The sequence below is a fragment of the Dermacentor variabilis genome, chromosome 8 (genome assembly GCF_050947875.1).
Source record: "Dermacentor variabilis isolate Ectoservices chromosome 8, ASM5094787v1, whole genome shotgun sequence".
Taxonomy (NCBI): Eukaryota; Metazoa; Arthropoda; class Arachnida; order Ixodida; family Ixodidae; genus Dermacentor; species Dermacentor variabilis.
The window spans coordinates 16,967,508-17,110,008 of record NC_134575.1 but is presented as its reverse complement, the minus strand read 5'-3'; the positions used below and the strand labels follow the sequence as shown (position 1 = coordinate 17,110,008).

General features: G+C 44.6%; 7 protein-coding genes, 1 long non-coding RNA gene and 1 pseudogene across 10 annotated transcripts in view; 4 read left to right on the top strand and 5 right to left on the bottom strand.

Annotated features, from left to right (window-relative positions):
• Positions 1–41,357, top strand: part of Marf1 (meiosis regulator and mRNA stability factor 1-like protein) — a 64,532-nt gene extending 23,175 nt beyond the window's left edge. The window contains exons 8-19 of one of the 2 annotated variants that reach the window (XM_075701276.1): positions 4,511–4,909; positions 5,952–6,113; positions 7,985–8,160; positions 10,579–10,754; positions 17,209–17,408; positions 19,615–19,848; positions 20,222–20,267; positions 21,895–22,109; positions 25,108–25,194; positions 26,528–26,856; positions 30,001–30,485; positions 32,898–41,357. In XM_075701276.1, the coding sequence (XP_075557391.1) occupies positions 4,511–4,909; positions 5,952–6,113; positions 7,985–8,160; positions 10,579–10,754; positions 17,209–17,408; positions 19,615–19,848; positions 20,222–20,267; positions 21,895–22,109; positions 25,108–25,194; positions 26,528–26,856; positions 30,001–30,485; positions 32,898–33,016 (2,628 nt within the window). In that variant the 3' untranslated portion in view covers positions 33,017–41,357. The remainder of the gene's footprint in view (positions 1–4,510; positions 4,910–5,951; positions 6,114–7,984; positions 8,161–10,578; positions 10,755–17,208; positions 17,409–19,614; positions 19,849–20,221; positions 20,268–21,894; positions 22,110–25,107; positions 25,195–26,527; positions 26,857–30,000; positions 30,486–32,897) is intronic. The other variant, XM_075701277.1, reaches the window with a different exon arrangement.
• Positions 41,358–48,373: 7,016 nt separating this feature from the next.
• LOC142589721 (uncharacterized) lies at positions 48,374–59,404 on the top strand. Its single transcript, XR_012829917.1, has 4 exons — positions 48,374–48,590; positions 49,097–49,176; positions 50,150–50,247; positions 56,406–59,404. It is a non-coding gene; the product is annotated as an uncharacterized LOC142589721 (long non-coding RNA).
• A 1,174-nt stretch (positions 59,405–60,578) lies between these two features.
• On the bottom strand, positions 60,579–63,221 carry LOC142589717 (uncharacterized). Its single transcript, XM_075701273.1, has 2 exons — positions 62,570–63,221; positions 60,579–61,687 (listed from the first exon to the last, which is right to left on the bottom strand). Exons 1-2 carry the CDS (start codon positions 62,809–62,811, stop codon positions 60,679–60,681), a joined length of 1,251 nt encoding a protein of 416 aa, XP_075557388.1. The 5' UTR covers positions 62,812–63,221; the 3' UTR covers positions 60,579–60,678.
• A 1,202-nt stretch (positions 63,222–64,423) lies between these two features.
• LOC142589716 (uncharacterized) lies at positions 64,424–76,813 on the bottom strand. Its single transcript, XM_075701272.1, has 7 exons — positions 76,544–76,813; positions 73,207–73,969; positions 70,196–70,324; positions 69,383–69,430; positions 68,041–68,116; positions 67,211–67,272; positions 64,424–64,517 (listed from the first exon to the last, which is right to left on the bottom strand). The coding sequence occupies exons 1-7, from the start codon at positions 76,783–76,785 to the stop codon at positions 64,467–64,469; spliced, it is 1,371 nt and encodes a 456-aa protein (XP_075557387.1). The 5' UTR covers positions 76,786–76,813; the 3' UTR covers positions 64,424–64,466.
• A 212-nt stretch (positions 76,814–77,025) lies between these two features.
• On the top strand, positions 77,026–98,013 carry Tif-IA (RNA polymerase I-specific transcription initiation factor RRN3 homolog Tif-IA). 2 transcript variants are annotated; one of them, XM_075701270.1, is made up of 13 exons: positions 77,026–77,471; positions 78,372–78,461; positions 79,533–79,665; positions 79,846–79,933; positions 82,003–82,171; positions 83,476–83,559; positions 84,121–84,232; positions 85,049–85,191; positions 86,676–86,809; positions 88,095–88,279; positions 89,983–90,232; positions 92,640–92,724; positions 97,188–98,013. In XM_075701270.1, the coding sequence occupies exons 1-13, from the start codon at positions 77,277–77,279 to the stop codon at positions 97,305–97,307; spliced, it is 1,788 nt and encodes a 595-aa protein (XP_075557385.1). In that variant the 5' UTR covers positions 77,026–77,276; the 3' UTR covers positions 97,308–98,013. The 2 variants fall into 2 exon arrangements, with proteins under 2 accessions (XP_075557385.1, XP_075557386.1); XM_075701271.1 differs by lacking the exon at positions 97,188–98,013 and adding an exon at positions 94,821–94,965.
• On the bottom strand, positions 97,820–101,584 carry LOC142589720 (uncharacterized). The gene has a single exon (XM_075701275.1). It carries the CDS (start codon positions 101,368–101,370, stop codon positions 100,969–100,971), a length of 402 nt encoding a protein of 133 aa, XP_075557390.1. The 5' UTR covers positions 101,371–101,584; the 3' UTR covers positions 97,820–100,968.
• An 870-nt stretch (positions 101,585–102,454) lies between these two features.
• On the bottom strand, positions 102,455–106,697 carry mRpL12 (mitochondrial ribosomal protein L12). The gene is made up of 5 exons (XM_075701274.1): positions 106,512–106,697; positions 106,198–106,363; positions 105,847–105,921; positions 103,474–103,605; positions 102,455–102,773 (listed from the first exon to the last, which is right to left on the bottom strand). The coding sequence occupies exons 1-5, from the start codon at positions 106,592–106,594 to the stop codon at positions 102,657–102,659; spliced, it is 573 nt and encodes a 190-aa protein (XP_075557389.1). The 5' UTR covers positions 106,595–106,697; the 3' UTR covers positions 102,455–102,656.
• Positions 104,546–104,720, bottom strand: LOC142591768 (U2 spliceosomal RNA; annotated as a pseudogene).
• A 164-nt stretch (positions 106,698–106,861) lies between the features above and the next one.
• On the top strand, positions 106,862–136,485 carry TBC1D16 (TBC1 domain family member 16). Its single transcript, XM_075701269.1, has 14 exons — positions 106,862–107,140; positions 109,991–110,214; positions 112,123–112,343; positions 113,138–113,481; positions 114,053–114,264; positions 114,740–114,947; positions 115,552–115,746; positions 116,658–116,833; positions 117,750–117,914; positions 118,220–118,368; positions 119,110–119,244; positions 120,473–120,659; positions 121,141–121,476; positions 124,362–136,485. The coding sequence occupies exons 2-14, from the start codon at positions 110,011–110,013 to the stop codon at positions 124,581–124,583; spliced, it is 2,754 nt and encodes a 917-aa protein (XP_075557384.1). The 5' UTR covers positions 106,862–107,140; positions 109,991–110,010; the 3' UTR covers positions 124,584–136,485.
• Positions 136,486–142,501: the final 6,016 nt, after the last annotated feature.

Sequence of the window (142,501 nt, the reverse complement as noted above, 5' to 3'; positions counted from 1 at the left end):
AACACCAGCGTGGACATGATCGCGTTATAGCCTATGCCAGCCGACTTCTATCACCCGCCGAGCGCAATTATTCAATCACAGAGCGCGAGTGCCTCGCTCTTGTGTGGGCTGTTGCCAAGTTTCGCCCATACTTGTACGGACGCCCCTTCTGTGTCATCACTGATCACCACGCGCTCTGCTGGCTATCCTCGCTCAAGGACCCCACGGGACGACTCGCTCGCTGGGCGTTACGCCTGCAAGAATATACCTTCTCCGTGGTATACAAGACGGGACGCTTGCACCAGGATGCCGATTGTTTGTCCCGCTACCCCGTCGACGGCCCGGCTGATGCGGACACCATCACTTGCGTTTTCTCTATGTCCAAGTTGCTCGAAATCGGCACTGAGCAACGCCGCGATCCTTCCTTACGAGCCCTCATCGACCATCTGGAGTCAACGCCTGGCGACGCCTCTCTCCGGATGTTTCTCCTTAAGGAAGGGACACTATACCGCCGCAATCTCAATCCACACGGCCATGACCTTCTGCTCGTAATTCCATCCCACTTGCGGTCGACTGTCCTCCAACAACTTCACGACGCTCCCGTGGCTGGACACTTGGGCGTCTCGCGCACATACGACCGAGTACGCCGTCGCTTCTTTTGGCCGGGTCTCGCTCGCTCCGTGCGGCGCTACGTTGCCGCTTGTGAGCCCTGTCAGCGCCGGAAGAAGCCCTCCACACCTCCAGCTGGATGTCTTCAGCCGATCGACATCCCACCGGAACCCTTTTTCCGTGTTGGTCTAGACCTTCTTGGACCGTTCCCTCTCTCGGGCTCCGGAAATAAATGGGTCGCCGTCGCTACTGATTATGCTACGCGGTACGCAATCACCAGAGCCCTCCCGACAAGTTGTGCTACTGACGTTGCTGACTTTCTGCTCTATGACATCATTTTAGTGCACGGTGCCCCGCGCCAATTACTCACTGACCGTGGCCGCAGCTTTCTGTCGGCAGTCGTCGAGGACATCCTCCGCTCCTGCTCGACTAAGCACAAGTTCAGCACGTCCTACCACCCACAGACCAACGGCCTCACGGAGCGCCTCAACCGGACCATCACCGACATGCTATCCAAGTACGTCGCGACCGACCACCACGACTGGGATCTTCACTTACCATATGTGACGTTCGCGTATAATTCATCGCGTCACGACACCGCCGGCTATTCACCATTCTATCTCCTATATGGCCGCGAACCCGCGTTGCCCTTGGACACATTGTTGCCCTCGGCCACACGTTCAACCACTGAATACGCCCGCGACGCGATCGCACACGCCGACCACGCGCGCCAGCTCGCCCGCACCCGTCTCGAGGCCTCGCAGGAGCATCAGAGACGCCTCTATGATTGCCACCATCGCGACGTACAATTTACTCCGGGTTCTCTGGTGCTTCTCTGGTCCCCCATTCGACGTGTGGGCCTTTCCGAAAAGCTGCTGTCCCGCTACACTGGCCCATACCGTGTGGTGCGCCAAGTGACCGATGTCACGTATGAAGTCATCCCCGCCAGCCTCTCAGCGTCATCGTCGGCTGCAAGTGACATCGTTCACGTGGCGCGACTAAAGCCATATCACACACCTTTCGCCGCGGATGTGTAGATTAAGCACCGGGACGGCGCTTCTACTGCCGGGGTTGATGCTACGGAACAGCCGCCACAGTGTGGCTGCACTGAGGAGAAGGAAGACGACGTGGCCACCGCTTGATATAGCGTCGCCATCATTGCCACCGCTTGTCTACGTGTAAATATATTGTAGACTCGTACGTCAGCTACACGTAACAATATATATATATATATATATATATATATATATATATATATATATATATATATATATATATATATAAAGGTGAGAATAAAGATTTGCTCACACAAAGTCCAGTTAAATGCTTGGTTGCCTTTTAAATATATATATATATATATATATATATATATATATATATATATATATATTTTGGCCAAGACTTAGCATCACTGCCTATATTCTTAGTTTTTTGATTAAACAACTCCTCAATTATACAACGGTTTTATGTGGTCCCCTCAAAGTCGTATAATCGGGGTTCCACTCTACTTGCCCGTTTCTAACATGCCCCCAATGAAGTGCGCACTGGCTTTCTATATGTTCAAAGTAGCAAACTGATGTAGGAATTACATTAAAAGCTCCTAAACAAAGTAGAAATCTAATGTGCACCCAGTGTTCTAGCAATAAAAATGGCCTAGGGTCTAATATGTGTTGCTCAAGGGTGGGCGGTTTCCTGAAGTCAGCTTTGCCTCACTACAACCGTGTTATACGGCAAAGCATACAGGCGGTGCAAATGCTGTTTTTGGTTTAATTTTCTTGCAAGATGGAAAGATGAGAAGACACGCATTAGAATCTGGTAAATACCGTAATTGGACATTTTTAGTTACCGTTATTGCTTGAGAATCTTCCTAGGGCAGGTCGAAAATAGGCATTTTCGATGGGAGAGACGTGTGTTCAATGCACTCGCTCTTGCCTACGCTCCGCTGAGACAGACACTGTCACTAAAGGGGTCGCTATTTTTGTTGCTATTGGAATCACCATAGGGGCCAGGCGCATGCATACTGACTGGTCAAGTTCGAATTGTCCAGCAAAGGCCAGTTTTAGGATCGAAATAATGAATGTTTGGGCTCTTGAAATGCATGGGCAATGGCCAGCACATTCAGTCGGAATCAAATTAACCGAAAAATCTAATTAACCAGAGTTGAAATAACAGAAATCTACTGCATCTGCATTAGACAGCTGCATTGGAAATTTATGCCGGGCACCTGCGTTAGCATCTGTGTTTGCATTAGATGTTTGTCTTATGCGGCCTGGATTGTCATCCGCGTCTGTTGTAGCATCTGCATTGACATCATTAGTCATCAGTCAGCACTGGGCGTTTACGTTAGACGTGTGCATTAGACATCTGGCTGCTTATTGGACAATTCCGCCATCATGCTGGTGCCATCGCCATTCTTGGTCGACAGCGACTAAACGCTGGTGCTCGTTTCTGTATCTCTGTGCGGCTGCAGGTTTGTGTAGGCTAGATCCTGTTTTGAGACTAGGAGTGCCTGATGTCACCATTTACAGAGACGGCACACCAACGGCTTCTTTAGAATGGGAACAATGTAGAACAGTGTCCTCCATGCTTGCAGGTTGTAGAGAAACCAACATGGGTTTCGGACGCTTATGCCAGACCGCCAGTGAGCTGTCATCATCATCAGCAGCAACAACCTATTTTACGTCCACTGCGCAACGAAGGCTTCTCCCTACGATCTCCAATTACCCCTGCCATAGCTCACCAGTTAACTGCAGCACTTGACCTTTGCTGCACAGCTTTTGTTTTAGAAAATGCTTTGACATGCGTGGTTGCCAGGAGGGACCATGTAGCTTCACCAAAACGATATCACACTATAGGCTGTCTGGCGACGCAGTTTTGCACCCACAAAAATAGCACTAGTGTCCAGCATGTCCCTTGTTGTAAATTCAGCCTAGTGCCACTGCATTGTATAGGGCTGTAGAAAAGAATCTGCGGTGGGAGGGAAAGGCTCCCAGGCCCTGTTGATTGAAAAAGCAGAAGCCCGAAAGCTTGCCCGCTGACAAGACCACCAAGTATTTACTGACATATTTTTGCACAAATGAACTGCTTTGAAAACCTTGTGGCCCATTTTCTCAAAGGTGCTTTTTCGTCGGCCACCTTGCTTGTAAAAGCGAAGCAGAATAATGGCTGGACGGATTTTTATCTCGTTTGTATCATTGTAATTCCCAAAGTATCATATAGGTCATGACAGCCTAGGAATTTTTCTTTAGACTTCCTTTTGCCTTCTTTTTTTACTTTTATTGCTCTACGATTTTTGTGCCACACTATGCGATGCTATATGGCAGCAAGCATGCAACATTTAATATACATATTCTTAAATAATTTTTAAAAAATTGTGGCACTTCTCGGCCTGAACTGCAAATCTTAGCAAGCGGTAAAAGTGACTCCACCATTAGCAGGTTCCATCATCATGCCAGGCTTTCCACAAGTGGGCAGTCTGCAATTTCTTAGAAAACAAAATCCGTTAACGATACTCGTACAAAAATTTATATTTAGCTTTTGAACACTATTTTCAATGTATATATACCAAACTCAGCACACTGCAACCCTTGAGCTCTAATGACAACAGACATGCCATGCGGAAATGCGCATTTTAGCACACAGTGCCTTTGTAAGGAAAGAAAGACCTCTTAGAAGCCCTATGTCCAATATATTGGACAGTGTTGCACAGAAAGACAGAGGCTGCAAAGGGGAAAAAATAAATAAGACTAGTAACTGCAACTGTTATTAATGTTTTGGCACACAAGTTCGCATAACATCAACATTCGAAAAAGGTTAACGACACATGTTGCCCTCCTGGCCTTTTCTTTCTTTATTTTTTTTCTCCAGATATTATCTTGATCAGGATTTAAGCTGGTATCCATGTCTCTCCTTGCCTCTGCAGCCAGAAGTTCCCAGTGTCCAGACCTCCGGTGGGGCGCAAGTCGCGGATCCTCTTTTGGGACGGACTTTAGGCATACCCTCACGCCACCGGTCATGCTCTCCAACCAAGACCGGCAACCTATCACTTTTCTACGGTATTCCCAGAATGTGTGAGGGCGCACAGCCCCAAGCTGGTCTGCAGGCTCTGCCCGGAAGCCTCGTGCAAGCCTTGCCCCTGCATCGGCATCAAAACGCCACGGCCTGTGGCAGCAACATTGCCTTGGAAGAGAGGCTACAAAACGTTTCATTGCAGGAACACAGCAACACTCCTGCTTGCATCCGTGTCTCGAACCTCGACCCTAACATTGAGATTAACGATCTCAAAAGGTTGCTCTTGGCTGTCTTTCGGGAGCATGTAACGGTAAGCTGCATTTCTCGTTCTTTTGCTGGGTGTCTCAGTGTAAAGCATTCTTTGTCTTATGGCAGGCCCTTGATAGGTAGGGTAGCTCCCTGTCGTGGCACATATTGTGCCTGTTCAGTAAATTAAGTGCCCGTTGGTGGATTGAATGAGTTTCTGCAAGCACACTTCTCATTGTAAGGCCAGATAATGCTATAAGACAGTTGGCCTATGCGTTGCGTGGCAGCAATTTTCTTTTAAAAAAGCTGGAGAATGTACGTATGGAACACCGGTGGAGGGATGGAACACATGAATAATTGTCAGTCTTATCATTGTCTTTTGTGTGCACGGACGAAAGTAACTTGGGAAGGGGCGTGACATCATCAGGGCAATCTTCTTCGGTGCCACTGTCTTATCACTGCCCTTCGAATGCATGGAAGAAAAAAAGTTAAGAGGGAGGACGGTGCATGTTGGGAGCTTGCCCTTTGCAGGGCAACTTTCTCCAACACCATTCTCTTGCTGCTTTCAATCACCAAATGCGCACGTTGCGCATTAAATCTTTGGCATAGCATGCCGTGCATTGCTTTGTTCTTGGTAGGTTTGAGTACTGCCGGCTGCCAGAGTTAGGGTGGCTACCAGAGCTGCCGTTGCTTTTTCCAGTCCGTGCCTCTCACTTCCTGCTCGCTGCATTTCAGACCTGTAGTTTTCAGTAACTACCTACATATAACAAAATATTATGGAGCGTTACCTGAAGCCATAATCATCTCGACCATGCTGACCGTACAAAGGCAGCCTCCTGCATTTCTATTTGTCCGTAATGCAGTTTGGGCTGCCATTGCAGATGTAAGTTTGCAATAATTATGCACGTACGCAGTCTTACTGCCTTCTGCGTTTGAGTAAGCATTGTTGCTTGGAAATTTAGGCCAATAAATGTAGAAAGTGCTAGAACGCTAGAAAGGGCTAGAAGTTCACGTGGTCACTTGAACAACAGCCCCAGCATTTTCTTTGGTAATTTTTGTAGGAAACTCTGTGGTCAGCAAAATCTCTCTCTCTCTCTCTCCACTAGGTCCTGAACATCGCTCTGAATGTCCAACGCGACGGCAATGTCAAGGCATATGTACACGTGCCAAATGCGTTCGAAGCCATACGAGCGTTCAAGCACATCCACCAGCGCCGTCTGGGCCTCTACTGTCTCCATCTCAGCGTCGACGACAAAGTCCTGGTGCAGGTACGGCTGCTCTGTTGGGATTTGGGAATGGCAACGTCATTGCGGTGCCAGGTACGCGGGCACTCAAGGCGCACTCGGTCGCGGCACTCTCCCGGATGTCTCTGTGTATTTGTTCCCTGCCATAAGAACAGAAGACGGCGATGCTTGGATATTGTGACGGAGGGTGGAGATACGAGGGCGGAAAGAAAGAAGTGTTACAGGTTGAAAGGTAGCACCTGTGTGGCAAATCCGTACTGATGACGGAAATGGAAGGTACAGTCACTCGTGGAAATGATCATGTAGGTATCGCGTCCACAATCCTCTTTTGACACCAGGATGCTACAGAAACATCGTCATCAGCCTATTTTTACATTCGCTGTAGGACGAAGGCCTCTCCCATTGATCTCCAATTACCCCTGTCTTGTGCTAGCAGACTCCAAGTTCACCTGCAGTTTTCTTAATTTCATCACCCCACCCAATTTTCTGCTGTCCTCAACTGTACTTCCCTTCCCTTGGCACCAATTACGTAACTCCAATGGTCCACCAGTTATCTGCCTTACACGTTATATGGTCTGCCCAGCTCGATATTTTGTTCACTTAATGTCTACTAGAATATTAGCTATTGCCATTTGCACTCTGATCCACACCACTCTCTTCCTGTCTCAAGATTTCGCCTATCAATTTTCGTTTCATTGCTCTTTGCGTGGTCTTTAACTTACTTAACTCTTAACTTACAGTAAACTGGAGCATCTGGATGTCGTAAATATTATACCTTTAATTGCCACACAGGTAGCTATCGTACAACCTGTAATGCTTTCTTGTTCTCTTTGCATGTTGAGAGAAGCTCAAAAGTTATATCAGAAACTTTATTTAACATTATCACTTAGGCAAGAGTGTGTCAGTGTTGCTTCTATAGCTCTGTACAATATGGAATTTTTATTTTAACAATTTTTTGTACACCTCTCTCTCTCCGTCTGATGTCACGATGGCTCCTCCGTGCATGCTCCTTATGCCTGGGTTTTTATAAATACAGGTGTGATGTAATAACATGCAAGTTGAGAATAAGCACCTTGTCCTGTTACCTTCCTGTATCATGTCATTTGCATTAAGGTGTTATTGTGCTCATGTTCCAATGGTTTGCGACCAATTTTTGAAAAAAAAAAAAGGAACTCTGAAACGCTTCTCAAGTTAATCATAGAATGGCCGCGCTATTAAAGGAAGTCGCCTCACGAGTCCCCTGCTGCAAAAGTTTTTCGAGTCCTTCAACTAACTTAGACGTAGGTATTGCACCGATGGCAGACTTTCTCTCCTTTCATCAACATTAGCACGCTGAAAGCTACACAGGGAAAATGGCAAGGGTGAAAAGCCTTGTCCAAAGGTTGAACGTCTCGCCAGTGAGAGCGCTTGTCACAGCACTCTTGGCGGCCACAGTATCTACACTACAGAAGATGCTGCAGCTATCACGGAGGCCACACGCAGTAGATGCTGCTGGGTGCAACTGTCGTGCAAAGATCAAGTGCTTTTTTCGTCTGTTAGAGATTGCAGAGACATACTTAGCATTTATTTTATTTGACTCAAAAGTAGCAGCAATGGTATTACTGAGGATGTTCTTGCGATCACGAAATCGGTCAAAAACTGTTGGTAGGCCTGGCTGCTTGCGAAGTAACTGCACGATAACATTGCGAAGGAGGGAGCAAGTGATCTTTCAGTGTTTCTGACGCAAAATTGTGAATTCCTTGCTGCGTGCAGTGCGATAACGTTTGGCTCACATGTTCACAGGGTCCTCGTTTATATGTTAGCATTGTTTTCTTATGTTCAAAAAGCATTTCAAGGACCCTTTAAGAACGAATCCGAACAACGATGGCATTCAGTTGCCGCCCCAACATTTACAGACGGGATCACCGCTGTACTGCCCGATTCATGACAACTCCACGCCTGTTGCTGCGTCACCTGGCACACCCAGACTCTTGCTCAAACCGCTGCCCGAGGTGTGCCTACCTCGCGCAACATGGATCACACAACTTGGGAAGCTGCTGGACATCCATGATGGCTCCCTCCTCTTGGACAGGTAAAATGGGCTTTGCACATAGTACAGTTAAACGTGGTTATAATGAAATGTCTCATGCCCCAGAAATAGTTAGGTAGTGAAAGCCTTGAATTTAGCAGTCTTGATGGCTTCAGCTAGCCTATGGGGGTTTATTGGGCGGCAAACAGCTCCTAAGCTTACATGCTGTGCGATGCCTGCAGTTAAAGGGACCCTGAAACGCTTTTGACAATTTTCTAAAAACGTACTGAGTCATTAGAGTAGGTCCTTCTGATCATTAATTGACACATCTACGTGCTATGCATAAAGCGTGAAATTTATTATAAGGTTTTAAAAATGCACATCGCTGCCGATCGCAGCACACTGCTCGGCGGAATGTTAAGCCGCCCCTACCCATATGACAAAAATCACCCATATGACGTCAGTGGGGCGAGCTATGCGATTGGCTGACCAGGGCACGTGATCGATAATTTTCCAACTTTATGGTAAACAAATGATCTTCGTAATAGTTGGAATGTTAGTTTATTTGTTTTTTTATAAAAAGAAAGTAATATAAGGAGAATGCACAAGAACAATTTTTCAGTACACTTAAGCTCTTCCAGCACACAGCAAGTGTCGTCTGCTTGTGTTACAACGTGCTCCATTTTGACGAGAGCTCCGCGGTCAGAGTCGGTTTCAGTCTTTTCGCAAGCACTATAATTCGACTTTGTTGCCTTGTGGACTGCAAACGTAGCGACTGGCAATATGTCAAGCTCCGACATCGTGTCCCTCTGCAAACCAGCATATGAGCGAACTGGCTGCTGCGCATCGGACTGCCGCTATCCGATCGGCGCCAGGATTTGCGTGTTTGTGGCCGTCACTTTACACCGGAAGATTACTAACGCAATAGCGTTTCGCGAGTCCGGTATTAGGGCAAACGCAAGCGCAAGAGGACAGGGTCTGGCCGCTTGACTGTGCCGTAGCAGGATGAGCCATGAGATGAGCAGAAGGGCAAATGTGAATGGTCTGCATGGTGCAGCCACCTGGTGGCACAGAGCTCAACCATACACAGTAGCAGCAACGAAGTATATTCTTCTTTGCTGCTGGTGTGTATTTTTCACAGGAGTGCAATCATCAACACGTTGTTTTTATAAATGTTTAAAATGTTTTTCACTTGGTTAGAGCAACATTAGGGCTTCGTTTGGTTGGTTAAGCGCTGTGCCAACAAGTGTCTGGACCGTGCAGACCGATCAGGCCGCTCACGTACGTCTATGCTAAGGTTCCTTCATCAGCTTGAGTTTATGCCTCCAGTCATTTGCCGAAATGACCAGCTTGCCTGTGGTTACCGGAATATGAGACACGTTCGGCGCTACGACAGAATGCTCGCAACGCGAGCGGCTTCGATAGCTCTCGCTTGAGGTCGACAGCCAAGCGACTAGCGGAGAGGTCTCGCGCGGTCGGGGGCGGGCTCCAAACCAACTAGAAGTGGACGATGTGACGTCGCATCGTGACGCAAACCAGTGAAGGCGGAGCTTAGCCCCGCTCGCTCGGCGAACGAGTTGAGGAGGAAAAGCATGGCTAGGGAGGAGGGTAACTTCTAATGGCTTGTAGCTCCATTAATATGTAACGCTTCACTTACATAGCGGTGCGAATGTTCTACTTAAGCTGTACCCTACGCGCCTACAAAATTTGTCCGAACCGTTTCAGGGGCCCTTTAAAGAGATGTTCAATGTCCGCTGCCTTGGTTGGGAGCAGTGCTGGCCAACACTCTCAGGGATAATCTTGCGCACGTGCTCAGAACCAAAGAAAGTGAACCGGAGGATGGTTGCCACGGTAGCATAGCTGGTAAAGCAGCGCACGCGCAGTGGGAAAGATGTGGACTGAATGAGTGCTTTCCTCTAATGCTGAACGTAAAATAGTTTAGTATATTCTCACATCTGTTGTTCCTGTAGAGAGCTCCCCCTTGTTGCCCACATTCTGTAAGCTTCACAAAGTTCGCTCGGAATCATTAAAAAAAAAGGAATTTGAATCTTTTCTGCAGCTGTAGGCTTTTTATGATTATCCGCCACAGTAGCCCACTGGCTGTCACGATGCAATGCTGAGCTCAAGGTTGCAGGTTCGATCCCGGCTGCTTGTGTGCCCAAACATAAGGGTCAGGATTAACCCAGAGCTCCTTACCACAGTGTGCCTCATAATCAGATTGGGGCTTCAGCAAGTAAAGCCCTAGTATTTTCTTTTTCTTTTGCCCACGATTCTGGTGGTGCAAGAAATGGGTCGAAACCAAGTTTTCAAATGTACAGATTTAATTGGTGCCTGCAGGGGTTTATGCAATCTTTCGAATCTACTAAGGTCAAATTTACGACTAGCTTACCGTACTTCAGAGTTGTCTAACATTGCAGTTTGCTTGCTCTGCTCGATGTGATGCGTGTTTTGGCTAAAGCACGGATGCCGCGCGGCGCGCAGCTTCAAGGCGTGTTACAGGGCCGAGTTTGGGCCGCTGCCCATGGCAACAAAGTTGGAGAAGTGGCAGGCAGGCACCGTGCCGTTGGAACACCTGGTGGCATCGGTGCCGGGTGTCAGCGTCGTGACTTCCAAGCGGGGCTTCAAACGAGCCAAGCGGGAGCCGCCCAAGCAAATAGGTGAGCACGCCATTTGCGGTAACCCTGTGATTGATGGTACCGTCAGCATCAAATGAAACGGGAACAGCGGAGCGCATAACTGAACGTGTAGTGTGCGCCATCCGGTCATCACCACGTAGGTGCGCACATCTGGCTTGACCGCACTGTCGCGATGATGCTCTCCATATACCGCGATATTTTTGTTTCTCTTCTGGCTCTCTTTTATTTGAAAGCGACAAAAGGTGACGTTGCAGTAATGATGGCTGTACAAACTCTACCACGTGCACTGCTTCTCGTGTTTCATTTGATACCGACGGCGCATACGGTTTCACCAGACTGGGTGGTAATACTCGCCCTATGCATTCGAACCCACTTATAATGATACCAGTTTTAACAATATACCGTATTTACTCGCATAATGATCACACTTTTCTTGTCAGAAAAAATTGACGCAAATTCAGGGGTGCGATCAATACGTGCGTTCAATTTCCCCGCGAAAAGAATTGTCTTTTTTCATCCCGCATTTGCTGCGGAATGACAACAGGTCAAGCAGGCGGCTGCCACTGTACAATTGCGCTGTAATAGTGTGGGACACCGAAACAAAAATGGCAGCCGGCAGAGCAACCCGAACGCGATTTTTTTCTGGTCGTGAGTGCATTACGCGCATTGAAACAGTTTCTTCCGTATCAGTAATAAGTAATATTGTTAATATCGGCAAGTTTGCGACAATAACATAGCCATGTCCACATTGAGGGGACGGAAACGGAGATGGGCGCACTTAGCTGCCAGTGACATAGAAACACATGGCGGGCATGCTGCCGAAACTGTGGCATTTATCTTCACTACTATGCTACTATGGCTCGTTAAGGGTGGGCAAATATCTTAGCTGTGTTACAAGCGACGGCGTATGTATAGGGTACACTTCTAACGTATCAGTGTAAGCAAGGCCACTATCATGACCGCTCGCGATTTGTTGCGTGCCCATGAGTGCACACGAGAAGAATCGAAAGGCGCCTTTTTTGTCGTTGTTGGCCAAAACCATTATGCCTACATGTAATAAAGCCAAGGCAAGTTTGATAGTAGCTTTTTTTTTTCATGGAAGTGCGGAAAGTGATGAAAGGAATAAAATGGGGCATCTGCTTAAGAATGTTTGGCGCGTGCAGACCGCTTTGTATGTCTTCAAGAGTTGTTCGCATAGCATTTGACAGCATTCGACAAATGGTAAGCGCGATCATCATTAGCTAGACTTGGCACACAACATATCACTACAGCAAGTTCGGGGTGCGATCATTAGGCGGGTAAGAAAGAAATCGAATTTTGACGACAGAATTCAGGGGTGTGATCATTACGCGAGTGCAATCATTATGCGAGTAAATACGGTATCGGTTGTAACAATGAAAAGCTGCTGCACCGTCAACTTCAGTGTGTTTTTTATGGTGAAAGAACTCGCTTACTATGATGCCCCCATGCCACATTGTAGGTTATAATGAAGTCTGGCTGCTGGGTGTCTGAGCCAAAAGGTAATGAAATGCAAAATCCTTGAAAAGAAAACAGAAATTCGAGCCGCCGCCCCAACAGCCGCCGCGCACTCATTGTCCAGCCTTCTCCGCATTGGCATACTCGCGCGCATCTCTCTCGTCGCCCTTCCACCCCTCCGAACACGAATGGGCTGCACCCATATCTCTATACATACCACCTTCCGAAACACTAGTGAACCGCGCCAACTGCGCTGCTCCCAGATGGCTCACTGGCCCCTCGTTCTGCGCAGTTCTGCCAATAGATTAGGTTGCTCGTGCTTATCTTTATTGGTTGCGTCGAAGTAGTTCTTGGCCACCTGGTTTCTCAGCCTCGTTAGACTCGCCGCTGAAACAGAAGATGGCTAATCCGCCCACTTATCATCGGCAATGCACAATGTTGCCGGTGAAAAGAAAGTGCACGGCTATAGATTTGGAAACTAAGTGCTTCTACCGATGAGGCGATCGTCGCAAACTTGTTTTATCGAATAGCAACTGTGACGATGACAGCGATGTTGCAGTAGGGCAGGCTGCCTCAACGTGGTCCTCACAGGAGGCCTGGCAGGTGATTCAGTCCCTGCGGGGCTTCATTTTTGCAAGGAACCTTCCACTGCACTACATGGAGCGCCTGGATTCCTTGAAGAAGGATGTCGGATGCCTTGAAGAAGCAAGGCCAACGGACATGGAGTTTTTTCGTGCAAGCCAGTGAGAAGTATGTGGGTGGCAAGATGCTGGGGGGGGGGGGGGGCGATCCCGCCAGAGCGTTTCTTCTGGGTTTCTCAAGCTGGCAGGCTGCCGCAGCAACCTTCTCACATTTTTTAAAAGGCCCCTTTTGCGGTCGCCAATGCAATGCCTCGGCGTAGCTCTCATATCGCTTGCCACCCATGACCCCTCTTTGCAGTTGTTATAGCAGTGCCATTCTTGAATGCTGGCAGCTGCAGCTTGTTAGCTGCAATCGGGGCACGCAGGAAGCAGACTCGAACAGTTTAACAAGAGCAGCTGGATGGAGGGTGGTGGGGAGGTGTACTGGCCTCCCTGATATTATAGTTTTCTCACAACAGCTCTGCCATCCCCCTATTTTGTTTTTGTTTTTTTTCATGCAATCCGGTTATAACAGTGGAATTTTCGTGGCACTTTGATATTGTTATAAGAGGGTTTGACTGTACCGTGATATTTTAGCTTCTATTATTTTTATTTTCTCGCTTCATTTAACTGTACCTTTCTTAACTGTACCTTCAGTTACGCTCTCCGCTATTCGCTTTTCATTTGACATAAATAGTACTTTAGCAGCAAGTTGCAAATGTTAGCTGTACCAACGTTACTAGATTATTTGCAGTTGTCAAACTCTGCCGCGGCATCTGGCCCCTTTCTGTCGCGCCCGCGGGGTGGCGCGCGCGACACTGTCGGCCCGAAGGCGGGTGGTGCGAGCAACGTTTGTGCGAGCGGACAGAGACGCCAATGCGTGCGGAAGCGTGCCACGTTTTGCTCGTGCTTCTTATTTGTGTGCCAGGAAAATGCTGCTTGCCTTGTGAGCAAACATGCCTGCAATGGAACAATGAAACGGCAATGAAACAAGAAAAAACATGAGAAAGAGACAAAGTGATACCTAGGGAGGGTGCAGCGCCCTTCCTATCACTTTGTCTGTTTTCACTCCTGTTTTTTCTGTGTGTTATTAAATACTTGCGAGCATTCTACGTCAAAATAGTGTACCAGACCACCGCCTTTGAACTGCGTGCGCATTTCCTAAGGGATATAAAGTTGTTACACTAATCATGTCAGGTCATCAAAGATTTTTTGAAACTGCTGAACTTGACAGAACAGAATGCAATTCAAAAGAACCTGAAGCTCTTTGCATCACAACAAACGACAAAGTCGCTGCGAGTAACTCTGATGTCGACTTTAGACATTGTCGATGATCTGCCACGTCCAGGTGCGCTCTATGTTTCGACAGCCAAGTTACATCAAGATCCACTGGAGGTAAGGCACACTGTTCACATTTGTTGTGACTGCATTCACATTGCACTGTTTGCTAGGAAATTCCCTCACTCATGTTTTTTTCAGCAATAAATTAAACTAGTGCGTTCCTTCAGTTGAGATGAGTCCCATCCTACTATAACCAACTTCACGCAGATATTCCGCCTTCTAAGCCTGTATACACCTGTTAAAACAGCGCTACGTGGTAGTGTGGAAGGTGTGCCGGACCCTGTGCTCGTCGGCATCAACGACACATTCAAGCAGACGAGAGAAGCCTGCAAGTAAAAAAAAAAGTAGTCTTCGCAATGCCATTGAGGTGACGTTGATAAGTTGCCTGGAGCGAAGCAGCTCACCAGAATGTGCTTGCAATGAGCATAGGGGACAATGTTGTTTATTATCTGTGTGGATATGTTATTCGTAAAGCCACAAAGGGCGCCCCATGTGATCTATACATTACGGACATAAGCTTTGAACCCCCAGCAGTTGGCTGCGACAGTTACTTGAGTGCAGAAGTCTCAAGCAAGGTTCCTTAAAGCACCCGACGCCAAAGATGCTGGGCTTTATGAAGACTGCTAACAAAAGTGTGTCGGCTTCCCTGGATGAGGCAGGCCTTTGCGGAGAGATATTTTGGAACGTTTTAGATTATCTAGAGGGGTGCTGCCTCCCTCTTCTTAGTTGTGCAGCGCATATGTTCGCGTTCGCGTGTGAAATACTGAATGTCTTCATTGTTATGCGGATGCAGTTTTACTCCAGGGATATAAAACTGTCAACTAGAAAGCAGTCACAAGGTAGCTGTAGCAACCAAGAAAGCGCGTCTTTTGTGAATATTGATGCATCATGCTTAGATTCATCAATCGAGCGTTGTACTGGTCCTATTCTTTTTTTCATGTGTACATAAAACATGCCACCAACAAAAAGCCTCACTGTCCTCTTCATTCGCCTATTAGCTGTTTTTTACAGAGTGCACAATGTAAAAAGGCTATTCTTTGAATATTTAGCGCCACGGAGTGCAGCAAAAAAAAAAAGTGGCATTGAGTCGGCGGCGCGCTGCTGCTTTGGGAAGCTTCCGCAGCCAACCGGGCCAACCATGGCGGCAGTGCCACCTCGCGAGAAGGAGACGGCAGAGGGTCACCTTCTCGCGCCCCTCCCAGGCGGAGTCTTACAACTAAAAAGTATCTAGTAGCGATGAGCTGTACCTCGTTTCATACAGAGAAAGCAGTGTTACGAAGGCTAGAGTGACTCGCCACTCGCATTTGCTACTAAACAATACTAATGCGTCACGCCTGAAAGAAAGTTATACAGACATTGCATGTTCTCTGATGTAGAATGAGGTCTCTTTTATGTTGCAGTACATGAAATATTCATTACTTGGAAAGGCGTTGGAAAGCTACTTACCACCAAAAAGAAAGCTAAATGTGTTTCCATGACCGGTGGCCACAGTGCACCACTTACGCTTGCAACCGTAACACAGTACATCATATTGAAAACACGCAGGTGCACAAATATTTTGTCATTCGACATGAAATTGCGTCCACGGGTTGTTGTAGTATGCACAGTAGTTCTGTTGTAGATAGCGTCGCAGATCAAAAACAACTGCACTGTGCAATGCACGAAATGAAACTTCTGTGGCATCTGCACCATTGCCTGCTATGTATTGAGTGGGGTAAAGTTGCATCTGCTGCATCTTGCGATGAAGGTTAATCAAAGTGTATATATATTTACATGCATATATATTTACGTGCATATATATTTACATACATTCGTGCTGGTGGCATTGCCATGGGGCTGTTTGAATAATCAAGCGTGTCCCAATTATTGGTGTTTGAGTAATCGGTCGTTGACTGCGCTTCGTTTTTATTCATTCTCAATCTCGAAAGTTCCTTGTTCGTACACCCCTACTAAAGAGTATGTATTGATAAAACATGTGTTATGATGCAAAGTAACCGCTCTCTCCGTGCTGTCTTTTTTTTTTTTCATCCCTCGCTCTTTGTATTCAAGACAGACAAGTGTCTTCTGCCTCTTTATCAGTTTTAGAGTCTTTAGAGAGTCTTTAGAGAGTCTTTAGAGAGTCTTTAGAGAGTTTAGAGAGTCTGTAGAGTATTGGAGATCTAATTGTGTTGGCTCCATTTGAAAGTGCAAAATAGTCCTGTCACTAATTACAGCTAGTGCTGAAGCGTTAAGAGGCATGTCATAGTCCAACTCACTTTGTTCCGCGTTATTGTTTTTCTGTGCAGTTTCTCCAGTAAGTAAAGCATACCTGCCAACTGTTCTGAATTTGCCCTAATGTTTATAAATTTGGGCTCACTTTATGACTTTGTGAATGTTGTGTCAAGTTCTGTGAAAGACAAACTTTGTCCACGAATAGAGTTTTGCGCACTGCTGTACCATTTGGAGGTTCGAAAATTCTGATGGTGAAAGACACCAGAGGGGTACTTGCTTTGAGCAAGTTTACACGGAGGAGCTCCTGAAGCAAGCGAAATCGGCAACAGCCAATTCATTGAAAAAAAAAGGTCACTGATTTATAAAAAGACTGGGTTGCTTATCAGCCTTTGCTGTTTCAGATTCGCTACTGCTTGCTTGCTGCATGTAAATGTGAACAGTAGGTAACGATGTGCATATGCATCTCACAAAAAATGTGCACTCTAGGTGAGCTTTAAAAAAATCTGTGTTGTATCACCCCCTTCTTTCCCCTTCTTGTTGTGTTCACAGGCTTCATGTTTATAGTGCACAAAAAACAAGGACAAGACGGACACTGCGTGTGTCTCGCACCTCTTATTCTTTGTCCTCGTTTTTCGTGTGTTACGTTAAAGTCGCAGTGTATACCAACTAGCCCAAGCCGCGGCAGCTGTGTTCACTGGATTTTTATAAACTTTAACACTCACATGTTGGCGGGTATGGTACACAGATAACTCCTATCCGAATCGAAGTGAAGTTCAGTAGGGCGAGCTGTGCTTTGCTTTGCATTGCTTGGCATTGCTTCATTGCAGGCAGCGTCAAAAAGGGCTCAACCATGGAAGAGTTTGCATCCAAAATGGTGGACCTTCTGTGTGCACAGCCGCACTGCAGGTTGGAACTAGGAAGGTTCCAAGAAGCGTACAAGAATCATTATTCCCGTCCAGTCTGCTTGCTCAACTTTGCCTGCAGCAAGGTGTCCGACCTCATGGCAAACATCCCGGAAGTCGTTGAGGTGAGAAACTTCTCTACCGCCGCTGTTTTGCTGTGCTGACTCTTCTGCATCAGTAAAACAGGCCACCAACTATGGTGCTAAATGTACGCTTTGATGTTTCGGAATTTGTACAGATCATAGTCAGGGGGATCTGCACAGTGGCACATCGACGTTTTGTAATCTGTGCAGATCATAATTGAGGGAACTGTAAAAAGCGCGCATTAAAGTTTCGTGATCTGCATGACTTGCAATCAAGACACGGGAACAAACCTCTCATTGACATTTCAGGATTTGTGCAGATCAGTCAGTGGAGCTGCGTTGAAATGCATGAAGCATGCATGTTTGTACCTGCCAACTCTTACGATTTTTAGTGCTCGTTTACAGTTTTTGTGTTGAAACAAATACAGTAGAACCTCGTTGATACGTTCCTGTTACGTATGTTCTCCCGGCACCAACGTTCGCAATCAAGAACACAAAAAATGACCCAATAGAGTTGCGCTCATTTTTTACCGGTTGATATGTTCCCAGAATACAAGATTTTCTTGGGACAAACGTTGAGTATTTCTCCAAACTGTGATCATATGATACATTTTCCAACCACTAGATCCCATGTAAAAACAAGAAAACGCACGAGGCACGCGTTATCAAGAACAGTATATAGCTGCCCACTGCTGCAGCTTCACCGCAGTACTCACCCACCTGCCTCACGTGAAAACATCGGCGTGCAATCACTTTCTTATTTCGGTACCAGCAAATCTCCTCCGGGGTCGTTACTAGCAGCATTCACAGCTACCACTGCCAGTCCTATTGAGATAAGCATCGTCGCCTATCTGTTTCACAGTGCATGGTGCTGCCGGAAGCGTAGCGCACGCTTTTAGTAGGCGATAACTGAAACGCGCCACTGTTCCTTGGTGCAGTCTGGGATCCTCTACATTTTCCAGCCGCTAGATCCCGTGTGAATAAGAAAATGCGATAGGCGCACGCAATCAAGAATTGTATATAGTCACCTGTCTCATGTGGAAATGACGGTACGCACAGTTTTTATTCTGGTACCAGCAAATCTCCTCACGGGTTGTCACACACCACATTCACAGCTATCGCCACCAAACCTATTGTAATAAGCATCTTTGCCTATTTGTTTTACAGCACATGGTGTGTAGTGTCATTAGTAGCATACTGCACACTTTTAGTAGACGATAAAACAAATGTGCCGCCATTCCTTGCTGCAGGCAGTGCGATGTGGGCATCGTGTTTCGCTTCAGCGGCATCCGGCACCGCCCAGCAGCTCGATTTCGCTTCGGTTTCCCGTCGCTGTCCTAAAACACCACATAACAACAAAACGCATCTCGGGTCACCGGAGCACCACCACTCGACTCACGTTGGAGTCTCATGCCACAACAATCTGTGTGACGCCTTGCGTTACGTAGATGTCAACAATAGTTGAGCCTGTCATAACTCTTTTAGTTACTTCATATCATACGTTTTCCCGGTTAGTATGTTTCTTCTCGCGGTTCTTTTCAAAATGTATGCACGAGGTACTACTGTATTTTCCGGCTTTTCATTTGCATATAGTTTAGGGTAAAACTAATTTTAAAATGACAAAAAAATCTGAGTGATTTATTGTGGCGCGTCTTTCGGGCATGTAGATTATATGGGCGAACCCTCACAGCCGCGCCATCAACTGATAAAACCAATGTACAACGGCAACTGAATCGTCGACAACTGTCCCGTGAATTTTTCGTTAATAAACTCAGTAAGCATTCCTGCTTGCCTGCAACGCAGATTGTTGTTGCTGTGACTACAGAGTAGAATGTCTGCTCACAGCATCCCTACAGAGTGAAGTCTGCGAGCCTTTTAAGAGCACTCAACATTTTGAATAATCAAGCATTATTTCTTATTTTTCAAGTTTTTGCATTTCTTGGCTTTCTCTGTACCACTTTTTAAATTATAAGGTGTGGCATTTCTGCATGCTATATGCTGTTCTGTTTGATGAAGTTAACAGGGATCTATGGCGCGGACGGTAGTCAGGTGAGCGACATCAGTGTGACCCCACTTTCAGCAGGTAGTGGTGCCTTGATGATCACAGCAAGGGACCACTTCGCAAGAGATCTGGTAGATCTGCAGTACAACTTCAAAGTTGCTTAACATGGACGTTGTAGCATTTCCAGAGCGCTCCGAAACGGCCAGTTGGAGATGCCATTAAGCGCTGGTTGTCGACTCTCCGTAGGTCCTGGGCCACGGCTCCAACGGCATCATCACACTGACGCACGAGGAACAGATGAAGCGGTTCATCTCGGACATTGAGCGCCTGTTTAAGAAGCCTGACGCACCCAAGACCATGTCACTGTCCACCCTACTCAGCCATTTCCAGGGTGCATACAACCGGCCACTGGAAGTGGCTGACTACGGGATGTGCACCCTGGATGACTTGCTCGATGCTGTGCCCGCAACGGTGCTTGTGGTGAGTGCCACCACTTGATTTGCACATTTGCACTGCTGCTTGATTTGCACTGCTGCTTGATTTGCACTGTCACTTGATTTGCACTGCCGCTTGATTTGCACTGCTGCTTGATTTGGTGCGCTCTTGAGAGCATTGTCAGAGCGCATTATGCTCAATTTAACCATCGCAAATGCTTGTGCGTTCGAATTACTGGGCGTTTTCGCCCATTGGAATACATATAACTTTGATGGGACCGCAGCATCATTTTGAATTAAACGAAAATTCGAATTAACGACATTCTACTACATTCAGTATTTACACTCCCCTAGTTACAAGCTTATCTGCATGTTAACAGACACTAATATGTGAATTTCTTTCTTTTGCTCTATAACAGGTGGAGCGGAAGGAAGGCAATACGTTTATCACTTATCCTGACTTGGGTGAGTAATCTTCTGTGAGAAGCAGAGAATGGTAATTGTGCAGAAAAAGACTATGATGTTTCCTGCTTGTCTTCTTGCGTGCATTCTTATTGGCTTAGTTACTGTGCTTCTTTTTGTCATTTTTATCAAACGGAGCTCTCACTGGAACATAAAACCCTTGCAAACGCTCTAATTAGAAGATGTGTTTTTCAAGGCCTTGAAGGCCCCTTAAATTTTGCCAAGTGCGTAAAAATGATTGAATTTTGTTTTCTTCCACTTTTAGTGAAACATTTTGGATATCCTGCCACAAAGCTTGTGAAATTCAGTCCAGTTGGTCATTGAAAATTAGTGAATATTACATTAAAGAACCAATTTTCGAAGCCTTGAAGGCCTCTTAAATTTTGCTGTGCTCTTGAAAGTCCTCGAAAGTGTTGTCCGGTAAGCCTAGCAGATTTTATTTGGATAAATGGCCACAAGGCTTTTTCAAGCTAATCCAACCCAATTGGTAGATGAAAAATTTGAATATTGAATATCCATCTTGATAGCCATCCACACGGACAAATAATGTATACTATACTTCAGAGTTTAACTTTGGCTACTGAACGGGAACAAGAAGTGGCATCACAGTGGGTCTCGGTACATGCCAGCATAGCAGGCCAAGAACAGTCTGAATAAAATCAGTCAAAATGATGATCTCTTCATGAACCATCAGTGACCCATTCTGGCACTTACTAACTTGACAGTATACGACTTCGGGGACATCAGATTGATTTTCGTCACCTGGGGCTGTTCTTTAAGGCAGCATCAAAGAGAAAAATGATTTCACCTGTTTTAGTAAATTACCCGCCGTGGTTGCTCAGTGGCTATGGTGTTGGGCTGCTGAGCACGAGGTCGCGGGATCGAATCCCGGCCACGGCGGCTGCATTTCAATGGGGGCGAAATGCTAAAACACCCGTGTACTTAGATTTAAGTGCACGTTAAAGAACCCCAAGCGGTCAAAATTTCCGGAGTACTCCACTACGGCGTGCCTCATAATCAGAAAGTTGTTTTGGCACGTAAAACCCCATAAGTTAAGTTTTAGTAAATTACCCTTCTACTATACCAAAAGCACGACTCATAACAGAAAAATGAATGAATTCGAATATTTTTTTATTATTGCTTGATGTAGTCTGTAATGTGTTTCTGCTTCTTGTTCTTGAAGCACAACTCCACTGTCATGCAGCGACGAGAGATGACGTCTTTAAACGCTGCCTCAGCTTTGGGCTGAAAGGAAAAAGTAAATTTCCGAAAAGTAAAGTTAAGGTAGAGTAGAACGGCTTCGCACCTTGGGAAGTAGCAGCATCGTCCGCTGAACACCTTGTGTTTTCAAGTCTTAGTAACCACTGAGTGCATGAGGGGGGGCAGTGGAAAGGATTTAACTGGCTGAAGTGGCACCCTTTCGCATTCAAACTAAACAAATTTTACTTTCATGGTTTTCTTCCAGGACTTTTCAGTGGTTTAGAAGTAAGTGACAAGTAGAATTCCGCAGAGTGTAACTAATAAGAGTCGACTGTATAGTGATTCTTGATTTATTGCAGCACCCCTATGTAAGGCACTTGTGGGCCTTTAGGGTGTGCAAATTTTCAAAAAATGGCCTGTTGCCTTCTAGTGTCGCCAGATCCGACGATGGAGCAAGCGGAGCGCCTGCGCCAGTTTGCCAAGGAACTGGTCTGTCTGCTCGGTCCGACCGGCGACAGAGGCCTTCCGTTATCCGAGCTGGGCGCTGCCTACCAGCAGCTGTTTGGCCGGCCTCTTCGCATCTCAGACTACAGGCCATTCGGGAAGCTGGCACATCTCATACAGGCCATATCCGACGTTGCCGAGGTGGGTGGAACAACTGGATGGCGCAGTTCACATTACCAAGTGTCACCTGTGGTTAACCCTGCGACACCAAAATGCAGTTCCACATCGATGAAAATTAGAACAATTTGTTCACCTTCATTTCTGGCCATGGGAAGTAACATTTGCACAAAAAACAATTAAAGGATTATTTTTGTTGTGACCTAATGAGTATGGCAATTAAATAATTAACTGGTTTGCTCAACTATCCACAACTGGAAAACTCACTACAGTATGTCTAGGCTATACGTGAAGTTTCCCATGCTTAATAAATCCAAATTTCAAGGTACGAAAACTCAGTGCTGCATAAGTGATCAGTTGAGCGTCGTAGGATGATAAAAGGATGGGCAACATCCACTGCCGTGGCGTTGGCTGGCGCTGTCTCCCACGGCTAGATCTAGTACCTGCATGCAACTACTCAAGAAGGTGGATGGGAAAATGCCACTGCGATAGCTCACTTAGTACAGCATCGCACGCATAATGCGAAAGATATGGGCAGGTTGCTTTTCTGTTCACTTTTATTTCCCTTTAATTTATCATTTATACATTTCAGTTAAAACCAGTCATTTTTCCTATGCTTTCCCTCATTTCATTATTTGTTGACTTCATATGATTGTCACTGACATGCCATATTTATTTGAATATAAGGCGAGGTTTTATCCCGTGAATCCTTAGCCTCGAAGTCACCCCTCCCTTTTACACTCAAATTTTGCCATTAAGTGTGACTTCACAGCAGTGCAAATTTCACTTTATTAGTGTAGCCAGCACGCATTTCGCCTTATAGCGTAGCTTTATGGCACCGTACGACGCCATGCCATGAGGCCACGTTATAAGGCGAAACTCGCGCTGCCATGAAGCACTGCCTTGAGTCAAAATTCATGTGTAGCCTGCATTCCATGTGTGGAAGCTCCCTTCCCCCCTATTTCATGGCCACAATTTTGCATTCTGGCTGTGTTACTAATTCAGTATTTCGAGCTATCCCCACTGAGTGAATCCATTGGCTACTCTATATCACCTTATATATATATATATATATTGTATATTAATGCAAATACTTAAGTGTGCATACTATATCGTGTGCATACTTCAGTTTCCTTTTCCTTTCTTTTTTTCTTGGGTCCCCCAAATGCACCCTTGCCTTATAATCATGACCACCTTATAATAGAATAAATACGGTAAATAAGGTTTCTTGCTTCCCCTTTTTGTTCATTGCACAGCAAGGGACCTCAACTTTGGCGGCTTTGATGCCTTCAGGTAGCGTGTGAGGATCCGTTGGCGGGCTTCCTGCTTCCAAGTTCACATACTATGTGATGCCTGCCGTTAAAGGCTTTACTGCCACAATTTGTGTAGTGTAGAGACAAAAGCGTAAGGCTGTGTTGGTGGGTCCAAAAAGTTTGACATGAGCTGGGGCTTAACACGATCGGGAAGCTGAACAGAGTAAGGAGTTCTTGAAAGGGCAAGTGTGAGGTAATGTCCACGAGGCAACTCAAGTGTAGGTTGAAACTGAGAGCGAAGATGCTGAGGAAGCCAGCAACCAAAATGCCCAAAGGCACATTGGCGCCAATAAATACCCAACGAAAGCTACGTCATGGTTCGAGGTCGAGCTTAGGAGTGTTGGTCGTAAGTGCGTATCAAGTTTGGGGTTTGTTGAGGCTGTGATTGTCTTAGGCGTTGGTGGCATTTCCATGGGAATTCCAACAAACAGCGACACGGTAGACTGTATGATCGCCACGGGCATAGCTGCCGTGTGTTTGCCAATAGTCTATAGATAGACAGCAGTGGCAGTGTCGAGTAGTGGTCCAGGTACAGGTACCACAGTTCTTGCTGTAGGATCCTGCCATGTGGTTTGCCCAGGTTGAAGCTGCCTTTAACCTGTGACACTTCACTGCCCGACACACTTGGTTTCTGCAAGCTCTGTCGACCCTTTCTCAGAGTTTTGAGTGAGTTCACTGGCATTGGTCACTGTGTCCCATCCAGTCACGCAGTGCAATGATTTCCTGGCGGTTGTTCTCGTACACCAGGAGGAGGAGGAGCAGTAAATAGAGAAGGCAGGGGTGTTAACCAAAAATGCATCTGGTTGGCTACCCTACTCTGCGGGATGGGAAAGAGGGAATAGAAAGATGAGACAGACAGAGGGAGGGAGGGGAGGGGGAGGAAAGGGGGCCACAGTGAGCTCACACACGCATGCAGAGGGCCTTCGCAAGTCAAAGGCGTTAGGATAGGCCAGTCGCCCTCAAGAAAGACAAAAGTGCCTTTACAGCTTTGTGGGCCGATGAGCGATGGGGACGAGCGTGAATGCAGGCTTGACGCAATAGGGTGCAATGACTTCATCACATCTGCGTTGCCACATTATAGTAACTGAAGTGAGGTTGTAGGTCTTGTCTTAGGCTAGACAGATACGTAGGCGACCGACCAGGCCAGTAACAAGAAGCCAGTGATTTATTCATGAGAACACGCAGCTCGAGGAGCCCAAGCATAGAGCAGACTGAAGCGTCGCCCGAGTGATGATAAACATGAAGACAAGGGCATCAATAGATCTTTAATACAACTCAATGTGGCCTATCCCCCACAGTGATGCTAAAGGAATTACGATTATCACCGTCATCATCAACTTATTTCCTTTGAGGGGTGTTCGCACTGGGGACTTCCCCCGGGGATCAGGGGAAGGGGCATCCGGGATGACATTTCCCACGAGCCACCTCTTCCCTCCTCCGTGAGCAGCAGGGTCGTCCGCCGCCGCAGAGCAGATGCGCGTGCAATGGCTGGGCGCATCCACCTTCCCAGCTGTTGGGAACGTGTTTGTAGGCCAGGAAGAATTGCTCCCCCCTGTCCCTGCGGGGAGATCCCCGTCACCATGCCACCTGACGAAGGCTTGACATCGTCGTCACGTGGTGCGCTTCCCTCGTAACAGGGAGGTGGTTTGCTTCCCCGTGTGAATGCCCCCTTTACTGCGCCGTTAATCGTTACTTTGTGTTTGGCCCAGGTGCGCAACAGTGGCAACCGGAAAATGGTGCGGCTAGCACCCAGCTACCGGCATCCAACATCACAGCCGGCTCCTGTCGCTAAAGAGGTGTGTTTTTTTTTACACGGCATCAACCCTCCGGTCTCACATGAGCAACCCGTTGGCGAATGCCAACAGGGATGCGTGCACTTCGCATTTGGGAAACACCCACCGGTCTTCGTACTGTGCTGGGAAGGCACGCGTACTGCAAGATAAGCGAACTGTTCACTATTCATGGACATGGAAGGCATGGCAAAGAAAGGTAGATGTTCAAAGCGTGGCTGGAGCGTCAATTAAGAAGTCTGTTTTCTTTTGGTCTGTTCTGTTATGCATGAGTTGCCCTGGTAGGAGTGTGGTAAAAAAGCGCCTCGGGTATTCTATTTCTCTGTTATGCAGCAAAAATAAAGAAAGACATGATAATATGCTGAAATAAAAAAATTATTATATCAAAAAATGGTACAGGTAAAGATCACAGCATCGCAACCCAGACTTCTGACATCTGTCCATGTCACTACCCAAATAGTATAGTATACACTTGACGTCAGAAGAAACCAAGCTGGAGAGTAGTTTAGCCCTCTGTTACAATGAGGAAACGGCAGAGCCTGCCAGCAGTCGTCTTTCAAGGGTTCTTGGCAGTGTTAAAACGTTACACCCTCTGTGATTGTGCTTATACTTTTTTTTTTCAAGAAAAGATGGCAGTCTTGTTTGGAAAAGGTAAAGAACACAGAAGGCATCGATATAGTTGTGAATGTCATGAAATGAATAGGGAAAACATGGCTGTTCTTTTCATTTTCTGCCCATACGGACGTATGTGCCGTATCAAACAAAGCAGTGTTCAGTTTGCCAAGCGCTGCTACCATAAATGAGTTCCAGCCTGCCCTATTTGACATTCTTGTGAATGTCTGGCGCAAATTTCGCACAGTTCATCCTGTATCTCGGCAATACATTAAATTGTGTAACCATTCTCGTTCCTCCTGCCTCACCTCTGTAGTAAATTTATTTATTTATTTATTTCACATACTGTCAATCCCTCATGGGATTATAACAGGAAGGGCAAGTACAAATGGTAATATTGGCAAACAATGAATATGAATACATTATATAATCACGAGCGTGTTTTGCAAAGGTTTTTTCTTCGCTAAACAAAATAATTTAAGTACTTCATCACAAATGCAATATTTGGGTACAATATACTATTAACCATATTGGTTCGCCGAGTTGTATACAACTAAACCTTTCCTCCTGCATATCCAAGATGCTACTGTGAGTTATTTATTTCCTTAAATTAGCATTTCAAGGTATCGGGCTAGGTCTACCAAAAATGGTATCTTGGGCTTTTTGTACTTAAACCCCACGAATCAGCCGATCAATCAGTACTGATAACCGGTCCCACCGTGGTCAGGAAACGAGGCAATTCGAAGAAGACAGCTTGGAGAAGAGGCGGGATGAGGAGTGCGTCCTCGACCTGCTGTCCGAGCCCGACAGCAGCATGGACCTGGACCAGCTGTGGGTCGCATTCCACGAGCGCTGCGGCTCGTACCCGAATCTCTCGCTCCTGCGTGGCCTGGAGCACAACGACTGCATTGTCTTCTACCGGGACGCTGGCCGAGTGAAGCTGTCGCCTCGGTACCGGCTTGCCTGGCAGCTGCGTCGTCTGCTCTGGTCCCTCACGGAACCCGGCGAGGAGCCACGGCTCTCCTTGGCCTTGCTTGAAGACGCTTACCGTCGAAGGTGAGGAGGGCAGCGTGTGTGATAGACCAGTGTGAACTACTTTGCTCTTCATTAGAAGGGGGGGGGGGGGGAGGGGGGGTTTGAAATGTTCTAGTCAAGATGTTCTGGTCAAATGGAATGCAAATATTCGACAAAAACGATCTCTTAAGAGGAAGCTTTAGCTCGGGGGACTCGCTATCTAAGTAGATGAAAAAAGAGAAATCGTTTTCTTTGGCAACCATTGAGCCATATTTGATGAGGTTTGTTGCATTTACAAGAAAAGTTAAAATCTAGTGACTGTTGATAGCAGATTTTCTATTAGGCTTCAATTTCTTAATCAAAATTGTTGAAAATTGCAGATTGTCAGACAACGAAACTATGAAGTTTAGAACTCTGATTCGGCAATGAAAATGACATCACAATTGTCTAAATTGCATCTAATAGTACATCTAAAGCGGACGCAATTCATATATTATGCATGACTCTCAAATAGACCACTAATAATTGAGTAAAGCTTGTGCAAAGCCCTCGCAAACAATGTAACACATTCACTGAAGGTATAAATTAATATATCAGAATTTGTCTCCATTATTTATTTAGGGTTAGATGCTCTAACGGATGCAGTTTACAGGAATATCTGTTCTTGGTGCAGAGCTATGAACTTGTAAACTTCGTGCTTCTATTCGCAGAGAGTGCTTGCCTCGAGCGAGTTTATTCACTACAGATCACTCTCATACTGGCTGAAACGCCATTCTTGTAGCTCCCATAGACACTGCCACCACAGTTGCCTTGAATGATTTTTGTAGGAAGCTCTGTGGTCATAGTGCACGAAGTCTACAGAAAGTTCTAGCTTATCCGTAAACTTCTTCCCAATTGCGGATTACTCGTTTACCGGAGCCCTAAACGACAGTGTGCAAAGCTGGAAGCAACATCATCTGATGTTTGTACAAATACAATGCGTTTGAACCATTGTTCTGTTGCCTGAGCGTTCTGGTTAAATAAATGAAAGACCGTATGTTAGAAGTGATGTTGCCAGCAACGCTTTACAACAGCAGTTAAGCAGAATAGTTTAGGTGACAATAATAGCTTTCCGTCCTCTCTGGTTAAAGCGTGTGACACAGTGTGGCTGCACTAAGTAAAGGATCAATCACACCGGCTACTTGAGGAGGTCGCACAGCCATTTGCAACTGGCGACCGGTAAAGCGACTGGAGGCGACCGATGCTCACACCGGCAAGCCTAGCTGAGTGCGAACTTTAAGTCGCAATCACGGAGATTATCGTTCGCAGCGAGCACTCTGTGGATCTACTCAGTTCACATGCACTTTGCTGGTTTCGCCACGTTCTGGCAAAAGCCATGGATTTTGATTCGAGCGATGAGGAAGACATCACTGTGCTGATGTGCTCTGCCGTAGTGTCGGCCGTGGCAGATTGGGAGCCCAGGAAGAAAAAGCAACATCAGTGGATGCGCCCGTGCCTCCGTTCGTGATAAGTGCCTGGCCATGCTAGCCACCTCCCACTTAAACTCCGCGCACATGATGAGGAGTATTAGCAAGACTAAGTTGTAATTTCTAGTGCGCACTTTCTTGTGCGCACTTTTGCAGCTGTTTAGCTTCCTGCAAATGCTACCGTGCACATTCGACACATTGCTGGAACTGCTGCGCCCCAGCTTCGCAAGGCAAGACACCAATTACAGGCATGCAGTCTGCCGTGGTGGCGCATACTTTGTATTTCGCTTGATGCAGGAGGACGTCGGACGAAAATATGTAACATAACTAGGGTGTACTAGAATATAACTAACCTAATTATTGGCACGTTGGTGATTGGTTTAGCAGTTTTGTGACTATGGTCGCATGTCTGAAAAAATTGAGCAGCGAGTGACTGGCTCAAGATAGTTGCATTTCTAGAAAAGTGACCATTTGAGACTGGTCACTTTGCGACCAACTTGGTCGCATGACTGCTGTGAGCCGCCGTTGTGAAGATCACGCAATAAACTGCAGTAAATCAGCCTTCCACCAAGAGTAATAAGTTTACAGACAAGCTAAAATATATCATTTTTCTGATATCACGTACATCACCAAGTCGTTGTCTTCAGAAGACGATGGCACCTGCTGTGAAGGGCCTGCTACAGTCTCCGTAAATCGCTAGTGCAACAGATCCCTGACCAGTGTAAAAAAAAAAAGCAACTTGATATTTTGGGTTCTGTGCAGATTCATTGTTCACAAAACGAAACATTAGATTCTTCTTTTTTTTTTCTTTCACTATGAACATTGACCTATTCTATTGGTGATACCGTATTTTTGCATGTTACAATTACAACAGCTCGGAATAAAAAAAAAAAAATCTGCACGCATAATCTACAAAAATAACTGCATTCAACAATGCTCAAATCTTAGCAAAAAGTCTCCACTTGCGGATGCATGACTCATCCACGACGTATCTACGGCTAGTGGCTCGGTTCCCCCATTTTTCAGCAATGCTGACAAAGCTGGATTTGCACACTGGCCATTATATCGGCGAATGAGTCGCATGATATGTGACGTGAATTGGATCACTTTGGAGCTAGCACTCGCACGACAGTGGATAACAGCACAGGCTTACAAACCCTCGTGTGGGCAACAGCGATGGGGAAAACACGACCAAGCCACAAATCCGAGCACTGATTTGGCTCTCCGCCGTATTTTGCTTAGACCGAGGGAGCGCCATGGGGACGGGTGACATGGGTTTGCCAGGGCCACATGCGCTGTTCGCTAAATATTAAACGCAAAATGGCTACATATGAAGAGGAGGAATATGGGTGACCATGAAAGAGGGGAGGAGCTTCAACATGCTGAGGTGGGGAGAGGGTGGGGTTTCCTAAGAGATAACGAAACATTGAATGGTGGAAAATGTTGTCTTGAGGTGTGGCTTCACGGCAGCGCAGCACACATTGCCGTGAAGCCACGCTTCAAGGCGAAACTTCCATATAACACAGACCCCCACTTTGCTGTCAAACTTAAAAAATGTTGGTGCGGGTTATGTGCGCAAAAATACGGTATGTCAGCACCTGACCAGCCGATGTTCCGTCGATTATGTTTCAGTAAATAAGTTCAGAGCCGAAGGAATTGCTAGGAAGCCCACCGACTTTTCTTACTCGTGTGTTCTGCCTTTCTCGTTTCTTTCGTGCAGACATGGTAAACCCCCACCGCTGCAGCAGCTACATTTCGAAAGCTTAGAAGAGCTGCTTGAGTCAGTGCCCAAGTACTTCACCGTGTCCGGGGACCAAGATTCGCGGTCTGTTAGCCTGGTGAAGGTCGACAGGGGGCCAAAGGTCACCGTGGAGGAGCCGCACCTGTTGGAGCCAACGAGGGCACCTTCTCCGGTGAACAACTTGAACGCATGTGCAGACGACACGGCTAGCAGCTTGGAGAGTGGCGCAGAGCCGGAGTTGCTGGTGCTTTGCCCACTGCCGGAGCCGGAGCTGATGCAGCTCTGTCCAGAGCCAGAGCTCATGCAGCTGTGCACGCTGCCGGAGCCAGAGCTGCTGGAGCTCTTCCCTTCGTCGGATGATGACTTGCTCGACAGGCCGATTCCAAGCAACTTGCCATCCCCAGTCATCTGTCCAGAGATCTCACCGGCTGGGGACCTTATGCAGTTCGACACGGCAGATAATGGTGAGCCTTTGATAAGATATGTCAGCACTAATGGTGTTAAAGGGTGACAGCGAAGTGGTTGTAGTCGTCCTTATTCACCCTCTCCCTATCTCCACTTGGAAGTCGCTCTAAGTTTTCCTATTTCAGACTTCCAGCTAAATGCAGCTTGTGCCAGCTGACACTATGTTCCATTTCATACATACCAAGCAATGCTGTGAAAGCTATGAAAGGAATACGGTGTAAGAAATGAATCACTCCATTCATTTTATAGTGAACTGGCCTGTAACATCTAGTACAATACCTTGCAAGTCTGCAACGTCTTCTACATAATAACTTGTTGATATATTAGAACTGTAACTTACGAAGGTTATGTTATGTCACACCACGTGTTGTTTGTATGCGGGGATCGTCGTTTTTAGGTAAAACCCAATATTGCCCAATTTTTTCACTCTGATCAAGTTTTATGAACAATCAGGTTGAGCCCGATTTCTCCCTGTAGTCGTGCTTTTTTCGTAAAGGATAATAAAATATGCAGGCGCTTATTATGTCTGCAGTGCTTCCCTTTTGTTCACGCTTCCATTTTCAGATAGGATTGTCACATTCACCATTACTCTCATTTATCTTTAGTTTTGCTTGCATGTGATTGGTCAGGAAACGCACAAAAAGTGTGTTTCACAAAAGTAAAATGACATTCTCTTCCGTGCTTTGGTGCTGGTCATCCATTTCTCGACTACCAGTGATCCTCCTGCTACTGAATACGTAACAGTGCTACAAAACTAATGAGTGTTGCCTTGACATCGTGTTGCTCTTTGCTTACCATCACGAGCAGAGCGACGTGCAGCTGTCGCCTTGTACTGCTGCTACCGGTTGTTTCATTTGTGCTGAAGGCGAATATGCTATTTGGAGTGTTGCATCTACATGTGGTGCTAATAGAAAATATTCACAAATTTTCTTCTTGCCAGAAACGTTTCCTTCTTATTTTTAGCTGACACGCTTGAAAGTAGCTTGTCACTGATTACTGCCGTTCCCTTTCTTTTTCACCGAAATCTCTGCTGTAAGGAAATGTGCAGGTAATGAAAATTAGGCATATTTTGAAGTCACTACATTCGGCGCTAAGCTGCCACGAATTCCGCATCTTAGATGAAAGTGAATCGCCAAACAAGACGTGATTGCCGCACTGAACTGTAGCAGACAAAAAAAACGGCGTGTCGTCTGCTACTGCGCCGGCATGCACGAAACCTTGCCTCATGCTAGTGTTGTAAATTTGCTTAGGTACATCGCGATGCAGTATGCCTGATAAAAAGTCTTTTGTATCGCTGTACTGGCTGTTATCGCCTGGCGTGAAACAAACTGCTCAAAAATGTAAAGAAGGCCTCGCAGAATGCCTGCTTGTTTAGGTGTTGTGCGGTTATGAGGGACTTCTTGGCATTTGGGTGATCGTGTTTATAAGGCATCGAAAGTCTCAAGAGCTGAGGCGCATGTTGCATCATGAACCTATTGTACAATGTTTTCGTCACTACTTTTCCTTGTATGTCCAGTCTCTCTTGCTGTCTTCTTGGCTTAGTACTATACTCACCCTGCTGAGCTAATCCATTAATTGTAAATGCGCTAACTGTAAAAGCATACAACTTCGCTGCCATAGCAGTGCAACCGCCCCATCCAAATGAACGGACGGCTAAGTTGTGTGCAGCTGTAAAATGGCCTAATGTGAAAATACAAGTACACTTTAACATGCACTACATGTGTCGCTGACCAGCCTCAAAAAAATATTTGTCGACTGCATCTCATTTCCCCATTCGACACATAGTGCTACTGAAAAAAGTTGGACTGCACAGTTTGAGTGCATTAGGTAAATTATTACGAATTACAAGTTCATTGGGTAAATTGAGATGAGTAGCACATAGGCATATCAGTCATGCATACGGTAGTCATGCATAAATATTCAACCAGATAACCCTTCTGTAAAAAACTGTTGTTCTTGGACTACCTGTTTGCCACTTCAAATAGTTAGTTGTGCCACAAAAACACTCGGCACATTACAAAAGTTGGCACGAAAGATGGGCATTCGTGTGCCACGATGCAAGCAAAGCTACGGTGCCAGTATCGGACAAGGCTTTGCACATGTCGCCAAAGTAGCAGACGACACGCCGTAGGGGCCACCTCTGGCTCTCAGCGTGGTGCCTGTGAAAGTAGTTCGCCTGGCAGCCACATGTGGCAAAACGTGGAGCGCGGCCACACGCTCACACGTTTCCCTAAGAGTGGACGACTCCGTACATTTGTTATCGAACACGCCAGCCGGCCACTTCGCCGCCGCACGAAAACTGCTGGCCCCTTAGACAGCTTCACTATAGAATATATTTTGGGAAGGTTTATTGATGGTAGACAACTTTCGTCCATAAAGGCTTACCACATTTTTTTGTTCATGCCTTTCAGACACTAGGCCCAGTTCGGAGGCCGACTCGGCCGAGATTTTAGACTCCGTGCCGTCTGCCACCCAACCCACCAAAAAGAAGAGGCTCGCCGCCTTGTTCCCAGTTCCGCTCGCACAATAACCGCCAAGGCTACCGGCACGGGGTGCACACGTTTTTCGTTAAGGAGCATGTCTCGGGGACCAGATCTGCCGCCAGCAGCGCCACTTCCATCGCTACATCTTTTTCCACACTCGCAAAGATTCGCTCCTTGTGTTTCATGACCTCACAAAGTGTGGGTATCCACTAGTACTAGCATTTTTATCCTTGCTTTTTTTTTTCCTTCTTTTAACATTGTGTGCTTGTACCTGAGCAGCAAATATGCTTCGTGTGAATGATGCCGGCGGAAGTGATTCAAGGTGAGGCCTGGCCTGCCACCACTTGTGCGAGACATTTTTTTTTTTAATGCAGTATCATTTTATACTTTCTATTTTCTCTCGCTTTCTCTGTTGTGATCTCTGTACAGTCATTTTTCTATGTCCTTTGCTCTCTCTTTCATCTTGCCATCAGTATGCGACATTTTCTTTCTTTTTTTCCCCCTTGTTTTGTTTCAACTTTTTCGGCAGGAACTCTGCACAGTCACTGTCTTGTGTGTGCGTGTGACTTTATCTTCCTTTTTCATATGATGACACTGCGTGTTCATCAGCGCACACTCTCGAATACATGACCTGCAAGGCTTTAGAGACCTGCTTAGCCAAGTGCTTGTTGCCTTTATGGTCACTTTACCTGTTGCGAGTGTTTGGAATTGCATACGCTGTGGTATTGCATTGCTCATTACTGGGCAGTACGGTCACCTGCAGAACTTTACGGGACATGGGACTTACGGAAAAGCTGAATTCCCACAAAGCCAGGGCACGTAGCCTTAAAATCAGTCTCAGAGTGGATCATTGATCTCTGATTTAATGAATCACAGTGTAGGTGATTGCAGCCTTAAGTGACTTTTTAAATTAGATGTGCTATGCCTTAACAGAGCACAAATTCAGATGTGTCGTGGAACCCATGTCCTGTAAACTTTTGGGGCTGATTGTGCCTCTTCATGAAATGGCAAGTCTGACAGACGTCATGCATCCTGTCTTTCAATGCAAAAGGGCAGCAACATTTTAACATAACCATTGCTTTTTTTTTTTTCTTTCTTGCTTCAATCAAAGGCAAATCGTTGTATACATTTATACGTGTATACACATATTCATGCACACATTTAGAATGAGTTCTGTCAATATGAATGCGAAGCGCTGGTGTAAGTTATTGCGTATGTGCCCAGCTTTTTTGCTCTACTTTTTTTTTTTTTCGGCGTATCATAGCCGACTAAAAAATGTGAGCAGGACAATCTAGACACAATAACAAAAAAAACAAGATGATTCTACCATCTGTCAGTAGAATACTGGCGCAGTAGATTTTTATGAAGAGCGCACCGCTTCACTACATCTAACACACCGTTGTTCTGTCAGTTCAGCGACAGTCTCATCGTTCGGTCTGACGGCATCACAGTCACATTTCATTATTTCGCAATAGCACACATAGCAGACATCTGATGAAGAATGCATGTACGCAGAATTTTTTTCAAGATGGGCACAAAGGTGTTTTTAGCCACCAAGGCTCGTGTGTGATGTATTTATGTGTTTTCCAGATTTACGCGCGATTACTGCTTGTGGCGTGAAAGGGCTCAACTGTGATAAACAGTAGACGTGTCTGCAGCGTTCTTGTGAAAAAGAAAAGATTCATCGCCCCACACCTTCAGCGTAGTGTGAATGTATATAGTACAGAGTGTTGCATTGCTACAGGATAAACATTTAAATGTTCTTTGTACCTCAACAATTGCCTCACTTTCGCAGAAATTTTACCAGTACCTGCCACTTAGTGGTGATATTTTTTGTCGAAGGTCACGTTTTGCAGTGGTACCTGTCTTTCATGTTGTTTCTCTGTCGTTGAACGTGGCATTTGACAAAAATCACCACTAGATGTAACTTCGATGTGTAATCTGAACGCGAAAACGAGTTGGAAGTTGAGGCAGGCAAATTGTTCATATTTGTCCACTATAATGATACAACACTCTGTAGCTAGGTTTGCTTGTCACCGGCATCTTGTGTATTGTGTAAGATATTGCCATGTCATATACTACCTCTGTAAATATGAGTTGTGCACGTAATAGCTTCATACGTCGACATACCCCCCTCCCCTTTATTATCTTGTTTTGAAAAGTGTGGGTGGTTAACCTCGAGCAAAAAAGTGTGATGAAGTGTTTATTTCATTTTAATTCACCTTCATTCACAATTTTTTACTTCATCTTCACCATCATTCACTCAGTGTGTAGTCATACTGATATACATTTGTCTCACTGACACACATTCAAGCTGTGGAACGCAGTTGCAATGTCAGGTTTAAGACAGTTCAGTCAGAATTATGAGAAAAATGAAGAAAAAAATAGAAAAAGAGATGGTAGCTATTTTGCGTACAAATGCCTCCTGCATCAATCAGCCTTGCAAACGTTGCGGCGTGAGTTCAACTTTGGTGACCACAGAAACAACTTTCATCCTGGTGCTTTTGCATGTATTGAGGGACACAAGTGTTGCTGTGCTTATCACCTGAAGGCCAAACCTTGCTCCGTTTTGCAGGATAAGATTCTTATCACTGGGTTTGGTTTTGCCATAGATTGCTTGGTATGGAGCATGTAGTATATTGAAACCAGATGGCTATAACTTTCTTTATTATTTTATTTAATTTTAAGGAACCACATTCAGTTGCATTCCGGGCAGAAGTTTCGCCCTTAAGACGACTGAAGAGTGATATCGTCATGAAATGCAATCTGCATTGTGTTAAAAGTGAATTGTAAGGTGTATAGTACGGCACACTCATAAAAGAAAGCACCTAAGTGGTAATGCATCATAACTGTGGCATTCCTTTTACTATGTCACAGTAATGTGGCTGATATGACGTATTAATGCCAGGCCATGCATTAAAGGTTATCTGAGGCCTTTATTTTGTATTTCAAATGTAAACGATGGGTGAATGCTAATTAGTTATTTCCTTTAAGAGTGAGCCTTACTATACATGTATAAAAGGTCTGTCGAGACGCAGTGAGCGATTGCCTCATCAAGGTTTTGTGTTAGATGTGTTTTGTTTGTGTGGAAGCTGCCGTTCAAGTGATGCTCGTGAACAGTTTCTTTTATTTTTATGTGTGGGGGGAAGTTCTTTCATAGCATTTGCTGTTGTCAGCCAGTTGGTTTTTTGTGCGGTGTGCGACATGTTCAGTTTGGCTTTACAGTGGGCCTGAAATGCAGGTAGGAGCCCGTCGGACTAGACCAGATGAAATGTGCCCTTTGTGTTGATTAACGCAGTTTAGCAATTCGACACTCTATGTACTACACTGTTAAGGACTGCTGTTCAGGCCTTGCATTGGACGAATGGACTGCTTGGTTTCTTTGATTGTAATCTGTGGGAAGAAATGTAACGGCGACTGGCGACAGAGTGAAAAAGATTACCATTTTTTTTGGCATGCTCTTATAACGTCTGTTTTGTCTTTGTGATGACCTTTGTAGATTCCTCACATGTGACGTGGTGTACAGGGTCGTCTGCTTTTGTGAAAAAAGATGCCTTGTTAGTGTTCAATGCGATGCAACTTGAACACATTTTTGCACTTTGTGGGGAAAATGAGGCTGACGTAATCCCTGATGCAGATATACAGCGTATAAAGATGAGTGCATAAAGGCCAGCTGAAGCAAAGCTTTGCATCACTTAAAAATGTTTGTAGTAATAATGTAGCTCTTGAGAATGCCATCAATTTGAAAAACAGGTGCCTAAATATGTATCTGTATTTTTATTTTATTTTATTCAGTACTGACAGTGTGAGGTAGATGGTGTGTTTAGGCATAGTATCTTTTCTTTTGTGTTTGGATTTATTATATGTTCGCTCAAGCAAACTATTTCCCTGAGCACGGTAATGGTGAGGCAGATGGTGTTTTTAGACATTGCATTTGTTGTGTTTGGTTTTATTGTATGCTCTCACAATCAAAATTATTTGCTAAAATGTTATGCCCTCACTGCCTTCTTGGTCATAGTGAGACAGACGACATCTTCTGGCATGGTATTTGTTGTTTTCTTTGTGTTTGTTTTTATGATGTGTTTAATGACGCAAAATTCTTCACCGAGATGTTATGCCGTCACTGCCTTCTTGGTCATAGTGAAAGACATCTTTAGGCATAGTATCTTTTTTTTTTCATTATTATATATGTTCTCAGAAGCTAAGTTTTTCACTGAGATATTCTGACCTTTATGTTTTCTTGGTCATTGTTAGCATAATCGTGGCAGTCGTCGTAGTTAGCCTTGGTGTTGAACAATGACAGCTGCCAATGCATTCACACATACTACCCGATGTTGTGAAAAACATTGTGTACGCGTCAATCAATTCAAGGCACTGAACCTAGCTCATTAGAAAAGCCCTTTTTCTTGTTTTGTTTACTCATCTTAGTTGTGTCGTCACCCCTTCAATAATGTGTCCCTAGGTGTATTAGTTTGTGTGAACCTGCACTATCGTGGACAAATGACACAAGAAGTTAAGACTCGGTTGAGTGCATTCTTTTGTTTGCGCTTTTGCCACTTAGGATGATGTCTGTATGATTCCGGCTTGAGCACTTCTCATTTTGAGGCTTATGCCATTTTTTGGCAACCGGAGACATATAGGGACACAAAATCACACGCTCACATCATTTGCTCACAGGGAGGAGTACTGTGTGCTTTTCCATTCACTTTTCGTTTATCCACGATGGTACTTTGACAGCTTCACCGATCTCCAGTGTCACAATTGTGACAAACTTGTGAAGCATCATTGTGTGTACTTAAGTCATATGCAGAAGTCTGCCGCATGATTTTGTAAGAGTGAGTCAAAGTGAAACTCATTGCGAGTCTTCCGAAGAGTAGCATTGTACAGTCGATCCCGGATATATCAAACTCAGATATATCAAATTATTGCCTTCGTCAAACAGTTGTAAAATACCATGCAAGAGGTATAGGAATGTACTGCTCGTACATTGAGCTCCCGTTCATCGTTACATTCGATATATTGACTGCTGCACTGAGCTGTGCCCCTGTAAGTGTGCTTCTTCTAATGGAGACGCGATGGCTGCTCGCGTCGTTGGAAATATTCAATGCTGACAAATTTTGAATGGCACTGTGTTGGCAGATGCTGTCAAACAAGACATGGAATCTAGAGTGCAGTATATGCCTTAAAGGGAAAATGAGCAAGGTGCTCTCTCAGTTACGCTCGATGTCACATGAAAGGCCCGTGCAAACTGCGGCCGTTCGTTATCGCAAATTGCATTTTAGGATTTCACAAGCAACCAAAAGAAGTCCGACTCACACCTCCACTTGGACGAATCATTTTCCCTTTATTAATTACTTCCCCCCACCTTGCAGGTTTCCGCAAAACTATTACGTCAAACTCTTGCCTTTGCTTTGAGTTGTTTACAAATTCGACTTCGCCCTGCCATCTGCTAGCCACCTGTTTACCTCAGATGGTAGAGCAGCTGGCCCGGAAAGGCAATGGTCCTGGCTTCGAGTCCCGAACCAGGACGAATTTTCTTCAACTGCGAGGCTTTTCTTTCGAAGAACCTGTATAGGTTTCTTTTGTAGCAATTGCTACGAACAGGTGGATGTTTGATTTTTCCTTTACTTTTTAGAGTGGTTGAGAAGTCCAAGGACTACTGGTTCCAACAGGAAGTCGATTCCGAAATGCAACTCGTTGCTTGCATGTTATTATCGGCCGTTTAAACGGAGTGTTGTTGGTATTGTAACGGACAAGTGGTCGAACATGTTCGTGCGCCATTTGCTGTACAAGTGCACTGATGGCAGCACGGTGCGTATCCAGGCTAGTTTGCTTCCACGGTGCGCTCATATCTACCTTGTCTGGTGTAAAAATGCACATCAAGCACTTCGACGTGAGCAAGATACACCGCAGTCTCACGTTTGGGTGACGCAGGCTTTTAAGGTTAGCATTGCGATCAGTATATCGAAGACCGTGCCGCAGCGCGAGCTATTTGCAGCATTCGTGAGCAAAAAATAAGTCAGCCTTTGTTTTTATGAAACGGCCCTCAAGAAGCAGATTGTTAGGTTCCCACTTCACCATCTCGGGAAACTGCCCAAGATGTGCAGAGGTTTCAGGTGACCTTCAGAGAAGCATATTTTGTATTTCGAATTATACATATATCGAACTATTTCACAATCCCCTTCGAGTTGTATATATCAGGGATCGACAGTATTCATTCATTTCATTCATTCATTCAGTGAAAGCCTCGATTTTCATCAACAAGCATTGTTGTTGCGTTATTGTGAAGTACAGAGGGTTTAGTGTGAGAACACATTTTACTACAAAAGCTTACGGAACACGGAATTTGTGAAAAAGGTGAATTCCTGCGAAGCCTTGGCTCCCAGCCTCGAATTTACTGTTTCCGTATGCAGTAGCTTTTGTGACGTACACTGCGATTCATCAAATTATAAGTGCTTTGCCTGAACAGAGCAGGAAATCACATTTGCCCATTTGGCATCTATCCCATGTCCCGTCAACTTTTGTAGTGGTGTGCCAATGTGAAAGGGAGCACCAGATTTGTGTTCGGTGCTGGTAATTCTTGTTCACGCACAAAATATTCTTGAAACCTTCATGAGAGATATTCATCGGCGCAAGATCTTGCCTGTTTTAATAGAAACAGACTTATTATTAAGAGCTCCTATGGTAGATATCCTATTTCTGTCACATCAGCCGGATTGGTTGAAGGGGTGGCACTATCTGCAAGAATTGTAGAGTAATGCTGTGTAATTAACAGTCGCTGATTAATTCTGTAGATAATCACTTTGAAGTGAATGACTCGTTTGCAGAATTGAAGTGAAGCAGCAGGGAAGTAATATTCATTCAGCATAAATCTTGTGCCTGGCACTAGCTTTGAGAACTACATCCTCAAAATCAGTGGAGAGATGCTCTGATTCTCCAGTTAACACTTTAAGCTTAGAACGGTTGAAAATTTAGCTAGTTGGTAGGAATTTATGTTCGATAGAAGCTAGGCACTTAGGCATGGGCGTAAGAAGAGAGAATCTAACAACTATTGTCCATCTCTCTTTTCTTGTGCATGTGTCTGCATGCTTGTCTTTTTCCTAACGTATAATATGTTATGCACTGTGACAAATGGAGTGCTGATACATGTCAACTTATCAGCACTTAAAGTTAACTTGAACTGTCAGAGCTGACTGTTAAGTTCAAAGTGTCAGTTCATTTTGCCACAGATTTCAAGGGCGTATTTCCATAAGGTGACAGTCAGTGCAAGATTTCTGCTAAACGGATTTAACTTCATTACTAATTTGCTTCAATTCTGCAATCAGGATTAATTACGGAGTTTGTAAGTGAAATATTTCTCTTTAGCTAATGTCGCTCTGCAATTGTCTTGCAAGTAGCATTCCAACTCTTTAGTTAATCCAGCTGATGTGAGAGAATTGCGATAACTGCCACAGATCTTCAGTGTTTCCATAAAAATAAATATCCTGGCATGATGAATGCCACTTAGTGAGTTTCTAGCTTACATGTTTGCAGCAATTGCTGCTTGAACACAGATATCCCTTTTATACTTAGCTTCCTGCTGTAGACCTGTACGGGTCAAATGAATGTATGTAAAATAGAAAAGATATGTGAAAATAAGATGAATTTAACATTTTGTATAACAAGTGTTGTACAGCAGCTGAATCCCTAAGATTGGGGAGATAACTTCACCCTGCAGCAAATTAGGGTGTCGCCAGGAGTGCGGTTTTAGCTGCGAGGCATGTCTCATTCCAAGGTCATGAGAAGCACTCTATTAGGCAAAAGAGGGCAGGCCATCATAGTATAAAGTTTTAGCTTGTTTTAAATGTACTAGAGTTATATGTGTACCAGAATATTGGAAGACTGGGACAAGAGCAACAGCTCTGGTAGCGTCGTCGTGTGGCGGTCTGTTTAACTACAGTGTGTAGAATATTTGTTGTAATGACCAACTGTCTTCCGTTTGTCTGCTGCCATAAATGAATCACGAGTGAAATAATCATAACAAAAGTGTTACAATCCTCCTTTTTTGAGGATCATGCAATGCAAGAATGTTTGTCGTGCATTGTAATTGCTCACAGCATTGCAAGGTATTGTCACAAGCAATGTTGTTCCCCAACATATCTTTATTGCTAAAACTCTCTATGAGGCATGAAGATGAGAAATGCAGGTTTCATGTTTCTACTTTGCACTGAGATTGGCTAAACACCATTGATTTTCAGTAGCTGTATGGGTCATGGTAATCGTAGAGAAATCACAGTTGTGTCTGCCGTACATTTGGCATGATTGGGCAGCTCATTTTAACTTTTTATTGTTGCACAACAGTGGCCTGTGAACCTTGCTCAGAAAGTGCAATAAAAAGATTTGATCTAATTGTGTCGTGCTTATCCCTCAAGTAAACCTGTGCACGTTCAACCACGGGCATGCAGAGCTTTGTCACAATACGGGCATCTTGTTGATGCAGGAATAACTTATTTCAGAGTAATTTAGAATAATTTATTTTAGTTTTAAACTGTCCTTGTTACTGTTTATTTGATTGACTTCAGTGCCACACAAGTTAAAGGGACACTAAAGCGAAACAATAAATAAGTTTAGACTAATGAAGCATTGTTTGAGAACCCTGCAGGCAGTTATTTCAAAAAAATTGTTTGATTATTAGATGAGACAATGAAGGTACAAGTATCAGTATTCGAATTTCGAGCCGAAACCCCAGCACCAGTACGTCAGCGTGACGTCAGGGATTCCAAAGTGTGTTTTTGCATTTGGGCCGCGTTGGGTGAATAAAGGTTCCCGAAACTTGCCACGTTTAATATTTGGTTCCTTTAGAACACAATGTAGTCAATCTGTACCGCTATATGTAATTAGTAGGCCCAGAAGATGCCATCAAAATCCAAGACGTCACAGCCCCCAGGTGCGGGAACTTAAGTAGGTGTCGCCACCCGTGTTTCGTTCTTGCGCTTTTTCTGGCTTACCAAATGTCTTATCGTTGTAAGAGTGGTGTTTCTGGTGTTGCAGAACGGTAATTTACTGATGCAGAAGAAATCATTTTTCACTTCAGTGTCCCTTTAAAAAGTTTTTTGCATTTAGCAGTCCATTAAAAAGTCGGTCCAGCTGTCTTTTTTGTCTTGTATAATAGTTTGAAACTGTGAGAGATACATTCCTTTCAGACATTAGGGCGATGAGCAAAATGAGAACAAAGTGAAAGCATGAGCCAATGTTTTGACAAGTAGACTTGCCTTCTTAGACAAGTCCTCTTGTCGAAACGTTAGCTCCTGCTTTCACCTTGTTCTCGTTTTGCTCATCGTCATGAATTTCCATCTGTCTCCTTCATTCTGTTTTCCTTGGGACATTAGTCACTTGGGATTGAAACATTGTTTGCTGGAAAGGCACCACCGGGTACAACTATGAGCATGCAAAATAAACAAATGCAAACAGGACAGGAACTAGAATCGAAGTAAGGTGAAGTAGCATCATTAAAAGAGGGCAATGAAGCAAATGCACACTGTAGTACTGTGTGTGTCTGTCTGCCAAAGTGCGGGGGGGGGGGGGGGGATAAACTTTTATTGCAGAACCAGCACTTTATGATGGCCGGGCTTAAGCCTCCCATGAGGGGACGTCGAGGGCTCGCCTCACTGCTGCCTCACGGGCGTGCTGGGGGTCGCTTAAGTTTGGTTGTCGAGGGTGGAGCTCCGCAGAGCCTCGTGCAACCTCGACGAGAGGGTCGTGGCGTTAATGTGTGTGTACTGTGCTGGGCATTCCCACAGGACATGTGGAAGCGTAGCCAGGTGAATGCCACAGCACCGGCAGTTGGGGGGAAGTGTAAACGTCTGGGAATATAAGGTGGAGGCGGGCGGGTGAAGGGTATGTGTTTGTAGCAAAAGCAGGGTGGCAGCCTGTGCCCGGCTGAACTTGGGGTGAGGTGGGAGAAGGTTCGGCAACTGAGGTAAAAGGCCTTAACGAGATCGTTATAAGTGGTGAGGTTGTCCCTGGTGTCCAACTTGTCTCCAGTGAATCTGGGGCGGTTGACGGCCTCGCGCAATGGAGTGGGTGACCTCGTTAATATTGGGGAAGTGTGGGTGGACAGGGCCCGCATGGGCCGGGATCTATGTCGGGGAGGTCATGCTGTCTTTCGACGTGTGGTGCCTGGCATAGGATGCAAAGAGCTTGAGGAGAGATACGGCCTTTGCTGAAGTTGGTGACAGCTGATCGAGAGTTACACACGATAGTGTGACAGGTGGAATCTAGAGCGGCCAGGGCAATGGCCACTTCTTCAGCTGTCTCGGCAGTGGGTGTAGTGATGCTGGAGGCGTGGTGTAGGACTCCATCGCATGTGGCGACGGCCACAAATCGTTTGCCATGAGAATATTTGGCTGCATCAACAAATGTGAGGCCAGGTAAGGTACGCCAGGTACGTGAGCAAGGCCTTTTTCTTTTTCTGCCTTTTTCTGCTTTTTCTTTTTCTGCCTTAGTTCAGTTGCACTGTTTTAGCTTACTTTCAGCAAGGCGAGTTGAAACTTTTTTTTTTCTTAATGAAGGAGGAGTGATTTCAAATCGCCATCAGCCTAGTCGAATTAACTATGCCGGCACTGTGAATTGAGTTTTTGCTTGGCTAAAAGGCTGTCTTGGTTGCATGGGGAGTTGCAAAGAACATTATCTGTTTACAAATGATGGGATCGTTACTCCTATCAGCGCGGAATGCCAGAAAGCAAGAATGAGGTGCAGCATGGTGTTACTACATACACTGGCAAAGCTCGTGCAAAATCCCTAAGCTTGCGACGACTACGTGGGCGCGCTGCATGTGTTGGAGGTTCAGTTTCTCCCACTGTGACGACTGCCAGAAAAGGTTTCAGTGAGCATTAAAGCAGACTCGGGAGAGTTGAAACTTATAAGAAAACTTATTAGTTATAATTTAGGTGACGCATGCTCGCAGCGCGGCATAATCTGCATGTGCTACGCAGATCCTCGTGCACGTTCTCTATTTTTAACCTGCTGGAGCTCGGCCATTCGTATATGAAGGCAATGATTTTTACAAAAAGATTGTGTTTTTACGTGTCACACGGCGCACATATTTTGATTGATTTTGATCGCGGTCAAGCCTGACCGGGACTGAATTTCTCAGTCGTGATTGGCTCCTTTGCGCGGAGGGAGCCAATCGCGGTCGAGAATTTCGATCCAGATCGGGTTCGATGGCGATCGAAAGCGGTTATGCGACATCGGTGTTTCATGATAATGCGTTTTATCAACGTCGGATCATCGAACATCGGAGAGCTACACGCAGCTTATTAAGCTAAAGTGCAGAAGTTCAAACCATTGTTTAATCACTGGGTTAAGCTACGATGGTTTAAACCATAGGAAACTCAAAGGTACTACTTGAACCATAGAGTAGCCGACTGTGGTTTCAACGTGTTTTAATGTCTGATTTAAACTACCGCCATTTGTTTCCTGCTGGATTGGCTGGATTTGGCTCTTCTTGGACGGCTAGCCAGCAGTCGTTAGCAGTCAACGGTAGCCACAGCCGACAGAAAGCCACAGCCGACAGAAAGCCCATGGCTCCATGCAACGAGGTATATGAGCGGGCATTTCAAGCAAGGTCTGAAACATTAATGTTCGCACAATCGCCGTAGCAATGGTCGAAGACAACTCCAGCGTCTCAGGTACTTCATTTTCAGCCATGGATAACGCCTTTGCTGTTTACATGTCGAAAGGACTGCGAAATAGTCCTTTTCTCGCGATGAAGTTCGCGGTAAGTGAACGAACGCTTCCAATCATAAAATGTTGGTTCTGACTGGCGTTGCAGAAGTTCCGGGGCACCTTTTCGTCGCGTACGCTGTCCCGAACGCCACATGCCTAAAAAGCTTGAGTGACGTCGCAATGTTATGTCAACCGAGCTGCCTTTGCAAGCAACAGACTCTTCTGCCAGGCCGCCACCAAGGGAAGTGAAAGTTTGCGCATGTACTAAGCGTAAACAATGTGGCTTTATTTAGTACACTTTGGCGGCGTTTCCAGGACACCAAAGGGTCAACGGGGACATCAAAGCTGGAATTCGGATTGGTCCATGGGTTGGGAGCTTGCCGCTTACCGAAGGTGTGTTTTGCTTGCGAACGCCCCCCGAACCTCGTGGCGTTTTATAGCAGGGAAGAAATTTGGGCGTGTTAGTGGGATACATACAAACTGCGATACATAGCGCAAAAATGACACAAGGACGAAGCAGGAACACGAGACGAGCGCTAACTTTCTACAGTTGATTTATTGCGGCTGATGATCATATATTCCACTTTCGTGTGGGAAGTACTACGTGGGCCAGACGGGCAGATGTTTAAACGTGCGTCTGGCGGAGCATAGTAATAAAGTGGAGAGCATCGCAATAGATGGGCATCTGGCCGCCCATTGTAGAAAATGTGACGCGAAGGCACCATGCTTCCCTCTCTTAAAACAAACTGTTGTTGTCTATCGCCACGGGACTAAGATTACGAGAGAAATTGTCGAAGCAGCTGAGATAGCTAGAGCAGGTGACGATTGCGTTAGCACGCCGTCTATTCTTTTATCAAAGAAAGAGCTTGAATATTTGGGCATAGTAGTCACATATGACTGCTTTTCCTCCTTCCCTTCAGTGTGCCTGTTGCAGTGGCGTCCCAGTGAGTATATATACGCTCACCAGCTGCAATAAATCACTTGTTGAAAGTTAGCGCTCGTCCCGTATTCCTGCTTCGTCCTCGTGTCATTCTTGCGCTATGTATCCCAGTTTGTATGGTGGCGTATAGCCAAGGGAAATGAAGGAGCACACCGGGTACGTGCGCCTAACCCCCTCTCTCCCTCGAAAATAATTTCTGGCTATACCACTGCCATCTGGATTAAAGTCCCTATGTAATGACCTCGGATGCCATTGGGCTCCTGCACCACGCCCCCCGCATCCAACACACGCACTTTAAGTGCCCTCCTAAGGCCTCCGTTTCCCGGTAGTATAGATCCCGGAGTCTGACAAAAGACTTCTGCAGCACCAGCCAGAGCCTTGCCAATTGTTGCTGTTGCGGCCTCAAAACACGAAATGATGCATCGTCCCAAATTTGAAATGAACTTTCTGTTCAACAGGTCGTTGGTGAGGACCGGCAAATGCGTGAGACATTGTGCGATCAACTCGTCAAGTTGTCAGAATGGCCCGAATTTCTCCCGTGCACATCGCAAGTATCGTTCGTATTGTTCCACTTCACAGCGCACTGATCGGGACAGTCTAAAGATGGTGACAACCGAATAAAGCAATGTCAAACTAGAAATAAATCTGTGGATGATTGTGAAAGTCAAATGATAGCTTCCCAGCAGATCTGATGGGCCATGTTGCTGGGACACATCCACGATTGGATGTGTTGCTGGGAAATGTGTCGTTAGTTTGGGTGCCGTAACGTATGGACACGTAGGAGTGCACTGGACAGTCAATTCAATTTCTTCGTGCACAAGGTTGAGGGTTCGATACAAGGCCACCGCGGCCACGCATTTCTAAATGCAAAAGGTGCCCTTGTATATCGATTTGGATGCATGTTAAAAAGCCCTAGGTGATTGATATTCAACCAGAGCTTTCAATACAGCATGTGTCATAATTCTGCACTGTGCTGCTCAGGGCCGTTGAACATCGCAATTTGGTTCAATGTTTGTAAGCACACTTGCACAGCTAGCTGCTGGCAGTTTGTGGGAGAACCTTGTACTGAATTCTCAGATTGGTGGTCACCAAACATACCGATTACTCTTGACCACAATGGACATTAACCAGGACGAAATGGAGTTGATATTGTAAGGCATGTTTCTATTAGACAGACTGTCTGTTTTCTTCATCATGTCAGTCTGTTTCTGCGTTTGCTCAAATGTAGATCGAGCACTATATATTGAACTGACCAAGAAAGGTCATTTGAATATCGGTTGTCCCATATCCTTTCAGAAAAATGAAGCCCTTCGAACGTGACACGCCGTTATTTAACATAAGCTTGGCTACTAAATCTTGCTGGCCGATGCCACAAGCTGAATACTCGGAACTCCCAGCGAAGTCATCCTTGTTGGATGCTTTGCAGGCGTCCTCGGCACCCCCAAACGATGCTGTCCTCGGTGTTAAGTGCGTTGGATATGCAGCATTTGTTAAAACCAGTCTGGATGGTCTCCAGATTTGCTTTACAGAATGCACAATGAAAGAACTCCGTTAGCCCTGTTCTGTTGCTAGCTTTGTTCACAAATATAGGTTGATTCTATGGTCCTGAATATAGGTTGGTAGCTCACTTTGGGTAATATGTTTGTAAAAAAAAGGTCAACCTATATTCGAATAAATATGGTACGTCCATACTGTCTGGTCTCCTTGAAGCACTGCATAAAAGGTGAGTGTGCATCTGGATGGAGGGGAGGTAAAACGTATACAAACAACACATCATTTAAGTTTGAAACTTGGATTAGAAGGTGTCTTGTTTTAGTGGAGATGTGCATAAGAGGCAATGAATCGGTTTTCAAAATGAGTTCACATAGCAGTTTGAATTTTATAGAGCTCATGCTGCCAAGCCATTCGCATCATCCTGTTACTGTAGGCTAGAATGACTAATCTGAAAAAGAACTGGGTAGATGGAACTTCGACGCAATCTGTGTGTGTGTGCACGTGTGTGTTTGTGTCTCGCCTCATGGGGCCTTGGTTTACTGCGCTACCTGCATAGTGTAGCACCTACCACTGTAGCCTAGTGACTGTGGCGTTGCGCTGCCGAACTTGAGGTTGTAGGTTCGATTCATGGCTGCATTTTGATGGAGGTGGGATGCAAAAATGCTCGTATACCATGCATTGGGTGCACGTTACAGAACCCCAGGTGGTCGCAATTTGGAGCCTGTCCACTACAGCATGTCTCAATCAGTTTTGGCACATAAAAGCCCAGAATAATAATCCTTTTTTTTTTTTTTTGCATTGTGTCGTAGCTATAATGAGTCACTTAAAAGCTATTAGCTACTTAAAAGTGCCAGCTCTGGAATCTACTTTTTCAGAAATATTGCGTTCCTTGATGAACGATTTGCAATAACTTGATTCAGTTGTTGCAATACAAGCTTAACTGAGTGTAACTGTGTTGCACAGCAAGTGTGGAGGTTGCCAGTGAAGGTGACCCCAGCCACATTTATTAGGAAAGCATCAGCGGTATACCACTTGTTCTTGGTCGCTGACTAGCTTTAGTTTTTTTTTCTTCTCCATGGTGGCAAGCGATAGTAGTGCCACTACAAGGGCAATGTACGTAACGTGAGTGTTACAACGGGCAGGACCCAAGCTCGAATACTCTTAAAAGGCACACCCTTATGTGCAGATTGGTGAAATTAGAAAAATTCCACAGAAGTGAGAGAGCTTGCAAAAACGCATTGGGTGACCTTGCAGTGAAAGCTTAATAGGTTGAGTCGTGCAGGAGGTGCATTTGGCAACTGTGTGGGAAATGCCAGACGTACAATCAACGAATCACAGGCTTCATGGTTTTTAATCGCTTTCCCATGCTGTCTTCCAATTTGCAGCAACTCCTTCAAGTCTGTGGAAGCGCTCAAAGAAGTTCCAAGCATCCAGAACAACCTGCTTTGCGTGATCATCTTAGACATCACTTCTCTAACGAGGTTTGCGTCCTCATTCTAGTCTTCATACTTGACACTCTCGCACATGATTGGCAGTAATTCAAGTTCTGGCCGTTCGTTATGCCAATTATTTATTTTGTTTATCTTCAAAGCTGCAGGGCTAATCGAGCATTGTAGTAGGGGCAAGTGCATGGCTAGCAACAATCAGTTATGAATAGCAAGCATAGAAAAAGTAGGAACTATGTTACCCACATTCCTATGGTAATTTATGCTATTCACTTGTGACCTGCATGTAATTTGGGCCAGCTACTTGTTGTTACGAATATCCCGAGATTGAGTACATATATATTCTTGCTTTTTTGCGTGTGTTTGTGCTCTGCCTCTCTGCCATTAAAGGGGGGCCTGCTGCTCTGTTCTTCTGTTTAGCCTCCGGCATCAGCTAAAGTTGTACTTGATGCAAATAAAGTTCAAAGTATGACACATCTGAATTCACTATGTTGATGTTTAAGTGAAAACCATGTGCCTTCCTTGCATGTTGCTACGTGTAGCTGCACAAGCGTGAACAGATGGCTGGAGAGTCTACGGAACCAGCAGTGTACGAGCAGAGTGTGTGTCATTGTCCACAACGGTGGGTACTCATAAGCAGAATTGCCTTTTTCTTTTCCCCCCAAAACTCTCCTAAGCCAACGTACAATATCACCTAAAATGTGCTAAACGTTCCTTCTTTCTTTTTTCAAAATCTGCCAAAAAGAGTACTATGAAAATTTTCAGTGATATATAATATCAGTTAAGGCAGAGAAGAAATTTATTGTGGCGCACATATCAACTAATTAGTGATTCAATGCTGCAATCACTAAAAACATTTGGGCCTGTTAGTACCTACATGATGAACATGCAAGCAACCAACAAAGTGCAAATGCACAAAATGTGAGTGAAACGAGCACTAGTGATTTCTGTGTCTATGTATATCTTCTTTTATGTTTTTGTATGTATTTCTGTTCCGTTTCTGTATTTATCACTTTCTGTTCGGTTTACCTGTTTCTTTGCTAATAATGCTCTTTTCCCATATCTGTGTTTATTTGCTTTTGCTCCATACCTGTATTTCTTTTTTTGTGTTTTAACTGTTTCTGCGTATATATATTTCTCCGTTTATTCATTCATTCATTGGTTGTTTTTGTCTTTGTGTTTTACAACACATTTGTAAATGTTGAGTGTATGGTTATTGAATACCTTTTAAGTGAGAATCGGTCTTAATAAATAAAAATGTGTCAGATGAGTTCTACAAGGAGATTTTGGCGTTGCGTCATCTGTAGTCTCAAAGACAGGCACCACAACTCAGAGGTGCAATTTCTTGTTCAAAAGATTCGGTTTCAAACATTATAGATATAGGTACTCTAAAATTCCCTAATATTTCTGTGACTCCAGCAGAGAGCTACTGAAATTAACTGCATTTGAACTCTGCTAAAACACAATTAGCTGTCTGTACAAAGCAGGTTTTTGGCAAGCATAAAACCTGATAGGTCTGGCAGAAAATCCACTGATATGGCAAAACTAAGTGTTAAAAAATGACCTTGCCTGAAGCTTTTCCCAATTCTTTACAGCCGACAAGGTTTCCAAGTATGCCTGCCCTGCAGATGACATTCGAAATCTGCGAAGACAAAATCCATCCATTTTGATCCTGTTTCATGGACTTGACCAGGTGAAACACCTCGTTGAGTAAAATTGCCAACTTGCCTTGTGATGATATCTATGCGGGAAGCCTAGTGACGCATTTAAGAAACGAAAACTGTAACATACCACTGGAGTACAATTTCACTCTAATTTCTAATTTCACGGCAAGAGGTTGATTACTGCAAGAGAAAATGACGCTCAAAGTTCTTAAATTTCTAGCCAAAACCTCTGTGCCGACATGTGAGCGGTATTTCTTGGATTCCAAAGCATTTTTGCAGAGTTTTGGCTGCTGTGGCTTAGTCAAAGTTCTTGACACTTGCCAAGATCAATCTTTGGCTCCTTTAGAATACAATGTAGACCATCTTTACCAATAAGAAGTTAACCAGGCTCAAGCAGGCACTGTCAAAATCCATGACATCACAGCAAGCTAGCGTGAAACTTCAAAGCAGCGTTGACACTCGTTTTTCGCGTTGTTCATAGCTTACTGAGCCTCTTATAATAAATGTGCCTTTTCTGTTATTGTAGATGGTTATTTCCCTATGCAATTCACATTACTTTTCTCTTTAATGTTCCCTTAGGGGCCAAGTGCAGTGAAATTTCACTTTGATTACATTGTAACTGTAAATTAATAGTATGTACTGTCAAAGCAATCTTAGCAAATTTGCTGGGCTGGTACTTTAATTTTCTTACTAACAGCCCTTAAATAGCCCCTTAGTAGATAAAGCAGGCACCTGGCGGTAAGCAGGTCCCATAACATGGCTCTCCAAAAAGTTCGGTGCACTTCTGGCATCACATGTTCTCGGAGGTCATGCTTGGATGCCATGTTAGTTCTCAGTGTTCCAGGTTCTATGTCATATCTGGTGAGTGTTAATGGCAGCAGGTTTTTCAGAATTTTCTTTCTTTTCTTCTTTATGGTTCGGCATCAAGAATGACTATTTCTGCTAGCTTTCCACAAGACATTCACTCATACAAAAAATGTAAGGTGTTGCAGGCAAGCTGCTCTATATTTATGCAGTCTGAAACTACCCTTTTTATGCAGTCCAAAATCTCATTGCATTTGGCCTCTGACAGCACAAGCTTCTACTTCCACATAGGCTTTTTAAACATATTTCAAGGACAGATTACTATGGCTTCTCTTTCCAATTACGTTAATTGTTGCTTTAGCCATAACCGTGTAATGCCCAAACGCACTTCCACATCAAGTAAAATTGGAACAATTTAATCATCCTTACTTCTCACCACAGAAAGTAAGAGAACAAAGAGAGTAAGAGAAGAAGAAAAAAAGTGAAATGTTATTCGAGTTGTAATTCAGCAAAGTAATTCATTATTAATTAATTTGCTGAACTATTTGCAAGTACAAACTCGCTCCAGCATATAAAAAATGCTGCTGTAGTCTGTGCATTAAGCTTCCTGTTCGTAAATGATAATTTTGAAGTATGTGGAGCATAGCATGTGTACAATACTGTGGGCATTACGGCTGGGTTAACCATGCAAGGAGGCAGTTTCCACTGGTCGTGGCATTCGTATTATGCCTTGGTAATTCTATTCTTTTTGTCCAGTTGTCATTAAACAGTCTAAATGTGTGTATCATAGTGTGCCTGCCTAGCTTATTAAGCTTATTTGTATGTACCCTCTGTTTGGATCGGACTGCTGGTACGATCTGTTGGGAACTCGGCGCTGACGCCCGTGGTTGTACCTGGGTCGCAAGCCCCAAGGGTAGCGTTGGCCTGGCGGCCTGGGGTACAACTGCAAGCATCCGAAGGTCCCGGCAAAGCATGAGTCGACTGGTAACAACGAAACAACTTGTTTATTTTAACATCGCAAAGAGTTGGCGGTCAGGTTTGACCGAAGTAGAGAGACGGGAGAGCACTTCACTCAACTGAAGAAATCGGAGCCCTCCCTTTGGCGTCCGGGGGCAGCTGTTTTTATACTCTCGCAGTTGAGGGCAAGAAGGAACCCCTCAAAAGACGAGCACGAATGTACAATGGGCTAATGGTGACGCACACTGTCGTAGCGATGCCGTAGCACCATGTCGAGCACGATCTCGTAGCACCCTGTCGTGGCGCTGCGCACGATCTCGTAGTACCCTGTCGTGGCGCTGCGCACGATCTCGTAGCACCCTGTCGTGGCGCTGCCGGTCGGACACAATGACTGTAATGAGAGGATGGTCCCTGCTTTGGCATCGCCTGTTTCGGGCACAATGACTGGAACGAGATCCCTGCTTTGGCATCGCCTGTTTCGGGCCCAATAACTGGAATGAGATCCCTGCTTTGGCATCGCCTGTTTCGGGCACAATGACTGGAACGAGATCCCTGCTTTGGCATCGCCTGTTTCGGGCCCAATAACTGGAATGAGATCCCTGCTTTGGCATCGCCTGTTTCGGGCACAATGACTGGAATGCGAGGAGGATCCCTAGGCGGTCGCATCGCCGCAGACGCGCCTGGAAACACCTGGCGATGAGTGTTGCGGCGACGACGATCGGGCCAAAATGTCTGCCGCCCCGCCGCAGTCGCGCCGGCAAAACCACGTGTCGCAGGCGAAACGCAACAGACCGCCCCGCCGGGGGAAGGAGATCCCGATGGACAGGGGACTGCATCCGCTGTCCGGAGGGATGTCGCTCGATGATGCTCATAACCGAAGTCGGGCGTCCCTCGACGTTCCTTGAGCGCAGCGCCCAGAGAAGGCCTCGTTCTCTTGTTCAGGTTCGCACGGGACACTGCAAAGTGACTTCGGGAGAGTTCACATTTTTGTTCTCGTTCCCGGCAAGCGTTAGAACTACGCTGAAACTCAACCGCTCAGTCAGCAAGCACGGCACAACCCTCACTAAGCCCTGCCAGGCTCTTTCCCCTTTTTATACCACTGCCTAGTTCCTTACAGTAGTCTAGCATCACTCAGAACGCGTCCACAAATTGAAAAATTGCACTAGAAAGCATATCATCACTTTGAAACACTAAACAAAAGCAATATGTTAAAAAAAATCCTGCCTCAGGAAGAAAAACATCAGTAACCAACAATTTTGAGGCTGATTCCTACGTTAGGGGCTTCGACTTAAGCCATCGGCGTTACCGTTGAGACTCCCCTTTTTGTAACGCACCTCAAAGGAATATTGTTGTAAAGCGAGGCTCCAGCGCAGGAGGCGGCCATTTTTGGGAGAGATGGTCTGCAGCCATTGGAGAGGGCAGTGATCCGTCTCAATGATAAACCTCGAGCCGGCTAGATAGCATGACAATTTCTGAACGGCCCACACGAGACACGCACACTCTTTCTCGGTGGCGCTATACGCCTGCTCACGACTGGTCAGCTTACGACTAGCATACAGGACGGGGTGTTCTACTTCTCCATTTTCCCGTTGGCACAGTACAACGCCCATGCCTCGCTCACTAGCATCGCACTGAACAATGAACCCTTTTGTATAGTCTGGCGATCGTAGCACAGACTGGCTTGTTAGGGCACTCTTTAGGGCGCTAAACGCTCTTTCCTTTGTCTCGTCCCAGACGACTGTTTGAGGCTCTGTCTTTTTCTTTTGCAGTCTCCCTCTCTTCAATAGTCTCAAGGCATTCCGACAGCTCGTCATCCTCAGCCTCTAACTCAAGAATAGCCTTTAGCAGTTCAGGTTTTCTTAGTTTGTCTGAGACATCCAGACCCAACTCTCTTGCAAGCTCCAACAATTTCGGTTTGCGCAACGACTTCAAATCCATGGCTGCTCTGAATGCTGCTTTCTCTACTGCTTACTATTGTCTTGCCGCAAACTAACCCGGCAGCAACGACAACCACAATTACCAGCTCTGTTTCTGACACTAACAAAAAGCCTGGCAAAGCTCAGAAGAAGAAAGTCCCGCACTCACCAAACCTCGCAGGCAGGAATTCCGCGCAGTCGTTCCGCTGCAGGCAACCAGTCGTCACACAGGGCTCGTTGCACTGCTCCCGGATCGTCGTTGAGCTGCTCAGCATACTGTCAACTGCATCTCTTTGCTGCTGGCCTCCGTTGTCGCGATCTCGCCGCTGGCAGACCGTTGTTTGAAGTCGTAGGCGATCTCACCGCTGGCAACCAGATGTTTGGATCGCGACACTGGAGCGATCGGATGGGAACTCGGCGCTGACGCCCGTGGTTGTACCTGGGTCGCAAGCCCCAAGGGTAGCGTTGGCCTGGCGGCCTGGGGTACAACTTGAAGCATCCGAAGGTCCCGGCAAAGCATGAGTCGACTGGTAACAACGAAACAACTTGTTTATTTTAACATCGCAAAGAGTTGGCGGTCAGGTTGACCGAAGTAGAGAGACGGGAGAGCACTTCACTCAACAGAAGAAATCGGAGCCCTCCCTTTGGCGTCCGGGGGCAGCTGTTTTTATACTCTCGCAGTTGAGGGCAAGAAGGAACCCCTCAAAAGACGAGCACGAATGTACAATGGGCTAATGGTGACGCACACTGTCGTAGCGATGCCGTAGCACCATGTCGAGCACGATCTCGTAGCACCCTGTCGTGGCGCTGCGCACGATCTCGTAGTACCCTGTCGTGGCGCTGCGCACGATCTCGTAGCACCCTGTCGTGGCGCTGCCGGTCGGACACAATGACTGTAATGAGAGGATGGTCCCTGCTTTGGCATCGCCTGTTTCGGGCACAATGACTGGAACGAGATCCCTGCTTTGGCATCGCCTGTTTCGGGCCCAATAACTGGAATGAGATCCCTGCTTTGGCATCGCCTGTTTCGGGCACAATGACTGGAATGCGAGGAGGATCCCTAGGCGGTCGCATCGCCGCAGACGCGCCTGGAAACACCTGGCGATGAGTGTTGCGGCGACGACGATCGGGCCAAAATGTCTGCCGCCCCGCCGCAGTCGCGCCGGCAAAACCACGTGTCGCAGGCGAAACGCAACACCTCCAAAAAATTTGAGTGATTTTATTTTGTGCGCTTTTCGTCCTTTAAGGCTGTGTGCCCACCACTTCTAGGTCATGAACGGCATGAGCATTATCAACTTGACACAGTGTTATTAAAAGAAAAGAAGCAAGTGCAGAAACAAAATGCAAGCATGGATAACAATTACTACTGTATTCGGGGACGAGGTACGTCCCAAAGGGCGTAGACGTTTTTGTAATATGTTTGCATTGTTGATAAAATGCATGCGCATGTTCGCTTCTGTCAAGCACTTTTGCTTGCCGATACCTTTGACTCGCCCAGCTTTGCAATAACAACTATATTGGGCAAGAAGTCCCGCTTCCACTAGAATTGTTAGTCGCTGCTGTTAGCACTTTGCGACCGTCGCAAGTGCTGAAGGACATTCAGACAACCTTCGCACGCATGTAGTACGTTTGAACTCTGTTATACCAAAGTCGCATCTGTCACAAAGGCACCTTCTTAAGGATATATTCATTACAAGGTGATATCGGTGAGAGAATAGAAAAAGTACTCCATTACTGTAGTAATGCATTATATATCCAAATTTATTGATATATCAAGGTTTGACTATATACTCGAACCTCAGTACGATGAACTTGGTTATAACAAATTATCAGATATATTGAAGTAAACGTGTTTCGCACTGATATCAGCATGTAAGGAGTGTGTGCTTTAACAAATATTGGATATGACAACAGTATTTTCGTGTCCAATGAGACTCCGTTATAACTGCTGTTTTTGAGGCAGCCAGAGAGGTTGTAGAAGTAAGGCTGGTGGATACGTCTAGAGCCGAAGTGCCTCGTAACAGCTGCTGCCGTAGAAGTGCTGCCATTTTTGCCAACTCTTACTCATGTTTTATTTTTTGTCCACTTTCAAGATAATCGGTGATTAACTCATCTTCATGTTGCATCTGCCAATCTCTAAAAGCTTCTTTTTTTCTACCGCTATCAAAATAATCTGTGATCAACACTTCTGTCTCTTTATTCATCCTCTAGGAGCTTTCTTTTTCACCACTTTCAACATGATCAGTGATCAACCCTCCTAGCTGTCATTTCTGCCAGTCTTCATGAGTATAACTGCGAGTCCGCCTAGTTGGAACAGATTCATTATTTAAAACTGTTTTGTGCGCAAACAGACAGGGACAAAGGATAAACAAAGGACAAACACAAGGACGAGCGCTCGTCCTTGTGTTACCCTTTTCTTTGTCCCTGTCTGTTTGCGCACAAAACGTTTTTAAATAATGAATCCCATGAGTATCTTTCGCCTTTCTCTGTTTTTTCTTTTGCACCCGCAGACAAAATGGCAGTCCCACGTCGTACAGGTTCTGCGATGGGGTGAAATAGCCACTGGACTTCGTGGAAGCATGACAACGCACTACTTGAGGAGCATGCCGCAGCTGCTCGACACTTCGAAGTGGAAGGCAGACTGCCTGCTTGCCCTGGAATAATTACGGAGCAGCAAGTGGTACAATGTGTGCAATTCGAAGACCGTGTTCCTTTTGCATTGCGAACACTTGCTATAATAAACTAAAATTAGCCTAGAACTGAGGAGGGAACGGAAGAAACTTGTACATAAGAAGCCGATCAATGAGTTAGCGGTAAGAGGGAAACTAGAGGGATTCCAGATCAAGCTACAGAACAGGTATTCGGCTTTAAAACAGGAAGAGGACCTTAGTGTTGAAGCAATGAACGACAATCTTATGGGCATCATTAAGGAGTGTGCAATAGAAGTTGGTGGTAACTCCGTTAGACAGGATACCAGTAAGCTATCGCAGGAGACGAAAGATCTGATCAAGAAACGCCCATGTATGAAAGCCTCTAACCCTACAGCTAGAATAGAACTGGCAGAACTTTCGAAGTTAATCAACAAGCGTAAGACAGCTGACATAAGGAAGTATAATATGGATAGAATTGAACATGCTCTCAGGAACGGAGGAAGCCTAAAAGCAGTGAAGAAACTAGGAATTGGCAAGAATCAGACGTATGTGTTAAGAGACAAAGCCGGCAATATCATTACTAATATGGATCAGATAGTTCAAGTGGCTGAGGAGTTCTAGAGAAATTTATACAGCACCAGTGGCACCCACGACGATAGATAATGGAAGACCACCACCATTGCCACACCACCATTTGAATTATACCATCAGAAGGAAAACATAGTACAAGAAAAAATCTCAGAAGAAATTACTGAATTTGAGGAAAGCTGGAAATTTTTTCAGTAACTTAGAATAATTGTGATTTACTATGCATTCTCTCTTGTGGGCCCCAACTTTGTGTTTGAAAAGTATTTATAATTTTCAGGTAGAACTGATAATATGGGACATTTTCTTACATTTTCAAAAGAAAGTTTATTTACCCACTTTTGTATTGTTCAGTATCTTGGCAGTATTATGTTAAAATATTTGGGTAAAATATTTCAACTTGAAACAACCCCAAAATGTGCAAGAACAATTGTCTCTCAGTTATGTAAGCTACATTTGTGTCACATATTTAGCTGTAAATTCCGTATTGAAGGGGTACCACCTAAAAATGTGAAGGGGTATTTTATAGGACTAACAATTTTGTTTCAGTAAGTTTAATCATAACTATTCTTTTAGGTGAGGCAGAAAAGCCTTGAATATTGGACTCTACCGTACTCCACATTGTGGACTACCCAGTGCTTTCACTGCATTGCATGCCTTGACTTGGCGGAAAACTATGCACGGATGTGTTTTTTTTCCCTAACCCTTTTAGGTGCTGTGTACACAATTGTATATGCCAAGATAGTGCATCAACAGTGAAAGCATTGATGAAAGTAATGATATCTCAAATGTGCCGCATACATCTTGAAACACTTCTGATTGGAAATGTGCTGCAAGCTTGAATAGTGCATTCAAGATGTTGCAGTAAAACGAGTGGAAAGGTAGACGGTTGGGTGTTTTTGCTTGGTGTCAGTAGGCCATTGTGTGTAGCGGGTTAACTTTTTTCATTGTTTGTCGCAGTGTTTTGCACCAAGCCTGATTTGCAAGTGGCTGGATAGATGTTTTTCAAGCCTGCTAGACATGAAATAGTTGATGCTTTCATATCGGATGCTGCAGTATCGAGTTTTCATGCGAAGTCCACATTCTCTAAGTAGGACAAAACTCGCAAAATAATGCAAAACTTTTAATCTGTTCTGCAGCTGTACGCTCTTTATGATTTTGAAGATGCAAGAAATGCGGCGAAAGTTAGCTTTCAATTGACATATTTAACTTGGTGCCTGAAAGGGTTAAAGGATGATCAAGTTATTATACTTAGCATTCCTAGCTGTACCAGTGGGAAAATGGCAAAGTACCATTATACTGCAGATCTTTCTCTGGTCTCAACAACTTTACCAGAAGTATGTTCCACTTTAGCCACAAAAAATTTTAAAAAATTGGAAGCAAGATCTTCTGAACCGAGTGTTGAAAAGTCTGTAAAGCTGAGGCCGAATGTAAGAAACCACAAAACGCACTGTGGGCAACCAGCACTGAAACTTCGCATGCCAACAGCAGTGCCTTAAAACACAACATGGCTGGCAGAGGAAGCAGGTTCCAAGAGGAAATGCTGCAATTTCATATCAGCAAGCTAACTGTTCATGCCGAGACGCGTGTCCAGCATCTGTATTAAAGTGGAAAGGCGGGCGAGTCTATGCATTCACAATGGCAACAGTGTGAACAAAACGACACGATGCTAGAACGTGGGAGCGCAAGTGCTCCTCCGAACATGCGCGGCTATGGACAAAGCCTGGCTGCACGCATCGGGCATTAGCACACTTTGATTCAAAGATGCGTCTGTTATCATTGAAAATGTTCTGTCGTTTTCGTAGCTTCTCTACTGGACTATGTCGGCGTAGTTTAATTGCACATTCAAATGGCTGTAGTGCCTCCTGACCAGCACTGGTCCCTCATAGGGCATCAGTGTAGCAGTTCTACACAACTTTAAAGCACAAGCCAAGCCATCTGCCAATTTTGAATTCATCAATGTTGCAAAAGGAACTGTGAAATATCGCACATTTAGTTCTGTTTCCATTTCTAAACCAGGGCACCTAATACTAAAAGCTGCTAAACTGCATGTCTGGGAGAGTTAGATTGAACAGGATGTATCTGTATAAAGAGGATCACCCAATCAGTATTAGGGAGTAGCTAGCCCTAATGAAGAACTTACCCCTGTGTGTGTTCTGCTTTTCAGCATAAACAAGTAAATTTTGTTGTCATGAATATGAATTAGATGTTCCTTTTTGCATTGTTACTGACTGTACATGTCTGGAATAAAAAGACAGATGGAAAAAGTGAAGCCACAACACTACGGTGTCTCTCTCCCTTCCATACTTTGCATGTTTACGTTAACCCCTTAACTGCCATTACAATTTCGAAAAAATCTTAAATGTGGGGATTTCTTTTTTTTTGGACCTGCATGGTTTCTGCTAATTTAGTCTGAAAAAGTATGTCAGGAATGTCTATTGCATTTTTACTGATACTGAAAAACGAAATTGCAGAAGCCATTGCGTACTATTTATTTACCAAAATTACAAGAAACTACGCATAATATACACATGTGCAAAGATCGTGGAAGTTCATGAGTTAACTTTCGTCAGCATCAGAGGAACACTTGTGATGACGAGTTGCCTCGTTTTCGGCAGTTAATGTGTTAATCATCCACAATATGAATGTAGACGACCTATACAGTCTATCAGATTTAACGAAACCTGATTTTACTAAATTTCCAATATAACGAACTACTCAATTCTCCGCCATATCCATACAGCCTAATGCATTGAAAACCTGGACACAAATGAACTCAACCTTTTGCCAGTTTAATTAACTTTTATGGAAAAGTGTTGCTAACAGGTGACAAAAAATAATTTTTTGTTCTGTTGCCGAGTTTTGATGTTGCAGAAGTTTTCAGCTTCAAACAACACCGAAAGGTAGGCAGCAAGTGTATTTTGTTGGATTAGAGCAGGAACAGAGGATTAAGTTTCGCACACGACTAGCTCTGTTTTAAAGCACAGTCAGAACAAGAAGACCAATGCAATACTGCAGGCTGCTGTCACGTCTTAATTAATTTAGACCAAATGCAATGTACACCTCTGTTTCACATTCGACGAGGACTGTCTGTGCAAGCTCCACACAAAGCCATAGGTGGCTTGAGGTGAAGCTCACTTTTGGTGTTCTGCCTGGTGTAGCCAACAGGTAACTGCTGAAAAGGTTTCCACAAAAATTATTTATTCTTTTATTGGATATTCTTATTATTAGTGTATTTTGAGCATTCTGAGAAAAAATTTAAAAATAAACGTTTGCTTTAGTATTTTTGTCTCCTCTTTAAAGGTTGATGAAGTTTTAGGGGAAGATAGGGATAAAATGTGGGCGTGCCATGTTTTAGTCCGGGTGACATATGAATAACCTGTGAAGGTTTGACATTACCATGAAGGAACTGAAGATGTGCTTTGCCCCATCTACAATAAGTGCAAATAGAAGCAAAGATGACAATTTTATTTTATGAACAAGTATATCATTCGCACAGGTGTTTAGGGTGTTTTCAATTTCAGGCGTTTTCGACAAAGTTCCCAATTTAACTAAAATCTTGGGCCCAATCGTCTTCGGTAAATTGGGATTTAACCATAGCACTTATTTTTTTCACTACCTTTTGAATCTTGGCTTTTGGTGTGACAGCTTCTGGAGGGGGATGGGCTGCACTATGGCAGCTGGCTGCAACAGGTACCTGTGAATCCTGGCCAGTCTTGACTGGGGGCTGACATCCTTTCTCTGTGTTCTTGGTTGACACTGCTAAATGAACAATGCAAGGTGGTGGTTTAGCAGGTGTGGGTACAGCATTCTCCTGCAGAGCTACTTTTTTGGCTTCACCTGGTGCGTCACCATCAAAACAACGCCGCTTTCCAGTTGACAAGTCTGCTTGAGCAAGATACGAGGGAATGCAGCCCAGAGGCAGTTGTGGCGAGCTCATTGACTCGGCGACTTGCATGCAGTCTTCAGCTGGCTTCTTCTTCTTGTGTCGTGGCCTGCGCTTTCTCTGGGCGGAGCTCTGAAATTCCACCAGCAGTGGATCTGGTGTGATCACGGACCATCCTGGTGTGCTCACTGGGCTCTGATTCTGCAGGGTTAAACTGGCTGGTGCACTGTGGAATGCGGGCGTACTTTTCACTTGGTCAGCTGCAAAACATGGTGTCACACCCTGCTTAGCCGTTGACTCAAAGGAATTGGGGTGGTCGTGCCAAGCTGTGCCTGAAGCATTATCAGCTTCAACTACAGGTGTATCATGGCTCTCTGGGGGTTGCTGCTTCACCTCTGGTTTAATGGGTTCACCTGTTTTTGGGCGTTCCCGCTTCACTTTCTTCTTGATGGGTTCATTTATTTCTGGGCGTTCTTGCTTTGCCTCTTGCTTAATGTGTTCGCCTATTTCTGGACGTTCTCGCTTGACTTCCTCCTCAATGGTTTCACTTGTTTCTGAGCATTCCTGCTTAATCTCCTTCTTGATGACCTTAGCTATTGCTGGCGACGATTCTGGATCATCGTCAGGATGGGAACCGGAATTTGACGGCTGTTGGGCAGCTGTGACAATCCTGATAAAAGAGTAAAAACAAGACAAATGTTCGAGAAGCGATAATCTGGAACAAACACATGCACTTGCTAGTACCTGCAGCATAACCAGATTTCTTTTTTTCGGGGGGGGGGGGGGGGGGAGGAGGGACTGTGCACTCAGCATACTAAGAAATTTTTGGGGAAGGGGTCACGAGCTCGTTGACCCCCCGCCCCTGGCTACGCCACTGTACCCCGTGATTGTAGTTGGGGCTTTTACCCACTCATATGCATTAAGGTAGAGCACAACATATTTATTTTACTGCGAAATTTAAAGAAAGCAAAAGTCATGAGATGAAAACTAACTTTTTTTGTGCGGTCTAAGGATGCAGTGCATACATCGTGCACGAACCATCGCTGAAATGCGACTGTCGATCAACTAAGCGGGACGTAGCCACTCCGTACTTCCATGGCGAACCTTGGATAATGCCCCTTCATGAGTAGGGTGGCTAGAATCATAAGTGCGGAAACAAAGAAATAAAGCGCCGTTTGCTTTCAGGCAGAAACGACCGTCGAGATTCAACCATATAGGCGTGCGTAAAAAGTTGTAAGTGGTTGCTCTACAATTATTTTTTTTTTTCAGTATTTATACTTTCGTTCAAACAGGTACTTAGTTAACCAGTTAACCAGTAACTTAGTTATGAGCGTAGCTACCCACGCTCATACTGACAAATGCGTAGCCTTTTCTTTTCTTTTTGTTTCACCACTCTGCTGAAAAAGCGCGCGAACTACGGTACGCACTGCGATCTAACGCAAAAGACGAAAGGCAACTATCGGTAAAAACACTACGTCGTATTCTTTGCGGTTTTCAGTGCGTTTATCAATCAGCAACTGCGTGAACGGACTGCTCTGAGAGTTCTTTTTACCTCACGGTGTCCTTGTCCCTCAAGATCCGTATGGGCTCGTCGGGCGGCAACAACGCGTCGTCGAGGTAGAGCTCGCTTCTCTTGGGAACGCCGTACTTGGTTCGTATCAACTTTTCGAACTGCCTGATCGTTGTCGTCACCGCTTTGTCGATGACGATCCACACCAAATTTTGTGGGCCGCGATGCGGAATCGCGCTGCACAAGTCTAACTTCACTCTGACAACGGGCCCGCTGTCGGCCATGTTTTAGTAGTTTCGGTTTGAAGCGCATGCCCAGACAAGCGCGCGATTCAATATTTCGCGCCCTCCTGGACATTTCCTCAAGTTCCGAGCTAACTTAATGCACCGACAGTTTACGGACGCTCTATTTCGACAAAATACAATGCAACTTAGCCGGGCTTGCATTGTATTTAGGCGCATTTTTCTTTGTGGAATAGTTTTTGTTTGGGATCGCCTGGTGAGAAACACGTGATTCGGCCTCTTCTGCTGGATTATATAAAAGGTGGACATTACTTGCATGAAATATATAACTGCAACGTCCGTGTAGCTTAATTATGTGCGGTAAATTATAGTCATTGTTGGTGCGAAGAAATTAAGGCGAATTCGCGTGCAGAACTTGAGGTGGATAAAAAACGCAGCAAAGCCATAGTCAGGGACATTAACATCTCAGACGGATCAAAATAATCAGCTTGATTGCCCGCCTTTGTTGTGGACCACATGGCAGCAAACGAAGACATGGCAAGGTTCTGACTGATGCTATAGAAGTCGCGGGGCGCTTTTTTTAGTTGCCGACTGTTTTTCTTGTCACTACGATAGATTGGATTTTCTACAAGTACTGCTTCAGGAGGGCACACGTAAACGGCAAACGGAGGCCAGGTCAGGAGAGCACCTGAGATTATTTAAGGTACTACTTACGTCTGCTTTGCTCACGTTTCGCTAGCTCCGAGACTCCCGCCTACCGATTCTTGCACGTGTTCTTGCACAAGGACGTTTGTTCAACTCAAAGGGGACCATTAAAGAATGCTTTTGAAACGTCACGGAGAGGAGCACACGAAAAGCCTGGCACGAGCGAATTAAGATACTGCTCCAGGGGAGCAGGCCCGGTCTCTACTACTGCACCCCTAGAAAAATCATTGATGCTATTTTGAAGGTAGGGCATAGGTGTTCTGTGGTAGAGCGCCGTAAGGGGCGAGAAAGGTATATAATCCGGCATGACTAACCCAGCACGAGCGTCGTAGGCGCGAGAAGGTGTCTTGCGTACACCCAGCAACGAAAAAACTAAGCGTCACGCGACTTCTGCAACACTACCGCTACTCGCGCTTTTTTTACGATTTCACAGGTTAAGACCGGGTGTAGCTGCCTGGGATTAAATAAACTGAACAGTGTACTTTAAATTTAGCCGCTGACGAACAAGAAGCATCAAGACTAGCCGAGTGCCAAGCTGTTTGGAGATCTCGCGAGCGGAACGTTGTTTGAAGACACCGTAAGATTACTTCAGGTGTGGGAACGTTTTGGAGATTTGGTTTTTGAATCCTCATAAGATCTTTAATTCCCGGGCACTACTCAAACACAATGGAAGAGCCATTTTGTTGGGCTGGCTTCGCCATGCTGCCAGATTGCCACCGGCGCAGACGGCAGTTATTTCAGAGACAACATAATGTCTGATCGCAACTAAAATACAGTGCAAGATAGTTCTACTTTAAAATAGAATTGGCAAATTGTGTTTGGACAAGATTACTAGCAGTACAAATGGGTAAGTAGCTAGTGAAATAAGCTTATAGTGGGCATTTCTTTCTAGAAAGATATTCCACTGTATAATAATAACAATAATAATAGTAATAAAAGGCAAGCAACATCTTGTGAACTGCTTTATTAATGTGTTAAGAGAGTCTTGCGCTTCATGATGGCAGCACAACAGGTTCAAGGAGCTCAGTCCACAGTAATGAAACCTGAAATAAATATTTGGCAATGACAATCAGAGAGTGATAGTTAACTGGATAATAAAATATTTAAGTTGCACACACTCACTGCTCAAGAGCTTTTAAGTGATTATTAACATGCCATTCTCAACCTGTCATTTTTTGTGCTGAAGTTTCCAAAGTCTTTAAACTAGGGGTAAGTGACATTACATATCAACTATTTGTATTTGAGAGGGAACTATTCAGCATTCTCAAATATTTGAAACTAATCGAATATTTCGGAACAGCTGACTGTTAGAGGTTTTAATTATTACTGTTCTCAATTTGCTAAAAAAAAAGTAGTATTGCAAGTTATCACAAATAAAATGACAACAAAAGTTTTTGAAGGAATGAAGAGACAAAATGAAGGATGCAAGTTTTGTTTTTCAGCTTAGCAGCAACAGCCTACATGACAACCTGCGAGATCTGCTTGTAGTTTGTCATTTAGTGCTTAGCGACCATCCATCAATTCCTTGTCCCCGCCATAGGGGTCATTGCCCCTTGCTCCGGAAATCCAGTTTGCCTGGCCATGGAGGTCATTGCCCCCTGCCCTTTCTTGGAACTGAAGCCGCTGCCCAACTGGGGTGCCTCCACTTTTATGGGCAAACTTGCTTTTACTTTTGAATGAAGCCAATGGACTCTCCGTTCTCAAGCTATCAAAATGTTTGCTCCTTGCCTCCGCTAAACCGAGCTACCAAGTGTTTCTGGCAGTCTTATCATGTAGCATTTTTTTATCTTTAACGCTATGACCAGTGATGTCTTTCTTGCAAGGGGCTTTTTTAACCTGTGTTTACGAGAGAAATCCTTTGGTAGCTTTTTTTTTTTTTTTTTTCACACAACTTTGGATTGTTTTTGTCAACCATTCATTTGGCGTTTTTGTAAATCCCCATTCTGTACAACAGCTATTCCTCTTTGGAGGTGTTAAAGAACTCCAGGTGGTCAAAATTATTCTGCAGTTCCTCACTACGGCGTGCCCCATAATCAGACCATGGTTTTGGCACTTAAAACCCAAGAATTGAGTTATTATTTTTAGAGGTTGTTTGTGACCAGAATCCAAACACCAGCTTCAGTACTATCAAATTTAAGAAAATACTATTGTAAATGTTTCCTGTTTCCCAATATTACATACCTACTAAGTGTAATCTCTCTTGTGTTCTAGGAATGTGTGGCAGATCGAGCTTTTACACATAAATATGATTCAGCACTCCCTTAAGAGTAGTATTCCCGTAAAAGGACTGTTCCGGCACTTGTCTTTTCCGATGACTTGTTCTTATGATACATTGCTATGGTAGCCTTAGTGAAGCTTGAAGCCAGGCGAAGAAAGAGCTTCTACTTTCAATGATGCTGTCATAGTTCAGCTTTGGCAGCCCATTCTAATTTTTGTTTTCCAATAGGGCTTTGAACAACCTGAGCATGTCGTAATAGCATACTTGTCTATTTCACTGTAGCTATAGTCATGCTGGTAACAAGATTTACTGGCAAGTTTGGTTCCGTTGAAGTCACTGCCGGGTTCCCGTTATCTTGGAGCTGCCCATTTCTGCCATACTGGGATTACTTCTATGTGGACATTGCTACCAATATATAAAGCAGTAAATCCAGCCTTGTGATAACAGCAGTATATCAGATTAGAAAAATGCACACTTGCACTTGGAATTTTTTCTCGCTGTTATTGGCATGTTATGACTGTTGCAAGCGCTGAAGAAATATCTGGCATCCTCTATATGGATATCCGAAGCAACTACAGAGGCTACCCGCCATGGTTGCTTAGTGGCTATGGTGTTGGGTTGCTAAGCACGAGGTCGCGGGATCGAATCCTGGCCACGGCGGCCGTACTTCGATGGGGGCAAAATGCGAAAACACCCGTGCACTTAAGAGTTAGGTGCACATTAAAGAACCCCAGGTGGTCGAAATTTCCAAAGTCCCCTACTACGACGTGCTTCATAATCAGAAAGTGGGTTTGGCACGTAAAACCACATAATTAAAAAAAAATTAACTACAGAGGCTGCATAAGGTCGATAGTTGTGTGTCACAACCCACAGACAAGGACACACTGAGAGCTGAAAGAACTTGTCACAGGCAGTGCTGGGAAAGTAAGATTGAAAATAAAATCATAAATACCTGCGTGTATCATTTCAGAAAAAGGTACAAAAATGAAATTTTAGTTCCGGTCTTTTACGTTCCAGATCTACAATATGATCATGAGGGTTCTTTAGTGTGCACTTTAGAGAGTTCTTAATGTGGCCACCACAGCCAGGATTGAACCCACAACATCGAGATCAGCAGCGTAACGCCATAGCCAATTGGCATGGGGAAAGTGCAGCACTCTAACTGTATAATTACAACGAGGTATTTTGGAGAACAGACATTGCCTCTCACTAAAGCTTGTATGGGTTAACCCATATCTCATGGCCAGCTCAGCACCTCCTCCTACAGTGATGATAGGCTGTGCTTTCCTTTAAAAGGGTGATAAAAGAGATGGAGACCCTCATAGAGTACAATAAGCAGGGTTTGGCTGGAGGCAATGTCAATCCCTTAAGATAGACAAAGGTATTGTCAAATCTTTTAGCTTCTAATGAGGTATATTCAATGTTCTCCACAATGGGGACATGCACAGAGAAACCACATTAACTGGAAGCTTATCGATAAAGGTCTACTTGCACGGCTGTTTTTGCGTGAAGACTTACCACTTTTTCCATCGGAGGCATTCCTTCTTCGGGCACCTCAAGTTCAAACTTGCCACCATAAGCTGGTAAAAAAAAAAAAAGAAATTTAGGAATGTTTCACATATTAAGTCCTTAGGCTAGAGCCACACGAATACATCAATGTGAAACTAAGAAAGTGCTTGCTGAAAGACTGACACCTATGTTGTCTTAAAAAAAATTTGTTTGATAAAATTCCGAGCAACATATGTTCCAGCAGTTATACAAGCAGAACAGGATTCGGAAATGCTGCTTGATGTTGTAGTTGTAAAGCCACATTATACAACAACTTTTTTTCACCTTGTAGATTTATGTAAAACTTGCTTGGTTAATTCGTTTCAAGCCTGTTACTAATTCAGACTAGCATTGACATCTATTACTGTCAAGTTGAGCCTCGTTCTAACAAAGTCACACAGGACATGAAAATACTTTCAAACAGCCCAAGTTATAAGCGTATGTTCGTTACATTATAATTACCAGTAATATCTGGTAATTTGTTACATCTGTGTTTGTTACATTGAGGTTCAAGTCTACATCGCCTGGTTATCCCAGATGGCCGTGCAACTGCCCCAGAAATGGGATGGGCCCACCTTCATCACTGGACCAGAAATTTCTATTTTTAATCTAAGACACTTCCTAATTAAAAGCACCAAACTGGATTCTTTCTAAGCACGGAGTTTCGTCCCAAAAGTACCAGGGAGAAATGTGGTGCTAGAGTGTATGTGTGTGCGTCGTCGAACGTGGCAACAAATATGAATGACCCACACCTCTAAGGTTGACTAAAGCTGCATTACGAAAGAGGTTGGCATGCTTACTCTTCTTGGCCTCGGCTTGTCTCAGTTCAATGCGCACAAAATCGCTGACAGGGTTGTGTTGTAGAACCTTTCCTTCCTGAAACAAAAACTGAGAATGAAGCACCACCTCCATTCTACATTTCAATCACTCTTTCACCAAGAAAAAGAAACCTTATTCTGCGCAACATTCACGAGGAAGGAAACAAGTCAACAGAAAAGAGCATTAACAACAACCATTCAGTTTTTTTTGGGGGGGGGGGGGGGGGCTCGCAAAGCAATATATAGACCGAGGCGAAAGGGTTAAAAAAAGAAGAGAAGGTACATTTGTATTACCGTTGCTCACATAAACACGACAAGAGCACATGGCAAGGCTAGCATAACGCCTATTTTACACTGACAGATAATCTATCTCACTATTTGATAAAACAATAGATGGGGAGCTAACTCAAAGAATCCCTGTCGCACATATTTTGAATGCTTCACAAATTTCTTGAGCTCTCTGGTCCTGTTATTTTACCACAATCACGCACTTTTCAAACAAAGGGACGCGCTGTGTCGTCCTCTCCAAAAGAGTCCGGAAGCACATGGACATCTTGCTCCGCATGCTCTAGCTTGCAGTGACACAGCAAAGGTGTCGATTCTTTTACAAAAGCGACAAAAGCAGCAAACGCCTGCAGTAACCATATCTCCGGCCGACTTCTGAGGCGCACATGTGAAAATGAAACCGTGCACAATGACCGTGACGTATTTCCTGCGCCTGCAATTGCCTCAGGTGCCTGAAGTTACACAAAAAGCATGGTGCTTGAGATTGGCCTCCACTGGCGACGATTTCATTTCGTCACCAGTTAGTGTTGCCAGATTGCTGTACAGTTCAACTGTGATAGAAAAAAAATTCAAATAAAAATTTTATACTGGACCAAATGCACTTAAATTTTGCCAGCTTCCTGTGGGAAGCATGTGGCTTAACATGCAATGCATAACTTGCATTCACAAATTTGGTGCCATGGCCCCTTTGGTCTACTTGGACTATGCAGATTTTTAAAAAATTGCCTGTAGCAGATAGTGTGCTTCTAGTTTTCGAGCTTAATTACTCAGAGGCAGGCTGCTTGCATGAGAAATTGAAATGCGATTAACAAATTTTAATTAATTAGATTTTCAAGTAAATGCTTCACGGCACACACTGCAATTTATTAAGTGCAGACGGAGAGCTAGCAAGCCATATCTACTCGGAACAAGATCTCTCTCGCTGCACCAGTACCCAATGCGCAGACGCAATGATGTTTGCATAAACAATGTAGTAGTATTTGGAACAGACTGCAATCTATTCTCTTGCAATGGAAAATGATGATTAAAGGGCAGGTACCTTGTAGTCGGACACATTCGGACAGTAGTTGGCATCCAGTTCCAGTATCTGTGTTAGGATTAAGGGCAAGAGAAACTTGTCACTTTGACTAGGCACTCAAGCTATTGCAGTAAGCTGAATACAGTAGAGCCTATTTAAAACAAGGTCTCAGCTGGCACAAAACATTATTTGCGATATCTGATATCACAAATAATATTTTGATAGCAATGATGATTAATGATATCTGAATGAGAGTTCCTTTTTACTGGCTTTCTGAGCTCTAAACGGCTGTTGTGGAGTGATTTTCGTTGATACAGAATCAAAATAACTTTTGTGATATTCTCTCAAATTTAAGGCAGGAACAGCTTGCAAGAGACAAACACAGATGAAAACACATGAAAAAACACTGTTGCAAAAAAAAGCATGAAAAATAAAAAAAGCACAAGTCGTTTTCCATGTGCCTTCATCTGTGTCCATGTCATCAGTGGTCTTTCCACCCTGAAAATTAATGAAGAACTAGCCGATGCTTTCAAGTTAATAGTATCACATTTAACAACATTCTCTTTTCTTAATTGAAACTGATTTTTTGGACAGCTCCATTATTCTGACATTTCTTACGGACTTTTTCCATGTTATAAAAATAAGGCAATGACTATCCTTTTTTGCTTGCGAGGTTGAATTTCAATATAGTCAAATTTCGCTATAATGTAGTATAGCGTTGATTTTACTGGTACTGTCATATATTAACATTTAACTGTATTTCTATCATTAAGTCATACCAGCGAGCTCAAGTTGGAATGCTACAGCATTTAACTTGAACCACCGCTTGCTCACCTTGAATGCTATGATGTCTCCCACCTTCGGCGGCACCTTGAGCGTCGGGTAATTTGAGTAGTCCTTGACTTGTTTGGATGGGCTGTCCGTACAATCACCGCTTGACGGTGCCTTGTGGTCCTCCACCAACTTTTGGCAAAGATTGCAGAGGCACATGTTAAAAAGACAGTACATTTTATAGGCACAGGTGATTAGGATTCCTAGTGAATCAGAACAAACATATCATGAATACTTCCTCAATGACCTTTCTGTGAGCACTGGAAGATTTGTACACTTGATTTTCCCCACTGCAATATGCACAGTACATTTGATCACAGAGTTCATGTCTATGTAAAGGCACTATGCTCATGGAATAATACCTAATAGTAATAATAATAATAATTTGAATAATTGAACATGAAATGGGACAGGTAAGCTTTAAGTAGAACACTAAATAAGCACAAATACTCGAGAGTTCAATGCCAGTACAACAAGCTCTATGCAGTCAGGACACAAGCCAAATTCTGCATCAATTTTTGTCATGTAACTGTGGCAAAACATAGAAACAGCTGCGGGGAAAAAAATCATACGTCTGCAGCTCATTTGATCTTGCAAGCATTTGCAACCAACTGAGGTGTATGTCAGGTTGAGTTGTTAATGCATGCCAGAAAGAAGGAGAGCGGGGAATGAAAAAAAAATAGTATGGGGGGGGATGCAGACGTGGAACACAACAGAGCAAAACCACAGTACCAAGTGTCACTCTCTTACATCAATGTTCTCCAGATTTTGTAACCCTGCTATGTTAACACTAGGGGTGCTTGAACAGTGAAGTTTTCTAATAGAATTGAACATTAAATATTCGGGAAACACTACCACTGAACATTGAATTTAATACAGAATGCTTTCTCATTTCTGAGGCATAACCAAAATAAATTTTGCAGAGTCCGTTTGGGGAAAAAAAAAATGCAGGCTTATATACATTGACACATGCATGTAATACTGCTCACAATTAAAAAGTCTAGATAACTGAGGAGCTTATAAATGATAAACAAATGCTTTGAATTATATTGGGCATCACGCCAGGTACTATTAAAACAAGTAACAGCACGCAGATGTACAAAGAGTATTGTGTTTGATGAAAGGGAGAAGTGTAATATTACAGCACCAGCACCGCACATTGTTTTAAAGGGATGCAAACATGAGACTAGCGAAATAAGTCGGAATAAATTTGCTATACAGGCTGTCTAAAAGCCAGCCACTCTTAATGTATGACTGGAAATTATTGAGCAGTAGTAACCTGGCCTGCATGCGCGCATTCAGAAACTAGTATCCCTGTGCGACAACCGCAGCTGTCATGCAGCAGATACATGCGGAACAGTCCTCATCGCATCTATTGCTCTGTCTTCCTCGAGACTCCAATAAGCATTTTTATCCATTGCCGGACCTGCCAAGCTTGGAATATGAAAAGTACTGCAGTTGAAGCTGAAGGTTACTACAGGGGTCGTGCAGAACATTTGATACAGAATTCAAAGAGGGGGAAACAAATGCTATTTGTACACATACACACAAAAGTAGCGAAATCTCTGTCTTAACTGCAATTTCTTGCAAGTACGCAGCTGCCGAGCCAGACACATGCTCCAGGCTCTTCAGGTCACTCTTATAGATTGGCTTAATCATGTCAACCGCTTTCTGGCACAACGGCTGGTAGTGCCCGACTTCATCCGAAGCTACTTGTCATGTTAAAGCCAAATGGCTCAAACTTACTTTCCGCCGGGCATTTCTAGAGCCTACAGCTCCACAATGGGGCCACGATGGCTCTGCTGTGAATTAACTAGCAAAAATGACATAATGTTGGTGCAACTTGGTCACTTAATCTGGCTCTGTTTAGCTCCACGATGGTAGTGGTGATTTAAACAAGGTTAGTGGCTGCGGACAGACCACAGTGCAATCATTTAAGCTATGCTCTCGAAAGAAAAGGATTGTTTCCCGATAGGCAGTGTCCACGGCATAGTACCTATGCAGAGTTTGTTACTGTGAATGTTCAAAAGTCGCCCACAACCCCAGTTCTTGAGAAATTCAAGGAGCACATTTATTTCCAAGGAGTTTTAAGGCACCTTGAATCTATTTTTCTAAATTCACGGGTTTTCAAAAATTTCAGGGAAGTGTACGAACCCTCTCACTAAAACACGGTGAGATATACTAAACACTGTTTGATTAGGTACTCAACATCTTCACTGTTTATTAAATATTTGCCGACTTTGTACAGTAGGGACATAGTGACTCTGCTACAGTCACACCAAGAATAATCTTGGTGTGACTGTGACTCAATAATCTGTGGCGCAGACGAATCAAAATGTTTATAAAGTTCTACACACAGCAGCACAGAAACTTTTGCTGCTGCTATACACTGCTTCTGCAAGTTGGTGTCGCTGCTCCAAGGGGGGTTTGAAAAATTGGACTCTCTAAAGCGGGTCAGCATCTGCATTAGTCATTGTAAATCCAATTTTCTCTAAACCGGACGTAAATAAAAGAAAAATGTAGAAGTAATTAATGTCAATGTGACTATCAAAACCAAGTGAAAAAATTCGAGTATTTTACGACAAAATAAGAAATGTTGGCAGGCATGCATTACGTTGTTACGAGGAGTACTTAATGACGAGGTTTTACGAGAGGTACAGGGATTGATACTCCACACCTGCGCCAAAAAGATGTTACGAGAAGTATCTAATCGGCAGTAGCTAGTTGGTGCTCGTTAAGCTACACAGCACAAAAACATAGGCTTTCACGTAGCTTGAGCATTCAGTCACTGCCACATCATCGTGTTCATCACTAAACCGTGACAACATGACAACATAATCAAAAGGAATGAATATCCAACAACTTCAAATAGTGAATTCTTGAATAAAATACTGATTGAATAGCACAGAATAATCTATTCATACTCGAAATTTCAAATATGCGTGCGTCCCTAGTTGATACGTCTCATCCAAAACATCAAAGAAGTCTACTGGGAGCAGATCTTGTTTCACTACCTTTTGAATTGTGGCTTTCGGCGTGGAAGCTTCTGCAGGGGGAGGGACGGAACCATAGCAGCTCGCCGCAATTGGTGCCCACAATGTTTGACCATTTGTGAGCGAAGGCTGACTCTCCGGCTCGGCGCTCTTTGTTGGTGCAGCCGCGCTAACAGCGCAATGGTGTTCTTCAACAACCATGGACAGGGCAATCTGCTGAGGAGCTACTCCCTCTTCCTCCGACATGCTGCCATCGAAACGAAGGTGCTTTCCACTTGACGAGTTTGTATGAGCTTGCTTTGGAAAAGCGCAGATCATATCTGGTGGTGGCAAGCTTGGCGATGCGGCGACTTGTGCTCCTTCGTCTGGCTTCTTCTTCTTGCGCCTTGGCCTCCGCTTCTTCTTGGCAGGACTTCCAGATCCCGCCGGGCTGGGATCTGGAGTGGGCACGGGCCATCCCGGTGCGCTCCCTACGCTCAGGTCCTGCGGGGTTGAACAGATTGGCTCGTACTGGAATGTGGGCGAGCCCTGCAGCTGCGCAGCTGGAAAACAAGGCTTTCCACCCTGTTTCAGCGTTGACGACGTCGAAGTGGAGTCGTCGTTCCCGGGAGCACTTGAAACGTGGGCAGCTTCAACCTCGGGTGCATCGGTGCTCTCCGAGGGTTCCCGCTTTCTCTTCTTCTTCTTCTTCTCCTCCACAGGTTTACCTGTTGCTGTTGTTGGACCCGGGTCATCATTGGGGTGGGAACTTGAGTTTGATGACTGCTGGGCAGGAGTGACAACCCTAACAAAGAAAAAAAAAGAAGGCAGAAGATCAAGAAGCTATCTTGTGAAACAAACACCACCCACGTGCGTCAGCTGGTGTTACTGCCCAACACTTGAGCTTGTACCTATGTTATGTAAAATTCGACAGGAATGTAGTATTGTGAAAAAATAAAAAATTATGCAGATACAATGCACATGTTGGAATCTAAGTGAAGCGAAGCTTTCATGAAGCAGTCATTCTAATGTTAAATGTCTAAATGCAATGTGTACAATTGTCTTTCTTTATCAAATGCAAGGAGTAATCTCTTGCGATATTTATGTTTATGCACTGTACAGGTGGTCAGAACCTCAATGTTGTGCCACGTTTATGCTTACGAAAGGGAAAATTGTTATGCACCTCACCGTAGCATAGGGCTGCATCGCCCTTGTGATGCGATCTGCTAGCTTTGTGGTTAGTTCAGATGGTAGAGCGACTGCCCTGAAAAAGTGTTGGTCCCACATTTCCCCGGACAAGAATGAATTTTGCTTTAACTGCGAGAATTTTTTTGTGAGAAACCCGCGTACGTTTCCTTTGTAGCTTTATGTTGTCGGGTGGATGGCAGTTTTCGCTTTCATGAATTTTCCTCCACTTCACAGGCTTTTGCCGAACTGATTTGCCATGCTTATGAACTTCACCGTTAACAAGCTATGCCGAAACACAAACAGCAGTTCACACGGACGCACGCTAAGATAAGCTATGACACAGTTATACTTACAGGTTTTATGTACAGATTATTGAACAATGCAGAACGTCGGTGTGCTTACTGGCGCTACTTCGTTGCTCAGAGTTTCGTGCTACACAAGCCAGAGCTGGGGTAGCCCAAATTTTTACCCCACATCTTGCACCACTTCAAATATTCTCGCCAGAGGCCTTTCTCAACGCATCAGCTGCCGCAAAGCCTATGTATACAGTGCAACTGACGGTGGTCTACCACCATCATTTACACTTTACTCCTTGTAGAGGCAGGGCACTTGTCGAGTGAGCTCCTGAACAACACTTTGCAATGCGGTGAACACGGTTTAATTCATAGATCTGGGACCTCACAGAGGTGCTATGTCATGCCAATGCATTTCTCTTGCATTTACCGCAAAATCGCCACCTAACTTTTTTTCTTCGTCCAAACAGCAAGGACGTGGAACAGTCTGCCCTCCGACACTGTGAAAACTATACTGACCCTAGCAAATTTAAGGAAACTACATCAACCACATTATCCAGTGGTTTTGTTTGCACCCCATTCCATTTGAGATATAACAATAAATAAAAATAAAAGGAAAGAGAAAATGTCACGGTGTGCAGGGTTCGCACAAGTTAAGGGTGCAGTCTCCGCACGTGCGCAAATGAGCACTGCAATGAGGCTGTTAAGTTAGCGAGATGAAGTTATCGTGTGTTGTTTCCACGGAAGAAACTTTACAAGGTCTTGGGTGTACCGAGATAATGTCAGCGTGTGTTGCTAGTTTCTCAAAAGCTTTCAACATTTAAGGTGCCCTTCTCATCAGATCTGTGCTATTGTAACTTAATTTGGGGTAACGGAGCAAAGCAATCCATAAATAATCTTCTAATACTACATAAAAAGGCCTTACGTTCTGTTGCTAACCTACCATTTAGTGTACACAGTTCAGAACTATTTGTTTAATATAATGTAATTAAACTAAACATGCTATATGAATACACTTTATTACTTTCCCTTACAACTGATACGACAAAATGTCCCGGTTATATATGAAGTGTAGCTAGCTTGCAAGTAAATGCTTCTTCGTGCCTAAAGAGGCACTTGGAACAATGGTATGTGCCAAGGCCATGCACGAACTATGGCTTTCAAAATTGTAGCTTATTGCTTGCCAAAGGCATCAAATCATTTGAATATTTCTTATGAAAATGTCTGCGCCCACTCTAACACTACTTTTTTAAGTATGCAGTGTTAAATATGTTTTTAGTTAAGTTCACTTGCTGTAAAACGGTTTTCTGTGTATGTCATGTGCCATTTGACACTGACGTTGATATGTATTTTTCTTTCACTGCCATAGTGAACTGGGAACGTAGGGCTGGTCAAGCTGTTTCTAATGAAGCTTTTTTTCCTCGTCCCAACCACTTATGTGGAACTCCATGTATGTGGGAAATAAAATGAACTCAACTCTGGCCAACCGCCGTTCGTTTTCTTGCCGCGATGACAACCGAGTTTCCCCACATGCCTGGCGTGGTGTGGCCTCCCGAAGTCTTTCGTTCTCTTTCTCGTGAAGTGCAATATCGATTAATTTTTTTATTTAAATTTTCGAACCGGAATGGAGTTATGTCTGAGTTCGCAAGCTTACATCGACAGATTCCTTTACGCATGCAGCGGTGAAAAAAAAATAATAAGACGAAGAGCGCCACCGACGCGTCTAGTTAAACAGCACCCGTCACTGAAAAGCTTGGCAAAAAGACCACTCAAAAGGCAACGATCGCTGAAAAGCCTGCCATTTGTTTGTGATTTACAATGCAGCACAGTGCCTTGAGCATAGATAAAGCTAGATCATTCGCGTGAACAAACTGTTTTTCGCAGTTTTTGTTTTATACCTCACGGTATCTTTGTCCCTCAAGATCTGCAGGGGCTCGTCAGGTGGCAGCCACGCATCGTCGAGGTAGAGCTCACTTTTCTTTGGAATGCCGTACTTGGTTCGTATCAACTTTGATAACCGTTTGATCGTCGCTATCTGCGCTCTATCGACGACGATCCACACCAAATTGTGAGCGTCGCGGTGTGGAATCGCGCACCGTAAATCCAACTTCACTCTAATTACGGAAGCGGCCTCCGCCATTTTTCAACAAAACAGTTTCGTTTTGAAGCGCGCGCCAAGTACTCTACAGTGTGCGTGGTAGTATAGTGATTCGCTTTCGAAGAATTCTTTTAATAAATGTAAGATGAAGTATTCTGCAATTTATCACTTATAATGTGCATGTTGAACGATTAGTGTTTGCTTGGAGTCTGCAACGGCTGTTACTACTTGTTAGGTTTGCAAAGCCTGTAAACTGCGTGAAAGTCGAAGCCAGAGCAATCCCCAGTCATTTAAAGCCGGTCTTTTTATGTAGGTTAGATTGCCGCATGGTTGGTTCTTTCTGCGCCAGCATATAATGTCACGGCGCGACGTCGTGTTTTTGCGTGGTTCGAACGTATACTTGCGCCATTATAAACCGAACGAACAGTACGGTAACACCTGAAACACTTTGGACTGCCGACGGCAGTCTGTGTGCCTGTTGACAACCCTCTGGGTTTCGCGCGGGCCTGAGCTGTCTCCCAGCTATCGTCACCATGTCAACCACGTCGATACTGAAGAAACGTGGTCCTTCGACATCGACCGTCGTCGTCGAGAACCGCGTGGGATTCAAGCTGCCTTCTGCCGACGATATTGACGTCCAGATGGCTTTCGCGGAAGCCAACAAGTCGAACGTCATGGACAGCAACTACCGGCAGCTGATCAGTGCCCTCAAGTCGGCCGACACCGACGTGAGTTGCGCTTCGGGCCTTGCCTGGACAAGACCTGGCCGCGCTAAATAGCTATTCCTGCACGTTTTTTTCTTTTGCATTCCTGAAGCGTTGGCTGTCAGCTTTTTTTTTTCTTTTCGGGATTACTTAATTGGCCTGTTTGCGGTTCCGCAGCCAGAAGTGAAGTCGTAATCAATGTAGTACTGACTTTAAAACAAGCCGAAACAAGCGATCCGCTGGGTTGCAACACGTTGCGCAAGTGCTGTTATTTGGAGAGGGCGGTAGAGAGGGAGGGAGTCGACAACAGTTGAGCAACGGACCTGCAATCCGGCGCCAGTCTGCAGCCGGCTTATGATCGATTTATTCATTGCTATACGGAGTTGAATGTCCCGGCATGAATACATGTATTCTTTCTTAAAAACAAATTCCGAATAAACTCCTTCCACAGACAGTAATTATAGTGTGGCCCCGTTCACGTCTGCCGGTACTGTGTACAGAAGCTTGGCTTTCGGTTGACATTGCTGTGGATGGTCGCACACCTCAGATTCGCTGCTTGCTACTTCTAGGCACGGCATTTGTGTGCGCTGTCGGGATTCACTTGGAATCGTTGTTGAACTGAAAATGCTTATAAATAGCCTAGAAAAAAAATGAAAGAAAAAAAAGCAACGGCCTTATTGCTGCAAACGCGCAATCGATCTGGCCCAGAACTGTCGTCGCGTGCAAACTGGTGTGGTGAGTTGTGAAACTACCGTTCGGCTCAGTGCTGGTGTTGGGAAGGATGTGGTGCTTTTAATTAGCATTGTACAGATCAGCATGGTCATGTTTGGTGAGTGTGATTGGTACAGATTGGTTGGCTTTTATTAGCATCTGAAAAAAAATTCACATTTATGTTGCTGTTTGGGTGCATGTGGGGTTCTTTAGGATGAAACGCTGGTGAGGTTGCTGAAACGCATCAAGAACTCTGCGCCACTAATTGAAAGGCACAACGACGAAGTGCTGGATTGCGTCCTGGTAAGTGTGGACATGTCATTTCTGCTGACACCCTTTAGTCTGCGTAATGACAGACGTGTATTGCTTTCTTTGTCGCCCCTTCATTCTGTCAGCACTCTGGGTGTAATAGTGTGATGAGAGATAAAATACAAGGAGAAAACACAAGCATGCATGCTACAGTAATTACAGTTGTAGTTGTGCAGGCCCATGCACCGAAGAAGTGCTAAAAGGTGCTATAGTAGCACGCAATGCTGAGGGACGCCACCATTTTCAAAGCACACATGGTGGAGTCTTGAGATTTTGAAGATTAAAGGTATTGCAGATAGGGTTTCCACCTTTGTCAAGCAGTTATTTTTTTGAGGAGTTGCGTATTAATACTTTAATACTGTAGACTCTGTGATCTTGTATATTCTTTATAATATGATTGTGTTATATGCATTACCCATTTATTTTTTACAAATAACTGTTTCTTACTAGCTGAACTCTTTTAGCGTACTTTTATTCTGTATTTCATCTTACCGTTTTCTATTGCAACCCCCCTCCCCTTATGTAAATAGCCTCAAATGAGAGTCTTTAAGGGTACCATGACTAAACGAAATATATAAAGAAACTGACACTGAGATGGGGGAAAAGGCCGTTATGCTTTTTGTGAGAAGTGCTGTATGCAAAAGTGCTAACTTTTCACGATTAAACTTTATTGAAAGGATTAGAAACATTTACCACACTGCTAAAGTTATGTTGTTTCTGTTCCAAATAGTTAGTTTGTAAGCCATATAGTCACTTATGAAAAACAACCAAAGAATGCGTTGAAATATGATAACATATTTGGTGTTTAAGAAATTACAGCAAGTTTAATGGATTAAGTTATGACGCAGCTTCATAATGTGCCAGTTTAGGGAGAGCTGTAGAACTGGCAAGTGGTGCGCCAATGTGGAAGTTGAACTGCCAGCCAGAACAATGAAGAAATAACTAAATTTGCCAGTGGAAGCAACCCTAGTGGCAGATGGTGAAAGGTAGTTGATTGCTTTGTTTTGACAGTCTGCACTATATTCAACAGCTCTGCGCTACTTGCTGCTCTTTTTTTTCCCCCAGAAAATCAACCTGCTCAGGAGGAATGTTCACGTCATAGACGTATTTTCACAGCTGGCCTGCGACATGGTCTTCATCCACCCCGTGATCCTGAGGAACATTGTCGTAGCTCTCCTAGGCACCTTCATGTCTCCAGGTTTGTGACAAAACTTTTGCAACGTCCATACTGTTGTGCTAGATTAAGCGCTATAAGAAAACTTTTCAAAATTCTGGTCTGTGTTATATTTCTCATTTATGCATACTGTAGGCCACTTTTGGACCCATGCTGCTTCTCTGTGTGTTCATCTTGATAATCATAGCTTTTGTCTGTTTGCAGAAGCCACTTCAAAGGACACACCTGAGCTGGAAGAAAAATTGGAGAGGCTTCACGCACTGTTCCGGCTGCTCTTCAAGCTTATGCCAACGTAAGTATCGCATGAATCTGCAGCTCTGTACTCGCTGTGCAGGTCTTGTCATTGTTAGCAGCTGAGGTGTACCACTATGGGAAGTGAGCTTAACAGGACACTAAGGCAAAATATTAAGCCGAGTTTAATTGAAAGATTGGGTTTCTGTATTAACAAATTTATCGCTCGTAGCGCGAATAGAGCTTTTGTAGGTGAGGAAATGATGAAAATAGAAAAATCGGGAGTGGTGCCACCTATTTTAGATTGTGGTACTTTTGATGTGACATAAGCACTGGCTGATTCACAGGGAACACCATGGAGGGAGGTCATGTTTAGATTACACCCACCGTGGTTGCTCAGTGGCTATGGTGTTGGGCGGCTGAGCACGAGGTCGTGGGATCGAATCCCGGCCACGGCGGCCGCATTTCGAAGGGGGCAAAATGCGAAAACACCCGTGTACTTAGATTTAGGTGCACGTTAAAGAACCCCAGGTGGTCGAAATTTTGCAGAGTCCTCTACTACGACATGCCTCATAATCAAAAAGTGGTTTTGGCACGTAAAACCCCCACAATTTAATTTTTTTTTAATGTTTAGATTACATCGACTTGTCTGTCTTGGCTTGGGTGGTTGAAATTAAGAAGCAGCAGCGAGACCTTTGGTGGCAATTTTCCGCGCCACGAAATCGTGTATGTATTGGCACACATAAAACGATGGTAGACTTTTAATAGAATAATCTATCAATCCATCTTGGCTTAATATTTTCCTTTGGTGTTTTTTTAACGCCTCAGTGTTGTGGGGCGAACAAATTGTAAGTTCATGTTTGCATTGCTATTATGGCCAGCATGAAACAGACATTGACACTCGGGACGGACGACACATGTGCTAACTTGCAACTGAATTTTCAGGAGAGAAAGTGCTTACGCTTCCAAGTGCACATGGAAAGGAAATAAGATGATGCAGCCCAGAAAGCTCAAAAGCCTTTCATTGTCAGTACGCAAAGCCACATCATAGATTATACTTGTGTGTGAATCATCAAGAAATTTAAAAACTTTTTCCCACTTGCGTGTTAGCACCTTCAATTGACCCACCTTTGGGGCTCAATGGGTATGCAGAAACACTCCTGAACTTCGCTCGAGGACAATTTTCTATGGCATTGAAGGGAAGGCTGTGGAGGCACATTGCGCACAAGTCAATTCGCTTCTGAAAAAAAAAAAAAAAAAAGAAAAAGCCCACATTTTCATCGGTATTACTTTAAGCTGTAAAAGAGAAAACATAAATGCCTTATCTACAACAGCTAAATAAGTCAAGATGCACGACTGAGTGTTAATTCTGACTTCTTTTTCTGCTTTTCTCTTTGTGTCTGGGCAAATGCAAAACCATCGCTTGTGGAAGCTACTTCCTTTTAGAAACTGAAAGCACTGTCAAGTGTTGGGCTGGACCGCTTGGTGCAGTAACACATGGGCAAGGGCTTCGCCCCTGTAGCTTTCTGCCACGGGAAGCTGTCTGCCAGTACAACATTGAGTGCATGTCAAAGAAACATAAGCAGTCAAACTTAAAGGCCAACCACAATGAAATTTTGGACTACTTAAAATGCCTAGTTTATGACAGTGTACCTATGAGTCTGTGCAAAATATTACAGTTGAAATATTGGTTGAAGTGTCACAAATCGCTCACAAAGATAGCCGTTCTTTATACCGAAAACTGGGGGAAAAAAAAAAGAAAAGTCATTACCACTTGTTGAAAGTGACACGTGACCCACAACATGCAAGTTTTTGGCGTGACCTCTAAGATTGGGCGACTGCCTGCGAAGGGCTGAACAAATTTGGAGATGTCATGCTGGGATTTATGTCATAGCTGCTTACCACTGGGTGCATGCGTCATCTACACAATAGCCAGCCCTGCGGTTTTGCCAAGACTGCATCAGTCTTTAGCGGTATGATTTAAGACCAACTTAGTCAAAGTGAAATTTTATTGCAGTTGGCCTTCAAACCAAAGCCTTCAACTACAGCACCTCCTGTAAACTCAGTGTAGCTTTGGCACATTAAACGCAAAAACAATAAATCAATCAATCTGTCTTTAATTATGCGCAGGGCTCCCACACGGCTGATCGAGATTCTTGCCGAGGTGTTTCCTTACATGAAACGCGAGGGCACCCAGCAGGCATCCCTCGTGGGTCACCTTCTGCGCCTGTCCTCCTACATCCCAGACCATAGGCTGGAGCTGCTGCAGCTGCTCACGCACAAGGCGTTGCAGATTGACGTGAGTTGTCTTTTTCTGAGTGCAAGTAGTCTAACCTGTTACTTGTCTTTTTTTTTTTTTTTCCGCTTTTGAGCACCGTGATTCAGAGCAAGTGGCAGTAATACTGGTTATTTTTTAATGAACAGTACACTAACTCCATTCATGTTTACACACTGTGTGTCGGAAGACAAAAGGACTGGACCCGCACTGCACACATTGTTGTCATGTGTAGTGTGTCTCCAGCTTCCTTGTTTGCCAAAGTGAAATACTACATAGCTCATGAACACGCAGCAGCTCACATCATTTTCCTTAAAGGGGCTATGACATGGTCGTCCAACCATTCCCAATTAATCATTGTAACTGTGACTAGAAGAGGTTACACACATTTGAGTTTCAATTTACTGCCTCTAAGCCTAACAGCGACCACCATTTTGACATGGCTTGTGTGACGTCAAGAAATGCGGGACTCCCCACTGCTGTGTCATCTGCTCCGAAACCATGCTGTGCCAGACTCTCCTTACTTTGCATGCTTTAGCACTTAATGGCACAAGGGAATTGTCGTTGCTTTGTGTCCGCAATTGTTTCACTTCCCTAAGAAAAACTGTCTCATGGTGACTACGTGAGACACGTACATGCGAAAAAAAAAAAAGCCGCCATGCATATACTGCGCACACTGGCCGTGCAAAACACACTTCACTTCGTTTCCTGTGAATATTGCCAGACTGCTTTACAGTTACTCTGCCACATGTGAAAGAAATGGAGCTGGGCAGGTCATGTAATGCGTGGGTCAGATAACCGGTGGACCGTTAGGGTTACAGAACAGATGCCAAGAGCAGGGAAGCGCAGTCAAGAAAGGCAGAAGACTAGGTGGGGGGGATGAAATTCACAAGTGCAAGCTGGAATTGATTGGCGCAAGGCAGGGGTAATTGGAGATCACAGGGAGAAACCTTCGTCCTGCAGCAGACATAAAATAGGCTGGTGATGATGATAAAAAAATATTCCAGATATAGCTTCAAATGCAATCAAATTTTTCCACCTTGCTGTGGGACAGTCTTAAAGTGCAGTGCTTAATTCCAAGCCTAAAAATTTTGTTTTTTGTGTTTAACCATATTAGCCACTCTGCTCTCATTTACTTTGATAAATTGAGAGTAGATGGAAGGCTATGGCTCCTTTAAAGTTCATGTGCTTGCCCAATGAAAGCCTAGCATGTGCATGTATTTCTTTTGCATGCTATTTTTCCTTGTCTGTGAGAACGCAAGCATCGTTTTTATTCATGAGTATGCAAGCTTAAATTTCTTGCAAATGTTTTTTAATGTGCATTTTAGCTGCACTGCCCCAAGGATGAAATAAATGAAGCTGAACTCGAAGACGAGGATGATGCCATGGAAGGAGGCGACATCTTTGAAATGGTATGTTCGATTATGTTATGTAATTATGTTATGTTACGGTATGTTCGTCTAACTATAGAAACATTTTTTTTTTCACGGGCCTTTATTTGGCACACTGGTGTGATGTGTTATGAGCTCGCAGCTATTTTGTTCTTGTTACAAGGTGTCTATAAACAGCACACACAAAAATAAAGGGTTAGCAGTTGTCTCCTCAAAGGAGCAAAACACATGTAATGCTAAAATTTGAAAGGGATGCCAGTGTGTCCTTTGTTTTTGTTTTCCATGTGCATGTAAAGTTGAACCGACTTATAATTAGTTTGCCTGTAATAATATTCACTGAGTTAGAAGGACCAGATGCGAGTTACACTATTGAAAGTACAGATATATAACAAATTGCTGACATAGCAATAGCTTTTTTCGATGAAATATTCAATGCAAGTGGCTTCAATTGTTTAGCATCAAATTCTATGAATATTGGGAACAAATGCCTGTGAGTCCTTGCTTGCGAGCACGAAGCTCCTGCTGTAGAAGAGAGCTGTTGTTCTTAGTGGAATCTCTTGCATTTGCTCGCATTTGTTGCAGGAAAAAGACAACAGCACCGACTTGGGACGCATGCAGCATCCCCTTGCCGACATTCTGGACCAGGTTCTCAACCAGTTCTACCTGCATTTCCAACAACGCTGCAATACCAAAGGTACGTGATTTATTATAAAAACAGCAATGCGGATACTTGGTCAAGCGTACGCTAAGCGGGGTGGAGGGAGGCAGGTGAGTGTGACTCTCCCCTTCTAGCTCGGCTGCATGGCTGTCAGCGGGGTACATGGCCTGTGCGCCCTGTGATGGAGTGAATCCGCGGTGGGAGTGCAATGCCACCGGGCAAGCCGAGACAGCGGTGGCTTCGTGTGGGCTGTCTTCCCGCAGTTTCGGAGACGCGTTGAAGCGGGAGACGGACTAAGCATCCACTCCACTGTGCCTGTGTTCTTCACGATAGCCTTTTCCTCCCACTGCAGGTGATGATATCGGTTGCGGTGGCCAAGTGGACGTGAAAGCTTCTCTTCACACAACCTATGTGAAGATATCGTCTACACTACATGAAACCGTATCTTTGGTCCCCGACTCTCTAATTCAACAAATGAATTAGTTTTTTTCTGACTGAACTTTTCTTTTCTCGATTGCACGATAATTTGAGAAATTTTACGCCCCCTTCTGTGTAAAATAAATCAGTCGGCGACTGTACCTAGCTGCATAAAAGGTAGTTTCAATATAACGAAATTTCGATATAGTGAAGCAAAGTGCCGATTTTACCAACTTTGTTATAGTGTCAAGGTTTAACTGTACCTAAAGAAGCAGCAAAAGTAGGGCCCGAAATGTTCGTGTCAGTGCTGCTTTAAGCGCCATGCATAAGTGTTTGTCACGTGCAGTATTTGACATCTGTCACACTCCCTTCATAGTGGTCATTTGGTGTTTTGTGTTGTCTTATTGTCGGGTAAATGCAATGTTCTCCTCGCAGATGACGACCTGTCCAAGCTGGACTGGGAGAAGACTAAAGTGCTCTTCAAGGACTTCCTGGCCATCTTCGACAAGATAGTCCTGCCGACGCACAAGTGCTGCCATGTACAGTTCCTCCTCTTCTACCTGTGCAGCTTCCGGCCTGTGAGCAGTACTTTATGCACTTAGTTATTATATTTTAAACGAAAATTACTAAGATTGAATGTTCATATCAGTGAGTAGTTAGGATTGTATTGCTGCACATGTTTATGTATGTGCCTTTGTTATCATGCTTCTGCTGCCACACGAGTATGAGCTTGTGATATGAGGTAATGCACAATGTTTTAAGGTAGTACAGTCAATCCCGAATCTATCGAAATCAAAGGGGATCACGAAATAGTTCGGTATATTGGTCATTCGAAATATAAGGTATGCCTGTCTGAAGTTATCTGAAAACTCCTCATTTCTTGGGCAGCACCTGCCGTGGTGGTGTGGGGCTTTGGCGTTGCACTGCTAAGCTCAAGGGTGTGAGATCAAAGCTCGGCCGGGGCAGCTGCATTTGGATGGGGTGAAATGCAAAGATGTCCATGCTCCTCGCATTGGGTGAACTCCAAGTGGTCAAAATTAATCTGGAGCCTCTCACTAAGGCGTGCCTCATTATCGTATGGCTTTCGCCCTTGACACCCCGGAATTTTATTTTTAAGATAGTCTTGAACAGTCCAAGGTAGTGCGAAGCAAGAATTTACCAATTTGTTTCTCCAAGGCCCCGACGAACGCACAGAACTTTCCTTATTTCTTATTTCTTTTTTTTTATTTTGCAGACGAATGTGGAAGTCACTCGTGCTGTTGAATGTTCTTTGATAAACTGATTGCAACGCTAACCCCAAAAGCTTGCATTGCCTGGCCCTGTGCATAGAAGTGCTTGTTAGGTCTTTTTATTCAGGATAAGGTAGATGTGGACGCAGCCCTGAAGCAAACTAGCCTATATATGGGCCGTGCCGCCGCCAGCGAACTTGTACTGCGAATCATGCTTAGTTGCACTCCCGTCACAATATGCCGTTTGAACGGCCAGTCATCGTACATCAACAGCGAGTCAACCAGGCAGATGCTGTGAAAGTAGCTTTCAGCCTGTAGGACACCCGAGTCCATTCCCAGCGCGGCAACTGCTGGCTCACTTTCATTTCTGCAAGCTATTCGCTGCCACCGGTCCTGTTCAAGGAGGCGGCAAAGAATGGTCGTGGGTTTTGATTGTTGCCTGTAAAATGGTGCAGTGTGCTTCCAATGGCGCTGCTTACTATGCCACAATACTTTCAAGCAGACAGGTGAAGATGGAAGATGGGTTTTGGTGGCGATGGGGTCGTGCATGCACCTGTCAGTGGCCATGCTCTTTGCCGAGGTCGCCGCCACGCCTCTGTGCATTTTCTGTTCTTATGTGTGTAGGTGTCGTTAAATTGAGACAACTGAGAAAGACCATTTTTTTGTGGTGGACTTAACGATTATGAGGGCTAACTTCAGAAATTACTGGCCATATCAGACAGCCTGAATGTGTTGCATGTGCGACTGTGAGAGTTAGATCGAAGACGTTCTGTTGTAGTTGTGTACATATAGCTTGTGGCTGAATCGGTTTCTTCTTGCCGACAACTCCTCAGGCGGCCCTGGCAGTTGCATTCCTAGACTACCTCTGGAAGAAAGTCCAGAACCCTGCCACATCGTGCATCGTGCGGCAAGCGTCGGCATACTACATCGGAAGCTTTCTGGCCCGAGCCAAATATGTGCCTCTCAGGTGGGACAGCCATTGCTGTTTTTCCTTTGCTTGACGGTGTTTTCCTTATTCAGCGTTTTTATTTTTATTATTTTAATGGAGCTCTATTGTGCACAACTGACTGCGTCTTTACATTTAGAGGCCCCCCCCTTCTATGAATCTGAAGAAACAAAGACTGGCATCATTATAACTTAAAACAAATTTAGCATATCAAAATATATCATACAAGTTACATAGAAAAATGCATGCCCATCTCCACCTCCAGCACCCTAAAGGCCAACTGCATTGATAGTTTGGACTATGTAAAAGGCCTAGTCTCGGGTAGTGTAGGTATTCAGCAGTCTCTATGAAATTTTACATTTAAAATATGTGCAGATCAGTTACAAGAATCTTAGAAAAATAGACTTTTTTTTTTCAACAATTATATGGACACTCCTGGCCAATTTTTGCCGTTCGCATTGGTGTGGTGTTCCATCTGGGTTCTTCAATATGCTAGATAGATGCTGTATAACATTAAACACCAAAATTGTTCTGACCAGGTTTTATGGACCAAACTGATTTATTTGTCAGAATTTCAGCAATTCTAGAAAGCAAAGAACAGCCACAAAACATTTCGTTTGCAGTGGATGCCTTTTATCCTAAACCATCAGAAAATGCAAAAAAATATTTGGGCCCAGCTACAAGCAATGTTGCAGCCGCACATACTTTAAAATCCCGAGATAGCTCACCTAAAGTTGAGAGAAAATCGAGTGAAAGTGTGAGGTGAGCTAACTTTCAATGTGCCGTTGTGGTCACCTATCGATGTTTTTGAAAAAAAAAAACTAGAAAATCATTCCAATAACAGAGGAGGGTTATCTTTCGAGGGTGGGGAATCTCTCAGGACATTACGGTAGTTACAGCGCCGTCCGAGGAGGTCAAGTGTAATATGAAGCCTTGTTCCACTGTCGATGCATCACCCTTTGCGCGAAACTGCCAACTTTTGCGATTGCTCACCAGGAATTATGTAGAGTTCAAAGTATTGTAGACTGATATGGCAGTACCAATGTGCTGGTACCAGAGTTCAACAAATATAGCACAAGCTATTGCTTTCTTTTTTTGTCATGTGTGTTTGTTTAGCAAGATTTTATTACATATGCTCATAAAAAATATTGCATGTCACGAAGGTTTTTTCAAGTCAGATATGACAGTTGAACGCTGTTCTATGTTCAACTGCACCGGTTTGACAAAGCACATGGTTTTATATATTTGCAGTTGTGCTCCAAACATGAAATCACTTTTTTTATTTTTGCCTTTTTCTGTATCGCAGCACGGTGTGCGACTCCCTGTCCCTCATGAGCAAGTGGGCGCACGGCTACATGGCCTCGCTGAACGACGGCGGATTCTGTCAACCCCAGCACGACGTCCAGCGGCACGGAACCTTCTACGCCGTCTGCCAGACGGTGTTCTACGTGTTTGCCTTCCACCACAAGGGAATTGCAGACGGCGAGAAAGGTGGGGTCTGCTTGCCAGTCTGTGCGCTCCCTCGTCTCTGGAGTGGCGGGCGAGTAGATGTACTGTGCTGCTGTCGAGCACAACTTCACGGTTTCAATTTCCAGCCGTGCTGGGGCAGAATTCTGATGGTGTAAGGTAGAAACGCTCTTGCATTTAGATTATGGTGCAGATTAAAGAACCCCAGCTGGTAAAAAATTAATCTGGAGCTCTCGACTCTGGTCGTCTCTCATTTTTCCAGTGTTCTTTTGGCGCGTTAAACTCCACAAATCGAGTGTCTACACAGGATACATGCCATGCATGAAGCTTGACGGATCTGTAGATCTGTAATAGGTTTGTTAGCCTACTTGTTTCATCTTGCAGTAGGCACTATCTAGAGGGTGAAGGGAATAGTTCGCAGGTAAACTCGGCAATGTAAGTCTTGAATTTGCAAACCGATGAAGGCACAAGTAGAGGCACAGGCAAAGCACAAATGGACTTTTGCTTGTCGTCTGTGTGTGTGCATTGTCGTCTGCTTGCACATTCACATTTTACAACGCCTAATACAGTGGAACATTGTTGATTCAAACTCTAAGGGGAAGGGAAAATTATTCTAATAAAGTGGAGTTCAAGGAAAAGGAAGCCCCCCTTTAATATTGCACTCGATAATATGCACAGTACAGCGCGCAATACACTGATTCACTGATCATTCAGAATTTGCGCGCACTGCCTAAATGTCCAAATAAATGGAGTCAGAAATATTGAATTCGCCAGAAAATAAATCCTTATTTCACAAGCAGCCGGAAAAGCTTGTCAACACATTGTGGCATGCATGCAGATATGCTCACATGCGACCTGGTCAGTCTGTGTTTTTACCATGGTTATGGCTATTACTATGGGCAGCCATGTGGTCACATGGTATGTGGTCAAATTGGCACGTGGCCGTGCAGGTGGAGTGGGACTGAGTCCAAATTATCGGTCTGTGACTGTACCGTATTAGCAAGACCTAGTGGCTTACCATACATTTTTGGAATTGCTGTCTCCGAAATTGCGGATTACTGAGCAAGTGCAGCTAATTTGATATTGGAATGCAAAAGAAGGATAATCACACGAGTGTGCCCTGTGAACTATGTGCCAATCGGATAATGACACAGCATTTAGCACTGGTCATCTGTTGGCGGTGTGAAACACCTTAAGAAGCCTAATTCCTTACTGCATCATTAATTTGCTTATCTGCTGAAGCTCTGCATGCGATGGCGGTAAAATGGTGTTTGTGTGGCACTTTACCCCGGTTCTGTGGTAATGCGTGCAGTGTGGGCCTAATGTATCACACAAAGCTACAAGGCTGAATATCCCCGGTACACAATGTTATGGTGACCAGCAATGCATCGAACTTTGGCCTTCGGTTCAGTTTAGCTGAAAGAGCGAAATTTCATTCAATATGGCTGCTGCGTGGTTCTAGGAGTTCGAAATTGTGGGAGTTTTTCCTTATTTGAATACATGTGACTCTGCTGGGACTAACTGATCAGTTCGAATTAAAGGATTCTGAATTAATACTGGGATTTAACTGTAAGATGAAATGGTCTGGTAACCTTCACACTCTCAGGACTGTTTGTTGACTTTTTAATTGTTTCACTCTGCTTCTGCTTGCTTAACAAGAACCTTCATGGTTCTAGTTCATCGTTCTAGTTCTGGTTCATCATGGAAGTTCACTGTACTATGTGCAGGCCTGCAGTACCTGCGCGACCTGAACCTGGAGGCCCTCGTGATGTGCCCGCTGAACCCCCTAAAGGCCTGCCTGCCCGCCGTGGTCAAGCAGTTTGCCTCGATAGCACGTCACTACCAGCTTGTCTACTGCTACAGTGTCATCGAGCGCAACCAGCGGCTCGCCCTGCCCATGGCCGGCGGGGACAACACACCGTACGGAGACACAGTCCTTGATGCATTCTTCCCATTCGACCCCTATGTGCTAAAGCGGTGAGTGTGGAGACTTTCTGCTGCGTGCGTCAACGACACTCTGAACTCTGTTGATTCGCCGTTTGTGAAACCACAAAACGTTAAAAGAAGGAGAAAGTCACATTGCATGAGACTGACGTCGCAGAAGCAACGAAGGCACCGTGGAGAACTGTGAAAGTGCAGCACAGCAGCCAAGGCATCAGCTAGGAACATATTAATTATGTTCTGCTGTGATCAGTAGTAGTGCACGAATATTGTCTTTTTGAGGAATGAATAGCAGTTTGGGGCTTGTTGGTTTTCCATCCTGGTAAAGCAATGGGGCTAGTTGGTGAACGTTCATGGTTATATTGTGCTCAATTTTACAAACACGATATTAAGGAAGGACAGGACATCAAACAAAAACATCAAAAACAAAAATGGAGCGAGAAATATGGGAGGCGCTTGCGATAGCTAAAGAAAAAGAGACATGCGTAAGCACTCCGTCCATCGCGCTTATCAAAGCTGAGGTCGAGTTTGCCAGGGCGAACGGGTGCATGTGAACGATGTATGCCTGACCCAAACAATAATCACATGTCGTCACCTTGTCATATCTTTTTATATGTACCCCCCCGCCCCCCCCGCACCATATCTCCTTGTATATAAGCGCGTTCTTTAACAGTATCAAACAGTTGGTAGTTTGCGCTACGTCCGTCCACATCCTGTCCTTCCTTAATATCCTGTTTGTAAAACTGAGCGCAATATAACCATGAAGTTCCATCCTGGTGTTAGCAGCACAAAACGTAGATAGGACACAAGATGAGAAGACGGCACCACAAGCGCTGTGGTCTCGTCTCGTGTCCCGTCTACGTTTTGCGCTGTTAACACCGGGATTAATTAAGCAGCTTGTTGAAGGGCAACTCCGGCGTTTTTTAACCATATTAGGACATTGTCATATTCAAATGGCATTGACAGTCTTGTCACGGGTAGGGTGGTTCAATTCGCTTAGAAATTCATCAACAATTTTAAATAACCAATAAACGAGATGCCGAAACCGAAATGGGTAGCTGCTTCATGTGACGTCACGATGAGTCAATGACGTCAGATCCTGCACTACCATAATGTAAACACACAGTACAAGTGGCGCTAATGCCAAAGAAGCGAAGCTGATGTCTCCTGATGACACAGGGAGCTTTTACAGAGTTTCTGAACTAGACAGCGGCGATTTAAGCGGCGATTTCAACGACAGTGGCAGTGTAGTCTCTGATGTCACAGAGACGGAGTAGCAAGTAGAAAGTCGTTAGTCAGGAACGCAACCAATCTTTAAAATTCATATTCATGAAAACTAACGACTTACAGCCGTATAGTTTGGCACAGTTAATCAGAGTGCAAAAGAGAATATATATTCAAAATGTTATTAAGATCAATGGACACAGAAAAATTGTCGGAGTTGCCTTTTTAAGCTGTTTTTTCAACATTCTGCACATGCTACTGTTACTCGTTTCATTTTTTTGAGGTTATCACTGTTATGAACTTGTTGCTTTGCACAAGCTGTGTCTAACAGTATCTGAAATGTATTGTGTTGTTCTTCTGTAGTGAACTAGGCATGTTTTATGATATTGAGTGGCGCATAGCAAATAGTCTTGTATATCCTCGAATGTAAGCAAACGCCAGTGATTAATCTGGAAGGTACAAAGCTGAAACATTGCAGTAAATGGGAAGCAGACTTGACCCATGAGACTAGATTCTGGGAACCGATGATAGCACTCGCCACTATCATCGTGTCTTGATTGTCGCTTCTCATCCTGGCCACAAGTTTGCCTAATAAAGAGTTAGACCCTTAACTCGCACTTTCAGCAGTATTTTGCACTAAGGCTGAGACTTCAATGGTTGACCTGGCAGTGTAAGCAAAACGAAAACAAAAACGAGAGGATGATTGAGCAAGCGCTTGGCTGGTCACGCTCTTGTCTCCATTTTCGTCTTACTTGCACCGTTAGACCAACTGTGCATTCATACAAGTTCGCCCAGTTTTCTTTACTTGTAGGCTAAAGGGCAGCCTCCACGAAGCGAGCTTTTGCAACGAATATTGTGCAGCGAAAAAATTTAGTGCAGAGCGCTGCTGCATGTTCGTCACTCCAAACTTCATGCAAGCAAGAGCGGGTGAATGCCGCCGACCGCTTTTAGTGGTGGTGTTCGCTGGGCGGCGACTATGTATCTGAAGAGAGTACTAGATCAGCATCGAACAGCCATTTTTTGGACGTCAAGTGGCAGAAGCTGGAAGTTCGTTGCTTTTTCGCTCCATGTAGATTAGCCTTAAGGATTTCTTTTAAGAGCAGCTGAACATATTTCTGTTTGCTAGATGATGAACTGTGACATTTGCTTTGCTCCATTTACGTTGTATTCTAATCAGCTGCCTCCTATTTTTCTGTCCCCTTTCTCTTCCATGCTCCAGCACCAGCAAATGGATCGATCCCCTCTACAGGAAGTTTGAGAAGTCTGACGACGATGCCGACGCAGACTTGGACGACGAACCTGAGGTTTGCATTCTGTCAACCTTTCAGATAGTCTCAGTACTAAAATTGCGGGCTGCTCTATTGTGCTTAGGCTCACACAGTGAACAATTGCGATGTGTTTGTCAGTGCGAGAATCATGTTGCTAGTTGTCTTGCCCCATCTACGTATGCACGTGCTACGTGTGGAGTCCTTTGCGCTGTCCTCATTTCATCGTCCAGCGACGCCGATTTTCTGCTGACGGGAGTTGCCTTCACGCTAGACGTGGCCCATCACTTTCAGGTGTGGGCATCTGCAAAGCAACCGCCTGTCGCACGTGGCATCCCCGCTGGTAGGCTGCTTTGCTTCCTGCAGCTGCCTTTAGGTGGCAACACAAGCCTCTGGTAGTGCTAACTTGGCAGCAGTTTTTCTATTGACGAAGCCAAATTTGCATTTTTTCTTCTTAAATACAGTCAAACCTTGATACAGTGGAACCTCGGTTATACATCCCCCAGCTTTGCGACGACCCGGATTTTACGAAGGATTAGCGCAGTCCTGGTGAAGTCCCCATAGAAGCAATGCATTAAAAACCCCGGCTATCCGACACGATTTTACGCCTGACCAGTGTTATACGACGACCCTCACGACGACCTTCGCGTAGCGCATTCATTACTCTCTCTCCCACCAGCAGCTGCCCGCGACACTCGCTGTGCTGAAATAACGCCTTTTCTTCTCCGCAATCACTTTCTCCCTCTCTTCTCGGCGGCGTCACCTCTCGTCGTACTGGGGAAGCGTTTCTCTCCTTCCAGTTTCCCAGCAGCATATAGTCGACAAGGCAGTGTGGAGAGGTGTAGATTTATCGCATGTGTTCTTCGTCGTAATCCTAGTGACCAGCGTTCAGCGGATGTTTCGAGTTGTGTAGAGCAACGCGACGCACGATGTCCCAAAAGCGGACAGTTCTGTCGCTCGACGATAAGCTGAATATTATCGAGGAAGCAGAAAAGCGGCATGGAGCCACGAAAGCCAGCATTGCCCGGGACCTTATACCCGAATCTTCAGCATCATTAAGTGTGTCAAGCAAGGGTACTGGAAGTGGTTAGTGCAGCGTCGGCTGGCAGCTATGGAGTGCAGCGAGTCTGAAAAAAAATCACTGTGCTTGACACCATGCCCTTTATTGCCAGTTCATGGAACGCAGTTTCGCGAAGCACAATTGCTAGCTTGTTCAAGCACTGTGGCTTTAAGCGAGAGACTGTCTCCTCTGCTGGGGACACAACAACCTCGATGCCGCTCGAGGCCAATGCGGACTTTGCCGCCAACAATTTCGAGGGCTTAAACCTCACCACGACCTTTGCCGAGTACGTGGAGGCCGACGACAACGTTGCGATCTGCGGCGAGGTGTTGCTGGATGACGCCAACGAGGAGGCTTTGCCTAGTGCCGACACAGCTGCGATATTGGACGAGGACAACGACGATGCCAGAGATGCCGTGCCTGTTCCTACCACGTTTTGTGAGGTGCTACGGCACATAGATGGCATCCGGAAATTCATCTGTTCACGTGACGCCACAGAGGACCTCCTTTTGGACGTTGCCCAACTCGAGCAAAAGCTCTTGGTTCACGAATCAAACAAGGTCCAAAAGAAAGTTACCGACTATTTTTATTAATGTTCACGCCGGCTGGCCGGAATCGCGGCAGTGGAGTGCCGCAAAGGTTCGTTTGAATAAAGCATGGTTGGTGCCTGTACTGCAGCATTAATTCTTATCGCATTTACTTTTTTGGTAATTTGGGTTTCCTATCCCTGCAGAGTATGTTAGTAGTTTACATTGAAGTTTCTCGTAAATCCGTCGCGCGAAATAAGTAGTATTTTTAAAGGCATAATTTATGTTCGAATTTTACGACGCTCGCATTTTACAACGCTTTTTTGCGGTCCCAAGAAAGTCGTATAATCAGGGTTCCACTGTATATCAAACCTGGGTACATCGAATTATTGCGTACATCAAACACTTTCTATATCACCAGGAAAATCGAATGCATTCTTAATTTTTTATTTCGGAAAAAGTAAATAAAATGCTATCTTTCTGCGAAATTTCAGTAAGAACAGGGCAGAAGTAAGCGCAAATTAATTTCTTTTTCTGCGCTTTTAAAGTGAAAAACGCACGAGCATGACACGGACAGCATTCTGCAACGAGCGACTGCTGAGGGAGACTGGCAGCGCAGCCTGAATAACGGCACAGCACCGTAGTGCCGGTCCTGGAAGGAGCAAAAGCGCAAGCAGCACGATCTGCTTGGTGCATGGTAGGCAGAATTGCGATGAGAACTCGTGACCTAATGTCGTCGTTGTTGTTTCGGCCTCAAATGTTTACCACGCACCCCGCGTTGACGTCAATGTCGCGGGGTACTGCACATTGCGGTTGACTGTCCACACATATGTACATTGAGATCGTTTTTTAGTATGTTTCCAGCTAGACTCGCTATTGATATTTTGTAGATGTTCTGCACGTGTTTGCAGAAATCGACCTCACAAGCTATATCATCTTTGAAATTTTGTGTCCGTGCTCTTTCAAGGGGAAGCTTTCGCTCTGGGCCTCCAATCTAAATATACACTAGATGTGGGGATGAGGCATTTAAAATTGCTTTTTATTTTGTTAACCAATTCAATTTAAATTTGCACATTTAACGTATTTAACCTGATGATTTCAGATGTGCAGTTATTTTTTTTTTTTACTGTTACATATTTTTTGTGATATCCAAAATGAGATGTTCTCTGTTTAGGGCCTAATTAGCCAATTATCAGCAGCTCGCATGGTACAAAGTGCAGCACACGGAATCGATTCTGAATGTTGATAGTATGTTGCAAGCTATAAATTGTTGTTTTTAGGCCATTTTGAAGTGATGTTATAGGTTGTCAAATTTAGTCACAAAGATTGCCCACCTTGATATCATAAAATGTTTTTGTCATAGGAAAACAATAATTGCATTCTTGAAATCAATAGGTAAAAATACATTGTAACTGCACATTTCTTTTTCAAATTGTCTAAAAAAAAATAAAGCTTTCTACAAAACAACAAAAATCGCTAGGCCTTAAATTAAACTTTTGCTTCCTTGAGTCACTAGAACTTAACTCTCTCTCTCTCTCATGTGCAACAAATTTCGTTCAAGTCAGTCTAGTTCCGCAGTTGTCTCTTGAAAACACTTCTGCATTTTACGTGTATCTGAACTGAAAAATCGGGAGTTTTCCTGAAGCTAAAGCTTCCTCAATGCATCTGACCTGCCCTCTCGCTGCTCCTTTGTTAATTTTCGGCAGCTTGGTCAGATGGCAACCTTTAAGGGTTCGCCTAACTGCACCACGGAAAGAAGAAACAGTAAGAAAGGATCAATGGACAGGGTGTCGCTATCGGTGTCCACCCTAGCTAACAAAAAACGCTGTGGTGAGAGGAGCAATGGGGATGGCACACATTGCGCTCTATGGATCTCTGTTATTCCTCGCTTCTTTTTCAAATCTGTTCTGCGATAACATATTCATTGAAGGGCATCTGACTCGTTCGAGTGCATTCTCAGTTTCGACAAAAAATGTTCCAGGGCAATATGCATGCACTCCCCGTGGTGTTGTACTGATTTCACCCTTGTGCTGTTGTGCTGTGCCCAAGGGAGCGGGATGAAATCTCGGTTGTGGTGGCCAATTCGATGGGGTCGAACTGCAAAAATGCCAGTGTACCGCACACTTTAAACAATCTCAGCTGGTCAAAATTAATCTGGAGTCCCCCACTATTGGCATGCGTCATAATCATATTGCAACATTGTCACACACAAAAGAACCAAAAATTAACATTCTTTAATATGTTGCATGTTTACCAGATAATTAAATAGCTGCACCTTGGTATAACAAAGTCACATGAGACACTATAATATGTTCGTTATATCCAATATTCATTGTTAGGATCTATCTATTACATACTGATATTGTCAAGAAACAGGTTTACTTTGTTCTATCCCATAATTCATTACCCGCTGTGGTTGCTTAGTGGCTATGGCTGCTAAGCATGAGGTCACAGTATCACATGTCATGGCGGCTGCATTTCGATGGGGACGAAATGCGAAAACACCCGTGTACTTAGATTTAGGTGCACGGTAAAGAACCCCAGGTGGTACGTACAAATTATTCCGGAGTCTCTCACTACGGTGTGCCTCATAATCAGATCCTGGTTCTGGCACGGGAAACCCCGTAATAATCACTTTTTATTTTTCAAGCTTTATAGCACAGGTGGGTACCACATTGCGCTATATTAGTCAATACAATTAGTGAAATCTTGGTAATGAACTTCTTAATGAATGAGTTCAGGGGCATGTTGCAGTTGCAGAAGTGAAGCAAGCCAGTACTCAAAGCATAGCCTTTTGCTAGGAAGCTTCAGTTTTGAGAAATAAGTACCCAAAGCCTGCAGTTAAAACAGCAACATTTCCACCCTGCCTTCGTTTTTAATGCTAAAGGTCATTTTGGTCTTTCTCTCTTTTCCAGGACGACGATGATGAGCTGATGTGCAAGTCGCCCAAGTCACCGAGCTGCGTCGCTGAAATGTTCAGTTACGGCACATCGCCTGGCTTCAAGCGCAGTCTATCTTTTGGTCACCACCGATAGTTCAGAAGCTAGTGCTAGTATAATTAAATAATTGGGGATTTAATGCTAAACGCTGCCGGTACAATGCAGAGGGGCAGCATTTAACCTTCTTTTGCTGCTTTTGATGCCACCACAACGATACTGCCACTCGCGGATAAAAGGTCGGAGGAAGTGGTTGACTTCTAACACAGCGGTTTCACGCAAAGACGACGTCACTCGTCTAGGTTCTTCTGTGATGGAAACCATCTCACGGCAGTCTCCTCTGCTACCCTGGAGTGCTATAACTTTAAGTCTTCGGATATTTCTAGGAAGTAAAATGTAAATATGAAGCAAGTAATTGTTGAGCTGTCAGTAAAAGTACAGGAAGGGTCAAAAGTTTACGGGATGCGTGATCTGAAAAAACGAGTATTTTTTGTGCTTCGGAATGCAGCCTGGATTTCAAATGCGTGCATGTGCTAGTGTGTGTGACGGACATGGCGCAGTACTGTCATAACGGCTGCTAGGCTGGGCTGACATACTTTTTCGCAGAACCCACGTCCCGTAAAATTCCCACCCTGCCTTGTACACCTCCACTCTTTAAAAGCTAAACCTGCGCATTCAATGAACTAAGGAATATTGTACAGTGAATGTGGACACGACGTCACTTGGCGATTTGTATATTCCCTGCTGGCCAAGCTCTTGTAAATTTAAAATCATTTTGAGGAATAAAGAAGGCTCGACAAGTGGATCCGATTGTGTTGTCTTTTGAAAGTGAGCATGCTAGTTGCAAGAGCTTTAGCTGCTCTTTCAGCTATTGATTCTACGAACCTGCAGTTACAGCCCTCTTCCATTATGTGATGGTGGTTACTTGAAATCAGCAAGATGAGCTGCTTTGTTTTGTTGGAAGCCAGGTGTCGGCTCCACCCACCTTATGAGGGCAAGTTCACGTGGTCAACATATCTTCTACAGTGTTCAAAATGTGCATTTGGTTAATGCGTTCTTGTTGAAAATATTTCATAATCAAAAACGGGAGTCTTATGTTAATGTGCGAGGCTTTGGAGGGTAGTGCAGATTGTGGGAAAGTTAAATATGAGATGGTAAGAATACCTCAACCTGGCTTTGGCTGCTTGTTTGTTACGCCAGACATCTCCTTTCCTTTTCAGTGGAATTTTTAAAAATTGCCTGTGACATATAGCATAAATCTACTCATTGTGCTGTATTATTGAAGGTGTGGGCATTATTTACACTGGAAATCAAAATGCATAATTGGCTAATTAGCAATCTTTCCACTTTCACTAATTGCTTTAGTGTACATACTGTACATACTCGACTAATGGATGCACTCATGTAACATGAGCCACACCGCCAATTTGGCAGCCCAAAATTGAAAAAACGATGAAATAGAGAATTCGAAAACAGCGTCGCAGCTTCTGTGCATGGTCTTGGACCCGAGTGCATGGTCTTCAGATATCATTGCGAAAATGTTTTATATAACAGTCGTATTTAGTGCCACGAAGGGCACTGGAGGATGACCTGTATCCAAGTGTGCTATTGAACCCAACTTGGGCAGCTATGACAGCAACAATAGTGAAGTCTAAAGACAGGCACCAGCTACATGGCTACATTCTTCTTGCACAAAGAAATCAAGGGACAGAAAAATTAGGATGCAGTGGCCCACCTCCGTGCAAGGTCTGCATTTTGTTAAGCTTGTGGGAAAAAAAAGGGTGGCTCTTACACTAGTATAAACGGAATTGCAATATATGAATTGAAGCCATGATATCCACAAGCCATATCCACTTGGTACAAATCTTTAAACTAGGACCAGTTTTGACATAAGTGGTGTCAAACGTGCAGTAAAATTGTACTGTTGTTCCACTCACCTTTTAAACGAAATGCTTTTCTGTGCACTGAAGTTGCAAATTACTGAAACACCGGTGCATTTCGTCACAAATTTGGGAACACTTATCTCAGAACTGGTGTCATCCTGAGATTTCATTCCAAGTGGATATGACTGGAATTCAACTAGTAAATTCTAATGTGTGCCATAAAGGAATTAGTTTAAAAGTTAATTGGCAAACATTTACTAATTCAAAGATTCACTTGATTTTATATTTGTTTCAAATATTGCTAACTCCAGTATGGATTGTGGTAAAGCGGCACAGTTTATATAAGAAATACATGAAACATACGTAATGCAAACCTGTCAAAAAAAAAATTTGTATGAAGATATCCATGGCAAAAAAAAAAAGAGAGAGAAATAACAAGGGAAAAGAAACGAAATCCCATGCACACCAAAAATGCCTCACAGTTCCAATAGATCCTGAAATTTCTCTAATTCATTTTGTCAAAGCCATTCTACTCATTTACTGTTAGAGGAAAGAAGGAGTACCTAAAGGTATTTGGAATTTAAAGGGAGCTAAGGTAAATTGATGGCATTGAGTAGCATGTAAAAAAGAAGATTTAACATAGTTCATTGTCTGGCTGTTGAGCAGACGCTTGACTGCCGTAAACATGAAAGTCAAGCCACCCTTTTGATTTCTCTGTTAGTCGCTTCAGTTTGCTTTTGCCAGTAGTTTCTCCATAGCTATTAAAAATAAACTATTCTACCTCAATTTGTACACTAATTTGTTTAAATAATGCCATCTCTGAGAGTAATCTAGCTCAAGAAGTTGAACTGTGCTGCATGGCATGAATAATTTTTAGTCTGGTGGCGATATTTTAATAAAATAGAAACGTATGATGTGTACCATAAATTTCCGAGATTGCGGCAGCACATGATGTACTGTTAATTTAACTCTCTTATTTTTCTGTGTTCTATGTCTCATCCTAAACTTTTTTTTTATGTTAATTTGCCCTTCGGCATCAAGAATGTTATTGCATGTAATTGTGGGGCCCTGTCTACCCCATAAAGTTAAAGAATGTAATTTAGTCCATGATGTAGATGGACAGTTTACAACCCAGAGCATGTCCACAGAAGATGGTGCATGTCTGACTCCTCTACTGGCACAGGAGATGTATGCTGTCTATTTTTCAATGCTGTAGTGCTCAAACGACATGAGGTGTTAAGCACTTATTGTCGTTTAAGTGCTTAGTCGGACGCATACATCTAGCAAAGCCTGCTGAAAGTATGCTGAAAGATATGGCTAGCCTTGGAGGATTAACAGAGAAAGGCCATGCGCGTACACTCGATAACCAAGTGGTGAACACGGAGCTGATGAGCAACATAATTTGTAGTGCCAAGTTGTGCAATCAGGCTACAGTTTGGGCACTTCGGTTTGGGTGTCATACATGCAGTGTACTCAACTTATCGACACAAGAATGTCAGTGAAGAAGAGCGGTATTACAGACGATGAGCAGTTGCAAAAACGCACACAACCCGGTAACACTGCAGAAATGTGCGCCTACGCGATTTGCAAGGTATACTTTATTGCCGCCATTTTGATGATGAAACACGGCAACAAACTCGCGGCCCGAATGAAACGGACTTTGCAGTGACCACATCGAATCCCACGCGAGGATGGGCTTGCGCGCACAACAGTGGTCGAACCGTCACAGCCGAACAACGCTCAGCATCGCCGCCTCAAGTAGACGCGAGTCGACGGAATTTAACGGAACAAATCTTCGAACGAGAAACAATTTCCCACAAGCGCTCAGCGATATTCACGCGCAGCACATTCACCCGGCGATCGTTCGGCGCCTCCTTTCAGTCGTCGTCGCATTGTCCGTGCAGCGCTTGGTTCACGACGATCCAGTCGTTGATCTGCCGGCACCTATCCTCGTAGAGTGGGACGCTCCAGTTCCAGGCGGTTATCTTGTCGAATCTACCGCTCACGTAAAGTTGCTTCGTGCTGCTTTCGCCGGTGTCTGTGGCCGCACTGCGCGCGACGATGCCGCTGTAACCCTCCGGAAGGGTCAGGTGACGGCCCTTGAGCGGTCGACCGCGCAGGTGCGACTTGAAGATGCCCGGCTGTCCGTCGACCGGTTCGACGTGGGGCAGAAAGTAGGTGGACGCCTTGGCCTTGCCGCGGTGCTTGATGTCGCAGGAGAACAGGTGGACATCTACGGTTTTGGCGCTCTCCATTTTGAGGTCGGCGGCGGCGGCCATTTTTTGCTTACGCCGGTTTTCACCGTGTGGACTAGTGAAGCGAGACAAGCGCTGCGCAGAGCATGAAGCCAGACCCACACAATATATGGGGATAAAAGTTTTAATGTGCGATGCACTCTTCAATAAAGGAATGCGCAGGTTGTAGTTCTGGATGGGACGAAATCAATAAAAAAAAATTACTGTCTAGCAACTTTGCCCTAACCAGAAGGCAAACAAGAACACGTATACAAAGAATTAGTGAAGGATGGTGGTAACAGGCGCCCTCTATAAACAATTGCTAGAACCGCCGGAACAAAATATAAAATATTACACAGAGCACAAAAAATTCACCGACGATTACGATACTCAATAATGCCAAATTTGAGCGCAGCTGTATAGGTCTTTTCATTTCGCGATATATTGGATGGCGCGGACAATGTCTCGTGCGGCACGTTGCAAACTGAGCGAATAATGGGGAGATCGCGCGCGGGCGCGATTCACAGCAGCCACCGCAGACGGACCTCCGTTTATGCAGTGCTTTGTTTCCCTAGAGACGACGCGCGCTACATCTTGTAGCCATCGTCGCCGCAAAGCCCGTCTTGCGCGGCACTAGTTTTCTCCTCACGCTCTCTTCGCTATCGCCTTCTTTTATCTGACACTGCGCTCCGCCTTCGCTTTCATTTTTCGCTCTTAGTTCGCTCGGTGACGATGGACAACGCCGACGCTTGACAAAAGAACGCTCTAAAAATTGTCTGCTTGGTTGAAAAGAATTGCGTTACTGGCTATGCCCTTGTCAGTAGTAGTTATAGCAATGAATAATGCGCATGTCAGTGATCGTTAAAAAAGAGGGTGTGAAGAACAGGGTCACAAGTTTGAAACCTACCAGTCACACCAGTGAGCAGTTAAATTGCGAAGGGTTTAACAAAAGGTTGCCTTATCAGGTGTCACAGTGAGAAGTCAAAACATCATTTACTTGCCAAATGAACGAGGCAGAGAGATAGGTAAAGTAGTTGCAGATTAACATTTTGGGATACTTACATGTTCTTGGTGAAGGACATGTCAGTCATTCTGTTTATACCAGTTCAGGGTCATAAGGCAAAACAAGAAACATATGAATTATTTTATTTCTATGCTATACAGGCACCTTAGATGGGGGCACAAAACAAATGTGTATGAAAAAAAAAATGCCCAGTTTCAGTGATAGTACTTGTGTCTCTGGACAATGTTTAAGGTTGCGACACATCTCCCTTCAAAAAACTGTACAGTTCCTACACAGCGTCGTGTGATGCACTGGTCATGTCATCTCCTCAGATGATCTCGCACGTTCCGCCAGCCATCTCAATACTTGCTTTTAGCTTCTCTGCCTCGTCTTTTGCCAAGTCTGCTTTTACGACCTGGGGCACACTCTCCACAAACTTCTTGGCCTGGAAATGCAATGTTCTATGTTAAGCAAAAGAAACATAGAAAAACCTGGGCACAGTCAGCCCAGTAAACAATTTATAAGAATCTTAGAGATGGATGCATCCCTTTTCATCTATCAGCAGTGTATGACATCTACTGGCATCAGCCAGTTCATCAAGATCCCTTGGTGGCATGTCTACGTAACAAAAACATCACTGTCTCTAGTATGCACCAATTATATTGCCTTTGCTGAAGTCATACATTGAGGTATGCTATGAATTGTTGAATAAGCACACCAAATGGCAACACATTTCTGCAAAGTATATTATATGGTGGGCTCCCATCAAGAACTACGCTATAAAAAAGTTTATGCTCTTTGAGGCACCTCTTGTCCTCAAGCAATAATCGCATTTATCTTGCATGCTTTTCATATATTTAATGCTATGCGCCCGGAGCTTCCAGGTGATGAACGGCATGCACGTTATCAATGTGACAGCATTTTAAACAGGAAAGTAGCGAGCGTAGAGTTTTCAGTAAAGGAAACACAAGCAAGACAGACAACGATTATTGTTAGGGGACGAGATGTGCTCAAAATGGCACAAACTTTTTTTTAGAATGTATGAACCAACAAAATCTGTTTGAGGAGTCTATCTTAACACAAGTGATATACAGAAAAGAATCTGCAATGTTCAAGGCAATTTTAACACTAAATGGTAGAGTTACCTGCACAAGGTTGATGCCCTCCATGAGGTTCTTCATCTCCTTGATGAGCTGGATCTTCTTTGCATCGTCGAACTTGACCAACTTCACTGTGAATGACGTCTGCACCTTAGCTATTTTGTCACCTTCGTCCTCCTGCATGTCATAGGAAAACGTTGAAACCAAGATATAAAAGAACACAACAGTAACATGCATGGATGTTCAAGAACAAAAGATGAAACAAGAACTAGTGAGCGCTACATAGGAAGGGATTCAAATTTGACTTGATGACACACACGAGATGAAAAAGTACAAGAATTCTATACTAAGCAGATTGAAAGTCCAACCAGAAAGGATGCAGCTACCCGGCAACATTTGGGAACAATAAATTTAACTGGAAAAAAAGATACTATGACAGGCCTCACATGGCGGGTTTTTCTGGTTTGAAGGTCTAAAGCTCCCCAAATGTGTCAACAACAGTTCTATGGATGTATGTTCACGGTGGCTCTGTCTAAGTCACTGGCAACTGATACTGCAAACTCAAAATAGTGTTTCAGTGTGCAGAAATTCAGCTCGCAGGCTGTTTCTAAAAGGAAAAAAAAAGAAAGACAAGTTTGCTGTCAGTGGAAAAGGGAGAGTTACTGTGGACCTGTCTGTCAGAAAACATTCTGGTAGACAGTAGCTGTCTACAACAGCGGGTAATACAGTACAACTAAAAAGTCAAGAAAAAAAAAAAAAACCGGCAGACTGTTCGTCGCTTAACTGGATTGACTTATGAAGCAAGCTCAGGTATGCATTGGCAAATGGTACCATTAACGTGCACGTTATTGCTTATCAGTCGTCACATTTAATGCATGTTGATGAACTTGCACTAGCAAGGTGCACAAGCTGAAGCACCTTGGCCAAGTCTCGTGTTTGTTGCGACACATATTGTAGCTTAATCAAACATGCACTCAGTGGACATCTGCTGCCTCAGAGATTAAGGTGCACACCATTATGCCTCTTTCTCTTGCTTTTACAGCAAAGCTGTATACGGCTAGGTTCCGGAAAAAAATTGTGTGCGTCTATCGAGCTGTGCAGATCGAGAATTTCTCCCCATACGTGGGCCAATCCCGAAGACAGTGCAATACCAGGCCGACCCGCGGCGGAAGTGAAGCAGGCTTTAAGCACTCCGCCAACTTGCAAAAATAAGTTCAGCTAAGGTCCAAATACAACCCGTCAAATATTAAGCTGATAAGAAGAGATACTACACTTTGACCCGTGTCAGCCATGTCTACGTTTGCACCGCCCTCTCTTTGTCGGCGTTCCAAGCACTTGCATATCTCCTTTCCTTCCGCTCTGCCTTGGTGACGATCCCGTAAGCGTGCTGTCTGCCAGCACCATGAGGCAGAAAGAAATGCGAACCATCCATGTGGCCCCGAACTTGCAACGTTTCACTGGAGCAATAGCCAGGTTTCAGAGGGAGTTTGTGGGGAACCAATTTTGTGTCCCCTATGTTGCGTGTGACCGCTTGTGGCTTTCGAGCGACCTCACAACCATTACTGCAGTGTGGGACGTCGACCAACGCACAATCGCCTTGGCTACGATGAATCAATGTGCGCCCTCGGAGTGCAGTGAGGTGCGTGTCTGTTCTACGTGCCGGGATTCGTTAGTGAAAGGTGTCGTGCCACGTTTTACAACAATAAACGGGTATGTATACCCTTCGGTGCCTAATCATCCTCCGAGGCTCAACATCATGGAGCAGCAACTAGTCGTGCCTCGCTTTCCATTTATGTGCATATGGCGTTTGATGTATGGCAATGGTCAGTTCGCCATTAAGGGGCCCACATACACAGCTTCGCTGGTCATCAACCTTCACAGTGGAATGGCAGTGAATTTCTTTGCGATTAGACGTATGACAAGCAAGTGGCTTCAGACACGCATGCATATGAGTGCAAAAGCATAACTTGTAATTGCAAATAAATGTTTGGGTGACTACACATCTCAGAGGCACATGTGACGCACAACAGGCCTCAAACAGGAAGCTTCACAAAGGAGTGTAAATGGTAACTTGCTACTACAGAAGTAAAAACAGGAATATCGTACAAATGGCTTCAGTGACAACAAGCAGGCTAACAACGCTTCAAGGTGTACACCAAGTGCTGTTCAACAAGTTCACATCTTTGCAATCATAATAGCCACATCTACAAGGTCAGATTACGAAAGTGAGTGACAAGCAACATCGCAATCGTCAGGATGTGAAAGCATATGCTATATGACCTGTCATAATGCTTCTGCAGGTTTCAAGAAGTTCCAGCTTGATTCAATGCGCTCATGTTAATAAGTTGATAACATGCAACACATCGTTATATGCGCATTCACTGAAAAGCGCCACTGTGTTCCTATGACCGTAGTTACCTCCTGTGGTGCAGCAGCCGCTGGTGCTGCCCAAGCTCCAGCCATCATAGGTGTTTCTTGAATGTTAAGTGTTTTCTGTAAGGATTGAACAAAGAAATATATCAATGTTAACACTGTACCCGTACGCAACTACGCTACGTTCGTAACAGCGCATTGATATTTCCATTTTCTTGTTGCACGGTGCATTCCTCGCTCTAACCGTACCGCAACACACGTCATACACTGAAATGGCGTGCAGAGACGCAAACTATCATCTTTCAGGGGGGAAGAAAAATCGAATAGCTTCACGCAAGTGATCGCTTCGTCGTGAGCGGCACGGAATGCGCGGACAGAGCCGCCGGAGCCTCGTACCTTGAGAAGTTCGTTCAAGTCGGCGACTTCCATGAGCGTCAGCTTGGCGATGTCGTCCACTATCCGAGTGATTTTCTCGGGATAATGCCTTTCCTCTGTGCTCGGAGCAGGCTGTGCTAGCGCCTCCGTGCTGTACTTTACGGTGGATACGGCAGGCGTCGTGCATCTGAAATCGAAAGGCGACACGAAACTCATGAATTCTCCACACCTCCGCGAAAGAAAATGCGGATGCGTAGAATGCGTGCTCCATCGTCGGCGCAAGAAAACCATGTGCGCTAGGGCGATCGAGCGATTGCTAGCGACGAGGCGCATACCTTTTGTGAATCGCTCGGACGCAATGTCTTCCCGTCGATAGGACCGACCTACACCTATGTGCGAGGGCAAGTGAAAGAGACATATTTGCTGGTCGTAAGTAAAACAAATTTTACTCGCCGAAACCGATTCTAACCCTCAGGCCGCAAAACACATGCTCCGCTAGCTTACAGAGCAACTCCGCAGCTATAAAAACTGCTCAAGCTAAAACACAACTTTGTTGCAAAATATAGTATATACAAAATTTTTAAAACATTAATTATTTTAGGGTATATTTTTGCGTAGAATGATGCTATGTAGGGTGAAAGCTCTCATTAACAATAATAAATGCGGTCCTGCTATGCGTCTGCTTGTCTGCTACTGCAGTTGTTCGCAGCCATATCTGTTGACGACCAATCGAGATAGGTTGAAAAAAGAAAAGAAAGTAAGCTAGTGCCGCACTCAAAGCACGGGAGAGACGTCTGCGTAGCTCCTCGCATTTGTCTGGCATCAGATCGAAAGAGACGACCACGAGCTCCGAGCTTCGTTCGCCGAGTCGTGATGACGGGCAACGGATTTGTCAACAGCACGGAGTTAAACGACGCCGACCCAATTGGAGGAGGTGCCCATGTTCGCCGTCTCACTAGCAGATGTGAGTGTGTTTCTGGCATCGTATGAAACCCTTTCGACGTCCTTTCATTTTCTGTCGTCTCTCTATGGTGCACCAATCGCGCGAAAGGCGTCCAGACCAGGCGTTGTAGTTCCGGCGACCAACTGTTGCAGCCGATGTATCCGCAGTTGGACGATACGCTCGTCTAGAATGCACACAGCTGGCGTTCGCCGATGGTGCAAGGTTACTTGTCACAAATATCCCGACATTTTGCTTTCTTATGTTCCAGATGCGCGCCAGCATTGCCGATATGAAGTGCATGCAGTTAGCGACAGAACGCCGTTTTCTTACGCTGCGCGGTTTTTAAACGCGACATTTCCGACGCCACTTTCGGACTGGAGATCAGCGCCGTATTTGATAGCACATCGCCTCGTTCTAAGAACACCGCGTCTTGAGGTGGAAATATACGTGGGCGAGATGCTAACTTCAGCATCGAGAACTCTATCAACGTCAATATTGGCCTGTCAAACGCACTGCATATGTTCCGTGCTTCGATCGCGTGGCGAAGCTGTTATTTGCATATCTTGCCCTCTTGTCGACATTGGCAGAAGCAAGCCTGGTCTCAGCAGTTCCTCAGTGAAATCTCGTCGGACATATGGCTTAATAGTATCGAATAGCTTAAGTCGTGTACTCGCCAGATCGAAAATAATAGTACAGAAAACAGAAGAGTGTAGCCGTTCGTGTGGCAAACATGAACGTCCAAAGTAAAAAGCGTACGCTTCAACGCAAAAACGCTTCATTACCACCAGCTGTTGAGTTGTTATCTCTTTCCTATCATGTGGCCACCATACATCAATGCCGCCGCACCCTGGAAACAGTCGAAGCATAGGCAAACTGAACTTATCTTTTGTTAATGGCCTCTAGCGATTGTAGGCAAGAGACTTGATGTTTTTTACAATTTACCATCACAATATGTTATGGTTATAATAGTACTTGCAGACATGTGTTTGCTGTCTTCACCGTGGCTACAGGAGTAATTATTCTCAACAAATCTCATCTGTCTCTGTAATGCCTTAAATTTTATTGTAGGTGCCATGTCACACAATGTAGTCATGTAGACAAAGCCATATCGTGGCATTTGCATGTACTGCATCAGTGCGAGGACATGTTTGATGCATGCTTTTGTACACTGGTCAGCTGCCACATATTTTGATTCACTATGGGCTTTGTCCTCGGCACATTCCGTTTAGTAGTCTGCAGTGGGTGTTCCGCACCTGCGACCCCTTGGCCGCTCGGTTAAAAAATGGGTCAGGCCATTGAAATGCTTTCTCGCTCCTTTTGTTTCTGATCACATTGCACCTCCTATATTCTTTGTTTAGTCTCAATCTAACCTTCCGACATTAGACTGTAAAGCTGCACAGCAAACAGTTGTAGTTGCAAAAAGACATAATTGGCTTATCAATATTGGCTCTTGGATATACAGCACACACACAAAAAAAAAAGCAGGCAGGAAAGGGCCTTATTACGTAGTGATTCTTTTTATTTTCCATTCCTTTTGCCCTTTGCTACAACTGATGCCAAGCCTTTGCTATGACCATTGTTGGCCACTTGCTGCAAAGAGCGATAAAAAATGAATAGAATGGAAGAAAACGTCTCTTTGCGTGATGGCCAAAAGTTTATGTAGCTGAACCTTTCTTCATTGTTGAAAAAACAATGTATGTACTTCTGCTTGCAAACTTTCGGCTTGCTTTATGGAGTGAATGCAAAATTATTGCTTTGTGTCTTGCTTTGAATAAGGATAGCCTGCTGTTCATTTGCTATTGATATTTTTTTTTTTTCAGTCATTGAAATTTTAGAGAATCAAATACAACACTTTGCATTGTCATGTTAGAGTACATTAGCAGGTCTGGTATTTCATACTGAATTCAGTGCAACGAAACATGTGCAACAGGAAGTACTCATGTGCTTCCTGTGCATGGAAGCCTACAGGCCAACCTGTGCGGTTCACTGCAATGCATCCATCACTATGAACATCAGCCAACTTGCCCAGTTAGCAGCTTTGCCCAGGGCCAGTATACACTTTAAGAAAAGTTTGCACATTTTGGGACTTATCTTGCCCACAAAAATAATTGTCACCTGTCTTGCTTACCTTTCCTTTCTCTAACGCTGCAAGCTCTACACTTCCAGGTCACAAACGGCATTCAAATCATCAATGTGGCATTGTATTCTTGGCAAGAAAGTAGCGAGCACACAGTTTTCAAGAAAGGAAACACAAGCAAGGCACATGACGATTAATGTTGCGGAACAAGATAAGCCCCAAGGGGTGCAAACACATTTTTATGAGTGTAATTTAGCAATTCCTTTTGTTCGATTCTACGCCTTTCTCATCATCCAAGGTTTGCGGCCAGCTGATCCCATTCATAACGGGCTGAGTGCTTCTCTGACCCTGACGAAGTGTGAAAAAAAAATATATATATATATATATATATATATATATAATTTGAAAAAAAAAATCAATACATTATTTCAGCCCTGTTTTCATTATGTGAATCCTCAATGTTCATGCTCGTTTCTGCCCACAAACAATGTTTATATTTGCAATAAGAAGTCGTTTTCTGCAATTCAGATACTGCAGTAAGACCCGCCGTGGTTGCTCAGTGGCTATGGTGTTGGGCTGCTCAGCACGAGGTCGCGGGATCGAATCCCGGCCACGGCGGCCGCATTTCGATGAAGGCGAAATGCGAAAACACCCGTGTACTTAGATTTAGGTGCACGTTAAAAAACCCCAGGTGGTCGAAATTTCCGGAACCCTCCACTACGCCGTGCCTCATAGTCAGAAAGTGGTTTTGGGCACGTTATACCCCATAATTTAATTTTTTTTTTTTACTGCAGTAAGTGCCAAATGAACAACCATGGCTGCGTTGCACACTCTGTTTCGCCGTGCATCCGACCTCTTTCGGACGAGCTCGGGCATGCCTCAGCAGCTGAAGCCGCCCGCAGCAGACGGGGAGGTGGTCTTCTGCAAGAACAACGTGTGTGTTCATCCCCCGGTGTCATCGAAGAATGGGGTCACCCATCACCCGGGCTACCTCACCATCAAGGTGCACCACGATGAGGTGGGTAGACGATTACGGTACTGTGTGAGAAGCTAGAAGTTGAGATTTTGCATTCCGCAGGGCGTCTTCTGGTGAGGATGCCATGTAAAAGAACATTTGTGTAATCTGGTGGTGGTGGTTTCTTTTCACAGTGACGTACGGCAGGAGAGTGCTTTTTTTTAAAATTGAAATATGGCACCTGAAAGTGTTAAAGAACACATTTGGTTCTTCTGGTGCTGCAGAAGTGCTGCAGAAATGCTGCAGCACTTTTTGAACACAGTAACAAAACATCCCCAATGTGAAAAACAACACTGCTGTGAAAATGCAGGCTGAATAGTACTTCACTGCAGGTGGCAGTGAGCCTGGAAACTCTCATAATAGATTGCTTGCTCTCTCCTGCGTTTTTCGAAGCCCTTGCTCTTTTTACCACCTTCAGCAACATTAGCAATGACATTACAGCAGATGCAGTGTCAGCCATGCGATGATCGTTTATGACCATGAAATGCTCACGCGCCAAAGTTGTTGCATGCATGCACAAACTTCCAGATCTCCTAGGAAACAGGGAAGCTGTTGTTAAAGTGTCCCACCTGTCCTACACCAACCTAGAAGGCTTGCAATTGGTGCGTTGCAGAAAGTAGAAAAAGACAATAGTGACAAGCGGGAAGTTGAACATTACACTCAGTATACCTTCATTCACATAGGGTTCATTTCAACAGTTAACTTGGGAATAAATTTCTTCAAAAGGAATTGCAGTCATCCCAACATGTTGCTGTGGTTTCAAAAGAAGTGCGGGGTCCCTCCCTTTATTGTTTGCGTACATTCAGTTGTGCGCGTTTTTCAAAAAAATTATGCTTTGATGGGTTGAAATTTTGGCACTTGTGTTTCCTCTTCAGGCCTAACTGAGTGTATTTGGCAAACTCTTTTTTCTTTCTCTTTAAAATGAAAACTTGTTTTGAGAGGTGCAAGTTTACTCCAGTTATATGTGCTCAAGTAAACTCCAATACTGGAGTTTGCTGAAGTAAGCATTACCCTACTAATGGAGTAATTTCTAGGAGTAAAAATTACTCCAGCTTGTTAGTATGTTCACTTTTAGTAAATTCAGTAATGTATAGGGGTAATCGTGACTCCAGCAATGGAAGCATAAGCTACACTCTAAGAAAAGTTTGTCTTGTCCCACAACAATAATGCGCGCCTTTCATTTATTTAATGTTGCGAGCCCGATACTTCCAGGTCACGAGTGGCGTACATATTATCAACATGAAATTGCATTCTTGAAAGGAAAGTAGCTGACGCAGAGCTTTCAAGAAAGGAAATTCAAGCAAGGCAGATGATGATTATTCTTGTGGGACAAGATAAGCCCCAAAGGGTGCAAATATTTATAAGGGTGTGGAGTGAACATTTATTAATGGAGTAATATCCATAACTTAACTGCATTGAATGTTACTTTGCTAATGTAATAATGTCCTGGAGTGAACATTTCTTGGGTTTGTCGGTAGTAACACGCTCACTAGTAAGTGTAGTAATGCTCAAGAGTAAACTAGAGTAATCATTACTTTGTCACTAGAATAATATCTCAGATTAAGCTCGAGTGAACATTGCTCTAATTTAAATTAATTTGTGAGAGTAAGCTGAAGAAAATATTGCTCGAGTACTTCAATATGGTGTCCAGGAATTGAATTTTGGGGTGTTACGTGCCAGAACCACGATTTGACTATGAGGCTCGCCGTAAAAAGAGACTCCGAATTAATTTTGACCCCCAGGGGATCTTTAACGTGCCCCCAATGCACGGGACACAGTGGAGTTTTTGCGTTAGTGTCCAGGAGTAAACCGGTGTAAACATTATACACCAGTAGTAATGTCCAGTGGTAAACTGGAGTTAGCGTTACCGTGGCTTATTGTGGTCGCTATGTCAAACCAATGTTCACGCAGGTTCTCGGCCTAAGCCTGCGTCTCAGTTGGATCCCTAACGCATCACTCAAGAAGAATCCTCGCAGCCTTGAGAACCGTACACCATGCAGCTCGCCGTGTCGAAGCCCCAGTGTGTGCACCAGTGTGTGCCCGAGCCCCACCGTACACCACCGGCAATTTCGACGCGGCTCCACCAGTTCTGGGAACCAGCCGGCACCGGATGAAGGCTCCACATGCCATCTGTGAGTGCTTGTAAATAGTGAAAGCTTAGCTCATTGGTAAGGGATTTGATAATTGCTGTAAAAGTGGGCTTCGAAATTGATGGTGTTCTAAAAGAAAAACAGCAATTTGGGTCAGTTGTGGTGAAGAACTGTGTAATCACAAAAGACTGTAAGAAAAAACCTTATGCCATGTAGGAATTGGCTTAACGCAAAGCATCCTGTTTTGCTATAGACTCACTATATGCATTAATAAACCACGCTTTATTCATCCTTTTTTTTTTTTGTTATTCCCCTGCACATTTTGCCGATGTTTGAGTGTAACACCAAAGGTGTTGCAACAACTTGTGTATTATGCCACTGTTATGGAACCATTGAATATCATGCACTCTTATATAGCAGGTCTGTGTGTCTTAAAAATACTTATTAGGCGACATTATACGTATGGGCTTTGTCATAGTTTACTGCTTTATTACAAGGAAGTTCTCATGGGTCCTAACTTGTGGATCAAGATCCTGTACTACAAAGGCCTGTTTCGAGTCGCAAAACTACCGAACCAATCAGTGACAAGAGCAAGACAGTGGAATTTGCTGAAGGTTATTTTGCATGGGGACAACAGTGCTAGTTGACGTAAATGATGGCACCCATTACAAGACACTTCGGCACGCTGACGAGCAGCTTGCACTTGCTGGTGTGAACATCTGCCAGTGTGAGTTGCTTGTTGGTTGCCAGTTGCTGTCGGTCACTCAAACTTTGTTAATCAGTGGTGGGAGCACACTCTACCTCATAAAGGCTGCACGGTGGACTTGTCTTTGCAGGAGTTGTGACCAGCAGAGCATCAGCTCGGCCATCTCTGACATGGGGAGTCCGCCGGAGGAGCAAGGCAGCTTGGACTCTTGGACGGCCAGTGATCAGGCCGAGATGACGGCGTCGACAGCGGGGTCACCACCGGGGCTGCCCCTTGACTCTAGCGATGGTGACCTCTGCGGGGTAGGCACAAGTGCCACCGTTTCCAAAATGCCGAGCTGTGACGACAATGGGAGCGTGTCGGGCGTTGACTGCAACGGATCGTCATCGTCTGCCATTGGACCAGAGGAAGTGACGGCTGCTCTGGAGTCCATGATCAGTGGCCTGAACCAGATAGACACAGCAAGTGATGTCGGTTAGTTATCGTTCTCTGGCATTGACCACATAACTTTCCAGAAGGACTTCCAGAAGAGTGTCATTATAGACAAAGTTGTAGTGAAAGCAGTAATGCTTTCGACCATTTATTTTCGTCGTAGTAACTCAATTGTTGTTCTCCTGGTCCAGCTCTTCTTAACTATTGTGGAGCCCCCCACTATCTATGGCATACCTCGTAGCCCATTGTATAGCTTCAGGACGTTGGGCACCATAATTTAGTTGGATTTTGATTTGCTTCGTTTAATACTGTTGGATCACTATTTACCCAAAATTCAGTGCATGCTTCTCCATTAGTAACAACCATTAAAAGCTACATAACAGGAAAGGCAACATTGTGTTTTCAAATTTTCATTTCAATTAAAGAACAGGTAATTTCTCCTAAACTTTCCTTGGCTTCATTTTCTGTTAGCTTCATGTGGCTCTAATCAATATAGAATTTAGCCCCTTGGTTCGCCTGACTCTTTACATTGAATGCTTGTTCATTGCCACTTGTCTTTGCCAGGCCAACTACATTGAATTGAACCTCTTCTTAAATTTTATTCTCATGACAGGGGCCAGAAATTCCGTGGATTCTAAAACTGTGGCAGTTAAAGAAAGTGCTGCGATGTTGGTGGAAAATGGAGAGAATGTGCCAGCTGCACCTGAGAGAAACGGGACGGCCATATCTGACGCACCGTGGAAAGACGCAGGGGACGTCGGACCGGGTGGCGACACGCCCTACGGCCAGCCGTGGCATTCGGAATGGAATGGCAGCATTGATGACGTAAGCATGCGCAGTCAGCTTACATGCTCTCTGTACTAGTGCACACATTTCATACCCTAAACCTACTCAACGCTCGAGTGGTCACCTGTGATTGTCTGTGTCTAGTTTGTGGTCTATATAGACGGTGTGTAGTTGGCTGAAAAGCAGTTTCAAGTCATGTTTCATGTGCAATCTGTGTTTCATAGATATCACCAAGCGTGCCATATAGTAGTATCGCCATGTTTGTTTGGATGAGCACAATTTGTACAAAATGCATAATGTGTTAAGTGGCAGGACATGTACGACTAGCCATAGAGATGACTATAAAGGTGTGTTGGTTTTAAGGTAGATGTGTGTTCTGTTGTCGTGGGAAGTAACATATACAACTTGTACTGAACACAGAAAGATGTTCCAAGTCATACATTTGAGTAACTTCGCAAGTGAACTTCTATCTGGGCTCATTCGATGGAGACTTGCATTCTGGTGACACGCGCAGCCGTCGAGCAGCCGGGGCAAGCCGCAGCCGGAGTCGCTTCGGAGCATGACCGATTCGGGCATTGCCTCCGGACCGGCCATCATGGTGAGCCGGCATAGTGGCTGCTCCAGCGCCGACCTGGCCACGTGCGAGTCTGGCAGGAGCAGTGGACTGGTCTCGTCGGGCTCATCTGAAGGACCGGACTCCGGCCAGCAGAGTCCTTTCCCGGGTGAGCGCGCCTTTGCGCACTGATCCGACAGCTGTGCCTCATGCATTATTTTTTAGCTAACCCCTTAAATGTCGTTAGACAAACGTTGTGCTACCTTGTAATTTTGACACATAAATAAGTACATGGCTTGAGCAGCTTGCAACCAGCATCTGTCTCTCTTCGAATCTACTTGTGACTTACAGCCAGAGAGTCATTCAGACAGTCACACTGGTTGCAACAATGCGAATATTCACATGCAATACTGGGCTAGGTTTTGCCAGACTAGGAAGTTTTCGTGAACTTAAGTGCCAGCTATTCATGGAAACCAGACCAGCTTTTCTTGGCAGATTCTGTATGTCTGAATTTTCATATGTGGGTAACTTGGAATTATAATAATTTATAACATAAATGTTGCAGCTAGCGCTTTTACAAGCAGTTGACTTGCACCATCATAGACGTTGACAACAATACGGCTATATAAATGTCATAGGAAACGACTTTAATGATCGCAGCATTGCATTTGAGTCGTTTAATCGGACAGAAAAAAGTACAATTGGAGAGGTATTAATTAATGAACATTTCCACCAGGCTTTGTTGTGAACGCTTGCTGTAATGTTTCACATAGGAGAAGACAGTTCAAACCAGCTTCTGGAGCGGCTACGATCTGGCTCGCGCTTCATGCTGGAAGAAGGGACACCCGAGCAGCTCGCGCATGCCCACAACCTGACCTTTCCAGACAACGCCTCTCTGTGCGGACGGAGTCCATCACGGTCATCCATGTCGAGGGAGAGCCCATGTGGGCAGTTCTCTGTCGACTTGGGTAAGTGTATTGCTATGCTTAAACTGTTCTGTGAAATGACTGCGCAACAAGTGACAGAGTGAAAAACAATAACCATAACGTTAAGGGGTGGGAATACAGCGACGTGGATTAGAGAACAAAAGGGGTTGCCAATACTCTTGGTGGCATAAAGAGCTAGAACTGGGGTTGGGGAAACCAATTGCTCGAACACAGTTGAAGATAACTGCCAACTTGTCCCACGCTGGAAAGCTAGAAGAACCTGGCAACATCGGTGTATGACTATTCCTGAACATCAGGGCTGCATATCACAATACAATTGCGCTGCTCCGTTTGTTGGTCACCTCTGTGTGATGTCGTCCATGCGTCCACCGACAGTGACACCCCAAGTGGCAGTGAACAAGCGCTGTTTGCATCACCAGGTGGCATGCCTAATTATACAGGTCTCACCATGATTAAATGGCGATTGTTCGAGGGGTTCTTCGACTGTTTCCATCCATGCCGTCGGCTGGGCTGCCGCCGCTGCCATAACTCCCTGCTTATCTTTATTTGGTTGCTACTGTACCTCTCTATCGTAAACTTTTTATAGTTGCCTATTCTTTTAATGCACGAATGTTTGAAGAAATAGGCATCATTTGTGATTTAAGGAGTATCAGCTGTGTATCGTCATATGTCAAAACATACTTGCTAGCCTTCAAGTACAGTCGAACTTTGTTATAACAAATTCACATCTGACGCGAAAATAGCTTCGTTATATCCGACATTCGCCACAAGCACATAGGTATTCGCCACGTGGTGGTAGCGGTAAGAAACACTTTACATTTACTTCATTAACATTTGATAATTTGTTGCGTTGAGGTTCGATTGTACGATCCAGTTAAAATTCTGACGGGAGCTAGCTCTCGAATCTTCGTTTGTGCTGCCACGCTGCACAGGTCAGATGCGATCGCTGCGGCTGCTGTTCAACAACCGCGAGTGCACCTCTGGCCAGCTGGTGATTGCCAGCCGCGAGAGCCAGTACAAGATCTTCCACTTCCACCACGGCGGCCTCGAGAGGCTGGCACCTGTCCTCGGAGACTTTGACTTCCTGACGCGGGGCAAGGCCAGGAAAGTAAGTTTTAAATGGCACCATGCTATTTTGAATCCCTGCAAGTTTGTCCGGGAATAGCACTTTGCTCTGGAACTCTAGCAGCACTTGGCTACATGCTGAAGAGCCAATATGTGAGGCTGGCAGCTGTCGTGTTGTGCCACCTGTGGCCAGCTTTATAAAAGTATCCTTGTTTATTCCTGCATTCCACCAACTCTGCATAATCCGGTCTAGAAACCAGTGTGCTTGCATGGCGCTGCCAGCGTTCCGCGACGTCACATACCTTACATAAGCAGCACCGTGTGAAAAAAGAAAGATTAAAAAGAAAAAGCGCTCTCACCTGCCTAAAGTCTCCTCTCTGCTGCTGCCCACGGTTTGTTGTGATGCCTTGCCCGCTGGCTGGCCTAACACATCCCACAGAAAATTCTCTTTTCTCGTCCTGCCCTTTAGTGGCGACATAAGTGCATGAAGCGCTTCTGCATTTATGAAGTTAACACGTTTAGATTCTTGATTGTAGTGTGCGCATTGTGACTGTGTTGTCATGCTGGTACCTGCTGCGGTGGCTACGTCATTCTGCCTCAATTCTGCTCAATGATTCAATTCTTGGCTGTGGTAGTGACATTCAGGCAGGGGCAAAATGCAAAAACCCTCGTGTTCAGATTTAGGTGTACATTAAGGAATCCCAGGTAGTCGGAGCCTTTGTTCTCAGCATGATAGTACCATCATTAATCATGCAGTTGTTAATTGCTCTTGCTAAAGTCTCTGACTTCTTCATTGTTTGTGTTTTGCATCAGGCAAAGCACTGCGAGCGAGCCGATGAACAAGGTTCATCCATTTTTCTGGTTCACAACTGCTGTTTGCAGTAAGAGAAGGTACTGCTGCACAAGCTAGGGGCCTGCCAAGCTTCGCTAAAGTCCTGTGATTGGGTTTTGCAATCCAGAACGAGCACTGCCCGTACGACCACTTCTCGGTGTCCAAGCCCCAGGTCTCGGCCGAGGAGTGCCACCCCGAGGAAGGCCTATACAGCACGCTGGTTGACGAAGACGCCTGGCGGCAGTACATGAATGACGATGGAAGCATCGACGACGACTTCCAGCTGCGAAAGGTCCATCCTTTTCTCTGCGCTGGCATTCTTGCTTTTACAGTTTGGTGTAAATCAGATTAAGACCTATAAAGGTGGTGGTCATACGTGTGAATCAGTACTTTCAGTAACACAAGGTTGTTGTGTAAGCTTGTGTGATGGAGATGATGGTGTTCGTATCCTTGTAACATTATGTGATTGTCCACTGTCATATTTGCATATGCTAAGACTCTGCTGTTTCTGGCAGCATGGATATCGTTGTTTCATTGGCTTGCTAATGAGATTTAATGGCTGATTGTATGACTAATTGTGTTGTTCTGTATGTGCAGGCAATATTCTTCAGAGGCTTAGACCCTAGGCTACGAAGAGAGGCGTGGCCATTGTTGCTACAACATTATGCCTTCACAACTACGTTCGAAGAGCGAGAACAAATTCGTAACGACCGATTTCTCGAGTACCAGGATATTCGCAAGCTGAGGTAATGACCAGTGCATGATTCAGGTGATTTGATTCTCGTAGACACTTTAGTAGTTCAGTATTTCATCAAGTGACGCTTTTATTCTTGAGTTGCTGCGGCACCATTCACGTTCTGAAGGCAGAAGATTTTTTTGATTGACGTTACTTGGGCATTACTTAACAAGGCACTGATTTGAGCGAGTAGCAGTCGTGAATGCATGGTAAGAGAGCCTTGTAGCGTCCGAAGGTTCAGATGGCTGTGGCACTGGCTCGGCTGATGGTTGTGGGATGCCTTTGCCACTGAAGTCCATTGTGCATCTCTCATTGAGATGCGCCTTCCTGTCTCACCAGCTCATCAAAGCTTTGTTGATACCAATTCCCAGAGTGCATGGGATCTGAATTGGCTTTATTACGGGATGTCTCATGTGTAGATGATATCTACTGGGCATATAGAAGAAGGCACTTTTGAGGTGTACATTGCTAGAGGTATGATTGTTCTTGTGTGAGGCACATGGTCTGTTTGTAATGCCCAATACTGCTGAGGGGCTGTGCAATTAAAAAAAAAAATTGAATTCTGGAGTTTCATGTGCGAGAACCCCAAGTAGTGGTGCCGCTAGTACAAGTGGGCAAGCAGTGGTTGCGTGAAAGTGCAACTCGGTGCTTGTTGTCTTTCCGGAACCGTCACATTGCTTGTGCTGCCCATAGAGTGTTGGATTCACGTCGTGAAAGAAAAGTGCAAAAGAGCAACTGCGTCTCGTTGCAGAGAGCGGATGAGCCTGGCTGAGCGCGAAGCCTTCTGGCGGAACGTCGAGTGTACCGTGGAGAAGGACGTAGTGCGCACCGACCGGACCAATCCTTTCTATGCAGGCGACAACAATCCCAACATCGAGATCATGAAGTGAGCAGCCTTTCTCTGTCTCTCTGTGCAGCCTCTCCATTCACACAGATCGTGATGGGCTCAAAAGGCTCAACACGCTAACTTCTCAACACGGGAACAGGCATTCGTTATGGCAGCAACGTGTATGCATTTTGCACAAGCAGTTGTGACGAAGTGGCTCGTAATGTGAAAATACCTTTGTCATATGCAATATTAGTTCGTTACAAAATGTGTTCGTTATGCACTTATATTAGCGAGAAACATTTTGTATTACTTTGTTATACACAAGAAGAAAGGAAGCCAAGGGCTCGATTTTTATTAGCCATGTAGAGGGTCATTATATGGTCACATTGAACTGTTTAACTATTTATTATAATAGGTATACATAACTGCGTGGCAGCAGCCCCAGGAGCATGTCTGTTTCCCTCAGAAGCGTGTGGTCTGCTCCCCGGGTCAGCAAGTAACATGAGCCAGTGTTTATTTTACCCACGCCCTCCAGTGGCATGCCTGGGCCGCTGGTGGTTGCCAGACCCCAGAGGCAAAACCGAAACTCGCTGAACCGAGGAAGCCAACAGACAAAGGCGCCAAGGACAACATAGGGGAAATCACATGTATTTGTTAATTGAACTAATGGAAATGAAAGCGGATGAAAAAGCAACTGGCTGCAGGTGGAGCACAAACCCATGTCTTTGCATTACGCGTGCGATGCTTTTACCAGTTGAGCTACCGCGGCGCTGTTGTCCCATCTACTTTCTGGGGCATTTATGTTTGTCTACTAGTGCTAAACCTGGGAGTGTTACCCAGTACCACGCCTCACGTCCTTGACAGCGGATGTGGAACATCCCTTTTTGTCGTGGGCATCACGTGTATGTGATCTCTTTGGGTGAAGGCAACTTCTCAGTAAAACCCCCCATGCTAACCTGAGGGCATCAATTTACGGATTGGAGGCCTCGTTATGTAATGAGTGAGAAGAAAGGAAACTGAGGGCCCAATCTTTATTAGTCGTCTCAGAAGAAGCCTACAAACAAAGACACCAAGGACAGCATAGGGGAAATTACATGTATTTGTTAATTGAATTAAAGAAATGATAAATTAATGGAAGTGAAAGTGGATGAACAAACAACTGGCCGCATGTGGGGTTTCATGATTCATTATACCTGTGATCACTGTGTCAAGGCTCAACTGTATGTCTTGCGAGCCGTCATTTGGTGATCTGAGCTTAGTTTTGCCTCTGCTTTTTCTCCATCAGGAACATCCTCCTCAACTATGCAGCTTGCAACCCAAACCTGGGCTACACCCAGGGCATGTCTGACCTCCTCGCACCTGTTCTGGCTGAAATCCAAGACGAATCGGAAGCCTTTTGGTGCTTTGTGGGACTCATGCAAAGGACCATCTTTGTCAGCTCTCCCAAGGACGGCGACATGGACCTTAACCTGGTACGTGTAACTTCTTTTTTTTCTTCCATACTGTAGTACAGTTGGCCACAAAAGTTTATGATATACAAGTTTTGTGACGAAACTTAATGAATCAGAGGGCAAGTTGCAAAAAACCATTGTAGATCGAAATTGAATTTGAGGCTATGTATGTGCCCAGGCTTTCTGGGAATTCAATTTTGCTGACAAATCCTGTATCCCATAAACTTTTCCGGCAGTGTACATTTGACTGTTCACTTTGGGCACTCTAGAGAGCTCTGCCGACTGACCTCATTTTTCCAAAGCTGATACACACTTTGTGAATGGGTATATTTTATCTACGTACAATAACTGAGTATGCATGCCTCCACTTCCCACTAAATACAGCATGGGCAAGAAAAATACTTGCTACATCATATTCGATAATTAGTTCTAACCAGGTTTGTCATATCGCGATTTGATCGCGTCGGTTGCCATGACGTCAGCATCTCTGGCACGTGCCCAGGAGTACATGCGGGAGCTGCTGCGGCTGATGACTCCACGTTTCTACGCGCACCTGGAGAGCCAGTGCGAGCACTACCCGGACGCCCTGGAGCTGCTGTTCGTGCACCGCTGGTTGGTGCTGTGCTTCAAGCGCGAGTTTGCCGAGCCCGAGGCGCTGCAAATGTGGGAGGCGTGCTGGGCGCACTACCAGACCGACTGGTTCCACCTGTTCCTGGGCGCGGCCATCGTGGCCCTGTATGGGGGCGACGTCGTCGACCAGGGAATGCGTCCCGACGAGATGCTCCTCCACTTCAGCTCCCTGGCGGGACACATGGACGGCGACCTGGTGCTCCGCAAGGTGAATGTCGGCACACGAATAGCTGTGTTTGTTTTTTATTAAAGCAAAGCCTTCTTTGCCTCTTTCTTCGACTTTTTAACGGCTGCTGCTGCGGTCTGGCATGCCATATTGGAAGTTTGTTGAGAACGTGTGTGATGTACATGGCAGGGGTGGTGGGAGAGGAGTCCATGAGGCCTGTCCAATGAGAGCTCCCTGGGCGTTGCCACAATGACCTCTGGAACTCCCTAGCCGTGGACACAATGCCCTCTGGATGGCTGTAACTTTGTGTTAGCCTCCTGCAAAAGAACTGAAGAACCTTCAGCGCTTACCTGCGTATTCGTGTGCAACAGCCCAGAGAAAGGATAGAAGGGTCTAATAAACTAGCCCAAACTGCCGTCCTAATATAGAATGGCAGAGGGGAAGTAGAGAGAGGAGAGCGAGAATGGGCAAAGCCAACACCGCCACAGAATGGGTGTACAACAATGTTGCCACTCCTGGCTTGTGGCAGCTTTGTATACATGGGAGGATCGCGAGAGAGGGGAAAGGTGCCGGGAAGTCCGAAAGCATGGCTTGTTTGGGGGCTCGTAATAAAGGAAATGCTAATACAGGACAAAATTTTAATGCAAGGTGCGGTATGGCATGTTTCTGCTATTTCTGAAAAAAAAAAAACGTGCTAGTTTGTCTGTCGGGACAGCCTGAGCACCGCAGTGTCAAGACGACATTACACAGGTAGCTGACCAGTAAACCAACACTTCAACGGTGATGCATTGCACCATGCCAGGCAACGACAGTGCTAGCAGTCTTGCAGGCTACGAACACTGGCGCAGAACAATGCCTCGAGCAAATGCCTTGTGTTCTGTGCACTTCGTAGACAAACACAAGTGATGCACGCAAGGTAACATTTAACATCACCAAACTACTGTTGCATGTGGTCGACATCACCATCAAATATTGTCAATCAATGCAAAACAGTACAGAAAGCTTCGCTTACATCGATTCCCACAGTGAGTGGAATCTCCATAATTCTTTATTCCTCCAAACGCAAAGCATTGCAGAGGGGAGGAGGTTTCAGATAGTAAGCAACGGCATAAAATATGGCAATTCACACAATAGAAACATAAGTGAGAGCAAGGCGATCCATACAAAAATAAAGTTATCAAAAGGTGAAACAGAACAAGAAAAAATTCAAGCGGTCATAAAACTATAAATATGCAAAGAGAAAAAATAATGTATAGTAAACGGCACAAAAAAAGACATGGGCATGTACATTAATTGCAATGTAAAAACGCGAACGAAGGCTGTCTGGACAAGCGTTAATCTATGATAGAAGCAATGTTAGTGAGCAGGTGGTTCCAGACTCGTGACGTACGCTGAATGAAAGAATGCAAAAAGGTGTCTCTGCGGCAGGACTCACTACCAACTTCTTCCCCACAGTCTGAGACTAAAAAACAAATGAACAACAAAAAAAACTTTGCAGATGTATGCGAATCCGAGGAACTCGTACCTCAAGGACAGCAAAGCCGTATAAGGGAGTTCTCGCACTCTTAAAATGTAAAACGGGGCACCTTGGGAGCAGAGGTCGCGACGCCGTCCTCGTAGGTCCCTCGGGAGACCTTCATTGATTGGCTAAGGCCTCTAAAGCTGACGCTGAAGAGATGTTGATTGCATGGGAACATGAACATTGAAGTGCTTGGTGTGGTGCTGGAACTGAAATTGATCTTAGCGAAGGGAACCAAATGTAATACTCGCAAAATGTTTGGGGATTTGGACCCTCCTATCTTAACTGAGCTCTTAACTGGAGCAAATTAAATGCGACTCAAGAAAAAAAAAAGATTATTCATTACTGGCTAAGGTTAGCAAGCACTGAAATTGATGTCTATTCAAGTGATCTAAAGGCAGGGTAACTCTAGTTCTATAACTCTTGATAATTATGACTCAAAGCAAATTCAAGGCTCTGATACAGCTGGCCTTGCTTTTCCTTCTTTGATTGCTGCATGCATGCTGCCACTTGTGGTCACATGAAAAGGGTCTTGGAAGTCTCCTTAACAGCTTTGCTGAAAAACAAGAAATAATTCTACAGAGAAATATACCAAAAATTTGTAAATATCAGCTGGAACGTTATTTCTTGTTTAATTAACTTTACATATTTCAATATGCCGTTTTATTATATATATGTACATAATATAATCATGGTTACTTTATTTTATTCATAGTGTTTTAATTTGTTTTGAGTAGTTACTTCTTTACGTTGCCATACGTAATGCATTACATTGCATGTGTTTATAGTCAGCTGCTTTGTGTATATTTTTACTTTGTGATAACTAATATTCTAGGATGCCATTTCAGTCTCTGACTTTAGGACTCTTTTCGTCATATCAGCTGTATCTAACAGACTGTATCTCAAGTAATAATAAACTGAAACTGTAAAGCTTCGCATTATTGAACTTGAAGTTCATTAACACAAATATAATATCTTATTTCTTTCTTGTATACAGTCAACTCCAGTTATTCCAGCACATATGAAAAGGAAATACAATATATAAAAAGAAAGACAAAATGTGAAAGAAGCAGGATGAAGGGGCAGTCAGAATGGTGCAGCTCAAAATATTCGCGAAGAAAGCGTGAATAAGATATGTTATACATTTGAGAATATAATTGCACTATCGCAACAAAACAGAGCATAACGACTACATAGTAGAACAGCTAATAGATAGTACAGAGTAATGGAAGTACTAATGAAAAGTCAGCATTTAGCAGATGAAATGGGCCTAGAAGGAGTTTGACCTAAGTGAATATGTACGTATGAATATGTAAGTGAATATGTACATATGTGAAGGCAAAGATGGAATGTGCTTAGCCAGGGCCACCGGAGCAGTGATGTTACTGTACCTCGCGGTCGCTTGCAGGCGCGGGGCCTCTTGCACCAGTTTCGGCTCCTGCCTTGCATACCGTGCACGTTGGCTGGCCTCTGCGAGCTGTGCGGGCCCGGCATGTGGGACAGCGGTCACGAGCCGGTCGTCGAGTGCCGCGGTGTCCACGGCGGCCGGTCGTGCCCGCACAGGGGCCAGGACCCGGTGGCACCTCCCTCGCCGGGGGTGGGGTCCGCTGCCGCCAACCACGTTCCCTGATCTTCAGCCTCTGCAGCTCCGGGCGGCAGCTGCATTTTTCCGTTCCTCCGTTTCGGAAACGATGATGAGCAGCTGAAGGGAAGTAGCTACGTTTACTCATCACGCACATCTTTGTTCTCGAGAGCGCAGGACTTCTTCGCGTAGGTGCGGAAGTCGGAGGTAATTAACGGGGAGGACGTTGACTTGCAGAGACCGGAGGGGTGCATTAGCACAGACCGGTGACTAATGCTTTGACATGGTGGCTTGTCTTTGCATGTGCAAGCATTGCGGTAGTAATGTCAAGGACAGATGAAACACAAGCAAGTTGGGCCTGACTAGAATTCACTCTTTCATTTCTGCTTTGGCCAATTTGTATTGGCATGATTTTAGTTGATGCACTTGGTGTGACGCCTGTACCGTCTTTAGTGCTCGAGCAAGTAATGGCTCGAGGTGGTGCTCTCTAGTTATTACTTGCGAATGGCATTCTGCATTGTAATTTGTTGTTTGTGTTTCATTCTTCCACGATGGTGGTACACTCTGGTCAAGGGAGACCCTATTCATACTTGCCTTGATGAAGACAAGTCAACATGTCCTGGCATTTGCATGTGGCTCAAGCTTCACCTTCGCTCACCTCTATCCCTTCGTGCACTGCAGTGTACAGCAAAGGGCTTTATTTAACTTCGACTCAGTGTCGAGTGTAGGTGTGACTTGGTACATCTAGATCTGACAGCTATTTGAACCATGTGACTTGGCACCAGCTGCACCCATGCCCACGTGGGTTTGACGATCATGTGAGTAATGTGACTGACAGTGATAGCAGTTGATGTTTTAATTGGCCTCCGGGATCAAGTTTCGTCTTACCCGAGGTTTCTGATGACTATTATGAACTGGGCAAACTGTGGGCTGCAGAACGTGCCTGCTGAGGTGGGCCTTCAGCCTGTTCTAGCCGGCTGTTGTGATTTTGCTGTGTGCTGATACAGGGCTCATTATAGTTATAAGATGTTTCACCCTTCCATCTGAGGTTTGCTCAGCTGCTAGACAACTCAGCTGTGCAGGAAAGTGGGCCTCTGTCTGTGATGCATGCCTGCGATGCATGCCTGCGATGCAGGGAAGGTAAAGAAGGGGAGAGGGTGCGACAGTTCGGAGTGGTTGAAAATTGCAGTCCTCTGCCCTGACGCAATGACTTCCCTAGCGTCAGTACAGCTGCTCCAGCAGTTGTCTTGCCAGTCATGTTCATCACAGCTGCTGTCCTTGGAATTCACACTTTCTGCATGCCCTGCTTAAAAGAGCACCGCAGGATCTGGCCTAAGCTGTGATGCTGCCTGCAAGGTGCAGTCTATGGGCTGTTAGAAGCGGAATTCTTATTTAAAGTCTCATGGTTTCCACAAAAAAATGTCAGCAGAAATGAGTAAGGTAAAAAAAGATAATTTAGGCACCAAGTTTATACATTCGTAACTCCTCACCAAAAGCAGGTGCCGGGGTTCTGTAAACTGATGCAAGAAATTGTGATGTATGAGTTTATAGGCTGCATAAAATCGTTCCAGTGCTAACAAGATTTTCTTTTTAAATCTCTACTCGTAAATTAGTGGTGTATATCAGAGTGATACATCAATTTTGTCCATTCAATGGAGGCCGTTCACAGCATCGCAATATACTTTATTATTGCCGAGTTGGAGTTGTAAGCTTCATGGCTCCAGTTCATTCTTTTTGTTTGGCAGTCTTCAACAATTTTGGTGAAAAATATTGATGACCTACATCAAGAACCTGTTTCTTGTAGTTAGTGCTAGTGTATTTCAACATTTTCATTTGTCTGCCACTGGCCTTGTCAAATTTGGTGCAGCAGATGCTGGGCGAAACGTATATGGGTGGGAGCCGCCGTGGCAAAGCTTCCTTTTACAATGTGTTCGGGAGCATGTCTTCCCGCAACCGAGTCCAAGTTAATTGCAACCCGTTCTTAAGGCAAAAACAAAAAGCCAAGAGAAATGTGGTACAGTGACTTTTGACACCTTGTCGGGAGAATCGCTGCATTCGTCGCAGTATTTCAGCAGTCTTTCATGAGCCTGGAGAGCTTCTGTGTTCCTTCTCCGCATCTTGTCACACGTTTTAAGCCCTCTCTGTAGCCATAGCGTGTGCGTCGTGTCCAAGGAAGATGAATGGTATCATGATGAAGTTTGTAACTTTTTTAGAAATTTTGTTGAACAATCGTGTTTGAATGGCTGCTGATTTAAAGGGACGCCTAAGAGAAATACTCTTTAAGCTGTATTGCTATATTAATGTTCTACAATAGCACTCTTACCACTCCTACTCTTACCGCTCCATCCACTCTTACCGTGAGAAGAGGCTTCATGAACGAAAGTGGGCTGGCATGGCTGCACTGAAATTCCTGCACCATCTCGTCATGACATTGTGCATTTTTATTTATTTATTTAGGGAATATTGCAGGCCTATGCAGAAGGGGCATAATTACAATAGAAGGGTCAACTAAGATGTGCATGAAAAAAGGGGGGCCACGGCACATGGCAAATTAGATACAATAGCTATACAGTAAATGGAACTTGCCAACACAACAATTGAAACTGCCAAAAGAATAACCGCAAATGCACCTCACCAAAGAAAGAAAGGTAAGAAAGCCGAACAAATAGAATGATAAAATGCGGCCTGCTCAGAAGTCCGTACATACATTTGGTGCTAGTAAGAAGTGACAAGGGTTCCAAAGCGTCTTCTCAGACCCAGTTTAATTTTTTGTTGCTATTAATAGACTGTTTTGTATCCTAAAAGAGTCAAAACATTAACTTAGCAAGCTGCAAGAACTTTTACTGAACCACCACGGCCTGAATACGAAAATGTGCTTTGAAATCCTTCACACTGACGTGCCAGTGCCGACCTTACGGCGAGAGCTTTGACCTTCATCTCCTATTTTTTTTAAATAATCAATCTATGCCCGCAAAATTAACGAAGATTAGAGTTTCGAAAGACTGCTTTATCAGTCTTAACTTATGTGTTTCTCTCTGTAGTGTCCCTTCAAGCCATTGTAGACTTCCCCACAGCAGAGATGTTCACTTATCACAGCAAGTTGCGACTTCATTCCAGCAGAAACGAGCAAAGGATCGCTCGTCTCTTTCTTATTTCACAATGTTGATGCCTTTCATCGGTGAAGTTGCACGCTATGTCGAGCTATGTGATGAAAATGTAGCATTGAATTCTCTAAAGTGTAGGCAGTGGATTATGCATGTTTAGGAGTTGGTACTTTCATGTGCATGAACTGTCCGCGACATTATACTCAACACTCTTTCTTCAAAGCCGTGTTTCATAAACTGACAGGCGGCCTAGTACAGTTGTCGAAAATACAATCTTTTACCCCAGACATGTGTGGGCAAAATAAGAGCCTCTGCGTGTGCGTAATCTTTTCTATTTTTACAAGCTGATTATGTAACGGTGTGTAGGGTGGACTGTCTAGAGAAGCGATAGCTTTATCATATGTAATCGCATCTGTACCACTGCAGACTATACAGCTTAGACAAGACTTAGTGTCCATATAAGCGCGGCAATTTTGATAACAAATGATGGCATTGTGTTCACTACATTGAGCATCACATCGTCGGATTTATTCTGATGTGTTGCTAGACAAATTTTCTGAATGCTTGCAAAAGGCATGAGCATTTGGTTTGCACTTGGAGAGATACGAACACTGTTAGGTGGTCAGAATTTCAGTTTTGTAGTTCCATAAGCAGCATGAGGAAAATTATTTTGTTCATGTTCACATCGGTAGTTATTGCAGCGATGCCCTTTAAAGGAACATTAAAGGGCCCCTCACCAGGCCCCATAGCAAATTTTGGTTGTACGCTGGAAGTTGTTACGTGTCCTCTAGGGAGCGTACTGCCGCAAAAAAAATTTTTCAAACCGGCTCATTGATAGCAGAGATAGAAATATTTCAGTGCCGCGAACCCATGATTTCAGCAGGCGGGCTCCACTGCCAAGCAAGGCACTCTCTCCACTCGCCCCGACTAGCCTTCGCAAGTGAAATTCCTTCCCTGCATTCTCCCATACCAGACCTCGAGGATCGCGTGATAGCTTCATTTTTTTTTTCTCCTCATTTTTTTTCCTGCACTACACATTCCCGCTGACCGCGCCGCGCCGCGCGCACGCTGTTGTCTCGTTTGCGCAGCACACGATTTTGCGTGCTGTGCACAAGGAAACATGACTAGCGGTATAATTCAGTGCTACACGAATACTGAGGCAGAACAAGTGGGGTGCAGAGCGTGATCACGCGCTGGAACATGGTAGAAAATGGCGTAGTTTCGGTACCTGCGCACGTGACCACATGACCGTGGGAACAGCAGACGAAGTCGAAAGTACATCTCTCTTGCTTCGGTGCGAAGTAAAACAAAAAAACATGCAGACATTCCGTTTGTGTGTTTTATTATTCCTCTATACTTCAATTCGTCAATTCAAGCAACAGATCGTACAGATAGCAGATGTTATCTTGAATAATTCTCGAAGTCACGTGTCATCACAAGCGACGTCACGCTGTGGACACGATTACGTAGGCGCAGGAGCACGATTACGTCACCGTCCGGCTTCGAGCACGGCGGCTACGAGTGAAGAGGGAAACTGCATTCGGATTGAAATTTCAGGTCTTTCTGCAGTGCGTAGCGATGTAATACTTTCCAGACACTATTGTTATTGCACAATGTGTGCTCTGCGCTTGTCAGCCCAAGATGGCCAGACCTGGTGAGGGGCCCTTTAAAGGCAGCTGTATTAAGCCTAGCTAGAGCGATACATTACAGTTCTGCTGCGATACCTTACAGCCTTTAAAATTTATTGGCACTTGTTCCATGGTGAAAGGAGTCTCTAAGAACATTATTGAGGGTGGCAAAGAAACCAAGTGGAAATATCTTGCCCAGCCATCAGCACAGCACAGAACTTTCACATCTTGTCAACAATCTTTGAGGCCATGCTTTGCTGTGCACCAACACACTCAGCGAGTTGGAAGGCTGGCCGCACAGAGGTGACACCAAATTTTCTTATCCACTGCCAACAGAGTGGCAGGAAGATGTAACATTAGGAAAAGCTAATTGGAGAAAGTCCAATTTGTTAAATCTCAAAATATCCTTCTAATTATCTTTCTTTTATTGTCAGTGGTCAACTGCCGCTTACGCAAATCCTAAAAGGCACACACTAAGATGTCGTCAGAAGCTGCACCTGTGATTTCTTGTTGGCATTGCTAATCTGCCAACATGCCTATGCCGTTTGACTTTATAAAACCTTCATTCTTGTTTGGAAATTTGTGATTTTGACATTTTGGAGCACTAATCTATCGCTTTTACCTTGACTTAATCTTTGCCTTGAATGTTCCTTTTAGATAAGTTCTATTAAAATGGTTTCTTTGATAATTTGGACAGTTCATGGTCTATTGTTTAGTTGTCTAGAGTCAGTGTAGTCTTCTTGTTAACCAGAACTTCTGATAATATAAAGAGATTTCTAAGCGTACTTCACTTTTAAAGTGGGTTGACTGTGTCTTGCATTATCAAAATTCAGGTCACGCTGTACACATTATTTTAGAGATTTCTGTGTTTGCATGTCCTACAACCGACACACCTAGTGAGGTTCTGCCAAATACGGGCTTTAGTTTTTGAAGTCGTGTACAATGTCATTGTTGTGAGAAGTCGAAATAAGGACATCTTGCTCGGAAGAAGGGGGAAAAAGAAAAGCTAGGAGGGAGCATTATGACGTCGCACATCGAGCCTTCACAAGCCAACTGTCCATGGAGTGGTCCCCTTCGCTTTTTCTTTTTCTCTAAAAACGTCAACCCAGCGCATTGCCCCGTGCTCGGCAGACTCGGCCCAGTGTGCTTGGTCCACAGCAGCTTTTAATCACCGTGCGCTTGTTTGGGCGCTTTGCCAACCGCTTTGTGCACGTTTTCTTCCTCATGCTTGTGCAACTTCGATCGATTGCTGCAACGTGTACATTTATAGTCTTTGTTGAAACCAAAGACTGTGACAGTCGCACATTGCTGTCTCACCCGTTGTCTTTATTCAGGAGAGCGTGTGCTCAGCGTGCCAGGGCGGTGGCAGAAGACACTAAAGCTTCTTATCGCGGCACAACAAAGTGTCGGGCTGACTTTTCTTTCTGGCTTCGGTTTTATCCTGCGATGCAGCCTCCTTGCTCTTCGATGTTCTGTGCTGGTACATGCTACGTTTTACTGCTTTGTTTTCAGATTGACTGGAGGCCCCAGTGATGGGCAGTTTTTGTACTTCAAAAACTTTAGTGGCAGTTAAGTGAACAGCATGTTCACTTTACTTTAGAAGAAGTGTTCTCTGCAAGTGATTTCAGAGGAATGTTTCGCTGTTAATTTCCACATCATAACACACAGGAAATGCAGGTGCACGCTGCTTAGGCAACGGTTGAATTGACTTGAGAGAAGTTGGTTGCAGTTAAAAGAAAAAAGTCAAATGCTGCGAACTCTTGTAGAGTAGAATTTATGGTCTTTCAATAATTTATATAAGTTAAAAAAGAAAAAGTAACGAAAGAAAGTTGAAGCATTGCAATGCATAGATTTAGTGTTAAAGAAACAAATGCTTGGTCTATTGCACACGATGTCCGAAAACACCCCTAAATTACTAAAAAGGCCTTTGAAATCCAATATCAAGAGAGGGGCTGACAGATGGAGTAGCACACTGTGGTATAAATGTTATAAACAGGTATAAGGTGCCTCAGAAAGGCTGGCCAACATTACAATAGGAGGTCCTATTTTCGTCAAAGGCGGCCTCGTCATCCTCGGCATGTTAGTTTTAATGGGTTAGTAGAGTGACGTCACATGCAGTTGTTGTCGGTGGCAGCAGGTTGCAAAGCGAGTGCAAAGAAAATGAGCGCTATCACCTGACGTCTGTAAGCATGGTTCCTAAGACGAGGGGACAAGAGTGGGAGAGTGGGAAGGTGGGGAGAACAAAAAAAAGAAAAAGAGACCAAAAGGGAAAAGAAAAAAAAGAAGTGGACGGGAGGGTGTTGGGGGGGGGGGAAGCGAGAGCTGTTAGGGAGCATTCAGGAGTGTCGTTGGTGGCATGTCTTTGTGGCTTTAGAAGAGCCGGTGAGTTCGCGAGTAACAAAAAAGACCCAAAAAGACATCAGTTGAAAGAATGACTTGAGTAGCACAGCAGCAATGCGTCGGGTAATTTTGAAGGAGTTAAGATGGCGAAATAAGGCCTTTGGAAAGCTCGCATAGATGGAATTATTGCTTTATTAAACTATATAACGTGTTAACCTAAAAATGGAATAAATGGAAACTAACATGGTGAAATTGAATATTTTTGAATGCTCTGTCAGCTGCTGCTTGCAGATGCCCTAGGTGTTCTTTCGTTGCATTGTTAGCAGGCTTGAAAATATGACGATTCCGATTTTAAGAAATATTGATGATTATTCGTCAGTGTTTCTTTTAATTGAAATTCAGAGCCTCAGTAAAGCATCCACTATAAACTGGAGGAAGAATTGAACTTAAGATCTTAAGAGCGACACATTCTCTTTAAATCAGCACAGCAGTCCCCTGGGTAGACCATTTCTACATCCAGTGTGTATTTGAAAGGAACTCGAGATCCAAGGCTTTTTTCTAATATTTAATCATTCTAATTTTCTAATAGTTACTTGACAATAACCAGGGACCCTCCTGTTCTTTTGCTTGTGTGAGAAAAACAGCATTTTTCAAAGTGATTCTAGTCAGTTTGAAAGTAAGACACACGGTTTAAATAGTTACAACTTTAAACGTTAGTCAAGTTCCTGGATAATTGACTCACGGTTCCTATTTTTTAGGATTGTTTGCTCTGCAGCCATTATTGGTATGAACGATGTCCTAGTTAGCATAAGTTTTGAATTTTTTTGCTCTCTAGCCCAACTGGAAATAAGTGATTGGTTGAACTGGTTTGTTTCCCAACTATTCCCAGTTCATGCAGCATGTTTTTTCTTTAATTTCTTATTTTGCTGGTTTTCCAATTGCTCTAACTGCTTGTAAATGAAAACTGCAAAATAGTATAGTTAGGCCAGTTGAACATACTCTTCAGCCTGTAGTGAAGGCACATTCTGGCTCAATTGAAGTGTTTTTCTAAAATGAGTGACATTTACTTTAACATGCTTTAAGTTTCATCATGCTGTAAAATGTGAAAATGTTCCATTAGTTTGCAATTTTCCTTTTCTTTTTGCCATTTATGTTCTTATTTTTCATGGCACTCTTTGGCAAGACCTGGTCCTTGTGGCCTTGCACCCCTCAAACTGTTACCTTATTTTTCTTTTTCTTTAACGGGTGGATGTCTGATTTTCCCTTTATTCATTACTTCTCTCCACCTTGCGGGTTTCCGCAGAACTACTACGTCAAATTCATGTTGGATTAATTTGTTGAATTGTTTGAGCAAAATGCGCAAATCTTTTGTACAGCATGCAGCCTGTGACAGTGTCTTTACTGCAAAGCGTGCAGAGCTGTGTGCGCGCAAGCGAGTGTGATGTGAGATGTGTGTTGCGTGCTTTGCACACACAGTGTTACATAGTGGATATTCTATGTTTTTCACACCTTATATTGTAGTAATCAGACTTGGGTTTGTTTTCTCCACATTTTAGACACATTCCATCTTTTAATGTTGCGTTCACTTAGTGACGAGCACGCTGTGGTGAAATGTGATATCAAGAGTACAAGAAATAGGAAAGATAACGGGGAAAAAAGAAGAAGAACCGAAACGACAGCTTAGTTATAATCATTTTCTCTTTGAGAACTTCTTGTTGTTCATTTGAAACTTGGAGCAGCTGTAATAGTGTGCTAAAGTTTCAGGTCACCTGTTCAGCACTGTGGAAGGGTCAAGTGAAATTTGTACAACTTTAACCCCTTAACCATTTCATTACATGGAGAAATTCTTTTAAGCTAAACTTACCTAAAGCGCTCGCTTTATGATATCTTTTGTCGAAAACCGTTGAGTGCCCTAGTAGTGAGTCTGTAATTATTACAGCATGACTTGGCACAAGTTATGGTTAAAATGGTTAAGCAGTTAAAGTGCTTAGCTTGGCTGTGTGTTGAAGAAAAATACTATTGGGCTCAAGTGTAATGAGTAGTAATGTACATACATACAACTCTGCTAGAACTGAGTACGTGTTGTAACATTTTCCTTCATGTTAGCAGCTGCACAAGAAAATGTTTGCATATTGCCCCTGTCTTCAATAGTGTGCAAGCACTCATCACAAATATGAAAAAAAAAAGGATGTTTTTTTCTTGGTACATAAAGCATTGTAGTTGTGTGCTATGTACCCCCTTGTGATCTAGTCCTTGTACTTGTAATATTTGTGTTACGATGATTATGATGTGCAATCCTGTCTAGGGAGTTACGCCTTTTCCATTACTATCAAACGTGCAGTTGCGCGAGCCAGATGGGTGCAATGGCTTTGAAAAATGAACCATTCCATGATTCCTGCAAGACGCACGAGCACAATCAGCTCTAGTTGTCTTGGTGTGCCAGATTTTGTACATGTTTTGTACGCATGCTCTAACGCGCGAGTTTTGCAAAATGAGCCGATAAAATATGCGCCGTTGTGAGCTGCCAAATAAGGCGTTATTGCATGCACAATCCATAGCACTGCTAGTCAGACTCCGTAACCGAGTTGTGGAAACACGCAAGTCACAGTTGCACTGGCGGCTCTTGTGAGGGTCGGGGCAACTTACGAAGTGCACTGGAGCTTGTGGTGCAAATTTTATCCTTCATTGCATTAGTAGATTAATGCAAGGTTGATGCTAAACATTCGCTGGATAATGTAACACATGGAACAGCTGGTCTGTTAGTGCAACGGTACTGGTTTCAAGGGAAGCGAAACACGGTCTATAACTCGTCCCATGAATTCTGAGGAGTACAGTGAGAACTGTGGGTTGCATCAGCCATCCTGAACACAGGACCAGAAGGAATGCTCCTCCATTGTCTGCCATTGGTGACCCTCTGTGTGTGCAGTGCTAATTGAATGAATGAGTCGTGGTAGAATCAGTAGTGCGCAATGGAGTGAGCGTTCCCTCTCGGAAACATAGGCCACGATTTTATAGCAATGCCTTTTCCGATGCTGCTCCTTTTTGCACTTCCACCAGCGATCAGGGCAATGCTCTGCCCACATTATCAACAGAATGAGTGGATGATAAGAGTGGCATATAATTGAGCGGAACACATCGCTAGAAAATTGCAGCCATGCAGCCAGCTTTTGTTGCTGATTGGCTGACATGTGCACTCCAGTTTTTTCTGCACTGCATAGAATTGGTGGGATAGGGTACAAGGCAGCATAGAATTGGACGGAGGGATGATGTTAGGGAACTAGCAGAGGTAGAGTATGATTGGCTGGCACAGGAGAGGGCTGCTTGGGAAGGCGTTTGTCCCTCTTTGGCGATGATGATGGCTGAGACAACTATTATGACAGTGATGTGTAGATAGCATTGTGCATTGCTTGTATTCTGTGTTTGTGTAAGTGAAATGTGATAGTGTAATGAGGGGTGGGTGTGAGCAAGGTTCTGTGAAACATCTGGCAGTCAGCTGTTATGAGAGAAAGTGCAAAAAGTAGCGATTTCATAATGCATCCATCAAGTTTACTGCGCAGCCTAGTTATGAACCCATGAAGTACAAGTTTACAAATGTCGATTGTTTCTTCTCTTTTTTTCCCCGTAATTTGAGATTTGCACGATTTCTAGTCAGTTTGCTGCAGAGTCAGTTTCAAGCCACCACCTTGAATGGAGGCCTATCTTGCTGCAACAGCAAAGCTTTTTTCATTTGCCAGCTCATCCTCTTTTCACATAGTCTGGTAGGAAATCCAAGTGTAATGCCTTGGTCTTTTTTTTTTATTGTGCCATTACTAGTCATGGCTACTGAAATAAGGACAGAAAAAAGTGGCAAACTCTCTTTTGTATTGAACTTTTATTCTGGAGCAAAATCTCTTTGTGCCATTTTTTGATGTTTTCTTTTGATTCAGGCGCTGAACGTTTGAGATTATGCAGTCAAGTGAATTTTGTAGGCTCTCATTATCAGCCTGAGAGACTGGTACATTGGAAACGGCATCCACTGTCACTCCACCAAATGACTGAGATGCTCTATGAAGTCCTCAACGGCACTTCAACTATCTGCAGATCGTGAACTCAAGAAGTTTAGTTCTCAGACCAATTAAGTTTCACTTGAAGTGAGTGTGCACGTTCGTTCATGTGTTTGCCTCGTTAGGTGTTCAGTATTCTTTCGTTGTCAGTGCCATTCAAACTTTCACTTGCGAAGAGATTGCACACAGTCAACTAGCAGTAATTGAAACTTCCAGGGAGATCTGATTTTTAAAAATTGATAAAGCACAGTTATGACTTAATATACAAGTATATAAGCACACCCGGTCATGTTTGAACACATGCATATGATCAGCAGACGAAAAGATACAGGACCTGTTTGGCTGTGCCATCTCATAGTGGCTATCACCAACTTTCCATTTAGACATGGATGTGAAATTTATCACAGCACGATGGGTAACCTACCAGCAGTGCCCACTGGATGGTTCTCTCTGCTTTTCTGTTAACAGAAGAATGCATCAAACATACATGGTGCAATTTATTTTGTTTGGTACGTATATGAATTCTAACTTCTGAATTTTATCATATTTCAGTGTTTTTCCCTTTACATTTTACGTAAAGGACGTGGCGAGACAATGTTTGCGCCTCTCTCTGCACTGGGCATCTCACTGTGGAAAATTTTTTCTCAATTCGATCACGTGACACTTTTTGTCGCTTGTGCAATGTTATCTGCTCACTGTGTACGTGTTCTGCGAGATTTGTATCTGGTATCTGTACATGACGGTGTGTACACAGTTGCGCGGTGATTAATGTGCCTCAACATGTGCATATATGTACAGCCATGCATATACTGGAATAAAGGTTAAGATAAAACAATGAGAGTCACGGTGCACTTCTTTGTATTGCAATGCATGATGGCAGTTACACGGATGTGGTACTAACTGCAGTCAAGAAAATTCTAAGCCCACAAAGCCCAAACACTGTTTAATATCAAGAAAAAATAGGAAAACTTGTTCACATTGACTTCTTGGCAGGGAAAGTTTATTCGTACTAAAAGTACGGTGAAATTTCTAAAACCTAATTAGTACACTTAATAATTACTTCGTTATGGGGTCATAAGTCATACACCAGCCGAAACTTCACTGCAGCGTATCGAAAACTCTACAAAGCCTTTGCGTTAAGTTTCCCACGGATAAGTTATAACTTGAAGGTACTAAACTGAGTAACAAAAATGACAGGCTCCTTGGGGTTAATGAACCGAAATAATATGAATCATGTTCTATATTGAACACACAAATCTTTTTTAGCGATATTTATACAAAATAATTCCCTTAAGGTTAACTGGAATGAACTGCCAAATTCTGACCTGCTGCTCTGTAGGGGCCAGCCTAAAAATGATTCACTACATCCACTACAGTAGGGATTCTGACTTGCACAAATTTGTCGGTCTTAACGGTGCTGATGACCATGATTCTAATGCCGATGACATAGTGTAACACGGATCGCAACTAGCCAACGAATTCCGCAACTAAAAAATCAACATGTGCGACGTCGCCAATTTTTGAGGTCACGTGATCACGTGTCCCGCCAGTTGTGACTGCCACGGTGGGGCACGTTCCTTGTGGTTTAGGCGCGAGTTTTGAAGTGACGCTAGAATTGATAGTCATAACGATAATCTCAATAATTTTACATCATGTTGGATAATTCAGTTTCATTTTTGTGATTAGCAGACATATGCTAACTCATTAAAGTATAAAAGTAAAACAAGTTTTGCTGTCAGTGGTCTTGCACAAGCTCCACTCCGGCGTCTGCCGCGTGTGGCGCGGCCACGCGGGTGCCGTCTTGAAAGCGATCTGCGATGGGAGCAGAGTGCGACGAGGGCTGATAGCTTCGTGCACACTTTGTTCTCGCTGCTTTGTTCACGTTGAAGCGAGAGGCCACACGAAGGTCAATTCGCTTGCTGCTGCTGCCGCTCTTCCTAACGCCAGCGTTTTGATAAGTGTCTGCGCTCATCGAGTGAGAGGTGTTCATGTTTGCCTGTGCGTCCATGACACCGTACTTGTTAATTTTGCTAGTATGTTTACGAGTTTAGACAGCCGATACAACTACTATCCTTACTTCGTATAGCTGTCTAACAATTTGCTATTGCAATCTATGCTTCTTCTTTTGGACAAAACTGCGATTCTTTATGTATATACTAATCTAAATCAGGTATAAATAAAGGAATGTATATTACACTGCCATCATATATCGTACAAAAAAAGAGAGAGAGACCATAATCTGAAAATTTATTAATTTCCTTTTGGAGGGGATACCTTGAGTTAATCGTTTTTCCCTCGGACGATAAGACACTGAAATTTTCTTTTTTTTGCAATCCTTCAAAAAAACATGTTTCTTGAAAATGCTTACATAGTGTCCAATGATAATTTCTATCATGCTTTGTGTGCCTGATTTGAGTGTCAATTGTATGATGTATATGGGGTGATCATTTTTAAGGTTTAGGGAATTTTTAAGGGTAGCCTGTTGCAGATAACATAATTCTAGTCCTTGAGCTGGCTTATTCATAGATGCGGACATTCCTTGCACGAGGAATGGAAACACATATTCACCTAATTAGCAAAATTCCACTAATTATATTTTAAATCAATAAGTTTACGGTACATTTTGCAATTTACTCATTGTAGCCAGTGAGTTCGCAAGGCATATGTATGCACTTGGAATGAATTTCCAGAACGATGCCAGTTTGGAGATATGCATCATTAAACATATGCTCTAAAATTGTACTGTTGTTCCACTTACTTTCTTAACAAAACACTATTTTATGCATTGAAGCACAAAAAGAACTGGAATGCCCATGTGTTTTGCCCTGCAAATTGGGAAATAATGTATCTCAAAACTGGTGTCATCCTGGAAATTGATTTCAACTGGTGTGGGGATGCGTGACCCTCGCGCCTCCCCTGATGTTTTTCCCGCATAGCGCGTCTCCTGTATTCCGGCTTCGCCGCGTGGCCTGCGTGATGCCCGCGGCGGTCGATGTGGTTGGGGCGCAGTGCGAGAGATGGCGCGAGTGTTGCGCTGCTAACGCCGCCGACAGGCGAGGTTACTTGGGCGCCGGGAGACAAGGCGCTTCCTCTTTCCCGGCGGATCGGCTAACAGCGAGGACGTCCCGCGCGCGCACGCCGACCCATGCTTCTGCGAGACCGCCTCGCGTGGCCTGCCTTCGAATGCGCCACCGTTGGCGTGACCGTACACGCGAACGACCAGGCGTTGGGATCCAGCATGGGGCGAACATATTCGCTCGTTTTCCGGTCGCGGTGAGTCGGACTTCTAGATTTGTCGCGCGCCCATCGGCATGTTTTGTGGATAGCAACTCGGCTAGCAGGCATTGGTCTATGAAAGGTGCAATAAATGCCCTTGTGATTGTTTGCACTACTGTGTTGTCGTTCCTTTGTCCCAAGAGTACGGGAGGAGAACGCCACACTGGATACGTCTTGCAACCTCACCGGCTACAATCAGTTCCTTGCAATATGTGCCATAATGTAATTAATTAAGAAGTTAATTAGTTGTGTACGTGTTTCAATTTGTCGTGCTAGTGATGTGTGCCTCTTCGAATAATGCAGCTCAAGGACAAGAATTCTGCCAGCTGCCACAGGCGATTTTTTAAATTCCATAAAACATAAAAATGTTCTCTCCTTGTGTAGGATGTACTCCCCCTAAGGAGGTCTACTAAACAAATAAACAATAAATAACACTTGTTTCGCTTCTGCGATTCTCTTATTGCGATTATGCGGATAGTCGTGGCGCATTCGCGCCGGCGCCGACGTGTTGTCCTGGTATCGGCGCAGGGGCGTTTCGTCATCTAGGGCGAAACGGAAGGGGCGGTACGCCGCCTCTCGCCTCGCTTCACCAGCGCGTTTAACCATGGGGGCCGCGGCAAACCTTGGATTCCGTTGGATTGACATTGGATTCTGTGTTCCAGTTTTTATTCATTCTTTTCAGAGTGCAGGTGTGGTGCAGTAGTTGCTTTACCTGGGGCAGGAAAATACCTTGAATGGGTGCCCAGACGGTGCTGCTGCATAACGACGGCGCATGCGCGTGGCCGCGCGTAATGGCTTATCGCAGGTCTTCAGAAGTGCGCAGCGCGTTTGGCTGCCAAAGCCGAACGCGTCCGCTCGACGAAGCCAAGTGGACAGCACCGTCACGTTCACGCTCTATCAGCTATGCCGGAGCCATGGGGCAGCGCTGTACTGACACGAGCGTTGTATAGCCTGTACAGAACCGTTTACCACGTAGAAGACGCACGTAGTACTAAACAGACCGCATGACCGCGAAAACAAACGCCAGAACCTACCGCCGAGCGTATACCTGCCATGCAAAACATCGCTTTCACCCATCTTTCACCCAAGCCAGTATGGCGCTGCTCATAGACGGCGCCACGGCGCTCACAATATGGCTGCGCCTACGAAAAAACGGTCTATAGCTTCCGCTATCCTGACACGAGCGTTGTGCGCACACATATTAGCGTGTTCCGGCAAGGGAAATGCATGCATACCGACGGAACAGATTGAAAACGTCGAGCTAAACCTTTTCAATCCTATCACGGGGCGCTGAAAAGAAAAAAAAAATTGCCGACGTTTTGGTTTTTCCGCCGGTCTCATCTCGTGCAGCACCGAGTTGTGACGCCCGTAACGCCCCTGTCGTTACTCATCGCGTAAGCGTTGTGGGAAGCCTGGTACCTGCCGGGGCGCTGTTTCTGCTACGCTTCAGCAGCACTCTCGTGCGGCGTCGCGCTATGTCGCGAAAAAGGCCCGCATCCAAAGTCACGAACTACATATTCAACTTGGCTGTGCTGGTCGCGCCCGTGGTGGCCAAGTTGATTAGCAGCCTATAGCAGGTCACACGGGCGGTGACGCTGGCGGCGGAAGGAGAGGTCCCCTTACACCTTTACCCTTTGTGGGTCTGTAAATTCAAGTTTATTCCTATAGTGTATACCTATTATGCGCCGTATCTCTGCCGCGGCCATCCCGTTGCCACCGTGTTGCTTGGTGCTCTCTATATTTAGTGTCGAGTGCTTTGGTGTTTGGTATTGAGTGCACTATAGCGTGTACACCGAGTGAAGCCACCAAGAGGCTGTGCGTTTCTGCAACGAACCCCACCCGACAGATAGTCGCTTCACGAAGTGCTCCGAATGTGGGTAAGGCTGCCGTTCCGGTGATTGTTCCGCATGATGCGAGTGAGCATACAGATGCTAAGCAAGGCAAGGACGGACGTCAGGCATGACCATGTTCGGCGCGAAGAGCGTCAAAAGCAGAAACAGCAAATGGCCAGGCGATGCATGGATGCCAAACTTTCGGTCTTTTTGGCACACTTAGCCCCCCAAACTATAGGTAAACTTGCTAGCGTGCCGCAGCAGGTAGAAGTGAACGCCCTAACTTAGCTAATGTCCAAAAAATTACGCAATACTTAATCTTCAAGTAGCACAAGAAAAGCGAAATAGCCAGCCTGAACGAAACGGTCTCTAAAATCGAGGACAACGCAATCCCAGGCGAAAATTAGCAATTTGGAGCCTCAGCATTCAATGTTCCTAACGCAAGAAACGGCAAAATTATTTCTGCACACAAACGGAGACACCATATATGGAGACACCGCAAAAGTGAGGCGACGCGTTTAAAAGCACGGTGGGGTGGGCGTAACCAGCAGCACATTACCGGCGCAGCATCAACGTCTCTATGGAAACGCGTGGGCACAACCCAATGGATGTATGATAAGCTGTCTATCTTTGAGGTAAAGTGGAGGTGGGCATTGCTATGCCGCCTGGCGGGTGGGCGGACCCTTACTGGCTCGGCCGCGAAACGGCTCGAGTGGGCTCTCTTTACGTGGGTATGTTTGTGGCCTCAGTAAATGACCTTGCATGATGCAGCAGGAGGCTGAATGTTGAAGTGCATTAAATTCCGGTATCCGATACTGAAAACCTCCTAGCAAAGCTAGATGATGTAGGAAAATCGTTGAAATTGTCAGAGTTGACGACTGTAGTGATTGGGATTTGGTACATAGGTTACCGACGAGGCAGTTTACCCGGTATCATCGTGCGGTTTTCAGAGCTCCCACTTCGAGACAGGTGGATTGAAAAATGGAAAGTTGTAAGAAGCATGAACTCCAGCATTTAAATCTGTGAAAACGTGACCGTACAGAACGGACGACTGCCCAACTGTTGCGCCGCGCGAAGGAATGAAAATTTGTCGCCAGTATCGCAGTGTAAATAAATAAATAATGGTTATTCATTCACGTGGCATGCGAACAGAAAAATAATTGTTCGAAAAAAGTACACGAACTTACGGTTATCATTCGTTGCGCGGCCGACCTCGATAAGCTGTGCAACAGTTGTGTTACTTAGATAACCTATTGATTGCCTTGTTTTTCATAGACCTGAGTAAATTTTGCAGGCTTAGATATAATCGGAAACCAAGGTTCAAAACGGTGCATTCAGTCTTGCATCTGGCGAAAACAAGAAAAATAAACTTGACCTTTTTTTTTTTTTGGGCAGACTAGAAGCGCGGTTTAATGTCATGTTTTCGGAAACATGGTTTGTTTTATAAGATGTGTATACTTTTCTTTGTTGCAAGTCTTCTTACGTGAAGCACAGTGAGAATTTAACGTGGCGGTAAATTTTCAATGTCAATTTTGTTGCGTTGAACCTCACTTTGAAGCTGTTATTCTTAAATGCAGTAATTTGATTTTTTTTTGTTACCGACTGGAATATGAACCTGGCAACGTTTAACGCAAGAACGTTATCTAGTGAGGCGAGTCTAGCAGTGCTATTGGAGGAATTAGAGGGCAGTAAATGGGATATAATAGGGCTCAGTGAAGTTAGGAGGCCAAAGAAGCCTATACA

Excerpts from the sequence above, each read along its gene's own strand:
- LOC142589717 (XM_075701273.1), bottom strand. The coding sequence starts at position 62,811 with ATGGCCGACAGCGGGCCCGTTGTCAGAGTGAAGTTAGACTTGTGCAGC. Across the intron at positions 61,688-62,569 it reads AGGGACAAGGACACCGTGAG|GATTGTCACAGCTGCCCAAC; the intron begins GTAAAAAGAACT and ends CTCTTTTATCAG.
- TBC1D16 (XM_075701269.1), top strand. The coding sequence starts at position 110,011 with ATGGCTGCGTTGCACACTCTGTTTCGCCGTGCATCCGACCTCTTTCGG. Across the intron at positions 114,265-114,739 it reads GGAATGGCAGCATTGATGAC|CCGTCGAGCAGCCGGGGCAA; the intron begins GTAAGCATGCGC and ends TGACACGCGCAG. Across the intron at positions 121,477-124,361 it reads GCGACCTGGTGCTCCGCAAG|GCGCGGGGCCTCTTGCACCA; the intron begins GTGAATGTCGGC and ends GGTCGCTTGCAG.
- mRpL12 (XM_075701274.1), bottom strand. The coding sequence starts at position 106,594 with ATGTCTCTTTCACTTGCCCTCGCACATAGGTGTAGGTCGGTCCTATCG. Across the intron at positions 105,922-106,197 it reads ACTTGAACGAACTTCTCAAG|AAAACACTTAACATTCAAGA; the intron begins GTACGAGGCTCC and ends CAATCCTTACAG. Across the intron at positions 102,774-103,473 it reads AGGGCATCAACCTTGTGCAG|GCCAAGAAGTTTGTGGAGAG; the intron begins GTAACTCTACCA and ends TTGCATTTCCAG.
- LOC142589716 (XM_075701272.1), bottom strand. The coding sequence starts at position 76,785 with ATGGCGGAGGCCGCTTCCGTAATTAGAGTGAAGTTGGATTTACGGTGC. Across the intron at positions 73,970-76,543 it reads AGGGACAAAGATACCGTGAG|GGTTGTCACTCCTGCCCAGC; the intron begins GTATAAAACAAA and ends TTTCTTTGTTAG. Across the intron at positions 68,117-69,382 it reads CGAATGTGTCCGACTACAAG|GAAGGAAAGGTTCTACAACA; the intron begins GTACCTGCCCTT and ends TTTTTGTTTCAG.
- Tif-IA (XM_075701270.1), top strand. The coding sequence starts at position 77,277 with ATGTCAACCACGTCGATACTGAAGAAACGTGGTCCTTCGACATCGACC. Across the intron at positions 77,472-78,371 it reads TCAAGTCGGCCGACACCGAC|GATGAAACGCTGGTGAGGTT; the intron begins GTGAGTTGCGCT and ends GGGGTTCTTTAG. Across the intron at positions 82,172-83,475 it reads ACAAGGCGTTGCAGATTGAC|CTGCACTGCCCCAAGGATGA; the intron begins GTGAGTTGTCTT and ends TGTGCATTTTAG.
- LOC142589720 (XM_075701275.1), bottom strand. The coding sequence starts at position 101,370 with ATGGCCGCCGCCGCCGACCTCAAAATGGAGAGCGCCAAAACCGTAGAT.